Source organism: Chiloscyllium plagiosum, unplaced genomic scaffold, assembly GCF_037043375.1.
Source record: "Chiloscyllium plagiosum isolate Xiang-an unplaced genomic scaffold, Cpla_swu_hap1 HiC_scaffold_3, whole genome shotgun sequence".
Classification (NCBI taxonomy): Eukaryota; Metazoa; Chordata; class Chondrichthyes; order Orectolobiformes; family Hemiscylliidae; genus Chiloscyllium; species Chiloscyllium plagiosum.
Genome location: NW_028270141.1, coordinates 138,306,951 through 138,434,055, shown reverse-complemented (window position 1 = coordinate 138,434,055; position 127,105 = coordinate 138,306,951). Strand labels below are relative to the sequence as shown.

Sequence of the window (127,105 nt, the reverse complement as noted above, 5' to 3'; positions counted from 1 at the left end):
TTCCCTAAGGGCACATTGCCACTGAATTGTCAACAAAAAGGTCAGAGGATCGTCAGAGCGGGAAATGTAAACTTGGTGGGGCAGAAGTGGGAAGGAGGTGAAATTGTCAGGCCTCTGTGAAAGAATTGAAGGGACAACACCAGAACATGTGACACTGCCCAGACCACCTATGTCAAATCCAAACATCCAGAATGGATGATAATCTGCCCAAACACCTTTACCAATCACTCTATTCTCATATTTATCATAGAATCATTGAATCATAGAATCCCTATCGTGTGGAAACAGGCCTTTCAGCCCAACAAGTCCACTCTGAACCTTCGAAGAGTAACCCACCCAGACCCATTCCCCTACCCTGACTAATGCACCTAACCTATACATCCCTGAACACTATGGGCAATTTAGCATGGCCAATTCACCCTAACCTGCACATCTGATCATAAACATTTTTCATCTCAGTCTCCTTTCTCAAGTCTTGCCCTTATCATCACCAAAGGTGCCCGGTTCTTCCACATTGGCGGCAATTAGTTATCTTTGTCTCGACCTCAAAACCATCAACTCCCAAGGATTGCAGATGCTGGAAATCAGAGTCTAGATTAGAGTGGTCCTGGAAAAGCACAGCAGGTTAGGCAGCATCCGAGGAGCTGGAAAATCGATGTTTTGCCTGAACTCCCAAGTTCCTAGCTCCCCCTTTACTTCCTCCCCCCTTACTTCACTCCAAGGCCCCAAGGGATACTTCCATATCCGCCACAAATTCACCTGCACCTCCACACACATCATCTATTGCATCCGCTGCACCCGATGTGGCCTCCTCTATATTGGGGAGACAGGCCGCCTACTTGCGGAGCGTTTCAGAGAACACCTCTGGGACACCCGGACCAACCAACCCAACCACCCCGTGGCTCAACACTTCAACTCCCCCTCCCACTCCACCAAGGATATGCAGGTCCTTGGACTCCTCCATCGCCAGACCACAACAACGCGACGGTTGGAGGAAGAGCGCCTCATCTTCCGCCTAGGAACCCTCCAACCACAAGGGATGAACTCAGATTTCTCCAGTTTCCTCATTTCCCCTCCCCCCACCTTGTCTCAGTCAAATCCCTCGAACTCAACACCGCTTTCCTACCCTGCAATCTTCTTCCAGACCTCTCTGCCCCCACCCCCACTCCGGCCTATCACCCTCACCTTGACCTCTTTCCACCTATCGCATTTCCAACGCCCCTCTCCCAAGTCCCTCCTCCTACCTTTTATCTTAGCCTGCCGGACACACTTTCCTCATTCCTGAAGAAGAGCTTATGCCCGAAACGTCGATTCTCCTGCTCCTTGGATGCTGCCTGACCTGCTGCGCTTTTCCAGCAACACATTTTCAGCTCCACCACCCTCTCAGTCAGCATATTCAATATTTCAACCACCCTCTGAGTGCACCTTTTTTTTCTCAGGTCTCCTCTAAACCACTTACCCCTCACCTTAAACATTTGCCCTCTGGTCTTAGACACATCTGCCAAGTGGAAAAGATTCACACAATCCACTCTGTCTACATCTCTCATAATATTGAATAGCTCAGTCAGATCCCTCCTCAGCCTCCTGTGCTCCAGGGAAAACAAACCCAGCCTGCCCAGTCTCTCCACGTAACTGAGACTTTCTATCCCAGGCAATATCCTGGTGAATCTTCTCTGCACCTCTCCAGTGTTACCACATCCTTTCAGTGGTGCGTACAATATCCATCTGTGGCCTAACCAACATTTCATAAAGTTGTACCAGGACTTCCTGGCTCTACCAAGACGTGGAAATTAGGTGCAGGAGTAGGCCATTCGGCCCTTCGAGCCTGCATCACCATTCAACACAGTCATGGCTGATCATGCAATCTCAATATCCCACTCACACTCTCTCCCCATTGTCCTTGATTCCTTTAGCCGCAAGACTCATGTCCAGCTCTTTCCTGCATAAATCTATCAAACTGGCCCCAGCAGCTTCCTGTGGGAGAGAATTCCCCAGGTTCACAATTCTCTGAGTGAGGAAATTGTTCCTCATCTCAGTCCTGAATGGCTTATCCCTTATTCTTAGACTGCGACCCCTAGTTCTAGGTTTTCCCAACATTGGGAAAATTCTTCCTGAATCGAGCCTGCCCAGTCCCAAGTTCTGTGAGAATCCCCTCATTTTTCTAAATTCCAGTGAGTATAAGCCCAGTCGATCTAGTCTTTCCTCATATATCAGTCCTGCCATCCCAGGAATCAGTCTGGTGAACCTTCACTGGACTCCCTCAAATGCAAGAATGTCCTTCCTCAGACTAGGAGAGCAAAACTGCACACAATGCTCAAGGTGTGGCCTCACCAAGCCCTCTATAACTGCAGCCCTATTCCTATACTCAGATCCTGTCACAATGAAGGCCAAAGTTAAAAATCACACACCAGGTTACAGTCCAGCCTCCACCACTTTCTCTGGCAGCTCATTCCATACACATACCACCCTCTGTGTGAAAATATTGCCCCTTAGGTGCCTTTTTCATTGTAACACTTCCAGAGTCTATAGAATGCTGGAAAATGATAACCAACACATCCATTATTTCTAGGGACACTTCCTTTAACACTCTGGGATGCAGAGCATCAGGCCCTGGGGACTTGTCAGGTTTTAACCCCATCAATTTCCCCAATACCATTTCCCGACTAATAAGGATTTCCTTCAGTTTGCCCCGTCATGGTTGACCCTCAGTCCCCTCGGATTTCCTGAAGATTATTTGTGTGCTCTTCAGTGAAGACAGATCCAAAGTATTTATTCAGCTGGTCAGCCATCTCTTTGTTGTCCATTATGAATTGACCTGATTCGAACTGCAAGGGACCTACATTTGTCTTCATCAGACTTTTTCTCTTCACATATCTGGCCCAGTGGTTAGCACTGCTGCCTCGAGGCGCCAGGGACCCAGGTTCAATTTCAGCCTCCGGTGACTGTCTGCGGTGAATTTGCACATTCTCCCAGTGTCTATGTAGGTTTCCTCCCACAGACCAGAGATGTGCAGGTCAGGTGAATTGGCCATTCTAAATTGCCCATAGTGATAGGTGCATTAGTAGGGAGTAGGTGAATGGGTCTGGGTGGGTTACTCTTCGGTGGGTCAGTGTGGACTAGTTGGGCTGACGAGCCTGTTTCTGCACTGTAGCGAATCTAATCGAACCTGTAGAAGCTTTCACAGTCAGTTTTTATGTTTTCTGCAAGCTTACTTTCAAATTTTATTTTCCCCTTCCAAGTTAAACCCTTTGTCCTTCTCTGCTGAATTTTAAATCTCTCCCAATCCCCTGGTTTGTTGCTTTCTCTGGAGAATGTATATGCTATCTCTTTGGCTTTAGCAGTGTCCCTGATTTGCCTTCTTAGTCATGGCTGAGCCACCTTCCCTGTTTTACTGTTACACCAGATGGGGATGTACAATTGCTGAAGTTTATCCATGCCTGTCATTGTCTATCCACCATCAAACCCTTTAGTATCCTTGGCCAGCTTATCCTAGCCAATGCATGCCTCATACCTTCAAAGTTCATGACCCGAGTTTCAGATTTGATTGTGTCACTCTCCATCTTGATGAACTGGGTCTCTTGCTGTGATATTAGTATCATTAATAGTCATAGGTGAGGTGCTGGAAGACCGGAGGTTGGCTAATGTGGTGCCACTGTTTAAGAAGGGTGGTAAGGAAAGGCTAGGGAACTATAGACCAGTGAGCCTGACCTCCGTGGTGGGCAAGTTGTTGGAGGGAATCCTGAGGGACAGGATGTACATGTATTTGGAAAGGCAAGGACTGATTAGGGATAGTCAACATAGCTTTGTGTGTGGGAAATCATGTCTCACAAACTTGATTGAGTATTTTGAAGAAGTAACAAAGAGGATTGATGAGGGCAGAGCAGTGGATGTGATCTATATGGACTTCAGTAAGACATTCGACAAGGTTTCCCATAGGAGACTAGTTAACAAGGTTAGATCTCATAGAATACAGGGAGAAATAGCCATTTGGATACAGAACTGGCTCAAAGGTAGAAGACAGAGGGTGGTGGTGGAGGGTTGTTAATCAGACTGGAGGCCTGTGACCAGTGGAGTGCCACAAGGATCAGTGCTGGACCCTCTACTTTTCATCATTTATATAAATGATTTAGATGCGAGCATAAGAGGCACAGTTAGTAAGTTTGCAGATGACACCAAAATTGGAGGTGTAGTGGACAGCGAAGAAGGTTACCTCAGATTACAACAGGATCTTGATTAGATGGGCCAATGGGCTGAGAAGTGGCAGATGGAGTTTAATTCAGATAAATGCGAGGTGCTGCATTTTGGGAAAGCAAATCTTAGCAGGACTTATACACTTAATGGTAAGGTCGAAGGGAGTGTTGCTGAACACAGAGACCTTGGAGTGCAGGTTCATAGCTCCTTGAAAGTGGAGTCGCAGGTAGATAGGATAGTGAAGAAGGCATTTGGTATGCTTTCCTTTATTGGTCAGAGTATTGAGTATAGGAGTTGGGAGGTCATGTTGCAGCTGTACAGGACATTGGTTAGGCCACTGTTGGAATATTGTGTGCAATTCTGGTCTCCTTCCTATCGGAAAGATGTTGTGAAACTTGAAAGTGTTCAGAAAAGATTCACAAGGATGTTGTCAGGGTTGGAGGATTTGAGCTACAGGGAGAGGCTGAACAGGCTGGGGCTGTTTTCCCTGGAGCTGAGGGGTGACCTTATAGAGGTTTACAAAGTTATGAGGGGCATGGATAGGGTAAATAGACAAAGTCTTTTCCCTGGTTTGAGGGAGTCCAGAACTAGAGGGCATAGGTTTGGGGTGAGAGGGGAAAGATATAAAAGGGACTTATGGGTCAACATTTTCACACAGAGGGTGGTATGTGTATGGAATGAGCTGCCAGAGGATGTGATGGAGGCTGGTACAATTGCAACATTTAAAAGGCATTTGGATGGGTATATGAATAGGGAGGGTTTGGGGGTATATGAATAGGGAGGGTTTGGCATATGGGCAGGGTGCTGGCAGGTGGGACTAGATTGGGTTGGGATATCTGGTCGACATGGACGGGTTGGACCGAAGGGTCTGTTTCCATGCTTTACATCTCTATGACTCAATGACTCTATATTATGGTCACTCTTCCCCAAAGGAACTCACACCACCATGTTGCTAATTAATCCTCTTTGGTTACACAATACCCATAAAGGATGCTTGCTCCCTAGCTGAGTCTTTGACATATTAATCAATGAAACCATCCCTCATACAGCTGCAAGATCCTGATGGATATCTACAGGGGATGTCCTGACAGTCTTCAGAGCCAATGATAGATTTTTTTTTTAAATTTCCAAGGGAATCCTTTCCAATTATTTGAGGAAGTGAGAAAACATATTGAAGGCGAGAAGAAACTGGTCGCAATTATCAGGAGCTGAAATCGCGAGCTTCAGTCCTGAAGAAGAGTTACACCCGAAACGTTGACTTCTCTACCTCCTGACACTGCCTGGCTTGCTGTGTTCTCCCAGCCTCCTGCCTGTCTACTTGAACTTCAAGTACGGCTCATTTTACAATGTGCTCAGGAATGGCAAATACGAGTGCAATGAGGGTGGGGCAGTATCACCATCTGGTCAGAGGAAACTGAGCTACAGCAATTCCTTCCAGTCAACGGCTGGGACCAGCTACAACTGGAGCCTGTGCTAGAAATCGACAGTTGACACAAAGGAGAGTTCGCACTTTATAACAAGGACTTCAAATCAACAGGCAGTGAGCATTAGGATGAAAGGAAACAAAAGAATTGTTTTTTAAAAAGTATAAAGATTAAAATATTCTCAGAAGAGAAAGGTTATGTAGATTGAGCTAAGCAGCTGCCATGTTAAAACGTGCAACTGATAGAAGCGACAAAAATGCAATCTGCGCTCTGGCAAAAATGTTGGAAAAGCAATCCCAAGGATTAATGGATAGGGGATAGGTTTGGGAAAGAGGCAGCATACAGCAGAAAGGGTTGAGCAGCACAAAACAGGAGGTGGGGGGGGCGGGGGGGGGAAGGGGTGTTTGGATAAAAATTCTGATAAAATAGCTGTGCCCTAGAGATAAGCAAAAGAATGAGAGCAAAGAGCAGAATGCAATCTTTTAAAAAACAAAGCCCCTGTGGAAATCTGCTGGTCTGCAACTTCCGGGGCTGATAAAGAAGTTGTCCACAGTAAAAGGTCAGAGTTGTTAATGGTTAACCTGAGAAACACCGAGATTGGGCTCACCAACACTACACTGGCTAGCAACTCCCTACCCAAAGGAAAATCGATCAATTTAACACTGTCATCCCACAGTCAACCATCCCCTTCCACCCCCTCACTGCTGTCCCTTTCCACCCCTCACTGCTGTCCCCTTCCACCCCTCACTGCTGACCCCTTCCACCCCACACTGCTGTCCCCTTCCACCCCTCACTGCTGACCCCTTCCACCCCCTCACTGCTGTCCCCTTCCACCCCACACTGCTGTCCCCTTCCACCCCTCACTGCTGTCCCCTTCCACCCCTCACTGCTGTCCCCTTCCACCCCTCACTGCTGTCACTTTCCACCCCTCACTGCTGACCCCTTCTACCCCTCACTGCTGTCCCTTTCCACCCCTCACTGCTGTCCCCTTCCACCCCTCACTGCTGACCCCTTCCACCCCTCACTGCTGTCCCCTTCCACCCCTCACTGCTGACCCCTTCCACCCCTCACTGCTGTCCCCTTCCAACCCCTCACTGCTGTCCCCTTCCACCCCTCACTGCTGACCCCTTCCACCCCTCACTGCTGACCCCTTCTACCCCTCACTGCTGTCCCCTTCCACCCCTCACTGCTGACCCCTTCCACCCCACACTGCTGTCCCCTTCCACCCCCTAACTGCTGACCCCTTCCACCCCTCACAGCTGTCCCCTTCCACCCCTCACTGCTGTCCCCTTCCACCCCCTCACTGCCGTCCCCTTCCACCCCTCACTGCTGTCCCCTTCCACCCCCTAACTGCTGACCCCTTCCACCCCTCACAGCTGTCCCCTTCCACCCCTCACTGCTGTCCCCTTCCACCCCTCACTGCTGACCCCTTCCACCCCTCACTGCTGTCCCCTTCCAACCCCTCACTGCTGTCCCCTTCCACCCCTCACTGCTGACCCCTTCCACCCCTCACTGCTGTCCCCTTCCACCCCCTCACTGCTGTCCCCTTCCACCCCTCACTGCTGTCCCCTTCCACCCCTCACTGCTGACCCCTTCCACCCCACACTGCTGTCCCCTTCCACCCCCTATCTGCTGACCCCTTCCACCCCCTCACTGCCGTCCCCTTCCACCCCCTCACTGCTGTCCCCTTCCACCCCTCACTGCTGACCCCTTCCACCCCACACTGCTGTCCCCTTCCACCCCTCACTGCTGACCCCTTCCACCCCACACTGCTGACCCCTTCCACCCCTCACTGCTGACCCCTTCCACCCCCTCACTGCCGTCCCCTTCCACCCCCTCACTGCTGTCCCCTTCCACCCCACACTGCTGTCCCCTTCCACCCCCTCACTGCTGACCCCTTCCACCCCTCACTGCTGTCCCCTTCCACCCCTCACTGCTGACCCCTTCCACCCCTCACTGCTGACCCCTTCCACCCCCTCACTGCCGACCCCTTCCACCCCCTCACTGCTGTTCCCTTCCACCCCCTCACTGCTGTCCCCTTCCACCCCTCACTGCTGTCCCCTTCCACCCCTCACTGCTGACCCCTTCCACCCCACACTGCTGTCCCCTTCGACCCCCTAACTGCTGACCCCTTCCACCCCCTCACTGCCGTCCCCTTCCACCCCCTCACTGCTGTCCCCTTCCACCCCCTCACTGCCGTCCCCTTCCACCCCTCACTCCTGTCCCCTTCCATCCCCTCACTGCCGTCCCACCCCCTCACTGCTGTCCCCTTCCACCCCTCACTGCTGACCCCTTCCACCCCTCACTGCCGACCCCTTCCACCCCTCACTGCCATCCCCTTCCACCCCCTCACTGCTGTCCCCTTCCACCCCTCACTGCTGACCCCTTCCACCCCTCACAGCTGACCCCTTCCACCCCTCACTGCTGACCCCTTCTACCCCTCACTGCCGTCCCCTTCCACCCCTCACTGCTGTCCCCTTCCATCCCACACTGCTGTCCCCTTCCACCCCCTCACTGCTGACCCCTTCTACCCCTCACTGCTGACCCCTTCCATCCCTCACTGCTGTCCCCTTCCACCCCCTCACTGCTGACCCCTTCTATCCCTCACTGCCATCCCCTTCCACCCCTCACTGCTGTCCCCTTCCATCCCTCACTGCTGTCCCCTTCCACCCCCTCACTGCTGACCCCTTCTATCCCTCACTGCCATCCCCTTCCACCCCTCACTGCTGTCCCCTTCCACCCCTCACTGCCGTCCCCTTCCACCCCTCACTGCTGACCCCTGTGACTCCTCACTGCTGTCCCCTTCCACCCCTCACAGCTGTCCCCTTCCACCCCCTCACTGTTGACCCCTGCCCCTTATTGATGGTTTGCCGCTTTGCTCAGGGAGTGAGGCAATGCTTGCATCAGTAACTGCATCATTAAAGTGAGTCATTAAATCCACTTCCAGTCCTCCCTGTCTAATGTGAGAACAGCCTTTTGGTCCTATGGCAACTATATTACTCAATAATCTTCATATCCTATTGCAATGAATTACATTAGCCTCATCACTGTTGCTACCTTCACTGAACCAGTCCTGCTCCTGGGTGTGTCCCCAAACTACAGTCTTGTTCAAGAGAATATTGCTTGTGAGCTTTTCAAATTGCCCTCTTTCAGGCACATTGAAGTATTAATGCTCACAAGCTTCTCCTGAGTCCCTCCTGTAGGATCTCCCATACCTCAGTACCAGCAGCAGGGGCTTTCTCTACTCGCTAGGCCATAGTCTGAGAGCTGATTCGAACACTTCACTGCCTGCTAACTCTGAAATATTTCCCTGAGTTATGGAAGCACAGAGCCATCCACCTGCTCTCAACCTTTCATTGAGACTCCTGCGTAGAATCTATGTGGTTCAACACCCTTCCAGCAGCATACCTACCTGCAAGACTATTATCATGGAGTCTGCATCTCTACTATCTGTCTCTATAAACCTGGAGATCCACTCCCTACTGACATCCTGGTCTGAGGTGTACATGTCGGGCAACTCTGACCTATGCAGGTAATCCAGGCGCGACCTTCACAAGGCCATCAGAGACTGCAAGAGGCAAGACCCAAGCTCAGCTTGAGATCCAGACAAATCACATGGATATCCATTGTTTGTGACAAGGCTTACATGGCATAATGGGCTGTGACTTCCATTATTATCACGTGGTTGGGCATGACTCATATCAACACCAACCTACCAAATTGTCTTCATCTTTTGCAATTCGCTTTCCGGAGCTACAGGTCCACAGCAGACACCATTTCACTGGTCCTCCACTCATATGGATAATAAAGATTTGAAGGTGCCAGTGTTGGACTGGGTTGGACAAAGTTAAAAATCACACAACACCAGGTTATAGTGCAACAGGTTTATTTGGATGCACTAGCTTTCGGAGCGCTGCTCCTTCAGGTGGTTGTGGCGTACAAGATCATAGGGCACAGAATTTATAGCAAAAGTTTACAGTGCGAGGTAACTGACATTATATATTGAAAGAGACTTGGATTGTTTGTTAAGTCTCTCATCTTTTAGAATGACCATGTTGGTTTCAGTTCTTTCATATGTAAATCCCAGAACTTTCTTAAAGTTACATTCTCAAGTGAACTTTAACAATTGGTGCTATGTCGGCCCAGATAATGTATTGAAGATGTGAGGTGCCCTGTGTGAGGCCGTCTGTGTTTCCAAATAAACCTGTGGGACGATAACCTGGTGTGGTATGATTTTTAACTATGGATAATAAAGATAGCTATGTTAGGTTCCTACACATTGACTACAGTTTTGCCTCCAACATCATAATTCCAAACACACTCATATGTAAACTCTAAGCGCTAGGTCTCAGCTCGCCCCTCTGTCAGCAAATCCTTAACTTTCTGACACAGAGATTGCAATCAGTCAGGAGAGGTGACACCACCTCCTCCACCATAATCCTCAACACCAGTGCCTCACATGGCTGTGTACTCATCCCCCTGCTCTACTCTCTTTTCACACACAACTGTGTGGCCAGATTCTGCACCAACTCCATTTACAAGTTTGTTGATGACACGACTATTGGAGGTTGGATCTCAAACAACACCGAGACAGAATACAGGAACAAGATTGAGTGCTTAGCAGCAAAGTATGATGACAGCAATCTCTCCGTCAACATCAACAAAATGAAGGAAGCAGAGTGGAGGCCATGTCCCTGACTGCACCAATGGTGCTGAGTTGGAGGTGGACGAGAGCGTCACGTCCCTGGGAGTCTGCTCTTGGTCATCCACATCAATGGGATGTTCAAAAAATCACAACAATCTCGCTCCTTCCTCAGGAAGCTAAACAAATTCAACATGTCCACAAGGACTCTTGCCAATTTTTATAGATGCACCATAGAAAGCATCATATCTGGATGCATCATGGAGTGGTGTGGGAACTGCTCTTCCCAAGACTGTGAGAAACTGTAGAGTTGTGAACACAGCCCAGTCCATCACACTAACCAGCCTTCCATCCATTGACTCCATCTATACTTCCCACTGCCTTGGGAAAGCAACCAACATAATCAATGACCCCTCCCATCCTGATTGTACTCTCTTCCACCCTCTTCCATCAGTCAGAAGATATCAAAGTTTGAATACACGTACGAACAGATTCAAGAACAGCTTCTTCCCCGCTGTTATCAGACTTTTGAACAGACCTCTCAAATGGTAATTCTATCTGTCTGCACCTTCTCTGTGTCTGTAACACTGTATACTGCACTCTGTTCTGCTACCCGGATACACTTTGTATGGTATAATCTGCCAGTACAGCAGGCAAAACAACACTTCTCGCTCTAACTCAGTACATGTGACATCACAAAATCAACCAATCAATCATTCTTTCTTCAACTCTTGTGAATACTAAACTCCTGTTCAGTGAACCATCCTGAGTGAATTATCAAAAAACGTGCAATTAGGTAGGAAAACCACTGGAAAAAAATTCTAAGGGATGAAATTACTCATACTTGGAGAGGCATGGATTAGCAGGTTTTGAGAAGATTTGTAACTTAGGTGGAGGTTCTGGATGTAGGTTTGCTCGCTGAGCTAGAAGGTTCATTTTCAGACGTTTCGTCACCATACTAGGTAACATCTTCAGTGAGCCTCCGGTGAAGAACTGATGTTAGTGACCTACTTTCCATTTATGCATTTAGGTTTCCTTAGATTGTTGGTGTCATTTCCTGTGGTGATGTCATTTCCTGTTCTTTTTTCTCAGAGCATGGATTAATCAATGATAGTCAGTACGGCTTTGTAAGGGGAAGATCATGTCTAATAAATTTCATGACATTTTTCAAGACGATGACTAGCTGTTTAAATGAGGGCAGTGCAGTTGATATAGTTTACGTAGGCATCAGTAAGACTTTTTACAAGGTCTTCCCTGGTCAACTAGATATGAGGTTAACAGTCCATTGGAAATGCCTAGGGACAATTTGCCAAATTAGATCCAAACTTGAGGAGAAAGTGAGGTCTGCAGATGCTGGAGATCAGAGATGGAAATGTGTTGCTGGAAAAGCGCAGCAGGTCAGGCAGCATCTAGGGAACAGGAGAATCGACGTTTCGGGCATTAGCCTGAAGAAGGGCTAATGCCCGAAATGTCGATTCTCCTGTTCCCTAGATGCTGCCTGACCTGCTGCACTTTTCCAGCAACACATAGATCCAAACTTGGTTTGGTGGGAATCAGAGCATGATGGTAGATGAGTAATTTTGTAACTGAAACCCTGTGTGCTGTCGCATTCCATAAATTGCAGTTGTTGGGTCTGCTTCCTGCATTAGACTAGTAACTACACGCTGAAATTACTTGATTGGTTGAAAATGCTTTGGGACACCCCAGGGAAATGATGCTACCTCAATATTACTCCTTCAGCACCAGTGTCATAGGTCAGGACTGGTAACTGTCTGGTTCCTGAGTGACAAGGTTCTATCCACAACCGATAACCCAAGATGTTCGAAGATGTTCGCTGACCACCCCAAGTCAGCTCAGAGGTAACTGGAGCTGGTAACATTGCACTGTGAACAGCAACACTTCCCAATAGGAAGCAAACTGCCTTAGATGTCCCAACATCTCAGCTGTAACTGAGCAGGAATATCCACCACAGACCACAACAACCTACCTTCCCCTGCAAATGACCATGTACTACTGCATTCGAGAGAAAGCAGCGGAGAATTTATATGATACATATTTCATTGTCCAGAGTCCCTAAACCATCAGCAGACTGTGTTGCCATGGTCCCCATACTGTCTGTTTACAAATGCAGAGCTATTACTTCCCAGGCTCCAGTAACTGGGTGTGTGAGCGACAGTGAATTGAAGAGTGAGTGAGTATCATGTACAGTGAGTGAATGTGACTTTGAGTGAGTGAGTGAGAAAGTGTGTATAAGTCGCTGAGAGAATGAGGGGGAATAGTCAAGTGAGTGCAAGTGAGTGGGTGTAGTGAGTGATTGAGCAAGCAAGTGAATGAGTGATTGAAGGGCACTGAGTGAATGAGTATGGGTGTAAGTATGTGAGTGTAAGTGAGTGACTGAGTATGGGTGTGAGTGAGCGTGTGAATATGGGTCTCTAGTGAATGAGTGTGGTCACTGAGTATGGGTGTGAGTGAGTGAGTGAGTGTCACTAAGTAACTGAGTGTGACTGTGATTGAAAGTTATTTTTCTTTTGTGGGACATGAGCTGGAAGAGTAGTTCTCTCCCGTTAATAGTTGCCCTTGAGAAGGTGGATGGTGAGCTGCCTTCTTTAATTGCTTCAGTCCATTCACTGTCGGCAGACCCACAATGCTGTTAGGGAGAGAGTTCCAGAATTTTGACCCAGCCATATATATCCAAGTCGAGACAGGAAATGGTTTGGAGAGGAACATGAAGGTGATGGTCTTCCCTTACACTTCTGAATGGTGTAATTATTAATGTGGAAGGTGTTGTCTAAGAAAATCTGCAGTATTTCTTGTAGCTAGTACACACTGTTGCTCTTGAATGTCTAGGTGATTGTAAGGATTTTTCTTCTTGGAGATGGTCAGTGCCTTGCACTTGTGTGATGTGAATGTTACTTGCCATCTTCAGCCCAAGCAAAGGTATGGTCCAGGTTTTGTTTTATTTGGACATGGATTGCTTCAGTATCTGAGGAGTCTGTGACTGAATAGGCGAAGGTGAGTGAGTGAGGGTTGATGACCATGAATGAGAGTGAGTGAATACAGGTGAGTGGAGTGAGTGCCGCTAAGTCACTACGAGTGATAGTGATTGATTGAGTGAAGGTTAGTGGATGAGTGTCTGAGTGGGTGAGGATGAGTGACTAAGTGAGTAAGTGCAGGTTACTGGCTAAGTGAGTGGAGGTGGGTTTCTCAGGAGGTGAGGATGAGTAACTGATATATAGAATGACAGCCAGTAAATGAGAGTGAGGGTGAGTTGTTGGGTGAGTAAGCTATGCACAGAGTAAGGGTGAGACAGTAAAACTAGGCGGCTGAGTGAGTGAGAGTGACTGACTGAGTGAATTAGAGTTTGTGAGTGAAGGTGAGAGTGAATAATGGGCGCATTGTAAACAGTGTAGTTGATAGTATATAATTACAAAGGAATATTGATGGACTGAGGGAATGAGTAAAACTGTGGCAGCTGGAGTTTAGTGTAAGCAAGGTTATTGATTTTGGACCAAAAGCGGATAGATGAGGAAACTCTGTAGATGGTTATTTCTCCACCCTGCAGGCTCCCTACCTCCATTCCTGATGAAGGGCTTTTGTCCGAAACATCAATTTTCCTGCTCTTTGGATGCTGCCTGACCTGCTGTGCTTTTCTAGCACCACTCTAATCCAGAGATGGTATGAAGTTAAATCCAATAGATGTTGGTTTGGGGAGTCCAGAACTAGAGGGCATAGGTTTAGGGTGAGAGGGGGAAGATATAAAAGAGACCTACGGGGCAACTTTTTCACGCAGAGAGTGGTACGTGTATGGAATGAACTGCCAGAGGAAGTGGTGGAGGCTGGTACAATTGCAACATTTAAGAGGCATTTGGATGGGTATATGAATAGGAAGGGTTTGGAGGGATATGGGCTGGTTCTGGCAGGTGGGACTAGATTGGGTTGGGATATCTGGTCAGCATGGACGGGTTGGACCGAAGGGTCTGTTTCCATGCTGTACATCTCTATGACTCTATGTCCAAAGAGACTTGAGACTTCAAATGCATAGATCTTTAAAATCTCACAAACACAGGTTCAGAAAATAATCAAGAAAGCCAATGGAATGCTGGTCTTTATATCTACAGGACTGGGATACAGGATGCAGAAGCTATGCTGCAGTTATCCAAACCCTGGTTAGACCCCACTTGGAGGACTGTGAGCAGATCTGGGCACCACACCTGAGGAAGGATATATTGCCCTTGGAGGGAGTACAAGATGGGTTTATAAGAATGATAGCTGGACTTCCAGGGTTAGGTTACGAGAAGGGATTATACAAATTAGACCTGTTTTCACTAGAACTTAGAAGGTTAAGGGGTGATCTGATCAAAGTCTTCAAGATATTAACAGGAAAAGATAGGGTAGATCAAGATAAATTTTTTCCACTGGTTGGGGATTCTCGAACTAGGGGACACAGTCTGAGAATTGGGGCCAGACTGTTTAGGAGAGTTGTTAGGAACTCGTTTCCACTAATGGCAGTGGATGCTGGATCATTTGTTTATTCTAAATCTGAGATAGATACCTTGTTATTGAGCGAAGGTATTAAGGGATATGGGCCAAAGGCCACTAACCAACCATGATCTCCTTAAACAGCAGAACAGGATCAAGGGGCTGACTGGCCTACTCCTATTCCTATGATGGATGGGGTCAGAGTGAGTGAGTGAGTGAGGGTGAGTGGTGGATGGAATCAGAGAAACTGACAGACAGATTGAGGGAGAGTGAGTGACAGAGTGAGGATAAGTGAGGGAGAGTGAGGAAGACTGAGTGAGTGTGTGAGTGAGTGAGAGTGAGGGAGAGTGAGTGAGTGCAAGTGAGGGAGTGAGGGACAGTGAGTGAGTGAGAGAGTGAGACAGAGGGAGTCAGTGAGTGTGGGCGAGTGAGTAAGTGAGCGAGGGAGAGTGTGAATGAGGGTGAGTGCATGAATGAGTGAATGAGGGAGGGAGGGAGAGTGAGTGAGGGAGAGTGAGTGAAGGAGAGTGAGTAAGGGAGAGGGAGTGAGGGAGAGTGAATGAGGGTGAGGGAATGTGGGAGAGAGGGAGAGTGAGTGAAGATGAGTGAGTAAGGAAGGGGAGTGAGGGAGTGAGTGTGGGAATGAGTGAGGGAGTGAGTGTGTGAGGGAGTCAGGGATAGTGAGTGTAAGTGCGGGAGTGAGGGAGAGTGAGTGTGAGTGAGGGAGTGAGGGAGAGTGAGTGTGAGTGTGGGAGTGAGTGAGGGAGTGAGTGTGTGAGGGAGTAAGGGAGTGAGGGAGTGAGTGTGAGTGAGGGAGTGAGGGAGTGAGTGTGAGTGAGGGAATGAGGGAGAGAGAGTGTGAGTGAGGGAGTGAGGGAGTGAGTGGGAGTGAGGGAGAGAGAGAGCGTGAGTGAGGGAGTGAGTGGGAGTGAGGGAGAGAGAGTAAGTGAGGGAGTGAGGAAGTGAGGGAGAGTGAGTGTGAGTGAGGGAGTGAGTAGGAGTGAGTGGGAGTGAGGGAGAGAGAGAGCGTGAGTGAGGGTGAGGGAGTGAGTGGGAGTGAGGGAGTGAGGGAGTGAGAGAGTGAGTGTGAGTGAGGGAGTGAGGGAGAGTGAGTGTGAGTGAGGGAGTGAGGGAGTGAGGGAGAGAGAGTGTGAGTGATGGAGTGAGGGAGTGAGGGAGAGTGAGTGTGAGTGAGGGAGAGTGAGTGTGAGTGAGTGGGAGTGAGGGAGTGAGGGAGAGTGAGTGTGAGTGAGGGAGTAAGTGGGAGTGAGGGAGTGAGGGAGAGAGAGTGTGAGTGAGGGAGAGAGAGTGTGAGTGATAGAGTGGGAGTGAGGGAGAGAGAGTGTGAGTGAGGGAGTGAGTGTGAGTGAGGGAGTGAGGGAGTGAGGGTGTGAGTGGGAGTGAGGGAGTGAGTGAGAGTGAGGGAGTGAGGGAGTGAGGGAGTGAGTGGAAGTGAGGGAGTGAGTGAGTGAGTGGGAGTGAGGGAGCGAGGGAGTGAGTGGGAGTGAGGGAGTGAGGGGGAGTGAGTGTGAGTGAGGGAGTGAGGGAGTGAGGGAGAGTGAGTGTGAGTGAGGGAGTGAGTGTGAGTGAGGAAGTGAGGGAGAGAGAGTGTGAGTGAGGGAGTGAGTGGGAGTGAGGGAGAGTGAGTGTGAGTGAGGGAGTGAGTGGGAGTGAGGGAGTGAAGGAGTGAGGGAGAGTGTGTGTGAGTGAGGGAGTGAGTGGGAGTGAGGGAGTGAGTGGGAGTGAGGGAGTGAGGGAGTGAGTGGGAGTGAGGGAATGAGGGAGTGAGTGGGAGTGAGGGAGTGAGTGGAAGTGAAGGAGTGAGGGAGTGAGGGAGTAAGTGGGAATGAGGGAGTGAGTGGGAGTGAGGGAGTGAGGGAGTGAGGGAGTGAGGGAGAGTGAGTGGGAGTGAGGGAGTGAGTGGGAGTGAGGGAGTGAGGGAGAGTGAGTGTGAGTGAGGGAGTGAGGGAGAGTGAGGCAGTGAGGGAGAGAGAGTGGGAGTGAGTGGGAGTGAGGGAGTGACTGGAAGTGAGGGAGTGAGGGAGAGAGAGTGTAGTGAGGGAGTGAGTGGGAGTGAGTGGGAGTGAGGGAGAGTGAGTGTGAGTGAGGGAGTGAGGGAGTGAGTGGGAGTGAGGGAGTGAGTGGGAGTGGGTGGGAGTGAGGGAGTGGGTGGGAGTGAGGGAGTGAGTGGGAGTGAGGGAGAGTGTGAGTGAGGGAGTGAGTGGGAGTGAGGGAGTGAGGGAGAGTGAGTGTGAGTGAGGGAGTGAGTGGGAGTGAGGGAGTGAGGGAGAGTGAGTGTGAGTGAGGGAGTGAGTGGGAGTGAGGGTGCTGATGCCTGTTGTCCTCAGTCGAGCTGGGAGCTCCTGTTCCTCTCCAGCCTGCGTTCCTGTCCAGAGATCTCCTGCTGATTCTCCGTGTTCTCGAGCTTCCAGATGAGCACTGCCTGGTGTCAGGCAGCTCTGTAAATGCTGCCCCTGCTGCTGTTACAACAGCACTAATACTGATGCCCTCTGTCTGTGTCAGTGCAGTAACAAGTAGACAGGCTGCAGGACCAGATGGCTGCACAGTAACTTGCTGAGAGTGTTACTGGTTAAACAATGAAATACCATAACTGTGGACCTGTCAGACACCTTATTCTGGTGAAGTTAATTGATATTCAACACCAGCACCAGAAACAAAGCAGAACAGCAACAATATTACTCATGCAGGACAGGATGGTCACAGTCCGTTGCTTTACCTACTGTCTGGTTCACAGGGTCACTGCTCCCAGTAAATCACAAACCACGCAATGCAGGAGCTGCCTACTAGAATTAGGTCTCAAATGATTTCTGCTTCGATTTCCTGGTTCCGCTGGTCGTTCAAAAGCAGGTACTATTTACTCCAGTTAAAGTCACGTAGCTGGTATCAACTGGTTTTTCTTTCTGGGATGCTATCTAGGATTCCAGTTCCAGGAATGTACGCCTATAAATAGTTTCGATTTTAAACACTTCTCTTATCTAACTGAAAAGTGTATCTGGGAAGTGGCAGGACCTGTTCTGGAGAATGTCTGAGCAATTCTTTTCCTGAAACAGCAGAAATCTAGATTAGTCCAGGACAACGTGTGAATGCAGTGTTACTGTTATTTAGTATCTCTTACCAAACTCTGCCATTTGCAGTCACAGAGTCATTGCCAAAGTGATGTACAGCATGGAAACAGACCTCTTTGATCCAATTTGTCTATGCCCACTAGATACTTTCATCTAGTCTTATTTTCCAACATTTGCCCATATCCCTCTAAACCCTTCCTATTCAATTAGCCATCCAGATGCCTTTTAAATGTAGTAATTGTACCAGCCTCCACCACTTCCTCTGGCAGCTCATTCCATATACATACCACCCTCTGCATGAAAAGGTTTGCCCATTGGCCCCTTTTAAATCTTTCCCCTCTCACCTTAAACTTATGCCCTCTAGTTTTGGACTCCCACACTATGGGAAAAAGGCTATTTATCCCATTCATTCCCTCCCATAATTTTATAACCCTCTAAAAGCCATCCCTCAGCCTCCGATGCTCCAGGGAAAACAGCCCTGCCTCAAACCCTCAAACCCTGGCAACATCCTTGTAAATCTTTACTGAACTCTTTCAAGTTTAACAACAATGTGGGGATGCTGGAATTGGACCGGGGTGGGCAAGGTCAAAAATCAAACAACACCAGGTTTTAATCCAAAAGGTTTATTTGAAATTGCAAGCTTTTGGAGCTCAGCTCCTATAGCAGGGAGACCAGAATTGAACACAGTATTCCAAAATTGGCCAAACTTGGTAGAGCCCCAACATAATTTCCAAATTTCTATACTTAGTGCACTGACTAATAAAGGTAAGTGTACCAAATCCCTTCTTTGTTACCTTGTCTACCTGTGACTCCACTTTCAGGGAATAATGAACCTGCACTCCAAGGTCCCCTTGTTCAGCAACACTCCCCAGGACCTTACCATTTTGTGTATACGTCCTGCTAAGAATTGCTTTTCCAAAATGCAGCACCTCACATTAATCTAAATTAAACTCCGTCTGCCACTCCTCAGCCCAGTGGCCCATCTGATCAAGATCCCATTGTACTCAGAGATAACCTTTTTCACTGCACCTCCAATATTGGTGTCATCTGCAAACATACTAATCTCTCCTCCTATGTTCACATCCAAATCATTTACATGAATGACAGATGTCCGTGGACCCAGCACCGATCCTTGAGGCATATCACTGGTCACAGGTCTGCAGTCCATAAAACAACCCTCCACCATCGCTCTTTATCTCCAACCTTCAAGCCAATTTTGTATCCGAATGGCTAGCCCTCCCTGGATTCCATGTGATCTGACCTTGCTAGTCAGTCTTCCATGTGGAACGTGCCGAACACCTTGCTGAAGTCCTGAATGTGCTGAACTTAACTCAGTTGAGCACAGCCAATCCCATTTCCCTTCTAACCCTTCACCTACATTAGCTCTCGATTAAGCAACAACTTGATTTTAAAGCCTTCATCCACTGTAAATGATTCCATAGCGACATCCCTCACTAACTCTGTAATCTCCTCCAGCCTCGTGACCCTCTGAAGTATCTACACTTTCTCATTCTGGCATCTTTTGCTTTCTTCATTTTAGTCACTCAATCCCTCCTCGCCCAAGAAACCTGAGACCCATCTTGTTTGGCCTCCATGACAGTTCTCCTCAGGCTTTCCTTGCTATCCCAGCAGCATCAACTCCTCTCGTCCAATCCGATTGGTCTAATTGTACAGACAGGACTTCCTTCTATTGAGTCCACCATTCAACCTGTTAAAGGCCTCAGTCTCTGAAATACCTCGAGATCACTATCCTCCTTTCTGCCACTCCAGCTCTTTGAGTAAATCTTCTGTCTACCCCTTCTCTCTACCATGGGCATTTCCTGCTGCTATACTAACTGCTGTGTACACACCACCACATGCAAAAGTTGAGAAAGCTCTGGATGTGCTGTTCTCCAGCACTAACACCCTGGAGATGGAACACCCCGAGGCCCTGTTTATTGTAACTGAGGACTTCAGTCAAGCCAATCTAAGGAAGGTGTTGCCCAAGTACCACCAGAACATTACCTGCCCCACTTGGGGCCCGAACAGTTTAGACCACTGCTACATCACTGTGAAGGATCCCTACTACTCCATCCCCCACCCTCATTTTAGGAACTCTGACCACAATGCCGTGCGTCTTCTCCCAGCTTACAGGCAAAAGCTCAAGCAGGAGACCCCCTTGTGGATACAGGTCCAGCGCTGGTCAGAGGAGGCAGAGGATCAACTCCGGTGCTGTCTGGAATCGGCTGATTGGGCCATGTTCAAACAATCCACAGGTACCTTGGACGAGAACACCACCACCGTCACAGACTTTATCAGCAAGTGTGTGGAGGATTGCATGCCGAGGAAGTCAATCCGGGTGTTCCCCAACAGGAAACCCTGGATGAATCAGGATATACAGAACCTGCTAAAAACCAGACATGAGGCCTTCAGATCAGGAGACCCACTCAAATATAAGGAATCCAAGTAGGACCTTCACAGAGCCATTAGGACAGCCAAGGACTAATACTGATCCAAACTAGAGACCCAGACAGACACCCAGCGACTATAGCAAGGACTGAATGACATCACAGGTTCTAAAAAGAAACAGTGCAAGATAGCAGACGATAACACATCCCTCCCAGATTGTCTCAACGCCTTCCATGCTCACTTTAAGCAGACTTTTGGTGGAGAGGTAACACCTACTCCGACAAGTCCTGACGTATCTATCCCAATAGTCACTGCATCAGAGGTCAGATCAGTTTTCCTTCATGTGAATTCAAGGGAAGCAACGGGACCAGACGGAGTACCAGGCTGTGCACTCAGAGCATGTGCAGGGCAACTGGCAGAGGTCTTCTCGGACATCTTCAAACTCTCCCTGCAGCAGACCACTGTCCCTGACTGTTTCAAGAGGGCCAACTTCATCCCTGTGCCTCAGAAGGCTCATGCAGCCTATCTCAATGGCTACTGCCCAGTGGCCCTAACTTCGGTGGTCATGAAGTGCTTTGAAAGGCTGGTCATGGCATTGATCAACTCCAGCCTCCCCACTACTCTTGACCCACTCCAAATTGCCTATCGGATCAACAGATCCACAGCAAATGCCATATTGCTTGCCCTTCACTCCTCCCTAGACCATCTTGACACCAAGGACAGTTACATAAGAATCCTACTCATTGACTACAGTTCAGCCTTCAACACTATTATCCCATCGAGACTGATTACTAAACAGTGATCCCGGACTAAGCCCCACTCTCTGCAACTGGATCCGCAGTCCTGACCCACAGGCAACAATCAGTGAAGATTGGGGACAATATTTCATCCTCACTAACACTCAACACTGGAGCCCTCCCAGGGGTGTGTACTCAGCCCCCTTCTGTACTCAGTATATACCCATGACTGCGTCGCCAAATACCAGACTGATGCCATTTACAAGTTGGCCAATGACACCACCATAGTTGGTTGAATGTCAGATGGTGATGAAACAGACTACAGACGGGAAGTGGAAGACCTGGAAAAATGGCGCACTGAGAACAACCTAGCTCTCAATGTCGGCAAAACCAAGGAACTCATTATTGACTTTCCGCGGGATGTTACTCATGCCTCCCTACACTTTAACAGCACAGAGGAACGCATGGAGAGTGTCAAGCTCCTGGGAGTGATCATCCACAACAAGCTTTCCTGGACTCTTCATGTGGACCCACTGGTTACAAAGGCCCAACAACGTCTTTTCTTCCTCAGGCAGCTGAGGAAATTTGGCATGACAGCAAATACCCTTTGCCAACTTTTATAGTGTGCCATCGAGAGCATTCTGTCTGGATGTATCACTACCTGGTATGGCAACTGTACCATTCAAGATCGGAGACAGTTACAGAGAGTGGTGAACTCAGCCCAGACAATCACAAAGGCCAGCATCCCATCTATAGAATCCATCTACCAGGCCCACTGTCAAGGAAAGGCTGCCAGCATTCTCAAAGATCCATCCCACCCTGGCAATTTACAACCTCTACCATCGGGGAGTAGGTACAGAAGCCTGAACACACGCACCAGCCGGTTTCAAAACAGTTTCTACCCATCTGTTGTTAGAATACTGAATGGACTCATAAACTCTTAACACTCGCCTGTACCTGTGTTTTGTTTTTGCCGCTGTTTACCTATTATTTATTTCTCTATGCTCCTTAACTCTGTGATCTGCCTGTATTGCTCGCAAGATGAAGCTTTTTGCTGTGCCTTGGTACAAGTGACAATAAATTCAATTCAATTCAAATCTTTGATTATCTGACATAAGTTTTGCTCGGGATCAATTTTCCAGCTTCACCGCTCCCTGCTACTGGCAGGTATGTTGTTACTGGCGGGGGAGGGTGGTGGGATGTCATGTATATAAGTCAGGTGGGTATCTCTCCACTTTGCCACCCAGCCTCAATGAAACAGGAAGTCTGCCCCTTAGCTTGTTAAAGTGGCTGCTGCATATTGCCACTCAGGGACAGTCTTTTTAAAAGTTACTCAATTTGCAATCAACCTTTAATCTAGCAATGAGCAGTATGAACTACACCATGTCCACAAGAACAATTCAGCCCCGTGTGGCTTGTTGTCATACTTTATGCTATTAAAGGAACCACCGAAAGTGCAAGGTATTTGTCTCTGTTATAATCTAGTCTCTAGTGTCTTAGGCCCCCTACCTTCAGCTGCTTCATCGATGACCTTCCCTCCATCATAAGGTCTGAAGTGGGGATGCTCACTGATGATTGTACAATGTTCAGCACCATTAGCAACTGCTCAGATACTGAAGCAGTCAGCGTTCAATGATCTGGACAATATCCAGACTCGGGCTGACAAGTGGCAAGCTCCACACAAATACCAGGCTATGACCATCTCCAATAAAAGACAATCTATCCACTGCCCCTTGAATTGCAATGGTATCATTTTCATTGAAAACTCCACTGGGGGTCATCATTCATGAGACATTCAACTGGGCTCACCACATAAACACAGTGGCTACAAGAGCAGGTCAGAGACTAGGAATACTGCAGAGGGTAATGCACCTTCTGCCTCCCCAAAGCCTGTTCAGCATCTACAAGGTACAAGTCAGAAGTGTGGTGGAATATTTCTTCACTTACCTGGATGGGAGCAGTTCCAACAGCATTTAAGAAGCTTGACACCATCCAGGACAAAGCAACCCATTTGATTAGCACCACGTGCACAAATATCCACCCCCTCCACCACCACCGCTCAGTAGCAGCAGTGTGTAATGGGGAAGCAATAGCCTAGTGGGATTATCACTGGACCATTAATCCAGAAACTCAGATAATGTTCTGGGAACCTGGGTTCAAATCCTCCCGGTAGAATTTGAATTCAATAAAGAGTCTGTAATTAAGAGTCGAAAGATGACCATGAAACCATTGCCAGTTGTCAGGTAAAAGACATCTGGTTCACCAATGTCCTTTAGGGAGGGAAATCTGCTGCCTTACCTGGTCTGACCATGTGACTCCAAACCCATAGCAATGGAGTTGACACTTAACTGACCTCTGGGCAATTAGGGATTGGCAATATATGCGGGCGTGGTCAGAGATGCCCACATCCGATGAGTGAATTAAGAAAATCTACATGCTGCACTGCAGAAATTCACCAAAGATCCTCAGACTGCACTTTCCAAACCAATGGCCACCTCCATCCAGAGAACAAGGACAACACCATCTTCATGTTCCCCTCCAAGCCACTCGCTGTCCTGACTTGGAAATGTTTAGGTTAGATTTCCTACAGTGTGGGAACAGGCCCTTCGGCCCAACCAGTCCACACCGACCCTCCGAAGAGTAACCCACCCTGACCTATTTCCCTCTGATTAATGCACCTAATTTAGCATGGCCAATTCACCTGACCTACACATAGAGTCATAGAGATGTACAGCATGGAAACAGACCCTTCGGTCCAACCCGTCCATGCTGAACAGTTATCCCAACCCAATCTAGTCCCACCTACCAGCACCTGGCCCATTTCCCTCCAAACCCTTCCTATTCATATACCCATCCAAATGCCTCTTAAATGTTGCAATTGTACCAGCCTCCACCACTTCCTCTGGCAGCTCATTCCATACATGTACCACCCTCTGCGTGAAAAAGTTGCCCCTTAGGTCTCTTTTATATCTTTCCCCTCTCACCCTAAACTTATGCCCTCTAGTTCTAGACTCCCTGATCCCAGGGAAAAGACTTTGCCTATTTATCCTATTCATGCCTCTCATAATTTTGTAAACCTCTATAAGGTCATCACTCAGCCTCCGATGCTCCAGGGAAAACAACCCCAGCCTGTTCAGCCTCTTGTGGGAGGAAACCCACGCAGACACAGGGAGCATGAGGCTGGAATCGAACCCGGGTCCCTGGCATAGTAAGGCAGCAGTGCTAACCACTGAGCCACTGCACCACCCCTTGTATATCACCATTCATTCTCTGGAATTTCTTCTCTAACAGCATTGTGGGTCAACCCACAGCGCCTGAATTGCAGAGTCTGAAGAAGGCAGTTTATCACCACCTTCTCAAGGGCAGCAAGGGGCAGGCAATAAAAATGCAATTTCCCCATGGAGGAATAAATTTTTAAAAATGCATTAGTCATGCTATCGCTTTAAAGTCAAGTTTCATTTGGTCTCACAGACTATCCATATCTAAACACGGAATTCCCATCAATCTCTATTTCTGGCTCTGTGTAATGTACTGTTTTGAATTTGCAATGTTTTATATATTGTTAGTTTGGAGATGCCATACAGACAAAAGCAAGATATTCAGCTTGACAAAGCAGCACATTGATTACTCAAGTAGTTGTAGATTCTGTTTTATTTCTAGCTGTTTTTAAGGCCCACAAATTTCATACTCAGCTAAGAACCTTACAGTATGCAAATGCATACAATTGCTGAAGAAACTGCCAAATGTATGTAAAGGTCTAGCTTTCTGCTCCAGTGCAGGGTTCCTAACCTTTGGCCATTCCCCTGCAACTCTCACTGATCCCATGGCACCTCATTGACAATGGCTGAGTCATTCTCTGCACTGTTCACCCTTCAACAGATCCCTCCGAGTTCCCAGTACTGACTATGGCTGTCACCCTCCCCCCATAATTATCCACCTCCATGTACTATGTCTGGCCCAGACCCAACATGCAACCCCATCAACACCATCCTTTACCTGAACAATGCCCTCTTCAATCCCTTACTGAGTGCTTTCACAAACCTAATTACTGTCTTTGGTAGCATGCTAGTTGGCACCATTATTTTCCTAATAAGGTTATAGGATCATAAGGAACAAGCAATTCAGCCCCTTGAGATTGTTCCATATTTTAGCATTTGTTGAGGAGGTAACTAATGGAGTAGAGAAGGGAGAACCAGTGGATGTGCTGCACTTGGATTTCAGAAAACTTTTGATAAGGTCCCTCATAAAAGATTAGTGAGCAAAACAGAAGGGGTAGGGCTAATGTATTCATATGGACTGAAAATTGAGTGACAGGCAGGAAACTGACTGGGATTAAATGGGTCTTTTTCCAAGTGGCACACTGTGACTATAGGTACTACAAAGATTAATGCCCGGAGTCCCAGCTATTCCTGATTCACATACATACATGGCCTAGCTGAGGAAAGCAAATGCAACTTTTCCAAGTTTGCTGATAACATTAAAACTGGACAGGGTTATGAATTGTGTGAAGATGTAAGGAGATGTCAAAGTAATTTGGACAAATTCAGTGAATGAGCAAGCTCTTGGATGCTGCAAAGTGGCTAAATATGAAGTTGTACACTTCAGTGCGAAAAACAGAGAGGAAGAGTATTATTTAAATGGTGATACATGGGAACTATGGATGTACAAAGGAGTCTGGATATTCCTGTACACCAGTCCATGAAAGTAGAAAGGCAGGTGCAGCATGCAATTTGGAAGATAAATGGTATATTGGCCTTCAGTGTGAGAGGGTTTGAGGTCAGAAGTAGGGATGTTGTACTGCAGTTATACAGGGCTTTGGTGAGACCACACCTGATATAATGCATGCAGTTTTGGTCTCCTTACTTAAGAGCAGATATACTTACCATAGCGGGAGTTCAGCAGAGATTCACTAGACTGATACCAGGGATGGCAGGACGGTCCTAATGAGGAGAGATTGATTCAGTTGGGTGTGTGTTCACTGGAGTTTAAAATGATCAGAAAGGGGATCTGATTGAATGTTTGAAATTCTAATTGAACTAGACAGACTAGATGAAGGGACGATGTTTTTCCTGGTTGAGGAGCCTTGAACTAGGACTCACAGTCTCAGGATACAGAATAAACCATTTGGGACTGAGATGAGGAGAAACCTCTTCACTCAAAATGTGTTGAACCTGTGGAATTCTCTATTGCTGAAGGCTGTGGCAGTTGAGTCACTGAATATATTTAAGAAAGAGCAAGCTAATCATTCAGATTTTCAAGACATCAAGGAGATGGGATGAAAGTGGGAATATAGCAATCAAGTACAGGATCAACCATGATCATATTGAATGGTAAAACAGGATCAAAGGGCTGAATAATCTACTTCTGCTCTTAGTTTCTATGTTTCTATTAATTCATAACTTCCACCTCCAAGTCAAAAGGGTGTGGGTTAAAGTTCATGTTCAGAAATCTGAGTGCAAAATTGAAGGTGACAATTCATGCAGTACTGATGGAGAACTGTGCTGTTGGAGATCCTGTCCTCCCAAGGCGCCATCTGGCCTTAAACAAAAGATCCCATGTCTATGTTTGGAAGAGGACCAGAACACTTCTCGATGGTACCCTGGCTGATGTTTAATTCTTAATGAAAAACACTAAATAAACAGATTACCTGCTCAATGTCACATGGTTTTTGCTGTCATAAATTACAATATTGCAACAGTGACTGTAATTCTAAAATATTTCATTGATATAAAGTGCTTTGGAACATCCTGAGATTTTGGAATGTGCTCCATAAAGATAAACCTTTTATTCTCTTGCATTTTGAAAGTTGACTGTTCTGTAACTTTTTTCATTAATTCATATTTTCAGAAACATAAAATTAAATACAGTAGGTACGGCAAACAGCTAATAATGCTATGAATTTGACAATACAGTTTGATAGAGGACTTTTATTAACAAATATTGATAAACCCCAAAAATGCTGTACACATATGTGAACATGAGAGTAGGAATATTTGATTTTGGTCAATTCATCTTACAGCAAAATGCTAAACTGTTGCAAATCAATTAAACAAAATAGACAAAAGATCCCAATGTCTTTTTAAATGTAAAAAACAATGCAATAACATTCTTGTAAATGCCAAGATAATGATTGAGAACTACTGGCTGATTCTTCTCATGCAGTGTTTTAGTGCGAAGCTTCTCCTGGGTGAACGATGTGGAAGAAGACTGGACAGAAGGATTGCACAGTATTTAGGGTGCCTTCCTAGTTTCCTGTCCACATAAATAGGAAGATCAGATAGGCTCCTTGTCAGACAGGTGACCTTTTATGCCTTTTTCCTAAGCTCCCCTTTAAATACAAACAAGATCTTCCACATTGATCAGGCCACCACTCTAGTCTCTGAGGATACAAAATTGACCAGTCATTGAGTTTTCCTACCATAGTCTCAACTCAAGAAAAGCTTTTCCACACAAGTCTTTAGAAGTCTTTACATGATTTCTTGGATTTCACATGTGTTTTGCATGATGTTGAGAAACATAATATGTTAGCGCTCCTTTACATACGATTAAATGTATTTAGCATTCTTGGTGATATATAAAAATCACGCTTACAATAAAAAATTAGCAATTCAATATTAGGGAAAGTAATGGCAACTTCAGTAAGATGTTTGAATTTATTGCTTGTCTTGAAGTTCATGAGGCTGATTTCCATCTATGGGTTGATATAATCGCATGTATTGTGTACAGAAAGGTAGCCAGGAAGGCAAACACCTGAAAGAATAAGACACAAAAATGTTTGACACAACCATAATATCAGAAGCAAGAAAGTTTGAAACCAAATGATTTGTGCCGTTTTAAAAGCGGACTTTGCATTACTTTCTGTTCTGCGCCTAGAAATATTCTTGTAAAGTCGAGAAAGCATTCATGTGCTTCTGGCCTGTACACTGTGGTGCCCACGCCTCGCAGAGCAAACTGCGGCCAGTTGTGATCCTACTCTCTGATGCCCGAACATGCTTCGAGTGGTAGTACAGGAACTAAATGGTGTTCCAAAGGGAGAGAAACCCCAAAGTCAATTCTTCGCTTGATTATCACTCTTCAGTGAACCCCATGACAATCATCAGAGGGAGACAAAACTTGACTCAATTGCAATTCTCTCAGCAGCATCAACAGCCCCAACTTTCTACCTGAAGTTGTTAATGTGGCAATGGACAGGCAAGGGAAGTTAAGAATTTCACCATCAATTATGGTGAAAGAAATATCAAAGTGAGTATCATTTTGGATGAGGATTATTTTAACCACAAAACATGGCTTGTTTGAGGTCGGGTGGATGTTTACTTTTTTTTGAAGTTCTCAAACATAACTCAGCCTTGCTCTAACACAACCTCCACCATGTTTAATGGAGATTGCTGCAGTGATAGACAACTCTTCTTCCTAACCACTAAACGTATATTTTTTCTCTCACCAGCTAGTTTGCACGTTCTCCCCGCGTCTGTGTGGGTTTCCTCCGGGTGCTCCGGTTTCCTCCCACAGTCCAAAGATGTGCAGGTCAGGTGAATTGGCCATGCTAAATTGCCCGTAGTGTTAGGTAAGGGGTAAATATAGGGGTATGGGTGGGTTGCGCTTCGGCGGGTCAGTGTGGACTTGTTGGGCCGAAGGGCCTGTTTCCACACTGTAATGTAATCTAATCTAATCTATCAGAGTTGCTCATACAATCAGAAACCTCAATCCAAAGACTCCAGACAGGGAAAAAATAAGGTGCATGTTATATGGATGGCAATACCACAATGTGCAAGGGCAGGCCATTGAGTATAGGAGTTGGGAGGTCATGTTGCGGCTGTACAGGACATTGGTTAGGCCACTGTTGGAATATTGCGTGCAATTCTGGTCTCCTTCCTATCAGAAGGATGTTGTGAAACTTGAAAGGGTTCAGAAAAGATTTACAAGCTTGTTGCCAAGTTTGGAGGGTTTGAGCTACAGGGAGAGGCTGAACAGGCTGGGGCTGTTTTCCCTGGAGCATTGTAGGCTGAGGGGTGACCTTATAGAGGTTCATAAAGTCATGAGGGGGATGGATAGGGTGAATAGTCAAAGTATTTTCCCTGGGGTGGGGGAGTCCAGAACTAGAGGGCATAGGTTTAGGGTGAGAGGGGAAAGATATAAAAGGGACCTAAGCGTCAACTTTTTCATGCAGAGGGTGATGCGTGTATGGAATGAGCTGCCAGAGAAAATGGTGGAGGTTGGTACAATTGCAACATTTAAAAGGCGCCTGGATGGGTATATGAATAGGAAGGGTTTGGAGGGATATGGGCCAAGTGATGGTGAATGGGACTAGTGTGGCCGCACTTGGAATATTGTGTACAGTTCTAGTCCCCATATTTCGTGAAGAAAGTGGAAGCATTGGAAAAGGTGCAGAGGAGATTTACCAGGATGTTGCCTGGTCTGGAGGGAAGGTCTGATGAGGAAAGGCTGAGAGACTTGGATCTGTTTTCATTGGAAAGAAGAAAGCTGAGAGGGGATTTGATAGAGACATACAAGATGATAAGAGGATTAGATAGGGTAGACGGTGAAAGACTTTTTCCTAGGAATGATGACGTCAGCCTGTACGAGGGGGCATAGCTACAAATTGGGGGGTGATAGATTTAAGACAGATGTCAGAGGCAGGTTCTTTACTCAGAGAGTGGTAAGGATGTGGAATGCCCTACCTGCCAATGTAGTCAACTCAGCCACATTAGGGAGATTTAAACAATCCTTAGATAAGCACATGGATGATGATGGGATAGTGTAGGGAGACGAGTTGAGAATAGTTCACAGGTCAGCGCAATATCGAGGGCCGAAGGGCCTGTTCTGCGTTGTATTGTTCTATGCTCTATGTTCTATGATCTTGATTTGGGTAGGATATCTGGGTGGTATAGACGAGTTGGACCGAAGGGTCTGTTTCGTGCTGTATATTTCTATGTCTCTATGACTCTAAGTACAAAAAAACCCTCTTCTGTTCATTCCCAGAATGCACCTCTGTAATTATCTAAGTCTCAGTGGCAGCACAAACACTCAAGATAATTTATGGAACAGTAATTCTACTCCAAGATGAAACTTGAGACCTAATTCAGATGAACAACTCTGTCGTGGATATCTCAAAGTAAGCTTACATTGATCAATAACATTGGCAATCCATCAATAGTACTGAAGAGATGTATCCCAGGGAACAGACTGCTGGCCAGAGGTGAAGTGCCTGGTAACTGGAGGAGAGCTAATGTAGTTTCTTTGTTCAAGAAGGGCAGCAGGGATAGGCCAGGTAATTACAGACCAGTTAGTCTGACTTGAATACTAGGGAAATTAGAACATAGAACATAGAACTTCAGGTGGAGAAGTCAATGTTTCCGGTGTAACCCTTCTTCAGGACTCAGGACTTCCTCCGGTGACTTCTCCACTTCCTGATGCTGCCTGGCTTGCTGTGTCCTTCCAGCCTCCTGCCTGTCTAACACTGATCCATGCTTTGGAGGAATCTCGAAATGAGGATGAGAATTTAGATGGTGAGGCATCGCCAAATCAGAAGGCAATATATGTCTGTGAGCACAGGGACACAGGCTGAAGAGGAATCAGAGCAAATTACCTCTTCAGCAGCAGAGCTTTAGCTTAGTGTAGGGTGGGAAGATGGGAGTATATTGGAATAGTTAAGTCTAGGGATGGCCAAGCAATAAGTGAGGGTTTCATCAATGGATAAACTAAGGCAGGAGTGCGGCAGGATGATGTTACGAAGGTGTTATTGGAGGCCAATGTGTGCATTGGAAATGCAGGAATGGAATAAAAACAGATTAAATGGGAATCTATTCATGTCATCAACTTGCTTGGTCACAAAAACTTGCATTTGAAAGGTATCAGCAAGTTGTTGGCTGATGTTCTGCTGCTTGAAAAAGCTATTACTTCACTCAAAATAACTGGACCTGTATTGTTCTTTTCTTAACTTTGTCTCGATTCCACAAACAGTATCGATTCCACAAAGTGAGAGCATATCAGCAAATGCAAGATAACTTACTGAAGCAGAAATGTTGTATGCGTAAAGTTCAGGAATGGCAAAAAACAGATGTGTGTCTCTAACCTCCATGATTGCAACACTTATATACAATAATGCTGCAAAAAAGTGGTAGACGACATCCTGGAAGAGAAAACACAGATTCAGAAACTAATTCACATCATCATTCCCAAACGATTTGCCTGGCAAATGCACAGACTAAGTGCCAGTAGGAATGTTTCAGCCAGGTTTGCTGCTCACTTTCATCATTGTAAAAATATACATTATTCATAAATAAATCAATACAAAGATCCAAAACACTACAGTGTGACATTGCAGAAAATACAAGGGATTTTGACATTCCTCATTCAAGCTTCAATCCAGTTCAATAAAAAAGCCATGAGTTAGGGAGGCAAAGGGAGTAATGATCAGGTACAGGGAGTAATGATCCTCAGGCATAGAGAGTAATCATCCTCTGGTACACAGTAAGACTGACCACAACACTGTCCTTGTGGAGACAAAGTCCCACCTTCACATTGAGAATAACCTTGATGCGATTTTAGAGATGATTTTTAGCTCAGGTTATGGATAAGGTTGTAAGTTTGCTCACTGAGCTGGTAGAGTTGTTCTCAGATGTTTAGTCAAGTGCTAGGTAACATCATCAGTGAGCCACCGGTGAAGCATCATCAGAGAACAAAGCTACCAGCTCAGTGAGCAAACTTACATCATAATAACCTCCATTGTGTTGTGTGGCACTATCACTGTGTTAAATGGGACAGACTTCGAACAGGTCTAGCAACTGAAGACTAAGCATCCATGTGGCACTGTGGGCCATCAACAGCAGCAGAATTGTACCCCAGCGCAATCTGTAACCTCATAGCCCAGTAAAGCTCCTACTCAACCATTACCGTAAGGCCAGGGGATCAACCCTGGTTCAATGGAGAGTGCAGAAGGGCATGCCAGGAGCAGCACCAGGCACACCTGAGAATGAGGTGTCAACCTGATGAAGCTACCAAACAGGACTACTTCCATACCAAGCAGCATAAGCAGCAAGTGGTAGACAGAGCTACACGAGCCCATGACCAATGGATCAGGTCTAAGCTCTGCAGTCCTGCCACATCCAGTTGTGAATGGTGGTGGACAATTAAACAACTCAATGGAGGAGGAGGCTCTCTTCCAAAATCCTCATCCTCAATGATGGAAGAGCTCAGTACACCTTTCGAAAAGATGAGGCTGAAGCATTCGCAGAAATCTTCAGCCAGAAGTGAATGATCCATCTCGGCCTCCTCCAGTGGTCCCCAGCAGCACAGCAACCAGTCTTCAGCCAATTCGATTCACTCCATGTGATATCAGGAAATGACTGGAGGCACTGGATACTGCAAAGGCAATGGGCCCTGTTAACATTCCGGCAATAGTACTGAAGACATGTGCTCCAGAACCTGTCGCTCCCTGAGCCAAGCTGTTCCAGTACAGTTCCAACATTGGCATCTACCCGGCAATGTGGAAAATTAACCAGGTATGCCTATACATAAAAAGCAGGATAAATCCAACCCGACCAATTACTGCTCCATCAGCCTGCTCTCGATCATCAGTAAAGTGATGGAGGGTGTCATTAACAGTGCTATAAAGCAGCACCTCAGCAATAACCTGCTCAGTGATGCCCAGTTTGGGTCCCACCAGGGCCACTCAGCTCCTGACCTCATTACAGCCTTAGTTCAAACATGGACAAAAGAGCTGAATTCCAGAGGGCAGGTGAGAGTGACAGCCCTGAACATCAAGGCTGTATTCGACCGAGTGTGATATCACGGAGCCCTGGTAAAACTAGAATCAACGGGTATCAGGAGACAAACTCTTCACTGGTTAGAGTCATACTTGATACATAGGAAGGTGGTCATGGTTACTATATGTCAGTCATCTCAGCTCCAGGAAATCTCTGTAGGAGTTCCTCAGGGGAGTGTCCTAGGCCCAACCATCTTCATCTGCGTCATCAATGACCTTCCCTCCATCATAAGGTCCAAAGTGGGGATGTTTGCCGATGATTGTTCAATGCTTAACACCATCCGCCACTCCTCAGATAATAATGCAGTCAGCATTGAAATCCAACAAGATCTAGACTATATCCAGGCTTGGGCTGACAAGTCACAAGTGACATTCGCACTGCACAAGTGCCAGACAATGACTATCACCAATAAGAGACAACCTATCTGCTGCCCCTGGACATTCAACAGTATTATCATCACTGAATTCCCTACTATCAACACCCTAGGTGTTACCATTACCCAGAAACTCAACTGAATTCACCACATACACACAATGGCTAAAAGGGTAGGTCACAGGCTAGGAATGCTGCAATGATTAACTCTCCTCCTGATTCCTGATGAAGGGCTTATGCTCAAAATGTTGATTCTCCTGCTCCTCAAATGCTGCCTGACTGGCTATGCTTTTCCAGCACCACACTCTCGAACCTCCTCCTGATGTGGCAAAGCCTGTCCACCATCTACAAGGCACAAGTCAGGAGTGTGATGGAATAATTCCCACTTGCCTGGATGAATGTTGATCCAACAACACTCAACAAGTTTGACACCATCCAGGACAATGCAGCCAACTTAATTGGCACCATATCCACAAGCACCCACTCTCCACTACTGACACTCAGTAATAGAGTGTGTACTATCTACAAGATGCACTGCAGAAATTCACCAAAGATCCTCAGACATTACCTTCCAAACCCATGACCACTTCCATGTAGACGGCCAAGGGCAGAAGATGTATGGGAACACCACCACCTTCAAATTCCCCTTCAAGCCACTCACATCCTGACTTGGAAATATATCATCATTCCTTCACTGTCACTGGGTCAAAATGCTGGAATTTCCTCCTCTAAGGCTCCTACAACTGTATACGATTCTCTAGCTAATGTCTACCAGGTGCCTTGTACTCCAACCTCACCAACTGGTCAAAGACCTTTTGGAGTTTGACAATGTCCTCTTCACAGTTTACAACTTTTCAAATTTTAATGCCATCTGCAATCTTTGTCAATTATCTGACCAATTGAAGATTTTGTTACCTTAATTTTATATATGCCTTTTAGTTCATCATTTTCTTTTTGCCAAACATTTTCTTTAAGAAGTTTACTCATATGTTAAACTATACAAAAGCATGTAGTTATTTAGGCTGAAATATCTCGAAGACTATGTTTATAGTGTTATGATCCAGCTAATAGTACTACTGGACCAGAGTGAACACTGGCTTAATAGATCATTTGTTGATTTTGTGTTTTAGTTAATTTGGTGATCACTTACCTAAACATAATCGCAGAAGACTGCAGAGTTTGTTTGATAAAAGATTAAAAACTTATTGCACATGAGAAAGTATAAAATAAAACCAAACTATTTAAAAATAGAGACTATTATGAAAGAGCTCAAAACATAGTATAAAATAAAGCTGTGTCCTGTTTCCCAACACCATCCATTACAGAGACTCAAATCCATAGAAATAACCTTTCTAGATCACATCTTTAAGTTTGAGTAAACTGACACTTCACAGTTCCTTTCTTGTGAACTGTGAAGTCTTCTTCGATAAATATTCACTAAACTGAGAGATTAGATTTTCTCAGCTTTTGATAACCAGCAGATTTCTAACCAGGCATTCCTGATTTGGAATCAAACTAAACTTTCTTACTCTGATAACTTTGTATTCCCTCAACTGTCCCATACTTCTTTTTAACCACATTCAAGTCTCTTTCAAACTACTCTAAAGGCTTATTGTCTCTGGGATTCTTAAATTAAATGAATCCTTGTTTATTCTGAATGCATAACAATCAACTGGTCTTCAATGCTTATTCTAACTATTGAAAGCCATCATAGTAAAAACCATTTTCCCACATTAACTCTCCAGGAGTCACTGTCCTCTGGCACTGGATTAAGTCACTGTTGCAGAACGACTGCCTAATCTAGCTATTTTTTAAAGCCCCTCAGAAATGTAATTAATCCATATGCCACTATTTTAAAATCCATGCTCTAAAAGTCCTATGAAAATATATATAAATCAGACACGTTTCATGATGCTAGACAAGTTATTTTGATTTATGTTAAACTGGAAATGAAAATTTGATAGCAGAAATTTATAACAGTGATCAGCTCCATGGTATCTATGCTATTACTCTGAAAACGTAAACCTTAAAGGGATATATTCCCGCACTTTGTTGAAATCTTCAGCTGATTTATCTTTCAAATGAATTCTCTGGTCATTATCACACTGCTGTTATCACAGAACTTGCTGTGCACAAATTGGCTACTGTGTTTTATACATTACAACAACGCCAGACCAGGATTCTGGGGTTAAAGGTTTGTTTTACATTGTGAGCATCACCTTCTGACTCTGCTACCCACTTGCCTACCTTCCACCACCCTGCCTCACCAAAAATGTTGGGAGATAAATTCCACCCCATTCGATCTCAATTTTGCGAAATGCTGTAAAATTGCTAATAGTGCACCCACAGTAGGGCATTAAGAGAAAATAAACTGCATTTTCTGTTGTGTAATGCAAAAAGCCTTAAACAAACTTACCACTGCAGTCCATGAGGATGAACAGCCCTGAACTCCACACATGTAGAACATGAAAAGACAAGTAGTTATAACAAAGCAGAAGACTGAAACAAACATCAACCAGCCTTGAAAACGTGGATCTGGAATTTTGGAAGAGGCCACAAGGATCCAAACTAGGCCACCAAAAATCTAAAACAGACATGTGCAACAAAAATTTAGATACGAATCTCCTACTCAGTCTCACAGAAAGACTTTTTCTGCTTTTTCTTACTGCCAGTAATCAATATATTTGCATGTAAGTAGTGTATGTTTTTCTCTCTAAGTGTGCGGAGCAATTAAATAATTCTAATAGTGAGTTTAAAAAAAAGACTACTATTATCACAAATACACCTTGAATGCTTATTGTGTCACTCAATTGTCTCACACACTACCGTGTGCACAAAAAGTAGTTATAGATGCTAATACAGAAATACAATCACAACTTAAGATTATCTCAGTCTCTTTAGTGGTGGATCTATAGTTCCTTAGAGGGGTTGATTAAAATCTTGTAAAACAGAGAATTTTCTGCATGTTGTCAAGTTTCCAGAAGGTTAATTCTCAAGTAAAATTGAAGTTGGAACAGATTGAAGAAAGCGGAGTCCTTCTCACTTTTGAAGGTGTGACTGTTTATTATTTTGACTGCTTAAGTTACTTATAGCTAGCTCAATACCATTCTTATTCTTGAATAGTCCATACCATCTTATTTTCGGTATGTTGGATTGTGGACTGAAATGCAAAAAAAGAGACTGTATAAAACCAAGGAGTGCAGAGGAGTTGCTGCATTTTTTAAACAAGATGCTGAAATTCATGGTGTATGAGTTAGATTTGGCCAGTGACAGGTGGTTTACGCAACTGTGACAATTTGTGACTGTGAGAAGTTGCTGATTGGTTCCTGGTAGCTGAACAGTTTGTCCCGGCAAGCCAGTAGGATCACCTCTGTGAACCATGGGGATTGGTGCTTTTAAACTAGGATTCTCAGTGCGTTTTTCCTTCACCTTTAAACACGATGTTATCTTTGTTTGTCTGTGTTTGCCTCTCTCTGTGGAGAGGTTTGGAAATAGGGTTCGAGCTTTAACCAGAAGAGCATACGTTAAGAACTTAGATTTGTTTACTTATTTGCAATGAACAGTGTTTCTTGTTAAGTACAAAAACCTGGTCAGTATTATCTGTTAATTTGATTCCATAGGAGAGGTAATGTGGGAACTTGGATCATGTATTTTGTGCATTCTGTTCTGTAGTTATAACAAATACGACAAACTTCAAATGCTCAAGTAGACTTTCCTCCCAGCAGAATAATTGATCAGTACTTTTAGAAATAGGTAGCTTCCAATGTGAAAAATTAGGTATTCTGTTGCTATGGTTGCTAACGTCACAAAGAAACAAACAGCATTTTTCCATTGTCACTCCTCCAGCTGAGTTTACACAGACTCTGGATCTGAGAGGTTATTTACCTTTAGTCCTATTAGTTTGTCAAATGTCGAGACTGTTACCCTCCCATTAACACCTTGCTAAGCTTCGATGTTTACAGTGTACTCCACCATGAAGACTGATACAAAAGATGAATTACCTGCCCTTTCCCTGCTCCCTGTTATTAAACCCACGTTACATCCTCCAAGGGTCCCACACTTACCTTAGCTGTTTGCTTTCCAGAAAACCATAAGACATTGAAACAAAATCAGGCCATTCGGCTCACTGAGGCTGCTCCACCTCTCGATCATGGCTGGTACTTTCCTCAACCCCATTCTCCTGCCTTCTCCCCATAACCCTTGGACCCCGAACTAAGTCCTCGAAGGCTTAGCCCTTTTAAGACACACCTCCTTTTTCTTTTCGCCTCTCCTTCTGGAATGTTCAATACCCTTCAGTATTGGGTTCCCACTCTTCCCACCTGACAATCATACCTCCAAAACAGCTATGAAATCATATTCATTTATTTCCACTTGCACCATCAATTTGCCACAAATGCTGCATGCATTCAGATAAAGAGCCATCGGCTTTGACTTTCTATCATTTTGAGTCTCCTTTTCAAGCCTGATCTACAATCCTATTTACACAATTTATCGGGACGGTGTTCTCGATATTGTTCAACTGAAGGCCATCCCAACAGACCAGTGCTCTCTTTCCTCAACTACTGGTGTACCTGCCCTGTGAATAGGAACCCTTTTACTCCCACTCCAATTATTCAGCCACACATTTGCTTCTCTAATCTTATTTACCCCAAGGCAACTTGCATGTGACTCAGGTAGGAAGCCAAAGGTTATTACTTTTGTGGTTGTATTTGCTAATTTAATCCGGAGCTGTTCGTAATTGTTAATTTTTAATTATTTCGTCATGTTTTTTACCCGGAGGTTGATCGGTGCTTGGAACGTGCTGCTAGGGGAGGTGGCAGAAGCAGGTATGTTAACAACATTGAAGAGACATTTAGAGTGACACGTGAACAGGCGGCATGGACCATGATGGTGATGGGTCATGTGCAGGCAGATGGCATGAGTATACAATGGCACCATGGTCAGCACAGACATGGTGGAACAAAGGGCCTGTTCTGGTGCTGTAACGTTCCATGTTCTATATACTCTCAAAGCAGGCCCTCCTTCCTGCTCCTATGTATGACCTTGGTACCATTGTGGACCACGACAATGAGATTCTTCTCCTTCCATTCAAACTACCCCTCCAGTCCAGATGAGATGTCCTGAACTGTGGCACCAGGTAGACAACAGAAGATTCAGGTCTCTCCGCCTTTGCTGCAGAGGACTACATCTATTCCTCAAAGTATGCTACGCTTTGGGGGAATGGAGGACTACTGTCCTGGGGAATGGGGGAACATTGCCCTGGGGAATGGGGGAACACTGTCCTGGGGAATGGGGGGACACTGTCCTGGGGAATGGGGGAACATTGCCCTGGGGAATGGGGGAACACTGTCCTGGGGAATGGGGGAACACTGTCCTGGGGAATGGGGGAACACTGTCCTGGGGAATGCGGGAACATTGCCCTGGGGAATGGGGGAACACTGTCCTGGGGAATGGAGGAACACTGTCCTGGGGAATGGGGGAACATTGCCCTGGGGAATGGGGGAACACTGTCCTGGGGAATGGGGGAACATTGCCCTGGGGAATGGGGGAACACTGTCCTGGGGAATGGGGGAACACTGCCCTGGGGAATGGAGGAATAATATCCTGGGGAATGGGGGAACACCGTCCTGGGGAATGGAGGAACGCTGTCCTGGGGAATGGGGGAACACAGTCCTGGGGAATAGAGGAACATTGCCCTGAGGAATGGGGGAACATTGCCCTGGGGAATGGGAACACTGTCCTGGGGAATGGGGGAACACTGCCCTGGGGAATGGAGGAACACTGTCCTGGGGAATGGGGGAAAACGGTCATGGGGAATGGGGGAACACTGTCCTGGGGAATGGAGGAACACTGTCCTGGGGAATGGGGGAACACTGTCCGGAGGAATGGAGGAACACATTCCTGGGGAATGGAGGTGCACTGCCCAGGGGAATGGGGGAACACTGTCCGGGGGAATGGACGAACACTGTCCTGGGGAATGGGGGAACATTGCCCTGGGGAATGGGGGAACACTGTCCTGGGAAATGGAGAAACAATGTCCTGGGGAATGGGGGAACATTCTCCTGGGGAATGGGGGAACATTGCCCTGGGGAATGGAGGAACACTGTCCTGGGGAATGGGGGGACACTGTGCTGGGGAATGGAGGAACACAATCCTGGGGAATGGAGGAACACTCTCCTGGGGAATGGAGGAACATTATCCTGGGGAATGGGGCAACACTGTCCTGGGGAATGGGGGAACATTATCCTGGGGAATGGGGCAACACTGTCCTGGGGAATGGGGGAACATTGTCCTGGGGAATGGGGCAACACTGTCCTAGGGAATGCGGAATCGCTGACCTGGGGAATGGGGGAACACTGCCCTGGAGAATGGGGGAACACTGTCCTGGGGAATGGTGGAACACTGCCCTGGGGAATGGGGGAACATTATCCTGGGGAATGGGGCAACATTGTCCTGGAGAATGGGGGAACATTGTCCTGGGGAATGGGGCAACACTATGTTGGGGAATTGGGGAACACTGTCCTGGGGAATGGGGGAACATTGTCCTGGGGAATGGGGGAACACTGTCCTGTGGAATGGGGGAACACTGTCCTGGGGAATGGGGGAACACTGTCCTGGGGAATGGGACAACATTGTCCTGGGGAATGGGGGAACATTGTCCTGGGGAATGGGGCAACATTCCTGGGGAATGGGGGAACACTGTCCTGGGGAATGGGGGGACACTGCCCTGGGGAATGCGGGAACGCTGTCCTGGGGAATGGGGGAACACTGCCTTGGAGAATGGGGGAACACTGTCCTGGGGAATAGTGGAACACTGCCCTGGGGAATGAGGTAACATTATCCTGGGGAATGGGGCAACACTGTCCTGGGGAATGGAGGAACACTCTCCTGGGGAATGCGGGAAAACTGTCCTGGGGAATGAAGGAACACTGTCCTCGGGAACAGAGGAACGCTGACCTGGGGAATGGCGGAACACTCTCCTGGGGAATGCGGGAACACTGCCCTAGGGAATGGAAGAACACAGTCCTGGGGAATGGAGGAACACATTCCTTGGGAATGGGGGAACACTGTCCTGGGGAATGGATGAACACTGCCCTGGAGAATGGAGGAACACATTCCTTGGGAATGGGGGAACACTGTCCTGGGGAATGCGGGAACGCTGTCCTGGGGAAAGGAGGAACACTGCCCTGGGGAATGGAGGGACACTGTCCAGGGGAATGGGGGAACATTGTCCTGGGGAATGGGGGAATATTGTCCTGGGGAATGGAGGAACACAGTCCTGGGGAATGTGGGAACACTGTCCTGGGGAATGGGGCAACATTGTCCTGGGGAATGGGGCAACACTGTCCTGGGGAATGGGGCAACATTGTCCTGGGGAATGGGGGAACACTGTCCTGTGGAATGGGGGAACATTGTGCAGGGGAATGGCAGAACACAGTCCTGGGGAATGGGGGATCACTGTCCTGGGGAATGGAGGAACACTCTCCTGGGGAATGGGGCAACACTGTCCTGGGGAATGGGGGAACACTGTCCTGGGGAATGGGGGATCACTGTCCTGGGGAATGGGGCAACACTGTCCTGGGGAATGGGGCAACATTGTCCTGGGGAATGGGGGAACACTGTCCTGGGGAATGGGGCAACATTTTCCTGGGGAATGGGGGAACACTGTCCTGGGGAATGGGGCAACATTGTCCTGGGGAATGGGGGAACATTGTCCTGGGGAATGGGGCAACATTCCTGGGGAATGGGGGAACACTGTCCTGGGGAATGGGGGGACACTGCCCTGGGGAATGCGGGAACGCTGTCCTGGGGAATGGGGGAACACTGCCTTGGAGAATGGGGGAACACTGTCCTGGGGAATAGTGGAACACTGCCCTGGGGAATGAGGTAACATTATCCTGGGGAATGGGGCAACACTGTCCTGGGGAATGGAGGAACACTCTCCTGGGGAATGCGGGAAAACTGTCCTGGGGAATGAAGGAACACTGTCCTCGGGAACAGAGGAACGCTGGCCTGGGGAATGGCGGAACACTCTCCTGGGGAATGCGGGAACACTGCCCTAGGGAATGGAAGAACACAGTCCTGGGGAATGGAGGAACACATTCCTTGGGAATGGGGGAACACTGTCCTGGGGAATGGATGAACACTGCCCTGGAGAATGGAGGAACACATTCCTTGGGAATGGGGGAACACTGTCCTGGGGAATGCGGGAACGCTGTCCTGGGGAAAGGAGGAACACTGCCCTGGGGAATGGAGGGACACTGTCCAGGGGAATGGGGGAACATTGTCCTGGGGAATGGGGGAATATTGTCCTGGGGAATGGAGGAACACAGTCCTGGGGAATGTGGGAACACTGTCCTGGGGAATGGGGCAACATTGTCCTGGGGAATGGGGCAACACTGTCCTGGGGAATGCGGGAACGCTGTCCTGGGGAATGGAGGAACACTGCCCTGGGGAATGGAGGAACACTGTCCAGGGGAATGGGGGAACATTGTCCTGGGGAATGGGGGAATATTGTCCTGGGGAATGGAGGAACACAGTCCTGGGGAATGGGGCAACACTGTCCTGGGGAATGGGGGAACACTGTCCTGGGGAATGGGGGATCACTGTCCTGGGGAATGGGGCAACACTGTCCTGGGGAATGGGGCAACATTGTCCTGGGGAATGGGGGAACACTGTCCTGGGGAATGGGGCAACATTTTCCTGGGGAATGGGGGAACACTGTCCTGGGGAATGGGGCAACATTGTCCTGGGGAATGGGGGAACATTGTCCTGGGGAATGGGGCAACATTCCTGGGGAATGGGGGAACACTGTCCTGGGGAATGGGGGGACACTGCCCTGGGGAATGCGGGAACGCTGTCCTGGGGAATGGGGGAACACTGCCTTGGAGAATGGGGGAACACTGTCCTGGGGAATAGTGGAACACTGCCCTGGGGAATGAGGTAACATTATCCTGGGGAATGGGGCAACACTGTCCTGGGGAATGGAGGAACACTCTCCTGGGGAATGCGGGAAAACTGTCCTGGGGAATGAAGGAACACTGTCCTCGGGAACGGAGGAACGCTGACCTGGGGAATGGCGGAACACTCTCCTGGGGAATGCGGGAACACTGCCCTAGGGAATGGAAGAACACAGTCCTGGGGAATGGAGGAACACATTCCTTGGGAATGGGGGAACACTGTCCTGGGGAATGGAGGAACACTGCCCTGGAGAATGGAGGAACACATTCCTTGGGAATGGGGGAACACTGTCCTGGGGAATGCGGGAACGCTGTCCTGGGGAAAGGAGGAACACTGCCCTGGGGAATGGAGGGACACTGCCCTGGGGAATGCAGAAACGCTGCCCTGGGGAATGGAGGAACACCGTCTTGGTGAATGGAGGGACACTGCCCTGGGGAATGGAGGAACACTGTCCTGGGGAATGGGGCAACCTTTTTTCCTGGGGAATGGGGGAACACTGTCCTGGAGAATGGGGCAACATTGTCCTGGGGAATGGGGGAACATTGTCCTGGGGAATGGGGCAACATTCCTGGGGAATGGGGGAACACTGTCCTGGGGAATGGGGGGACACTGCCCTGGGGAATGCGGGAACGCTGTCCTGGGGAATGGGGGAACACTGCCTTGGAGAATGGGGGAACACTGTCCTGGGGAATAGTGGAACACTGCCCTGGGGAATGAGGTAACATTATCCTGGGGAATGGGGCAGCACTGTCCTGGGGAATGGAGGAACACTCTCCTGGGGAATGCGGGAAAACTGTCCTGGGGAATGAAGGAACACTGTCCTCGGGAACGGAGGAACGCTGACCTGGGGAATGGCGGAACACTCTCCTGGGGAATGCGGGAACACTGCCCTAGGGAATGGAAGAACACAGTCCTGGGGAATGGAGGAACACATTCCTTGGGAATGGGGGAACACTGTTCTGGGGAATGGAGGAACACTGCCCTGGAGAATGGAGGAACACATTCCTTGGGAATGGGGGAACACTGTCCTGGGGAATGCGGGAACGCTGTCCTGGGGAATGGAGGAACACTGCCCTGGGGAATGGAGGAACACTGTCCAGGGGAATGGGGGAACATTGTCCTGGGGAATGGGGGAATATTGTCCTGGGGAATGGAGGAACACAGTCCTGGGGAATGTGGGAACACTGTCCTGGGGAATGGGGCAACATTGTCCTGGGGAATGGGGCACCACTGTCCTGGGGAATGGCGGAACACAGTCCTGGGGAATGTGGGAACACTGTCCTGGGGAATGGGGCAACATTGTCCTGGGGAATGGGGCAACACTGTCCTGGGGAATGGGGCAACATTGTCCTGGGGAATGGGGGAACACTGTCCTGTGGAATGGGGGAACATTGTGCAGGGGAATGGCAGAACACAGTCCTGGGGAATGGGGGATCACTGTCCTGGGGAATGGAGGAACACTCTCCTGGGGAATGCGGGAAAACTGTCCTGGGGAATGTGGGAACACTGTCCTCGGGAACGGAGGAACGCTGACCTGGGGAATGGCGGAACACTCTCCTGGGGAATGCGGGAACACTGCCCTAGGGAATGGAAGAACACAGTCCTGGGGAATGGAGGAACACATTCCTTGGGAATGGGGGAACACTGTCCTGGGGAATGGAGGAACACTGCCCTGGAGAATGGAGGAACACATTCCTTGGGAATGCGGGAACACTGTCCTGGGGAATGCGGGAACGCTGTCCTGGGGAATGGAGGAACACTGCCCTGGGGAATGGAGGGACACTGCCCTGGGGAATGCGGAAACGCTGCCCTGGGGAATGGAGGAACACCGTCTTGGTGAATGGAGGGACACTGCCCTGGGGAATGCGGGAACACTGTCCTGGGTAATGGGGGAACACTGTCCCAGGGAAAGGAGGAACCCAGTCCTGGGGAATGGGGGAACACTGTCCAGGGAAATGGAGGAGCACTGTCCTGGGGAATGGGGGAAAACTGCCCTGGGGAATGGGGGAACACTGCCCTGGGGAATGAGGTAACATTATCCTGGGGAATGGGGCAACACTGTCCTGGGGAATGGAGGAACACTCTCCTGGGGAATGCGGGAAAACTGTCCTGGGGAATGAAGGAACACTGTCCTCGGGAACGGAGGAACGCTGACCTGGGGAATGGCGGAACACTCTCCTGGGGAATGCGGGAACACTGCCCTAGGGAATGGAAGAACACATTCCTTGGGAATGGGGGAACACTGTCCTGGGGAATGGAGGAACACTGCCCTGGAGAATGGAGGAACACATTCCTTGGGAATGGGGGAACACTGTCCTGGGGAATGCGGGAACGCTGTCCTGGGGAATGGAGGAACACTGTCCAGGGGAATGGGGGAACATTGTCCTGGGGAATGGGGGAATATTGTCCTGGGGAATGGAGGAACACAGTCCTGGGGAATGTGGGAGCACTGTCCTGGGGAATGGGGGAAAACTGCACTGGGGAATGGAGGAACACTGTCCTGGGGAATGGGGGAACACTGTCCTGGGGAATGGCGGAACACTGTCCAGGGAAATGGAGGAGCACTGTCCTGGGGAATGGGGGAAAACTGCCCTGGGGAATGGGGGAACACTGTCCTGGGGAATGGGGCAACATTGTCCTGGGGAATGGGGCACCACTGTCCTGGGGAATGGCGGAACACAGTCCTGGGGAATGTGGGAACACTGTCCTGGGGAATGGGGCAACATTGTCCTGGGGAATGGGGCAACACTGTCCTGGGGAATGGGGCAACATTGTCCTGGGGAATGGGGGAACACTGTCCTGTGGAATGGGGGAACATTGTGCAGGGGAATGGCAGAACACAGTCCTGGGGAATGGGGGATCACTGTCCTGGGGAATGGAGGAACACTCTCCTGGGGAATGCGGGAAAACTGTCCTGGGGAATGTGGGAACACTGTCCTCGGGAACGGAGGAACGCTGACCTGGGGAATGGCGGAACACTCTCCTGGGGAATGCGGGAACACTGCCCTAGGGAATGGAAGAACACAGTCCTGGGGAATGGAGGAACACATTCCTTGGGAATGGGGGAACACTGTCCTGGGGAATGGAGGAACACTGCCCTGGAGAATGGAGGAACACATTCCTTGGGAATGCGGGAACACTGTCCTGGGGAATGCGGGAACGCTGTCCTGGGGAATGGAGGAACACTGCCCTGGGGAATGGAGGGACACTGCCCTGGGGAATGCGGAAACGCTGCCCTGGGGAATGGAGGAACACCGTCTTGGTGAATGGAGGGACACTGCCCTGGGGAATGCGGGAACACTGTCCTGGGTAATGGGGGAACACTGTCCCAGGGAAAGGAGGAACCCAGTCCTGGGGAATGGGGGAACACTGTCCAGGGAAATGGAGGAGCACTGTCCTGGGGAATGGGGGAAAACTGCCCTGGGGAATGGGGGAACACTGCCCTGGGGAATGAGGTAACATTATCCTGGGGAATGGGGCAACACTGTCCTGGGGAATGGAGGAACACTCTCCTGGGGAATGCGGGAAAACTGTCCTGGGGAATGAAGGAACACTGTCCTCGGGAACGGAGGAACGCTGACCTGGGGAATGGCGGAACACTCTCCTGGGGAATGCGGGAACACTGCCCTAGGGAATGGAAGAACACATTCCTTGGGAATGGGGGAACACTGTCCTGGGGAATGGAGGAACACTGCCCTGGAGAATGGAGGAACACATTCCTTGGGAATGGGGGAACACTGTCCTGGGGAATGCGGGAACGCTGTCCTGGGGAATGGAGGAACACTGTCCAGGGGAATGGGGGAACATTGTCCTGGGGAATGGGGGAATATTGTCCTGGGGAATGGAGGAACACAGTCCTGGGGAATGTGGGAACACTGTCCTGGGGAATGGGGCAACATTGTCCTGGGGAATGGGGCACCACTATCCTGGGGAATGGCGGAACACAGTCCTGGGGAATGTGGGAACACTGTCCTGGGGAATGGGGCAACATTGTCCTGGGGAATGGGGCAACACTGTCCTGGGGAATGGGGCAACATTGTCCTGGGGAATGGGGGAACACTGTCCTGTGGAATGGGGGAACATTGTGCAGGGGAATGGCAGAATACAGTCCTGGGGAATGGGGGATCACTGTCCTGGGGAATGGAGGAACACTCTCCTGGGGAATGCGGGAAAACTGTCCTGGGGAATGTGGGAACACTGTCCTCGGGAACGGAGGAACGCTGACCTGGGGAATGGCGGAACACTCTCCTGGGGAATGCGGGAACACTGCCCTAGGAAATGGAAGAACACAGTCCTGGGGAATGGAGGAACATATTCCTTGGGAATGGGGGAACACTGTCCTGGGGAATGGAGGAACACTGCCCTGGGGAATGGGGGAACACATTCCTTGGGAATGGGGGAACACTGTCCTGGGGAATGCGGGAACGCTGTCCTGGGGAATGGAGGAACACTGCCCTGGGGAATGGAGGGACACTGCCCTGGGGAATGGAGGGACACTGCCCTGGCGAATGCGGAAACGCTGCCCTGGGGAATGGAGGAACACATTCCTTGGGAATGCGGGAACACTGTCCTGGGGAATGCGGGAATGCTGTCCTGGGGAATGGAGGAACACTGCCCTGGGGAATGGAGGGACACTGCCCTGGGGAATGCGGAAACGCTGCCCTGGGGAATGGAGGAACACCGTCTTGGTGAATGGAGGGACACTGCCCTGGGGAATGCGGGAACACTGTCCTGGGTAATGGGGGAACACTGTCCCAGGGAAAGGAGGAACCCAGTCCTGGGGAATGGGGGAACACAGTCCAGGGAAATGGAGGAGCACTGTCCTGGGGAATGGGGGAAAACTGCACTGGGGAATGGAGGAACACTGTCCTGGGGAATGGGGGAACACTGTCCTGGGGAATGGGGGAACACTGTCCAGGGAAATGGAGGAGCACTGTCCTGGGGAATGGGGGAAAACTGCCCTGGGGAATGGGGGAACACTGCCCTGGGGAATGAGGTAACATTATCCTGGGGAATGGGGCAACACTGTCCTGGGGAATGGAGGAACACTCTCCTGGGGAATGCGGGAAAACTGTCCTGGGGAATGAAGGAACACTGTCCTCGGGAACGGAGGAACGCTGACCTGGGGAATGGCGGAACACTCTCCTGGGGAATGCGGGAACACTGCCCTAGGGAATGGAAGAACACAGTCCTGGGGAATGGAGGAACACATTCCTTGGGAATGGGGGAACACTGTCCTGGGGAATGGAGGAACACTGCCCTGGAGAATGGAGGAACACATTCCTTGGGAATGGGGGAACACTGTCCTGGGGAATGCGGGAACGCTGTCCTGGGGAAAGGAGGAACACTGCCCTGGGGAATGGAGGAACACTGTCCAGGGGAATGGGGGAACATTGTCCTGGGGAATGGGGGAATATTGTCCTGGGGAATGGAGGAACACAGTCCTGGGGAATGTGGGAACACTGTCCTGGGGAATGGGGCAATATTGTCCTGGGGAATGGGACACCACTGTCCTGCGGAATGGCGGAACACAGTCCTGGGGAATGTGGGAACACTGTCCTGGGGAATGGGGCAACATTGTCCTGGGGAATGGGGCAACACTGTCCTGGGGAATGGGGCAACATTGTCCTGGGGAATGGGGGAACACTGTCCTGTGGAATGGGGGAACATTGTGCAGGGGAATGGCAGAACACAGTCCTGGGGAATGGGGGATCACTGTCCTGGGAAATGGAGGAACACTGTCCTGGGAAATGGGGCAACACTGTCCTGGGGAATGGGGCAACACTGTCCTGGGGAATGGGGCAACATTTTCCTGGGGAATGGGGGAACACTGTCCTGGGGAATGGGGCAACACTGTCCTGGGGAATGGGGCAACATTGTCCTGGGGAATGGGGGAACACTGTCCTGGGGAATGGGGGAACACTGTCCTGGGGAATGGGGCAACATTTTCCTGGGGAATGGGGGAACACTGTCCTGGGGAATGGGGGAACACTGTCCTGGGGAATGGGGCAACACTGTCCTGGGGAATGGGGCAACATTGTCCTGGGGAATGGGGGAACATTGTCCTGGGGAATGGGGCAACATTCCTGGGGAATAGTGGAACACTGCCCTGGGGAATGAGGTAACATTATCCTGGGGAATGGGGCAACACTGTCCTGGGGAATGGAGGAACACTCTCCTGGGGAATGCGGGAAAACTGTCCTGGGGAATGAAGGAACACTGTCATCGGGAACGGAGGAACGCTGACCTGGGGAATGGCGGAACACTCTCCTGGGGAATGCGGGAACACTGCCCTAGGGAATGGAAGAACACAGTCCTGGGGAATGGAGGAACACATTCCTTGGGAATGGGGGAACACTGTCCTGGGGAATGGAGGAACACTGCCCTGGAGAATGGAGGAACACATTCCTTGGGAATGGGGGAGCACTGTCCTGGGGAATGCGGGAACGCTGTCCTGGGGAATGGAGGAACACTGCCCTGGGGAATGGATGAACACTGTCCAGGGGAATGGGGGAACATTGTCCTGGGGAATGGGGGAATATTGTCCTGGGGAATGGAGGAACACAGTCCTGGGGAATGTGGGAACACTGTCCTGGGGAATGGGGCAACATTGTCCTGGGGAATGGGGCACCACTATCCTGGGGAATGGCGGAACACAGTCCTGGGGAATGTGGGAACACTGTCCTGGGGAATGGGGCAACATTGTCCTGGGGAATGGGGCAACACTGTCCTGGGGAATGGGGCAACATTGTCCTGGGGAATGGGGGAACACTGTCCTGTGGAATGGGGGAACATTGTGCAGGGGAATGGCAGAACACAGTCCTGGGGAATGGGGGATCACTGTCCTGGGGAATGGAGGAACACTCTCCTGGGGAATGCGGGAAAACTGTCCTGGGGAATGTGGGAACACTGTCCTCGGGAACGGAGGAACGCTGACCTGGGGAATGGCGGAACACTCTCCTGGGGAATGCGGGAACACTGCCCTCGGGAATGGAAGAACACAGTCCTGGGGAATGGAGGAACACATTCCTTGGGAATGGGGGAACACTGTCCTGGGGAATGGAGGAACACTGCCCTGGAGAATGGAGGAACACATTCCTTGGGAATGCGGGAACACTGTCCTGGGGAATGCGGGAACGCTGTCCTGGGGAATGGAGGAACACTGCCCTGGGGAATGGAGGGACACTGCCCTGGGGAATGCGGAAACGCTGCCCTGGGGAATGGAGGAACACCGTCTTGGTGAATGGAGGGACACTGCCCTGGGGAATGCGGGAACACTGTCCTGGGTAATGGGGGAACACTGTCCCGGGGAAAGGAGGAACCCAGTCCTGGGGAATGGGAAACACAGCCCTGGGAATGGAGGAACACTGTCCTGGGGAATGGAGGAACACTGACCTGGGGAATAGGAGAACACTGCCCTGGGGAATAGGAGAACACTGCCCTGGGGAATGGGGGAACCCTGTCCTGGGAAATGGAGGAACAATGTCCTGGGGAATGGAGGAACACTGCCCTGGGGAATGGGGGAACACTGTCCTGGGGAATGGAGGAACACTGTCTTGGGGAATGGGGGAACACTGTCCAGGGAAATGGAGGAGCACTGTCCTGGGGAATGGGGGAAAACTGCCCTGGGGAATGGAGGAACACTGTCCTGGGGAATGGGGGAACTCTGTCCTGGGGAATGGGGGAACACTGTCCAGGGAAATGGAGGAGCACTGTCCTGGGGAATGGGGGAAAACTGCCCTGGGGAATGGGGGAACACTGCCCTGGGGAATGAGGTAACATTATCCTGGGGAATGGGGCAACACTGTCCTGGGGAATGGAGGAACACTCTCCTGGGGAATGCGGGAACACTGCCCTAGGGAATGGAAGAACACAGTCCTGGGGAATGGAGGAACACATTCCTTGGGAATGGGGGAACACTGTCCTGGGGAATGGGGGAACACTGCCCTGGAGAATGGAGGAACACATTCCTTGGGAATGGGGGAACACTGTCCTGGGGAATGCGGGAACACTGCCCTAGGGAATGGAAGAACACAGTCCTGGGGAATGGAGGAACACATTCCTTGGGAATGGGGGAACACTGTCCTGGGGAATGGAGGAACACTGCCCTGGAGAATGGAGGAACACATTCCTTGGGAATGGGGGAGCACTGTCCTGGGGAATGCGGGAATGCTGTCCTGGGGAATGGAGGAACACTGCCCTGGGGAATGGAGGAACACTGTCCAGGGGAATGGGGGAACATTGTCCTGGGGAATGGGGGAATATTGTCCTGGGGAATGGAGGAACACAGTCCTGGGGAATGTGGGAACACTGTCCTGGGGAATGGGGCAACATTGTCCCGGGGAATGGGGCACCACTGTCCTGGGGAATGGCGGAACACAGTCCTGGGGAATGTGGGAACACTGTCCTGGGGAATGGGGCAACATTGTCCTGGGGAATGGGGCAACACTGTCCTGGGGAATGGGGCAACATTGTCCTGGGGAATGGGGGAACACTGTCCTGTGGAATGGGGGAACATTGTGCAGGGGAATGGCAGAACACAGTCCTGGGGAATGGGGGATCACTGTCCTGGGGAATGGAGGAACACTCTCCTGGGGAATGCGGGAAAACTGTCCTGGGGAATGTGGGAACACTGTCCTCGGGAACGGAGGAACGCTGACCTGGGGAATGGCGGAACACTCTCCTGGGGAATGCGGGAACACTGCCCTAGGGAATGGAAGAACACAGTCCTGGGGAATGGAGGAACACATTCCTTGGGAATGGGGGAACACTGTCCTGGGGAATGGAGGAACACTGCCCTGGAGAATGGAGGAACACATTCCTTGGGAATGGGGGAACACTGTCCTGGGGAATGCGGGAACGCTGTCCTGGGGAATGGAGGAACACTGTCCAGGGGAATGGGGGAACATTGTCCTGGGGAATGGGGGAATATTGTCCTGGGGAATGGAGGAACACAGTCCTGGGGAATGTGGGAACACTGTCCTGGGGAATGGGGCAACATTGTCCTGGGGAATGGGGCACCACTATCCTGGGGAATGGCGGAACACAGTCCTGGGGAATGTGGGAACACTGTCCTGGGGAATGGGGCAACATTGTCCTGGGGAATGGGGCAACACTGTCCTGGGGAATGGGGCAACATTGTCCTGGGGAATGGGGAACACTGTCCTGTGGAATGGGGGAACATTGTGCAGGGGAATGGCAGAACACAGTCCTGGGGAATGGGGGATCACTGTCCTGGGGAATGGAGGAACACTCTCCTGGGGAATGCGGGAAAACTGTCCTGGGGAATGTGGGAACACTGTCCTCGGGAACGGAGGAACGCTGACCTGGGGAATGGCGGAACACTCTCCTGGGGAATGCGGGAACACTGCCCTAGGAAATGGAAGAACACAGTCCTGGGGAATGGAGGAACATATTCCTTGGGAATGGGGGAACACTGTCCTGGGGAATGGAGGAACACTGCCCTGGAGAATGGAGGAACACATTCCTTGGGAATGGGGGAACACTGTCCTGGGGAATGCGGGAACGCTGTCCTGGGGAATGGAGGAACACTGCCCTGGGGAATGGAGGGACACTGCCCTGGGGAATGCGGAAACGCTGCCCTGGGGAATGGAGGAACACATTCCTTGGGAATGCGGGAACACTGTCCTGGGGAATGCGGGAACGCTGTCCTGGGGAATGGAGGAACACTGCCCTGGGGAATGGAGGGACACTGCCCTGGGGAATGCGGAAACGCTGCCCTGGGGAATGGAGGAACACCGTCTTGGTGAATGGAGGGACACTGCCCTGGCGAATGCGGGAACACTGTCCTGGGTAATGGGGGAACACTGTCCCAGGGAAAGGAGGAACCCAGTCCTGGGGAATGGGGGAACACAGCCCTGGGAATGGAGGAACACTGTCCTGGGGATGGAGGAACACTGACCTGGGGAATAGGAGAACACTGCCCTGGGGAATGGGGGAACACTGCCCTGGGGAATGGGGGAACCCTGTCCTGGGAAATGGAGGAACACTGTCCTGGGGAATGGAGGAACACTGCCCTGGGGAATGGGGGAACACTGTCCTGGGGAATGGAGGAACACTGTCTTGGGGAATGGGGGAACACTGTCCAGGGAAATGGAGGAGCACTGTCCTGGGGAATGGGGGAAAACTGCACTGGGGAATGGAGGAACACTGTCCTGGGGAATGGCGGAACACTGTCCAGGGAAATGGAGGAGCACTGTCCTGGGGAATGGGGGAAAACTGCCCTGGGGAATGGGGGAACACTGCCCTGGGGAATGAGGTAACATTATCCTGGGGAATGGGTCAACACTGTCCTTTGGAATGGAGGAACACTCTCCTGGGGAATGCGGGAAAACTGTCCTGGGGAATGAAGGAACACTGTCCTCGGGAACGGAGGAACGCTGACCTGGGGAATGGCGGAACACTCTCCTGGGGAATGCGGGAACACTGCCCTAGGGAATGGAAGAACACAGTCCTGGGGAATGGAGGAACACATTCCTTGGGAATGGGGGAACACTGTCCTGGGGAATGGAGGAACACTGCCCTGGAGAATGGAGGAACACATTCCTTGGGAATGGGGGAACACTGTCCTGGGGAATGCGGGAACGCTGTCCTGGGGAAAGGAGGAACACTGCCCTGGGGAATGGAGGAACACTGTCCAGGGGAATGGGGGAACATTGTCCTGGGGAATGGGGGAATATTGTCCTGGGGAATGGAGGAACACAGTCCTGGGGAATGTGGGAACACTGTCCTGGGGAATGGGGCAATATTGTCCTGGGGAATGGGACACCACTGTCCTGGGGAATGGCGGAACACAGTCCTGGGGAATGTGGGAACACTGTCCTGGGGAATGGGGCAACATTGTCCTGGGGAATGGGGCAACACTGTCCTGGGGAATGGGGCAACATTGTCCTGGGGAATCGGGGAACACTGTCCTGTGGAATGGGGGAACATTGTGCAGGGGAATGGCAGAACACAGTCCTGGGGAATGGGGGATCACTGTCCTGGGAAATGGAGGAACACTGTCCTGGGGAATGGGGCAACACTGTCCTCGGGAATGGGGGAACATTGTCCTGGGGAATGGGGCAACATTTTCCTGGGGAATGGGGGAACACTGTCCTGGGGAATGGGACAACACTGTCCTGGGGAATGGGGCAACATTGTCCTGGGGAATGGGGGAACACTGTCCTGGGGAATGGGGCAACATTTTCCTGGGGAATGGGGGAACACTGTCCTGGGGAATGGGGGAACACTGTCCTGGGGAATGGGGGAACACTGTCCTGGGGAATGGGGCAACACTGTCCTGGGGAATGGGGCAACATTGTCCTGGGGAATGGGGGAACACTGTCCTGGGGAATGGAGGAACACTGCCCTGGAGAATGGAGGAACACATTCCTTGGGAATGGGGGAGCACTGTCCTGGGGAATGCGGGAACGCTGTCCTGGGGAATGGAGGAACACTGCCCTGGGGAATGGAGGAACACTGTCCAGGGGAATGGGGGAACATTGTCCTGGGGAATGGGGGAATATTGTCCTGGGGAATGGAGGAACACAGTCCTGGGGAATGTGGGAACACTGTCCTGGGGAATGGGGCAACATTGTCCTGGGGAATGGGGCAACACTGTCCTGGGGAATGGGGCAACATTGTCCTGGGGAATGGGGGAACACTGTCCTGTGGAATGGGGGAACATTGTGCAGGGGAATGGCAGAACACAGTCCTGGGGAATGGGGGATCACTGTCCTGGGGAATGGAGGAACACTCTCCTGGGGAATGCGGGAAAACTGTCCTGGGGAATGTGGGAACACTGTCCTCGGGAACGGAGGAACGCTGACCTGGGGAATGGCGGAACACTCTCCTGGGGAATACGGGAACACTGCCCTAGGGAATGGAAGAACACAGTCCTGGGGAATGGAGGAACATATTCCTTGGGAATGGGGGAACACTGTCCTGGGGAATGGAGGAACACTGCCCGGGAGAATGGAGGAACACATTCCTTGGGAATGGGGGAACACTGTCCTGGGGAATGCGGGAACGCTGTCCTGGGGAATGGAGGAACACTGCCCTGGGGAATGGAAGGACACTGCCCTGGGGAATGCGGAAACGCTGCCCTGGGGAATGGAGGAACACCGTCTTGGTGAATGGAGGGACACTGCCCTGGGGAATGCGGGAACACTGTCCTGGGTAATGGGGCACCACTATCCCGGGGAAAGGAGGAACCCAGTCCTGGGGAATGGGGGAACACAGCCCTGGGAATGGAGGAACACTGTCCTGGGGAATGGAGGAACACTGACCTGGGGAATAGGAGAACACTGCCCTGGGGAATGGAGGAACACTGCCCTGGGGAATGGGGGAACCCTGTCCTGGGAAATGGAGGAACACTGTCCTGGGGAATGGCGGAACACTGCCCTGGGGAATGGGGGAACACTGCCCTGGGGAATGGGGGAACCCTGTCCTGGGAAATGGAGGAACACTGTCCAGGGGAATGGAGGGACACTGCCCTGGGGATTGGGGGAACACTGTCCTGGGGAATGGAGGAACACTGCCTTGGGGAATGGAGGAACACTGTCCTGGGGAATGGGGGAACACTGTCCTCGGGAATGGAGGAACACTGCCCTGGGGAATGGAGGGACACTGCCCTGGGGAATGGAGGAACACTGCCCTGGGGAATGGAGGGACACTGCCCTGGGGAATGGGGGAACACTTTCCTGGAGAATGGCGGAACGTTGTCCTGTGGAAAGGAGAAACACTGTCCTGGGGAATGGAGGAACACATTCCGGGGGAATGTGGGAAAACTGTCCTGGGGAATGGGGGAACACTGTCCTGGGGAATGGGGGATCTCTGCCCTGGGGAATGGAGGGAAACTGTCCTTGGGAATGAAGGAAAACTGTCCTGGGGAATGGAGGAACACTGTCCTGAGGAATAGTGGAACACTGTCCTGGGGAATGGGGGAACACTGCCCTGGGGAATGGGGAACATTGTCCTGGGGAATAGGGAACATTGTCCTGGGGAATGGAGGAACACTGTCCTGGGGAATGGGATAACACTGTCCTGGGGAATGGAGGAACACTGTCCTGGGGAATGGGGGAACAGTGTCCTGGCGATTGGAGGAACACATTCCTGGGGAATGGGGGAAAACTATCCTGGGGAATGGGGAAACACTGCCCTGGGAAATGGGGGAACACTCTCCTGGGGAATTGGGGAACACTGCCCTGGGGAATGAGGGAACACTGTGCTGGGGAATGGAGGAACACTGTCCTGGGGAAAGGAGGAACACTGTCCTGGGAATGGGGGAACACTGTCCTGGGGAATGGAGGAACACTGTCCTGGGGAATGGGGGAACAGTGTCCTGGCGATTGGAGGAACACTGTCCTGGGGAATGGAGGAACACTATCCTGGGGAATGGGGAAACACTGTCCTGGGAAATGGGGGAACACTCTCCTGGGGAATTGGGGAACACTGCCCTGGGGAATGAGGGAACACTGTGTTGGAGAATGGGGGATCACTGCCCTGGGGAATGGAGGAACACTGCCCTGGGGAATGGGGGAACAGTGTCCTGGGGATTGGAAGAACACATTCCTGGGGAATTGGGGAAAACTGCCCTGGGGAATGGAGGAACACTATCCTGGGGAATGGGAAAACACTGCCCTGGGGAATGGGGGATCACTGCTCTGGGGAATGGAGGAACACTGTCCCGCGGAATGGGGGAACACATTCCTGGGGAGTGGGGGAACACTGTCCTGGGGAATGGAGGAACACATTCCTGGGGAGTGGGTGAACACTGTCCTGGGGAATGGGGGAAATACTGTCCTGGGGAATGGGGGAACACTGTACTGGGGAATGGAGGAACACTGTCCTGGGGAATGGGGGATCACTGTCCTGGGGATTGGAGGAAAATGGCCCTGCGGAATGGTGGAAAAGGGCCCAGAGGAATGGAAGTACACTGTCCTGAAGAATGGAGGATCACATTCCTAGGGAATGGAGGAAATCTGTCCTGGGGAATGGAGGAACACTGTCCTGGGGGATGGAGGGACCCTGCCCTGGGGAATGCGGGAATGCTGCCCTGGGGAATGGAGGAACACATTCCTGGGGAATGGGGGATCACTGTCCTGGGGAATGGGGGAACGCTGTCCTGGGGAATGGGGGATCACTGTCCTGGGGAATGGGGGAACACTGTCCTGGGGAATGGGGGAACACTGTCCTGGGGAATGGAGGAACACTGTCCTGGGGAAGGTGGGAACACTGCCCGGGGGAATGGGGGAAGACTCCTGGGGAATGGGGGAACACTGTCCTGAGGAATGGGGGTACACTGTACTGGGGAATTGAGGAACATTGTCCTGGGGAATGGAGGAACACTGATCTGGGGAATGGGGGAACACTGTCCTGGGGAATGGAAGAAAACGGCCCTCGGGAATGGAAGTACACTGTCCTGAAGAATGGAGGATCACATTCCTCGGGAATGGGGAAACACTGCCCTGGGGAATGGGGAAACACTGCCCTGGGGAATGGAGGGACACTGCCCTGGGGAATGGAGGAACACTGTCTTGGGGAATGGGGGAACACTATCCTGGAGAATGGAGGAACGTTGTCCTGTGGAAAGGAGGAACACATTCCGGGGGAATGTGGGAAATCTGTCCTGGGGAATGGGGGAACACTGTCCTGGGGAATGGAGGGACACTGCCCTGGGGAATGGGGTAACTCTGCCCTGGGAAATGGAGGGACACTGCCCTGGGGAATGGGGGAACAGTGTCCTGGGGAATGGGGGAACACTGTCCTGGGGAATGGGGGATCACTGTCCTGGGGAATGGAGGAACACTGTCCTGGGGAAGGCGGGAACACTGCCCGGGGGAATGGGGGATGACTCCTGGGGAATGGGGGAACACTGTCCTGGGGAATGGGGGTACACTGTACTGGGGAATGGGGGAACACTGTCCTGGGGAATGGAGGGACACTGCCCTGGGGAATGGGGGAACAGTGTCCTGGGGAATGGGGGAACTCTGTCCTGGGGAATGGGGGACCACTGTCCTGGGGAATGGAGGAACACTGCCCAGGGGAATGGGGGAACACTGTCCTGGGGAATGGGGCAACACTGTCCTGGGGAATGGGGGAACACTGTCCTGGGGAATGGGGCAACATTTTCCTGGGGAATGGGGGAACACTGTCCTGGGGAATGTGGGAACACTGTCCTGGGGAATGGGGCAACATTGTCCTGAGGAATGGGGCAACACTGTCCTGGGGAATGGGGCAACATTGTGCTGGGGAATGGGGGAACACTGTCCTGTGGAATGGGGGAACATTGTGCAGGGGAATGGCAGAACACAGTCCTGGGGAATGGGGGATCACTGTCCTGGGGAATGGAGGAACACTCTCCTGGGGAATGCGGGAAAACTGTCCTGGGGAATGTGGGAACACTGTCCTCGGGAACGGAGGAACGCTGACCTGGGGAATGGTGGAACACTCTCCTGGGGAATGCGGGAACACTGCCCTAGGGAATGGAAGAACACAGTCCTGGGGAATGGAGGAACATATTCCTTGGGAATGGGGGAACACTGTCCTGGGGAATGGAGGAACACTGCCCTGGAGAATGGAGGAACACATTCCTTGGGAATGGGGGAACACTGTCCTGGGGAATGCGGGAACGCTGTCCTGGGGAATGGTGGAACACTGCCCTGGGGAATGGAGGGACACTGCCTTGAGGAATGCGGAAACGCTGCCCTGGGGAATGGAGGAACACCGTCTTGGTGAATGGAGGGACACTGCCCTGGGGAATGCGGGAACACTGTCCTGGGTAACGGGGGAACACTGTCCCGGGGAAAGGAGGAACCCAGTCCTGGGGAATGGGGGAACACAGCCCTGGGAATGGAGGAACACTGTCCTGGGGAATGGAGGAACACTGACCTGGGGAATAGGAGAACACTGCCCTGGGGAATGGGGGAACACTGTCCTGGGGAATGGGGCAACACTGTCCTGGGGAATGGGGCAACATTGTCCTGGGGAATGGGGGAACATTGTCCTGGGGAATGGGGCAACATTCCTGGGGAATAGTGGAACACTGCCCTGGGGAATGAGGTAACATTATCCTGGGGAATGGGGCAACACTGTCCTGGGGAATGGAGGAACACTCTCCTGGGGAATGCGGGAAAACTGTCCTGGGGAATGAAGGAACACTGTCCTCGGGAACGGAGGAACGCTGACCTGGGGAATGGCGGAACACTCTCCTGGGGAATGCGGGAACACTGCCCTAGGGAATGGAAGAACACAGTCCTGGGGAATGGAGGAACACATTCCTTGGGAATGGGGGAACACTGTCCTGGGGAATGGAGGAACACTGCCCTGGAGAATGGAGGAACACATTCCTTGGGAATGGGGGAACACTGTCCTGGGGAATGCGGGAACGCTGTCCTGGGGAATGGAGGTACACTGCCCTGGGGAATGGAGGAACACTGTCCAGGGGACTGGGGGAACATTGTCCTGGGGAATGGGGGAATATTGTCCTGGGGAATGGGGGAACACAGTCCTGGGGAATGTGGGAAGACTATCCTGGGGAATGGGGCAACATTGTCCTGGGGAATGGGGCACCACTGTCCTGGGGAATGGCGGAACACAGTCCTGGGGAATGTGGGAACACTGTCCTGGGGAATGGGGCAACATTGTCCTGAGGAATGGGGCAACACTGTCCTGGGGAATGGGGCAACATTGTCCTGGGGAATGGGGGAACACTGTCCTGTGGAATGGGGGAACATTGTGCAGGGGAATGGCAGAACACAGTCCTGGGGAATGGGGGATCACTGTCCTGGGGAATGGAGGAACACTCTCCTGGGGAATGCGGGAAAACTGTCCTGGGGAATGTGGGAACACTGTCCTCGGGAACGGAGGAACGCTGACCTGGCGAATGGCGGAACACTCTCCTGGGGAATGCGGGAACACTGCCCTAGGGAATGGAAGAACACAGTCCTGGGGAATGGGGGATCACTGTCCTGGGAAATGGAGGAACACTGTCCTGGGGAATGGGGCAACACTGTCCTGGGGATTGGGGGAACACTGTCCTGGGGAATGGGGGAATATTGTCCTGGGGAATGGAGGAACACAGTCCTGGGGAATGTGGGAACACTGTCCTGGGGAATGGGGCAACATTGTCCTGGGGAATGGGGCAACACTGACCTGGGGAATGGCGGAACACAGTCCTGGGGAATGTGGGAACACTGTCCTGGGGAATGGGGCAACATTGTCCTGGGGAATGGGGCAACACTGTCCTGGGGAATGGGGCAACATTGTCCTGGGGAATGGGGGAACACTGTCCTGTGGAATGTGGTAACATTGTGCAGGGGAATGGCAGAACACAGTCCTGGGGAATGGGGGATCACTGTCCTGGGGAATGGGGCAACACTGTCCTGGGGAATGGGGCAACACTGTCCTGGGGAATGGAGGAACACTCTCCTGGGGAATGCGGGAAAACTGTCCTGGGGAATGTGGGAACACTGTCCTCGGGAACGGAGGAACGCTGACCTGGGGAATGGCGGAACACTCTCCTGGGGAATGCGGGAACACTGCCCTAGGGAATGGAAGAACGCAGTCCTGGGGAATGGAGGAACACATTCCTTGGGAATGGGGGAACACTGTCCTGGGGAATGGAGGAACACTGCCCTGGAGAATGGAGGAACACATTCCTTGGGAATGGGGGAACACTGTCCTGGGGAATGCGGGAACGCTGTCCTGGGGAATGGAGGAACACTGCCCTGGGGAATGGAGGGACACTGCCCTGGGGAATGCGGAAACGCTGCCCTGGGGAATGGAGGAACACCATCTTGGTGAATGGAGGGACACTGCCCTGGGGAATGCGGGAACACTGTCCTGGGTAATGGGGGAACACTGTCCCGGGGAAAGGAGGAACCCAGTCCTGGGGAATGGGGGAACACAGCCCTGGGAATGGGGCAACACTGTCCTGGGGATTGGGGGAACACTGTCCTGGGGAATGGGGGAATATTGTCCTGGGGAATGGAGGAACACAGTCCTGGGGAATGTGGGAACACTGTCCTGGGGAATGGGGCAACATTGTCCTGGGGAATGGGGCAACATTGTCCTGGGGAATGGGGGAACACTGTCCTGTGGAATGGGGGAACATTGTGCAGGGGAATGGCAGAACACAGTCCTGGGGAATGGGGGATCACTGTCCTGGGGAATGGAGGAACACTCTCCTGGGGAATGCGGGAAAACTGTCCTGGGGAATGTGGGAACACTGTCCTCGGGAACGGAGGAACGCTGACCTGGCGAATGGCGGAACACTCTCCTGGGGAATGCGGGAACACTGCCCTAGGGAATTGAAGAACACAGTCCTGGGGAATGAGGGATCACTGTCCTGGGAAATGGAGGAACACTGTCCTGGGGAATGGGGCAACACTGTCCTGGGGATTGGGGGAACACTGTCCTGGGGAATGGGGGAATATTGTCCTGGGGAATGGAGGAACACAGTCCTGGGGAATGTGGGAACACTGTCCTGGGGAATGGGGCAACATTGTCCTGGGGAATGGGGCAACACTGTCCTGGGGAATGGCGGAACACAGTCCTGGGGAATGTGGGAACACTGTCCTGGGGAATGGGGCAACATTGTCCTGGGGAATGGGGCAACACTGTCCTGGGGAATGGGGCAACATTGTCCTGGGGAATGGGGGAACACTGTCCTGTGGAATGTGGTAACATTGTGCAGGGGAATGGCAGAACACAGTCCTGGGGAATGGGGGATCACTGTCCTGGGGAATGGGGCAACACTGTCCTGGGGAATGGGGCAACACTGTCCTGGGGAATGGAGGAACACTCTCCTGGGGAATGCGGGAAAACTGTCCTGGGGAATGTGGGAACACTGTCCTCGGGAACGGAGGAACGCTGACCTGGGGAATGGCGGAACACTCTCCTGGGGAATGCGGGAACACTGCCCTAGGGAATGGAAGAACGCAGTCCTGGGGAATGGAGGAACACATTCCTTGGGAATGAGGGAACACTGTCCTGGGGAATGGAGGAACACTGCCCTGGAGAATGGAGGAACACATTCCTTGGGAATGGGGGAACACTGTCCTGGGGAATGCGGGAACGCTGTCCTGGGGAATGGAGGAACACTGCCCTGGGGAATGGAGGGACACTGCCCTGGGGAATGCGGAAACGCTGCCCTGGGGAATGGAGGAACACCGTCTTGGTGAATGGAGGGACACTGCCCTGGGGAATGCGGGAACACTGTCCTGGGGAATGGGGGAACACTGTCCCGGGGAAAGGAGGAACCCAGTCCTGGGGAATGGGGGAACACAGCCCTGGGAATGGAGGAACACTGTCCTGGGGAATGGAGGAACACTGACCTGGGGAATAGGAGAACACTGCCCTGGGGAATGGGGGAACACTGCCCTGGGGAATGGGGGAACCCTGTCCTGGGAAATGGAGGAACACTGTCCTGGGGAATGGAGGAACACTGCCCTGGGGAATGGGGGAACACTGTCCTGGGGCATGGAGGAACACTGTCCTGGGGAATGGGGGAACACTGCCCTGGGGAATGGGGGATCACTGTCCTGGGAAATGGAGGAACACTGTCCTGGGGAATGGGGGAAACACTGTCCCGGGGAATGGGGGAACACTGTCCTGGGGAATGGGGGAACACTGTCCTGGGGAATGGAGGAATACTACATTGGGGAAGGGGGAACGCTGTCCTGGGGAATGGGGGAACACTGTCCTGGGGAATGGGGCAACACTGTCCCGGGGAATGCGAAACGCTGCCCTGGGAAATGGAGGAACACTGTCCAGGGGAATGGGGGAACATTGTCCTGGGGAATGGGGGAATATTGTCCTGGGGAATGGAGGAACACTGTCCTGGGGAATGTGGGAACACTGTCCTGTGGAATGGGGCAACATTGTCCTGGGGATTGGGGCAACAATGTCCTGGGGAATGGGGCAACACTGTCCTGGGGAATGGGGCAACATTGTCCTGGGGAATTGGGCAACACTGTCCTGGGGAATGGGGCAACATTGTCCTGGGGAATGGGGGAATGGGGGTACATTGTCCTGGGGAATGGGGGAAAATTGTCCTGGGGAATGGAGGAACACTGTCCTGGAGAATGGCGGAACACAGTCCTGGGGAATGCGGGAACACTGTCCTGGGGAATGGGGCAACATTGTCCTGGGGAATGGGGGAATGGGGGAACATTGTCCTGGGGAATGGAGGAACACTGTCCTGGGGAATGGGGCAACATTTTCCTGGGGAATGGGGGTACACTGTCCTGTGGAATGGGGGAACACTGTCCTGGGAAATGGGGCAACATGGTCCTGGGGAATGGGGCAACATTGTCCTGGGGAATGGGGGAACACTGTCCTGGGGAATGGGGCAACATTTTCCTGGGGAATGGGGGAACACTGTCCTGGGGAATGGGGCAACACTGTCCTGGGGAATGGGGCAACATTGTCCTGGGGAATGGGGGAACATTGTCCTGGGGAATGGGGCAACATTCCTGGGGAATAGTGGAACACTGCCCTGGGGAATGAGGTAACATTATCCTCTGGAATGGGGCAACACTGTCCTGGGGAATGAAGGAACACTGTCCTCGGGAACGGAGGAACGCTGACCTGGGGAATGGCGGAACACTCTCCTGGGGAATGCGGGAACACTGCCCTAGGGAATGGAAGAACACAGTCCTGGGGAATGGAGGAACACATTCCTTGGGAATGGGGGAACACTGTCCTGGGGAATGGAGGAACACTGCCCTGGAGAATGGAGGAACACATTCCTTGGGAATGGGGGAACACTGTCCTGGGGAATGCGGAACGCTGTCCTGGGGAATGGAGGAACACTGCCCTGGGGAATGGAGGAACACTGTCCAGGGGAATGGGGGAACATTGTCCTGGGGAATGGGGGAATATTGTCCTGGGGAATGGGGGAACACAGTCCTGGGGAATGGGGCACCACTGTCCTGGGGAATGGCGGAACAAAGTCCTGGGGAATGTGGGAACACTGTCCTGTGGAATGGGGCAACATTGTCCTGGGGAATGGGGCAACACTGTCCTGGGGAATGGGGCAACATTGTCCTGGGGAATTGGGGAACACTGTCCTGTGGAATGGGGGAACATTGTGCAGGGGAATGGCAGAACACAGTCCTGGGGAATGGGGGATCACTGTCCTGGGGATTGGAGGAACACTCTCCTGGGGAATGCGGGAAAACTGTCCTGGGGAATGTGGGAACACTGTCCTCGGGAACGGAGGAACGCTGACCTGGGGAATGGCGGAACACTCTCCTGGGGAATGCGGGAACACTGCCCTAGGGAATGGAAGAACACAGTCCTGGGGAATGGAGGAACACATTCCTTGGGAATGGGGGAACACTGTCCTGGGGAATGGAGGAACACTGCCCTGGAGAATGGAGGAACACATTCCTTGGGAATGGGGAACACTGTCCTGGGGAATGCGGGAACGCTGTCCTGGGGAATGGAGGAACACTGCCCTGGGGAATGGAGGGACACTGCCCTGGGGAATGCGGAAACGCTGTCCTGGGGAATGTGGGAACACTGTCCTGGGGAATGGGGCAACACTGTCCTGGGGAATGGGGCAACATTGTCCTGGGGAATGGGGGAACATTGTCCTGGGGAATGGGGCAACATTCCTGGGGAATAGTGGAACACTGCCCTGGGGAATGAGGTAACATTATCCTGGGGAATGGGGCAGCACTGTCCTGGGGAATGGAGGAACACTCTCCTGGGGAATGCGGGAAAACTGTCCTGGGGAATGAAGGAACACTGTCCTCGGGAACGGAGGAACGCTGACCTGGGGAATGGCGGAACACTCTCCTGGGGAATGCGGGAACACTGCCCTAGGGAATGGAAGAACACAGTCCTGGGGAATGGAGGAACACATTCCTTGGGAATGGGGGAACACTGTCCTGGGGAATGGAGGAACACTGCCCTGGAGAATGGAGGAACACATTCCTTGGGAATGGGGGAACACTGTCCTGGGGAATGGGGGAACACTGCCCTGGGGAATGGAGGAACACTGTCCTGTGGAATGGGGCAACATTGTCCTGGGGAATGGGGCAACACTGTCCTGGGGAATGGGGCAACATTGTCCTGGGGAATGGGGGAACACTGTCCTGTGGAATGGGGGAACATTGTGCAGGGGAATGGCAGAACACAGTCCTGGGGAATGGGGGATCACTGTCCTGGGGAATGGAGGAACACTCTCCTGGGGAATGCGGGAAAACTGTCCTGGGGAATGTGGGAACACTGTCCTCGGGAACGGAGGAACACTGACCTGGGGAATGGCGGAACACTCTCCTGGGGAATGCGGGAACACTGCCCTAGGGAATGGAAGAACACAGTCCTGGGGAATGGAGGAACACATTCCTTGGGAATGGGGGAACACTGTCCTGGGGAATGGAGGAACACTGCCCTGGAGAATGGAGGAACACATTCCTTGGGAATGGGGGAACACTGTCCTGGGGAATGCGGGAACGCTGTCCTGGGGAATGGAGGAACACTGCCCTGGGGAATGGAGGGACACTGCCCTAGGGAATGCGGAAACGCTGCCCTGGGGAATGGAGGAACACCGTCTTGGTGAATGGAGGGACACTGCCCTGGGGAATGCGGGAACACTGTCCTGGGTAATGGGGGAACACTGTCCCGGGGAAAGGAGGAACCCAGTCCTGGGGAATGGGGGAACACAGCCCTGGGAATGGAGGAACACTGTCCTGGGGAATGGAGGAACACTGACCTGGGGAATAGGAGACCACTGCCCTGGGGAATGGGGGAACCCTGTCCTGGGAAATGGAGGAACACTGTCCTGGGGAATAGGAGAACACTGCCCTGGGGAATGGGGGAACACTGCCCTGGGGAATGGGGGAACCCTGTCCTGGGAAATGGAGGAACACTGTCCTGGGGAATGGGAGAAAACTGCCCTGGGGAATGGGGGAACACTGCCCTGGGGAATGGGGGATCACTGTCCTGGGAAATGGAGGAACACTGTCCTGGGGAATGGGGGAAACACTGTCCCGGGGAATGGGGGAACACTGTCTTGGGGAATGGGGGAACACTGTCCTGGGGAATGGAGGAATACTACATTGGGGAAGGGGGAACGCTGTCCTGGGGAATGGGGGAACACTGTCCTGGGGAATGGGGCAACACTGTCCCGGGGAATGCGGAACACTGTCCTGGGGAATGGAGGAACACTGTCCAGGGGAATGGGGGAACATTGTCCTGGGGAATGGGGGAATATTGTCCTGGGGAATGGAGGAACACTGTCCTGGGGAATGGCGGAACACAGTCCTGGGAAATGCGGGAACACTCTCCTGGGGAATTGGGCAACAATGTCCTGGGGAATGGGGCAACACTGTCCTGGGGAATGGGGCAACATTGTCCTGGGGAATGCGGGAACACTGTCCTGGGGAATGGGGCAACCTTGTCCTGGGGAATGGAGGAACACTGTCCTGGGGAATGGGGCAACATTGTCCTGGGGAATGGGGGAACACTGTCCTGGGGAATGGGGGACACTGTCCTGGGGAATGTGGGAACATTGTCGTGGGGAATGGGGGAACACTGTCCTGGGGAATGGAGGAACACTGTCCTGGGGAATGGGGGAACACTTTCCTGGGGAATGGAGGAAGATTGTCCTTGGGAATGGAGGAATACTACATTGGGGAAAGGAAGAACGCTGTCCTGGGAAAGGGGGGAACACTCTCCTGGGGAATGTGGGAACACTCTCCTGGGGACTGGAGGAACACTGTACTGGGGAATGGAGGTTTACTATCCTGGGGAATGGGGGAACACCGTCCTGGGGAATGGGGGAACACAGTCCTGGGGATTGGGGAAAAACGGTAATGGTGAATGGAGGAACATTGTCCTGGGGAATGGAGGAACACTGCCCAGCGGAATTGAGGAACACTACTGGGGAATGGGGGAACACTATCCTGGAGAATGGAGGAACACTGTCCTAGGGAATGGGGGAACATTGCCCTGGGAAATGGAGGAAGGTTGTCCTGGGGAATGGAGGAACACTGCCCTGGGGAATGTAGGAACACATTCCTGGGGAATGGGGGAACACTGTCCTGGGGATTGGGGGAACATTGTCCTGGGGAATGGGGGGCCACTGTGCTGGGGAATGGGGAAAAACGGTCATGGGGAATGGGGGAACATTGTCCTGGGGAATGGGGGATCACTGTCCTGGGGAATGGAGGGACACTGTCCTGGGGAATGGGGGGACACTGCCCTGGGGAATGGGGGAACACTGTCCTGGGGAATGGGGGGACACAGCCCTGGGGAATGGGGGAACACTGTCCTGGGGAATGGGGGGACACTGCCCTGGGGAACGCGGGTACGCTGTCCTGGGGAGTAGTGGAACACTGCCCTGGGGAATGGAGGAACATTATCCTGGGGAATGGGGCAACACTGTCCTGGGGAATGGGGGGACACTGCCCTGGGGAATGGGGGAACACTGTCCTGGGGAATGGGGGAACATTGTTCTGGGGAATGGGGGAACACTGTCCTGGGGAATTGCGGAACACAGTCCTGGGGAATGCGGGAACACTGTACTGGGTAATGGGGCAACATTGTCCTGGGGAATGGGGCAACATTGTCCTGGGGAATGGGGCAACACTGTCCTGGGGAATGGGGGAACACTGTCCTGGGGAATGGGGGAACATTGTCCTGGGGAATGGGGGAACACTGTGCTGGGGAATGGCGGAACACTGTCCTGGGGAATGGGGGAACACTGTCCTGGGGAATGGAGGAACACTCTCCTGGGGAATGCGGGAAAACTGTCCTGGGGAATGGAGGAACACTCTCCTTGGGAAGGTGGGAACACTGTCCTGGGGAATGGAGGAACACTGTCCTCGGGAACGGAGGAACACTGTCCTCGAGAACGGAGGAACGCTGACCTGGGGAATGGATGAACACTCTCCTGGGGAATGCGGGAACACTGCCCTGGGGAATGGAAGAACACAGCCGTGGGGAATGGAGGAACACATTCCTTGGGAATGGGGGAACATTGTCCTGGGGAATGGGGCAACATTGTCCTGGGGAATGGAGGAACACTGTCCTGGTGAATAGGGGAACACTGCCCTGGGGAATGCGGGAACGCTGCCCTGGGGAATGGAGGAACACTGTCCTGGGGAATGGCGGAACACAGTCCTGGGGAATGCGGGAACACTGTCCTGGGGAATGGGGGAACACTGTCCTGGGGAAAGGAGGAACACTGCCCTGGGGAATGGGGGAACACTGCCCTGGGGAATGGGGGAACACGGCCCTGGGGAATGAGGGAACACTGTCCTGGGGAATGGAGGAACACTGCCCTGGGGAATGGGGGAACACTGTCCTGGGGAATGGAGGAACGCTGTCCTGGGGAATGGGGGAACACTGCCCTGGGGAATGCAGGAACGCTGTCCTGGGGAATGGAGGAACACATTCCTTGAGAATGGGGGAACACTGTCCTGGGGAATGGGGCAACATTGTCCTGGGGAATGGGGGAACACTGTCCTGGTGAATCGGGGAACACTGCCCTGGGGAATGCGGGAACGCTGCCCTGGGGAATGGAAGAACACTGTCTTGGTGAATGGAGGGACACTGCCCTGGGGAATGCGGGAACACTGTCCTGGGGAATGGGTGAACACTGTCCTGGGGAAAGGAGGAACCCTGTCATGGGGAATGGGGGAACACTGCCCTGGGGAATGGGGGAAAACTGTCCTGGGGAATGGGGGAACACTGCCCTGGGGAATGGAGGAGCACTGTCCTGGGGAATGGGGGAGCACTGTCCGGGGAATGGACGGATACTGTCCTGGGGAATGGAGGAACACTGCCCTGGGGAATAGAGGAACAATGCCCTGGAGAATGGAGGGGCACATTCCTGGGGACTGCGGTTATACTGTCCTGGGGAATAGGGGTACACTGCCCTGGGGAATGGGGTAACACTCTCCTGGGGAATGGGGGATCATTGCCCTGGGGAATACACTCCTGGGGAATGGGGGAACATTGCCCTGGGGAATGGGGAACACTGTCCTGGGGAATGGGGGAACACTGCCCTGGGGAATGGAGGAACACTGTCCTAGGGAATGGGGGAACACTGTCCTGGGGAATGGAGGAAGATTGTCCTTGGGAATGGAGGAATACTACATTGGGGAACGGTGGAATGCTGACCTGGGGAATGGACGAACACTCTCCTGGGGAATGCAGGAACACTGCCCTGGGGAATGGAAGAACACTGTCCAGGGAATGGAGGAACACATTCCTTGGGAATGGGGGAACACTGTCCTGGGCAATGGAGGAACACTGCCCTGGGGAATGGAGGAACACATAACTTGGGAATAGGGGAACACTGTCCTGGGGAATGGAGGAACACTGCCCTGGGGAATGGAGGAACACATTCCTTGGGAATGGACGAACACTCTCCTGGGGAATGCAGGAACACTGCCCTGGGGAATGGAAGAACACTGTCCAGGGAATGGAGGAACTCATTCCTTGGGAATGGGGGAACACTGTCCTGGGGAATGCAGGAACACTGCCCTGGGGAATGGAGGAACACATTCCTTGGGAATGGGGGAACACTGTCCTGGGGAATGGAGGAACACTGCCCTGGGGAATGGAGGAACACATTCCTTGGGAATGGGGGAACACTGTCCTAGGGAATGGGGCAACATTGTCCTGGGGAATGGGGGAACACTGTCCTGGTGTATAGGGGAACACTGCCCTGGGGAATGCGGGAACGCTGTCCTGGGGAATGGAGGAACACTGTCCTGGGGAATGGAGGGACACTGCCCTGGAGAATGCGGAAACGCTGCCCTGGGGAATGGGGGAACACTGTACTGGGGAATGGGGGAACACTGTCCTAGGGAATGGGGGAACACTGTCCTAGGGAATGGGGGAACACTGACCTGGGGAATGGAGGAACACTGTCTTGGTGAATGGAGGGACACTGCCCTGGGGAATGCGGGAACACTGTCCTGGGGAATGGGGGAACACTGTCCTGGGGAATGGGGGAACACTGTCCTAGGGAATGGGGGAACACTGTCCTAGGGAATGGGGGAACACTGACCTGGGGAATGGAGGAACACTGCCCTGGGGAATGGAGGAACACTGTCTTGGTGAATGGAGGGACACTGCCCTGGGGAATGCGGGAACACTGTCCTGGGGAATGGGGGAACACTGTCCTGGGGAATGGGGGAACACTGTCCTAAGGAATGGGGGAACACTGACCTGGGGAATGGAGGAACACTGCCCTGGGGAATGGGGGAATACTACATTGGGGAACGGTGGAACGCTGACCTGGGGAATGGACGAACACTCTCCTGGGGAATGCAGGAACACTGCCCTGGGGAATGGAGGAACACTGTCCTGGGGAATGGAGGAACACTGCCCTGGGGAATGGGGGAACACTGCCCTGGGGAATGGGGGAACACTGCCCTAGGGAATGGGGGATCACTGTCCTGGGAAATGGAGGAACACTGTCCTTTGGAATGGGGGAACACTGTCCCGGGGAATGGGGGAACCCTGTCCTGGGGAATGGGATAACACTGCCCTGGGGAATGGGGGATCACTGTCCTGGGAAATGGAGGAACACTGTCCTTTGGAATGGGGGAACACTGTCCTGGGGAAAGGAGGAACCCTGTCCTGGGGAATGGGATAACACTGCCCTGGGGAATGGAGGAACACTGTCCTGGGGAATGGAGGAACACTGCCCTGGGGAATGAGGGAACACTGTCCTGGGGAATGGAGGAACACTGCCCTGGGGAATGGGGGAACACTGTCCTGGGGAATAGGGTAACATTATCCTGGGGAATGGGGCAACACTGTCCTGGGGAATGGGGGGACACTGCCCTGGAGAATGGGGGAACACTGTCGTGGGGAATGGGGGAACATTGTTCTGGGGAATGGGGGAACACTGTCCTGGGGAATGGCGGAACACTGCCCTGGGGAATGGGGGAACACTGTCCTGGGGAATGGGATAACACTGCCCTGAGGAATTGGGGAACACTGCCCTGGGGAATGGGGGAACACTGCCCTGGGGAATGAGGGAACACTGTCCTGGGGAATGGAGGAACACTGCCCTGGGGAATGGGGGAACACTGTCCTGGGGAATAGGGTAACATTATCCTGGGGAATGGGGCAACACTGTCCTGGGGAATGGGGGGACACTGCCCTGGAGAATGGGGGAACACTGTCGTGGGGAATGGGGGAACATTGTTCTGGGGAATGGGGGAACACTGTCCTGGGGAATGGCGGAACACTGCCCTGGGGAATGGGGGAACACTGTCCTGGGGAATGGAAGAACCACTATCCTGGGGAATGGAGGAACACTGTCCTGGGGAATGGGGGAACACTGCCCTGGGGAATGCAGGAACGCTGTCCTGGGGAATGGAGGAACACATTCCTTGAGAATGGGGGAACACTGTCCTGGGGAATGGGGCAACACTGTCCTGGGGAATGGGGGGACACTGCCCTGGGGAATGGGGGAACACTGTCCTGGGGAATGGGGGAACATTGTTCTGGGGAATGGGGGAACACTGTCCTGGGGAATGGCGGAACACTGCCCTGGGGAATGGGGGAACACTGTCCTGGGGAATGGAGGAACCACTATCCTGGGGAATGGAGGAACACTGTCCTGGGGAATGGGGGAACACTGCCCTGGGGAATGCAGGAACGCTGTCCTGGGGAATGGAGGAACACATTCCTTGAGAATGGGGGAACACTGTCCTGGGGAATGGGGCAACATTGTCCTGGGGAATGGGGGAACACTGTCCTGGTGAATAGGGGAACACTGCCCTGGGGAATGCGGGAACGCTGTCCTGGGGAATGGAGGAGCACTGTCCTGGGGAATGGTGGGACACTGCCCTGGGGAATGCGGAAACGCTGCCCTGGGGAATGGAAGAACACTGTCTTGGTGAATGGAGGGACACTGCCCTGGGGAATGCGGGAACACTGTCCTGGGGAATGGGGGAACACTGTCCTGGGGAAAGGAGGAACCCTGTCATGGGGAATGGGGGAACATTGCCCTGGGGAATGGGGAACACTGTCCTGGGGAATGGGGGAACACTGTCCTGTGGAATGGAGGAACACTGTCCTGGGGAATGGGGGAACACTGTCCTGGGGAATGTGGGAACACTGTCCTCGGGAACGGAGGAACACTGTCCTCGGGAACGGAGGAACGCTGACCTGGGGAATGGACGAACACTCTCCTGGGGAATGCGGGAACACTGCCCTGGGAAATGGAAGAACACTGCCGTGGGGAATGGAGGAACACATTCCTTGGGAATGGGGGAACATTGTCCTGGGGAATGGGGCAACATTATCCTGGGGAATGGGGGAACACTGTCCTGGTGAATAGGGGAACACTGCCCTTGGGAATGCGGGAACGCTGCCCTGGGGAATGGAAGAACACTGCCGTGGGGAATGCGGGAACGCTGCCCTGGGGAATGGAAGAACACTGTCTTGGTGAATGGAGGGACACTGCCCTGGGGAATGCGGGAACACTGCCCTGGGGAATGGGGGAACACTGTCCTGGGCAAAGGAGGAACCCTGTCATGGGGAATGGGGGAACACTGCCCTGGGGAATGGGGGAACACTCTCCTGGGGAAAGAAGGAACCCTGATCTGGGGAATGGGATAACACTGCCCTGGGGAATGGAGGAACACTGTCCTGAGGAATGGAGGAACACTGCCCTGGGGAATGGGGGAACACTGCCCTGGGGAATGGGGGAACACTGCCCTGGGGAATGAGGGAACACTGTCCTGGGGAATGGAGGAACACTGCCCTGGTGAATGGGGGAACACTGTCCTGGGGAATGGAGGAACACTGTCCTGGGGAATGGGGGAACACTGTCCTGGGGAATGGGGGAACACTGCCCTGGGGAATGCGGGAACGCTGTCCTGGGGAATGGAGGAACACATTCCTTGAGAATGGGGGAACACTGTCCTGGGGAATGGGGCAACATTGTCCTGGGGAATGGGGGAACACTGTCCTGGTGAATAGGGGAACACTGCCCTGGGGAATGCGGGAACGCTGTCCTAGGGAATGGAGAGACACTGCCCTGGGGAATGCGGGAACGCTGCCCTGGGGAATGGAAGAACACTGTCTTGGTGAATGGAGGGACACTGCCCTGGGGAATGCGGGAACACTGCCCTGGGGAATGGGGGAACACTGTCCTGGGCAAAGGAGGAACCCTGTCATGGGGAATGGGGGAACACTGCCCTGGGGAATGGAGGAACACTGCCCTGGGGAATGGGGGAACACTGTCCTGGGGAATGGAGGAACACTGTCCTGGGGAATGGGGGAACACTGTCCTGGGGAATGGGGGCACACTGCCCTGGGGAATGCGGGAACGCTGTCCTGGGGAATGGAGGAACACATTCCTTGAGAATGGGGGAACACTGTCCTGGGGAATGGGGCAACATTGTCCTGGGGAATGGGGGAACACTGTCCTGGTGAATAGGGGAACACTGCCCTGGGGAATGCGGGAACGCTGTCCTAGGGAATGGAGAGACACTGCCCTGGGGAATGCGGGAACGCTGCCCTGGGGAATGGAAGAACACTGTCTTGGTGAATGGAGGGACACTGCCCTGGGGAATGCGGGAACACTGCCCTGGGGAATGGAGGAGCACATTCCTGAGGAATGGGGGAACACTGTCCTGGGGAATGGACGGATACTGTCCTGGGAATGGAGGAACACTGCCCTGGGGAATAGAGGAACAATGCCCTGGAGAATGGAGGGACACATTCCTGGGGACTGCGGGTATACTGTCCTGGGGAATGGGGGAACACTGCCCTGGAGAATGGGGTAACACTCTCCTGGGGAATGGGGGAACACTCTCCTGGGGAATGGGGGAACATTGCCCTGGGGAATGGGGAACACTGTCCTGGGGAATGGGGGAACACAGTCCTGGGGAATGCGGGAACACTGTCCTGGGTAATGGGGCAACATTGTCCTGGGGAATGGGGCAACACTGTCCTGGGGAATGGGGGAACACTGTCCTGGGGAATGGGGGAACACTGTCCTGTGGAATGGGGGAACATTGTCCTGGGGAATGGGGGAACACTGTGCTGGGGAATGGAGGAACACTGTCCTGGGGAATGGGGGAACACTGTCCTGTGGAATGGGGGAACACTGTCCTCGGGAACGGAGGAACACTGTCCTCGGGAACGGAGGAACGCTGACCTGGGGAATGGACGAACACTCTCCTGGGGAATGAGGGAACACTGCCCTAAGGAATGGAAGAACACTGCCGTGGGGAATGGAGGAACACATTCCTTGGGAATGGGGGAACATTGTCCTGGGGAATGGGGCAACATTGTCCTGGGGAATGGGGGAACACGGTCCTGGTGAATAGGGGAACACTGCCCTGGGGAATGCGGAAACGCTGCCCTGGGGAATGGAGGAACACTGTCCTGGGGAATGGCGGAACACAGTCCTGGGGAATACGGGAACACTGTCCTGGGGAATGGGGGAACACTGTCCTGGGGAAAGGAGGAACCCTGTCCTGGGGAATGGGATAACACTACCCTGGGGAATGGAGAAACACTGTCCTGGGGAATGGGGGAACACTGTCCTGGGGAATGGAGGAACACTGTCCTGGGGAATGGAGGAACACTGCCCTGGGGAATGGAGAAACACTGTCCTGGGGAATGGGGGAACACTGTCCTGGTGAATAGTGGAATACTGCCCTGGGGAATGCGGGAACGCTGTCCTGGGGAATGGAGGGACACTGCCCTGGGGAATGCGGGAACGCTGCCCTGGGGAATGGAAGAACACTGTCTTGGTGAATGGAGGGACACTAGCCTGGGGAATGGGGAACACTGTCCTTGGGGAAAGGAGGAACCCTGTCATGGGGAATGGGGGAAACTGCCCTGGGGAATGGGGGAACACTGTCCTGGGGAATGGGGGAACACTGTGCTGGGGAATGGAGGAGCACATTCCTGAGGAATGGGGGAGCACTGTCCTGGGGAATGGGGGAACACTGTCCTGGGGAATGGACGGATACTGTCCTGGGGAATGGAGGAACACTGCCCTGGGGAATAGAGGAACAATGCCCTGGAGAATGGGGAACACTGTCCTGGGGAATGGGGGAACATTGCCCTGGGGAATGGGGAACACTGTCCTGGGGAATGGGGGAACACTGCCCGGGGGAATGGAGGAACACTGTCCTGGGGAATGGGGGATCATTGCCCTGGGGAATGGGGGAACACTCTCCTGGGGAATGGGGGAACATTGCCCTGGGGAATGGGGAACACTGTCCTGGGGAATGGGGGAACACTGCCCGGGGGAATGGAGGAACACTGTCCTGGGGAATGGGGGAACACTGTCCTGGGGAATGGAGGAAGATTGTCCTTGGGAATGGAGGAATACTACATTGGGGAACGGTGGAACGCTGACCTGGGGAATGGACGAACACTCTCCTGGGGAATGCAGGAACACTGCCCTGGGGAATGGAAGAACACTGTCCAGGGGAATGGAGGAACACATTCCTTGGGAATGCGGGAACACTGTCCTGGGGAATGGAGGAACACTGCCCTGGGGAATGGAGGAACACATTCCTTGAGAATGGGGGAACACTGTCCTGGGGAATGGAGGAACACTGCCCTGGGGAATGGAGGAACACTGTCCTGGTGAATAGGGAACACTGCCCTGGGGAATGCGGGAACGCTGTCCTGGGGAATGGAGGAACACTGTCCTGGGGAATGGAGGGACACTGCCCTGGGGAATGCGGAAACGCTGCCCTGGGGAATGGAGGAACACTGTCCTGGGGAATGGGGGAACACTGTCCTGGGGAAAGGAGGAACCCTGTCCTGGGGAATGGGGGCACACTGCCCTGGGGAATGGAGGAACACTGTCCTGGGGAATGGAGGAACACTGTCCTGGGGAATGGGGGAACACTGTCCTGGGGAATGGAGGAAGATTGTCCTTGGGAATGGAGGAATACTACATTGGGAAACGGTGGAACGCTGACCTGGGGAATGGACGAACACTCTCCTGGGGAATGCAGGAACACTGCCCTAGGGAATGGAAGAACACTGCCCTGGGGAATGGAGGAACACATTCCTTGGGAATGCGGGAACACTGTCCTGGGGAATGGAGGAACACTGCCCTGGGGAATGGAGGAACACATTCCTTGGGAATGCGGGAACACTGTCCTGGGGAATGGAGGAACACTGCCCTGGGGAATGGAGGAACACATTCCTTGAGAATGGGGGAACACTGTCCTGGGGAATGGAGGAACACTGCCCTGGGGAATGGAGGAACACATTCCTTGGGAATGGGGGAACACTGTCCTGGTGAATATGGAACACTGCCCTGGGGAATGCGGGAACGCTGTCCTTGGGAATGGAGGAACACTGTCCTGGGGAATGGAGGGACACTGCCCTGGGGAATGCGGAAACGCTGCCCTGGGGAATGGAGGAACATTGTCCTGGGGAATGGGGGAACACTGTCCTGGGGAATGGAGGAACACTGTCCTGGGGAATGGAGGAACACTGCCCTGGGGAATGGGGGAACACTGCTCTGGGGAATGGGGGAACACTGCCCTGGGGAATGGGGGAACCCTGTCCTGGGGAATGGAGGAACACTGCCCTGGGGAATGGGGGAACACTGTCCTGGGGAATGGAGGAACACTGACCTGGGGAATGGGGGAACACTGTCCTGGGGAATGGGGGAACACTATCCTGGGGAATGGGGGAACACTGCCCTGAGGAATGGGGGAACACTGTCCTGGGGAATGGAGGAACACTGCCCTGGGGAATGGGGGAACACTGTCCTGGGGAATGGAGGAACACTGCCCTGGGGAATGGGGGAACACTGTCCTGGGGAATGGGGGAACACTATCCTGGGGAATGGGGGAACACTGCCCTGAGGAATGGGGGAACACTGTCCTGGGAAATGGAGGAACACTGTCCTGGGGAATGGGGGAACACTGCCCTGGGGAATGGGGGAACACTGCCCTGGGGAATGGGGGATCACTGTCCTGGGAAATGGAGGAACACTGTCCTGGGGAATGGGGGAACACTGTCCCGGGGAATGGGGGAACACTGTCCTGGGGAATGGAGGAACACTGTCCTGGGGAATGGGGGAGCACTGTCCTGGGGAATGGGGGAACACTGTCCTGGGGAATGGAGGCATACTACATTGGGGAATGGCGGAATGCTGTCCTGGGGAATGGGGGAACACTGTCCTGGGAAATGGAGGAACGCGGTCCTGGGAATGGTGGAATACTACATTGGGGAATGCAGGAATGCTGTCCTGGGCAATGGGCGAGCACTGTCCCGGGGAATGGGGGAACACTGCCCTGGGGAATGCGGGAACGCTGTCCTGGGGAATGGGGAAACACTGCCCTGGAGAATGGAGGAACCCGGTCCTGGGGAATGGAGGAACACTGTCCTGGGGAATGGGGGAATCATGTCCCGGGGAATGGGAGAATCATGTCCTGGGAAATGGAGGAACACTGCCCTGGGGAATGGGGCATCATTGTCCTGGGGAATGGGGGAACACTGTCCTGGGGAATAGAGGGACACACCCCTGGGGAATGCGGGAACACTGTCCTGGGGAATGGTGCAACACCGTCCTGGGGAATGGGGGAACATTGTCCTGGGGAATGGGGGAACACTGTCCTGGGGAATGGGGGAACATTGTCCTGGGGAATGGAGGAATACTGTCCTGGGGAATGGCGGAACACAGTCCTGGGGAATGCGGGAACACTGTCCTGGGGAATGGGGCAACATTGTCCTGGGGAATGGGGCAACACTGTCCTGGGGAATGAGGCAACATTGCCCTGGGGAATGGGGGAACACTGTCCTGGGGAATGGGGGAACATTGTCCTGGGGAATGGGGCAACACTGTCCTGGGGAATGGAGGGACACTGCCCTGGGGAATGTGGGAACACTGTCCTGGGGAATGGGGGAACATTGTCCTGCGGAATGGGGGAACTCTGTCTTGGGGAATGGAGGAACACTGTCCTGGAGAATGAGGAAATCATGTCCTGGGAAATGGAGGAAGCCTGTCCTGGGGAATGAGGGAAAACTGTCCTGGGGAATGGGGAAAGACTGTCCTGGGGAATGGAGGAACACTGTCCTAGGGAACGGAGGGACACTGTCCGGGGGAATGGAGGGACACTGTCCGGGGGAATGAAGGAAAATGGCCCTGGGGAATGGCGGAAAACAGTCCTGGGGAATGGGGGTACACTATCCTGGGGAATGGAGGAACACTGTCCTCGGGAACGGTGGAACACATTCCTTAGGAATGGGGGAACACTGTCCTGGGGAATGGAGGAACACTGTCCTCGGGAACGAAGGAACACATTCCTTAGGAATGGGGAAACACTGTCCTGGGGAATGGGGGAACACTGTCCTGGGGAATAGAGGAACACTGTCCTGGGGATTGCGGGAACGCTGTCCTGAAGAATGAAGGATCACATTCCTAGGGAATGGGGCAACACTGTCCTGGGGAATGGATGTACGCTGTCCTGGGGAATGGGGGAACACTGTCCTGGGGAATGGAGGAACACTGTCCTGGGGAATGCGGGAACGCTGTCCTGAAGAATGGAGGATCACATTCCTAGGGAATGGGGCAACACTGTCCTGGGGAATGGATGAACGCTGTCCTGGGCAATGGGGGAACACTTTCCTGGGGAATATGGGAACACTGCCCTGGGGAATGGAGGAACACTGTCCTGGGGAATGGGGGAACACTGTACTGGGGAATGCTTAAACACAGCCCTGGGGAATGGAGGATAACATTCCTTGGGAATGGGAGAACACTGTCATGGTGAATAGGGGAACATTGTCCTGGGGAATGGGGGAACACTGTCCTGGTGAATAGGGGAACACTGCCGTGTGGAATGCGGGAACGCTGCCCTGGGGAATGGAGGAACACTGTCCTGGGGAAAGGAGGAACACTGTCCTGGGGAATGGGGGAACACTGTCCTGGGGAATGGAGGAATACTGTCCTGGGGAATGGCGGAACACAGTCCTGGGGAATGCGGGAACACTGTCCTGGGGAATGGGGCAACATTGTCCTGGGGAATGGGGCAACACTGTCCTGGGGAATGAGGCAACATTGCCCTGGGGAATGGGGGAACACTGTCCTGGGGAATGGGGGAACATTGCCCTGGGGAATGGGGGAACACTGTCCTGGGGAATGGGGGAACATTGTCCTGGGGAATGGGGGAACACTGTCCTGGGGAATGGAGGGACACTGCCCTGGGGAATGGGGCAACATTGTCCTGGTGAATGGGGGAACACTGTCCTGGGGAATGGGGGAACATTGTCCTGCGGAATGGGGGAACACTGTCCTGGGGAATGGGGGAACAATGTCCTGGGGAATGGCGGAACACAGTCCTGGGGAATGGGGGAATGCTGTCCTGGGGAATGGAGGAACACTCTCCTGGGGAATGTGGGAAAACTGTCCTGGGGAATGGAGGAACACTCTCCTGCGGAATGGGGTAACACTGTCCTGGGGAATGGAGGAAAACGGCCCTGGGGAATGGAGGAACACAGTCCCGGGGAATGAGGAACATTGTCCTGGGGAATGGGGGAACTCTGTCTTGGGGAATGGAGGAACACTGTCCTGGAGAATGAGGAAATCATGTCCTGGGAAATGGAGGAAGCCTGTCCTGGGGAATGAGGGAAAACTGTCCTGGGGAATGGGGAAAGACTGTCCTGGGGAATGGAGGAACACTGTCCTAGGGAACGGAGGGACACTGTCCGGGGGAATGGAGGGACACTGTCCGGGGGAATGGAGGAAAACGGCCCTGGGGAATGGGGGAACACTGTACTGGGGGATGCTTAAACACAGCCCTGGAGAATGGAGGAACACATTCCTTGTGAATAGGGGAACATTGTCCTGGTGAATAGGGGAACACTGCCCTGGGGAATGTGGGAACACTGTCCTGGGGAATGGGGGAACATTGTCCTGCGGAATGGCGGAACACTGTCCTGGGGAATGGGGGAACACAGTCCTGGGGAATGGCGGAACACTGTCCTGGGGAATGGGGGAACAATGTCCTGGGGAATGGCGGAACACAGTCCTGGGGAATGGGGGAATGCTGTCCTGGGGAATGGAGGAACACTCTCCTGGGGAATGTGGGAAAACTGTCCTGGGGAATGGAGGAACACTCTCCTGGGGAATGGGGTAACACTGTCCTGGGGAATGGAGGAAAACGGCCCTGGGGAATGGAGGAACACAGTCCCGGGGAATGAGGAACATTGTCCTGGGGAATGGGGGAACTCTGTCCTGGGGAATGGAGGAACACTGTCCTGGAGAATGAGGAAATCATGTCCTGGGAAATGGAGGAAGCCTGTCCTGGGGAATGAGGGAAAACTGTCCTGGGGAATGGGGGAACAATGTCCTGCGGAATGGGGGAACACTGTCCTGGGGAATGGGGGAACACTGTCCTGGGGAATGGGGGAACTTTGTCCTGGGGAATGGAGGGACACTGTCCGGGGGAATGGGGGAACACTGTACTGGGGAATGCTTAAACACAGCCCTGGAGAATGGAGGAACACATTCCTTGGGAATGGGCGAACATTGTCCTGGGGAATGGGGAAACACTGTCCTGGTGAATAGGGTAACACTGCCCTGGGGAATGTGGGAACACTGTCCTGGGGAATGGGGGAACATTGTCCTGCGGAATGGGGGAACACTGTCCTGGGGAATGGCGGAACACAGTCCTGGGGAATGGGGGAATGCTGTCCTGGGGAATGGAGGAACACTCTCCTGGGGAATGTGGGAAAACTGTCCTGGGGAATGGAGGAACACTCTCCTGGGGAATGGGGTAACACTATCCTGGGGAATGGAGGAAAACGGCCCTGGGGAATGGAGGAACACAGTCCCGGGGAATGAGGAACATTGTCCTGGGGAATGGGGGAACTCTGTCTTGGGGAATGGAGGAACACTGTCCTGGAGAATGAGGAAATCATGTCCTGGGAAATGGAGGAAGCCTGTCCTGGGGAATGAGGGAAAACTGTCCTGGGGAATGGGGAAAGACTGTCCTGGGGAATGGAGGAACACTGTCCTAGGGAACGGAGGGACACTGTCCGGGGGAATGGAGGGACACTGTCCGGGGGAATGGAGGAAAATGGCCCTGGGGAATGGAGGAACACTGTCCTGGGGAATGGGGGAACACTGTACTGGGGAATGCTTAAACACAGCCCTGGAGAATGGAGGAACACATTCCTTGGGAATGGGCGAACATTGTCCTGGGGAATGGGGAAACACTGTCCTGGTGAATAGGGGAACACTGCCCTGGGGAATGTGGGAACGCTGCCCTGGGGAATGGAGGAACACTGTCCTGGGGAAAGGAGGAACACTGTCCTGGGGAATGGGGCAACACTGTCCTGGGGAATGGGGGAACACTGTCCTGGAAAATGGCGGAACACTGTACTGGGGAATGGCGGAAAACAGTCCTGGGGAATGGAGGAACACTGTCCTCGGGAACGGAGGAACACATTCCTTAGGAATGGGGAAACACTGTCCTGGGGAATGGGGGAACACTGTCCTGGGGAATAGAGGAACACTGTCCTGGGGATTGCGGGAACGCTGTCCTGAAGAATGAAGGATCACATTCCTAGGGAATGGGGCAACACTGTCCTGGGGAATGGATGTACGCTGTCCTGGGGAATGGGGGAACACTGTCCTGGGGAATGGAGGAACACTGTCCTGGGGAATGCGGGAACGCTGTCCTGAAGAATGGAGAAGCACATTCCTAGGGAATGGGGCAACACTGTCCTGGGGAATGGATGAACGCTGTCCTCGGCAATGGGGGAACACTCTCCTGGGGAATATGGGAACACTGTCCTGGGGAATGGAGGAACACTGTCCTGGGGAATGGGGGAACACTGTACTGGGGAATGCTTAAACACAGCCCTGGGGAATGGAGGAACACATTCCTTGGGAATGGGAGAACACTGTCCTGGTGAATAGGGGAACATTGTCCTGGGGAATGGGGGAACACTGTCCTGGTGAATAGGGGAACACTGCCGTGTGGAATGCGGGAACGCTGCCCTGGGGAATGGAGGAACACTGTCCTGGGGAAAGGAGGAACACTGTCCTGGGGAATGGGGGAACACTGTGCTGGGGAATGGAGGAACACTGTCCTGGGGAATGGGGGAACAGTGTCCTGGCGATTGGAGGAACACATTCCTGGGGAATGGGGGAAAACTATCCTGGGGAATGGGGAAACACTGCCCTGGGAAATGGGGGAACACTCTCCTGGGGAATTGGGGAACACTGCCCTGGGGAAGGAGGGAACACTGTGCTGGGGAATGGAGGAACACTGTCCTGGGGAAAGGAGGAACACTGTCCTGGGGAATGGGGGAACACTGTCCTGGGGAATGGAGGAACACTGTCCTAGGGAATCGGGGAACAGTGTCCTGGCGATTGGAGGAACACTGTCCTGGGGAATGGAGGAACACTATCCTGGGGAATGGGGAAACACTGCCCTGGGAAATGGGGGAACACTCTCCTGGGGAATTGGGGAACACTGCCCTGGGGAATGAGGGAACACTGTGTTGGAGAATGGGGGATCACTGCCCTGGGGAATGGGGGAACACTGTCCTGGGGAATGGGGGAACAGTGTCCTGGGGATTGGAAGAACACATTCCTGGGGAATGGGGGAAAACTGCCCTGGGGAATGGAGGAACACTATCCTGGGGAATGGGAAAACACTGCCCTGGGGAATGGGGGATCACTGCTCTGGGGAATGGAGGAACACTGTCCTCGGGAACGGAGGAACACATTCCTTAGGAATGGGGAAACACTGTCCTGGGGAATGGGGGAACACTGTCCTGGGGAATAGAGGAACACTGTCCTGGGGATTGCGGGAACGCTGTCCTGAAGAATGAAGGATCACATTCCTAGGGAATGGGGCAACACTGTCCTGGGGAATGGATGTACGCTGTCCTGGGGAATGGGGGAACACTGTCCTGGGGAATGGAGGAACACTGTCCTGGGGAATGCGGGAACGCTGTCCTGAAGAATGGAGGATCACATTCCTAGGGAATGGGGCAACACTATCCTGGGGAATGGATGAACGCTGTCCTGGGCAATGGGGGAACACTCTCCTGGGGAATATGGGAACACTGTCCTGGGGAATGGAGGAACACTGTCCTGGGGAATGGGGGAACACTGTACTGGGGAATGCTTAAACACAGCCCTGGGGAATGGAGGAACACATTCCTTGGGAATGGGAGAACACTGTCCTGGTGAATAGGGGAACATTGTCCTGGGGAATGGGGGAACACTGTCCTGGTGAATAGGGGAACACTGCCGTGTGGAATGCGGGAACGCTGCCCTGGGGAATGGAGGAACACTGTCCTGGGGAAAGGAGGAACACTGTCCTGGGGAATGGGGGAACACTGTGCTGGGGAATGGAGGAACACTGTCCTGGGGAATGGGGGAACAGTGTCCTGGCGATTGGAGGAACACATTCCTGGGGAATGGGGGAAAACTATCCTGGGGAATGGGGAAACACTGCCCTGGGAAATGGGGGAACACTCTCCTGGGGAATTGGGGAACACTGCCCTGGGGAAGGAGGGAACACTGTGCTGGGGAATGGAGGAACACTGTCCTGGGGAAAGGAGGAACACTGTCCTGGGGAATGGGGGAACACTGTCCTGGGGAATGGAGGAACACTGTCCTAGGGAATCGGGGAACAGTGTCCTGGCGATTGGAGGAACACTGTCCTGGGGAATGGAGGAACACTATCCTGGGGAATGGGGAAACACTGCCCTGGGAAATGGGGGAACACTCTCCTGGGGAATTGGGGAACACTGCCCTGGGGAATGAGGGAACACTGTGTTGGAGAATGGGGGATCACTGCCCTGGGGAATGGGGGAACACTGTCCTGGGGAATGGGGGAACAGTGTCCTGGGGATTGGAAGAACACATTCCTGGGGAATGGGGGAAAACTGCCCTGGGGAATGGAGGAACACTATCCTGGGGAATGGGAAAACACTGCCCTGGGGAATGGGGGATCACTGCTCTGGGGAATGGAGGAACACTGTCCTCGGGAACGGAGGAACACATTCCTTAGGAATGGGGAAACACTGTCCTGGGGAATGGGGGAACACTGTCCTGGGGAATAGAGGAACACTGTCCTGGGGATTGCGGGAACGCTGTCCTGAAGAATGAAGGATCACATTCCTAGGGAATGGGGCAACACTGTCCTGGGGAATGGATGTACGCTGTCCTGGGGAATGGGGGAACACTGTCCTGGGGAATGGAGGAACACTGTCCTGGGGAATGCGGGAACGCTGTCCTGAAGAATGGAGGATCACATTCCTAGGGAATGGGGCAACACTATCCTGGGGAATGGATGAACGCTGTCCTGGGCAATGGGGGAACACTCTCCTGGGGAATATGGGAACACTGTCCTGGGGAATGGAGGAACACTGTCCTGGGGAATGGGGGAACACTGTACTGGGGAATGCTTAAACACAGCCCTGGGGAATGGAGGATAACATTCCTTGGGAATGGGAGAACACTGTCCTGGTGAATAGGGGAACATTGTCCTGGGGAATGGGGGAACACTGTCCTGGTGAATAGGGGAACACTGCCGTGTGGAATGCGGGAACGCTGCCCTGGGGAATGGAGGAACACTGTCCTGGGGAAAGGAGGAACACTGTCCTGGGGAATGGGGGAACACTGTTCTGGGGAATAGAGGAACACTGTCCTGGGGAATGGGGGAACAGTGTCCTGGCGATTGGAGGAACACATTCCTGGGGAATGGGGGAAAACTATCCTGGGGAATGGGGAAACACTGCCCTGGGAAATGGGGGAACACTCTCCTGGGGAATTGGGGAACACTGCCCTGGGGAATGAGGGAACACTGTGCTGGGGAATGGAGGAACACTGTCCTGGGGAATGGGGGAACAGTGTCCTGGCGATTGGAGGAACACATTCCTTGGGAATGGGGGAAAACTATCCTGGGGAATGGGGAAACACTGCCCTGGGAAATGGGGGAACACTCTCCTGGGGAATTGGGGAACACTGCCCTGGGGAATGAGGGAACACTGTGCTGGGGAATGGAGGAACACTGTCCTGGGGAAAGGAGGAACACTGTCCTGGGGAATGGGGGAACACTGTCCTGGGGAATGGAGGAACACTGTCCTGGGGAATGGGGGAACAGTGTCCTGGCGATTGGAGGAACACTGTCCTGGGGAATGGAGGAACACTATCCTGGGGAATGGGGAAACACTGCCCTGGGAAATGGGGGAACACTCTCCTGGGGAATTGGGGAACACTGCCCTGGGGAATGAGGGAACACTGTGTTGGAGAATGGGGGATCACTGCCCTGGGGAATGGAGGAACACTGCCCTGGGGAATGGGGGAACAGTGTCCTGGGGATTGGAAGAACACATTCCTGGGGAATGGGGGAAAACTGCCCTGGGGAATGGAGGAACACTATCCTGGGGAATGGGAAAACACTGCCCTGGGGAATGGGGGATCACTGCTCTGGGGAATGGAGGAACACTGTCCTCGGGAACGGAGGAACACATTCCTTAGGAATGGGGAAACACTGTCCTGGGGAATGGGGGAACACTGTCCTGGGGAATAGAGGAACACTGTCCTGGGGATTGCGGGAACGCTGTCCTGAAGAATGAAGGATCACATTCCTAGGGAATGGGGCAACACTGTCCTGGGGAATGGATGTACGCTGTCCTGGGGAATGGGGGAACACTGTCCTGGGGAATGGAGGAACACTGTCCTGGGGAATGCGGGAACGCTGTCCTGAAGAATGGAGGATCACATTCCTAGGGAATGGGGCAACACTGTCCTGGGGAATGGATGAACGCTGTCCTGGGCAATGGGGGAACACTCTCCTGGGGAATATGGGAACACTGTCCTGGGGAATGGAGGAACACTGTCCTGGGGAATGGGGGAACACTGTACTGGGGAATGCTTAAACACAGCCCTGGGGAATGGAGGAACACATTCCTTGGGAATGGGAGAACACTGTCCTGGTGAATAGGGGAACATTGTCCTGGGGAATGGGGGAACACTGTCATGGTGAATAGGGGAACACTGCCGTGTGGAATGCGGGAACGCTGCCCAGGGGAATGGAGGAACACTGTCCTGGGGAAAGGAGGAACACTGTCCTGGGGAATGGGGGAACACTGTTCTGGGGAATGGAGGAACACTGTCCTGGGGAATGGGGGAACAGTGTCCTGGCGATTGGAGGAACACATTCCTGGAGAATGGGGGAAAACTATCCTGGGGAATGGGGAAACACTGCCCTGGGAAATGGGGGAACACTCTCCTGGGGAATGGAGGAACACTGCCCTGGGGAATGGAGGGACACTGCCCTGGGGAATGGGGGAACACTTTCCTGGAGAATGGCGGAACGTTGTCCTGTGGAAAGGAGAAACACTGTCCTGGGGAATGGAGGAACACATTCCGGGGGAATGTGGGAAAATTGTCCTGGGGAATGGGGGAACACTGTCCTGGGGAATGGGGGATCTCTGCCCTGGGGAATGGAGGGAAACTGTCCTTGGGAATGAAGGAAAACTGTCCTGGGGAATGGAGGAACACTGTCCTGAGGAATAGTGGAACACTGTCCTGGGGAATGGGGGAACACTGCCCTGGGGAATGGGGAACATTGTCCTGGGGAATAGGGAACATTGTCCTGGGGAATGGAGGAACACTGTCCTGGGGAATGGGGGAACACTGTCCTGGGGAATGGAGGAACACTGTCCTGGGGAATGGGGGAACAGTGTCCTGGCGATTGGAGGAACACATTCCTGGGGAATGGGGGAAAACTATCCTGGGGAATGGGGAAACACTGCCCTGGGAAATGGGGGAACACTCTCCTGGGGAATTGGGGAACACTGCCCTGGGGAAGGAGGGAACACTGTGCTGGGGAATGGAGGAACACTGTCCTGGGGAAAGGAGGAACACTGTCCTGGGAATGGGGGAACACTGTCCTGGGGAATGGAGGAACACTGTCCTGGGGAATGGGGGAACAGTGTCCTGGCGATTGGAGGAATACTGTCCTGGGGAATGGAGGAACACTATCCTGGGGAATGTGGAAACACTGCCCTGGGAAATGGGGGAACACTCTCCTGGGGAATTGGGGAACACTGCCCTGGGGAATGGGGGAACAGTGTCCTGGGGATTGGAAGAACACATTCCTGGGGAATGGGGGAAAACTGCCCTGGGGAATGGAGGAACACTATCCTGGGGAATGGGAAAACACTGCCCTGGGGAATGGGGGATCACTGCTCTGGGGAATGGAGGAACACTGTCCCGCGGAATGGGGGAACACATTCCTGGGGAGTGGGGGAACACTGTCCTGGGGAATGGAGGAACACATTCCTGGGGAGTGGGTGAACACTGTCCTGGGGAATGGGGGAATACTGTCCTGGGGAATGGGGGAACACTGCCCTGGGGAATGGGTAACATTGTCCTGGGGAATAGGGAACATTGTCCTGGGGAATGGAGGAACACTGTCCTGGGGAATGGGATAACACTGTCCTGGGGAATGGAGGAACACTGTCCTGGGGAATGGGGGAACACTGTCCTGGGGAATGGGATAACACTGTCCTGGGGAATGGAGGAACACTGTCCTGGGGAATGGGGGAACACTGTCCTGGGGAATGGGGGATCTCTGCCCTCGGGAATGGAGGGAAACTGTCCTTGGGAATGAAGGAAAACTGTCCTGGGGAATGGAGGAACACTGTCCTGAGGAATAGTGGAACACTGTCCTGGGGAATGGGGGAACACTGCCCTGGGGAATGGGGAACATTGTCCTGGGGAATAGGGAACATTGTCCTGGGGAATGGAGGAACACTGTCCTGGGGAATGGGATAACACTGTCCTGGGGAATGGGGGAACACTGTCCTGGGGAATGGAGGAACACTGTCCTGGGGAATGGGGGAACAGTGTCCTGGCGATTGGAGGAACACTGTCCTGGGGAATGGAGGAACACTATCCTAGGGAATGGGGAAACACTGCCCTGGGAAATGGGGGAACACTCTCCTGGGGAATTGGGGAACACTGCCCTGGGGAATGAGGGAACACTGTCCTGGGGAATGGGGGAACACTCTCCTGGGGAATTGGGGAACACTGTCCTGGGGAATGGGGGAACACTGTCCTGGGGAATGGAGGAACACTGTCCTGGGGAATGGGGGAACAATGTCCTGGCGATTGGAGGAACACATTCCTGGGGAATGAGGGAAAACTATCCTGGGGAATGGGGAAACACTGCCCTGGGAAATGGGGGAACACTCTCCTGGGGAATTGGGGAACACTGCCCTGGGGAAGGAGGGAACACTGTGCTGGGGAATGGAGGAACACTGTCCTGGGGAAAGGAGGAACACTGTCCTGGGAATGGGGGAACACTGTCCTGGGGAATGGAGGAACACTGTCCTGGGGAATGGGGGAACAGTGTCCTGGCGATTGGAGGAACACTGTCCTGGGGAATGGAGGAACACTATCCTGGGGAATGGGGAAACACTGCCCTGGGAAATGGGGGAACACTCTCCTGGGGAATTGGGGAACACTGCCCTGGGGAATGAGGGAACACTGTGTTGGAGAATGGGGGATCACTGCCCTGGGGAATGGAGGAACACTGCCCTGGGGAATGGGGGAACAGTGTCCTGGGGATTGGAAGAACACATTCCTGGGGAATTGGGGAAAACTGCCCTGGGGAATGGAGGAACACTATCCTGGGGAATGGGAAAACACTGCCCTGGGGAATGGGGGATCACTGCTCTGGGGAATGGAGGAACACTGTCCCGCGGAATGGGGGAACACATTCCTGGGGAGTGGGGGAACACTGTCCTGGGGAATGCGGGAACGCTGTCCTGAAGAATGGAGGATCACATTCCTAGGGAATGGGGCAACACTGTCCTGGGGAATGGATGAACGCTGTCCTGGGGAATGGGGGAACACTGTCCTGGGGAATGGAGGAACACTGTCCTGGGGAATGCGGGAACGCTGTCCTGAAGAATGGAGGATCACATTCCTAGGGAATGGGGCAACACTGTCCTGGGGAATGGATGAACGCTGTCCTGGGCAATGGGGGAACACTCTCCTGGGGAATATGGGAACACTGTCCTGGGGAATGGAGGAACACTGTCCTGGGGAATGGGGGAACACTGTACTGGGGAATGCTTAAACACAGCCCTGGGGAATGGAGGAACACATTCCTTGGGAATGGGAGAACACTGTCCTGGTGAATAGGGGAACATTGTCCTGGGGAATGGGGGAACACTGTCCTGGTGAATAGGGGAACACTGCCGTGTGGAATGCGGGAACGCTGCCCAGGGGAATGGAGGAACACTGTCCTGGGGAAAGGAGGAACACTGTCCTGGGGAATGGGGGAACACTGTTCTGGGGAATGGAGGAACACTGTCCTGGGGAATGGGGGAACAGTGTCCTGGCGATTGGAGGAACACATTCCTGGGGAATGGGGGAAAACTATCCTGGGGAATGGGGAAACACTGCCCTGGGAAATGGGGGAACACTCTCCTGGGGAATTGGGGAACACTGCCCTGGGGAATGAGGGAACACTGTGCTGGGGAATGGAGGAACACTGTCCTGGGGAATGGAGGAACACTGTCCTGGGGAATGGGGGAACACTGTCCTCGGGAATGGAGGAACACTGCCCTGGGGAATGGAGGGACACTGCCCTGGGGAATGGGGGAACACTTTCCTGGAGAATGGCGGAACGTTGTCCTGTGGAAAGGAGAAACACTGTCCTGGGGAATGGAGGAACACATTCCGGGGGAATGTGGGAAAATTGTCCTGGGGAATGGGGGAACACTGTCCTGGGGAATGGGGGATCTCTGCCCTGGGGAATGGAGGGAAACTGTCCTTGGGAATGAAGGAAAACTGTCCTGGGGAATGGAGGAACACTGTCCTGAGGAATAGTGGAACACTGTCCTGGGGAATGGGGGAACACTGCCCTGGGGAATGGGGAACATTGTCCTGGGGAATAGGGAACATTGTCCTGGGGAATGGAGGAACACTGTCCTGGGGAATGGGATAACACTGTCCTGGGGAATGGAGGAACACTGTCCTGGGGAATGGGGGAACAGTGTCCTGGCGATTGGAGGAACACATTCCTGGGGAATGGGGGAAAACTATCCTGGGGAATGGGGAAACACTGCCCTGGGAAATGGGGGAACACTCTCCTGGGGAATTGGGGAACACTGCCCTGGGGAAGGAGGGAACACTGTGCTGGGGAATGGAGGAACACTGTCCTGGGGAAAGGAGGAACACTGTCCTGGGAATGGGGGAACACTGTCCTGGGGAATGGAGGAACACTGTCCTGGGGAATGGGGGAACAGTGTCCTGGCGATTGGAGGAATACTGTCCTGGGGAATGGAGGAACACTATCCTGGGGAATGTGGAAACACTGCCCTGGGAAATGGGGGAACACTCTCCTGGGGAATTGGGGAACACTGCCCTGGGGAATGGGGGAACAGTGTCCTGGGGATTGGAAGAACACATTCCTGGGGAATGGGGGAAAACTGCCCTGGGGAATGGAGGAACACTATCCTGGGGAATGGGAAAACACTGCCCTGGGGAATGGGGGATCACTGCTCTGGGGAATGGAGGAACACTGTCCCGCGGAATGGGGGAACACATTCCTGGGGAGTGGGGGAACACTGTCCTGGGGAATGGAGGAACACATTCCTGGGGAGTGGGTGAACACTGTCCTGGGGAATGGGGGAATACTGTCCTGGGGAATGGGGGAACACTGCCCTGGGGAATGGGTAACATTGTCCTGGGGAATAGGGAACATTGTCCTGGGGAATGGAGGAACACTGTCCTGGGGAATGGGATAACACTGTCCTGGGGAATGGAGGAACACTGTCCTGGGGAATGGGGGAACACTGTCCTGGGGAATGGGATAACACTGTCCTGGGGAATGGAGGAACACTGTCCTGGGGAATGGGGGAACACTGTCCTGGGGAATGGGGGATCTCTGCCCTCGGGAATGGAGGGAAACTGTCCTTGGGAATGAAGGAAAACTGTCCTGGGGAATGGAGGAACACTGTCCTGAGGAATAGTGGAACACCGTCCTGGGGAATGGGGGAACACTGCCCTGGGGAATGGGGAACATTGTCCTGGGGAATAGGGAACATTGTCCTGGGGAATGGAGGAACACTGTCCTGGGGAATGGGATAACACTGTCCTGGGGAATGGGGGAACACTGTCCTGGGGAATGGAGGAACACTGTCCTGGGGAATGGAGGAACACTGTCCTGGGGAATGGGGGAACACTGTCCTGGGGAATGGGATAACACTGTCCTGGGGAATGGAGGAACACTGTCCTGGGGAATGGGGGAACACTGTCCTGGGGAATGGGGGATCTCTGCCCTCGGGAATGGAGGGAAACTGTCCTTGGGAATGAAGGAAAACTGTCCTGGGGAATGGAGGAACACTGTCCTGAGGAATAGTGGAACACTGTCCTGGGGAATGGGGGAACACTGCCCTGGGGAATGGGGAACATTGTCCTGGGGAATAGGGAACATTGTCCTGGGGAATGGAGGAACACTGTCCTGGGGAATGGGATAACACTGTCCTGGGGAATGGGGGAACACTGTCCTGGGGAATGGAGGAACACTGTCCTGGGGAATGGGGGAACAGTGTCCTGGCGATTGGAGGAACACTGCCCTGGGGAATGGAGGAACACTATCCTGGGGAATGGGGAAACACTGCCCTGGGAAATGGGGGAACACTCTCCTGGGGAATTGGGGAACACTGCCCTGGGGAATGAGGGAACACTGTGCTGGGGAATGGAGGAACACTGTCCTGGGGAAAGGAGGAACACTGTCCTGGGAATGGGGGAACACTGTCCTGGGGAATGGAGGAACACTGTCCTGGGGAATGGGGGAACAGTGTCCTGGCGATTGGAGGAACACTGTCCTGGGGAATGGAGGAACACTATCCTGGGGAATGGGGAAACACTGCCCTGGGAAATGGGGGAACACTCTCCTGGGGAATTGGGGAACACTGCCCTGGGGAATGAGGGAACACTGTGTTGGAGAATGGGGGATCACTGCCCTGGGGAATGGAGGAACACTGCCCTGGGGAATGGGGGAACAGTGTCCTGGGGATTGGAAGAACACATTCCTGGGGAATTGGGGAAAACTGCCCTGGGGAATGGAGGAACACTATCCTGGGGAATGGGAAAACACTGCCCTGGGGAATGGGGGATCACTGCTCTGGGGAATGGAGGAACACTGTCCCGCGGAATGGGGGAACACATTCCTGGGGAGTGGGGGAACACTGTCCTGGGGAATGCGGGAACGCTGTCCTGAAGAATGGAGGATCACATTCCTAGGGAATGGGGCAACACTGTCCTGGGGAATGGATGAACGCTGTCCTGGGGAATGGGGGAACACTGTCCTGGGGAATGGAGGAACACTGTCCTGGGGAATGCGGGAACGCTGTCCTGAAGAATGGAGGATCACATTCCTAGGGAATGGGGCAACACTGTCCTGGGGAATGGATGAACGCTGTCCTGGGCAATGGGGGAACACTCTCCTGGGGAATATGGGAACACTGTCCTGGGGAATGGAGGAACACTGTCCTGGGGAATGGGGGAACACTGTACTGGGGAATGCTTAAACACAGCCCTGGGGAATGGAGGAACACATTCCTTGGGAATGGGAGAACACTGTCCTGGTGAATAGGGGAACATTGTCCTGGGGAATGGGGGAACACTGTCCTGGTGAATAGGGGAACACTGCCGTGTGGAATGCGGGAACGCTGCCCAGGGGAATGGAGGAACACTGTCCTGGGGAAAGGAGGAACACTGTCCTGGGGAATGGGGGAACACTGTTCTGGGGAATGGAGGAACACTGTCCTGGGGAATGGGGGAACAGTGTCCTGGCGATTGGAGGAACACATTCCTGGGGAATGGGGGAAAACTATCCTGGGGAATGGGGAAACACTGCCCTGGGAAATGGGGGAACACTCTCCTGGGGAATTGGGGAACACTGCCCTGGGGAATGAGGGAACACTGTGCTGGGGAATGGAGGAACACTGTCCTGGGGAATGGAGGAACACTGTCCTGGGGAATGGGGGAACACTGTCCTCGGGAATGGAGGAACACTGCCCTGGGGAATGGAGGGACACTGCCCTGGGGAATGGGGGAGCACTTTCCTGGAGAATGGCGGAACGTTGTCCTGTGGAAAGGAGAAACACTGTCCTGGGGAATGGAGGAACACATTCCGGGGGAATGTGGGAAAACTGTCCTGGGGAATGGGGGAACACTGTCCTGGGGAATGGGGGATCTCTGCCCTGGGGAATGGAGGGAAACTGTCCTTGGGAATGAAGGAAAACTGTCCTGGGGAATGGAGGAACACTGTCCTGAGGAATAGTGGAACACTGTCCTGGGGAATGGGGGAACACTGCCCTGGGGAATGGGGAACATTGTCCTGGGGAATAGGGAACATTGTCCTGGGGAATGGGGGAACACTGTCCTGGGGAATGGAGGAACACTGTCCTGGGGAATGGGGGAACAGTGTCCTGGCGATTGGAGGAACACATTCCTGGGGAATGGGGGAAAACTATCCTGGGGAATGGGGAAACACTGCCCTGGGAAATGGGGGAACACTCTCCTGGGGAATTGGGGAACACTGCCCTGGGGAAGGAGGGAACACTGTGCTGGGGAATGGAGGAACACTGTCCTGGGGAAAGGAGGAACACTGTCCTGGGAATGGGGGAACACTGTCCTGGGGAATGGAGGAACACTGTCCTGGGGAATGGGGGAACAGTGTCCTGGCGATTGGAGGAATACTGTCCTGGGGAATGGAGGAACACTATCCTGGGGAATGTGGAAACACTGCCCTGGGAAATGGGGGAACACTCTCCTGGGGAATTGGGGAACACTGCCCTGGGGAATGGGCAACAGTGTCCTGGGGATTGGAAGAACACATTCCTGGGGAATGGGGGAAAACTGCCCTGGGGAATGGAGGAACACTATCCTGGGGAATGGGAAAACACTGCCCTGGGGAATGGGGGATCACTGCTCTGGGGAATGGAGGAACACTGTCCCGCGGAATGGGGGAACACATTCCTGGGGAGTGGGGGAACACTGTCCTGGGGAATGGAGGAACACATTCCTGGGGAGTGGGTGGACACTGTCCTGGGGAATGGGGGAATACTGTCCTGGGGAATGGGGGAACACTGCCCTGGGGAATGGGGAACATTGTCCTGGGGAATAGGGAACATTGTCCTGGGGAATGGAGGAACACTGTCCTGGGGAATGGGATAACACTGTCCTGGGGAATGGAGGAACACTGTCCTGGGGAATGGGGGAACACTGTCCTGGGGAATGGGATAACACTGTCCTGGGGAATGGAGGAACACTGTCCTGGGGAATGGGGGAACACTGTCCTGGGGAATGGGGGATCTCTGCCCTGGGGAATGGAGGGAAACTGTCCTTGGGAATGAAGGAAAACTGTCCTGGGGAATGGAGGAACACTGTCCTGAGGAATAGTGGAACACTGTCCTGGGGAATGGGGGAACACTGCCCTGGGGAATGGGGAACATTGTCCTGGGGAATAGGGAACATTGTCCTGGGGAATGGAGGAACACTGTCCTGGGGAATGGGATAACACTGTCCTGGGGAATGGGGGAACACTGTCCTGGGGAATGGAGGAACACTGTCCTGGGGAATGGGGGAACAGAGTCCTGGCGATTGGAGGAACACTGTCCTGGGGAATGGAGGAACACTATCCTAGGGAATGGGGAAACACTGCCCTGGGAAATGGGGGAACACTCTCCTGGGGAATTGGGGAACACTGCCCTGGGGAATGAGGGAACACTGTCCTGGGGAATGGGGGAACACTCTCCTGGGGAATTGGGGAACACTGTCCTGGGGAATGGGGGAACACTGTCCTGGGGAATGGGGGAACAGTGTCCTGGCGATTGGAGGAACACATTCCTGGGGAATGAGGGAAAACTATCCTGGGGAATGGGGAAACACTGCCCTGGGAAATGGGGGAACACTCTCCTGGGGAATTGGGGAACACTGCCCTGGGGAATGAGGGAACACTGTGCTGGGGAATGGAGGAACACTGTCCTGGGGAAAGGAGGAACACTGTCCTGGGAATGGGGGAACACTGTCCTGGGGAATGGAGGAACACTGTCCTGGGGAATGGAGGAACAATGTCCTGGCGATTGGAGGAACACATTCCTGGGGAATGAGGGAAAACTATCCTGGGGAATGGGGAAACACTGCCCTGGGAAATGGGGGAACACTCTCCTGGGGAATTGGGGAACACTGCCCTGGGGAATGAGGGAACACTGTGCTGGGGAATGGAGGAACACTGTCCTGGGGAAAGGAGGAACACTGTCCTGGGAATGGGGGAACACTGTCCTGGGGAATGGAGGAACACTGTCCTGGGGAATGGGGGAACAGTGTCCTGGCGATTGGAGGAACACTGTCCTGGGGAATGGAGGAACACTATCCTGGGGAATGGGGAAACACTGCCCTGGGAAATGGGGGAACACTCTCCTGGGGAATTGGGGAACACTGCCCTGGGGAATGAGGGAACACTGTGTTGGAGAATGGGGGATCACTGCCCTGGGGAATGGAGGAACACTGCCCTGGGGAATGGGGGAACAGTGTCCTGGGGATTGGAAGAACACATTCCTGGGGAATGGGGGAAAACTGCCCTGGGGAATGGAGGAACACTATCCTGGGGAATGGGAAAACACTGCCCTGGGGAATGGGGGATCACTGCTCTGGGGAATGGAGGAACACTGTCCCGCGGAATGGGGGAACACATTCCTGGGGAGTGGGGGAACACTGTCCTGGGGAATGGAGGAACACATTCCTGGGGAGTGGGTGAACACTGTCCTGGGGAATGGGGGAATACTGTCCTGGGGAATGGGGGAACACTGTACTGGGGAATGGAGGAACATTGTCCTGGTGAATGGAGGAACACTGTCCTGGGGAATGGGGGATCCCTGTCCTGGGGATTGGAGGAAAATGGCCCTGCGGAATGGTGGAAAAGGGCCCAGAGGAATGGAAGTACACTGTCCTGAAGAATGGAGGATCACATTCCTAGGGAATGGAGGAAATCTGTCCTGGGGAATGGAGGAACACTGTCCTGGGGGATGGAGGGACCCTGCCCTGGGGAATGCAGGAATGCTGCCCTGGGGAATGGAGGAACACGGTCTTGGGGAATGGGGGAACACTATCCTGGAGAATGGAGGAACGTTGTCCTGTGGAAAAAAGGAACACTGTCTTGGAGAATGGAGGAACACATTCCTGGGGATTGGAGGAACACATTCCGGGGGAATGGGGGAAAACTGTCCTGGAGAATGGGGGAACTCTGCCCTGGGGAATGGAGGGAAACTGTCCTGGGAATGGGGAAACACTGCCCTGGGGAATGGGGGAACACTGCCCTGGGGAATGGAGGGAAACTGTCCTGGGGAATGGGGGAACTCTGCTTTGGGGAATGGAGGGAAACTGCCCTGGGGAATGGGGGAACACTGTCTTGGGGAATGGAGGGAAACTGCCCTGGGGAATGGGGGAACTCTGCCCTGGGGAATGGAGGGAAACTGCCCTGGGGAATGGGGGAACACTGTCTTGGGTAATGGGGGAACACTGCCCTGGGGAATGGAGGGAAACTGCCCTGGGGAATGGGGGAACACTGTCCTAGGGAATGGGGGAACACTGTCCTGGGGAATGGAGAAACACTGCCCTGGGGAGTGGGGGAACTCTGCCCTGGGGAATGGAGGAACACATTCCTGGGGAATGGGGGATCACTGTCCTGGGGAATGGGGGAACGCTGTCCTGGGGAATGGGGGATCACTGTCCTGGGGAATGGGGGAACACTGTCCTGGGGAATGGGGGAACACTGTCCTGGGGAATTGAGCAACACTGTCCTGGGGAAGGTGGGAACACTGCCCGGGGGAATGGGGGAAGACTCCTGGGGAATGGGGGAACACTGTCCTGGGGAATGGGGGTACACTGTACTGGGGAATTGAGGAACATTGTCCTGGGGAATGGAGGAACACTGATCTGGGGAATGGGGGAACACTGTCCTGGGGAATGGAAGAAAACGGCCCTCGGGAATGGAAGTACACTGTCCTGAAGAATGGAGGATCACATTCCTCGGGAATGGGGAAACACTGCCCTGGGGAATGGGGAAACACTGCCCTGGGGAATGGAGGGACACTGCCCTGGGGAATGGAGGAACACTGTCTTGGGGAATGGGGGAACACTATCCTGGAGAATGGAGGAACGTTGTCCTGTGGAAAGGAGGAACACATTCCGGGGGAATGTGGGAAATCTGTCCTGGGGAATGGGGGAACACTGTCCTGGGGAATGGAGGGACACTGCCCTGGGGAATGGGGGAACTCTGCCCTGGGAAATGGAGGGACACTGCCCTGGGGAATGGGGGAACAGTGTCCTGGGGAATGGGGGAACACTGTCCTGGGGAATGGGGGATCTCTGCCCTGGGAAATGGAGGGAAACTGTCCTGGGGAATGGGGGAACACTGTCCTGGGGAATGGGGGATCACTGTCCTGGGGAATGGAGGAACACTGTCCTGGGGAAGGCGGGAACACTGCCCGGGGGAATGGGGGAAGACTCCTGGGGAATGGGGGAACACTGTCCTGGGGAATGGGGGTACACTGTACTGGGGAATGGGGGAACACTGTCCTGGGGAATGGAGGGACACTGCCCTGGGGAATGGGGGAACAGTGTCCTGGGGAATGGGGGAACACTGCCCTGGGGAATGGGGGAACAGTGTCCTGGGGAATGGAGGGAAACTGCCCTGGGGAATGGAGGAACACTGTCCTGGGGAATGGAGGGAAACTGCCCTGGGGAATGGGGGAACACTGTCCTGGGGAATGGGGGAACACTGTCCTGGGGAATGGAGGGACACTGCCCTGGGGAATGGAGGGAAAACTGTACTGGGAAATGGAGGGAAACAGTCTTGGGGAATGGGGGAACACTGTCCTGGGGAATGGATAGACACTGCCCTGGGGAATGGGGGAACTCTGTCCTGGGGAATGGGGGAACACTGTCCTGGGAAATGGAGGGACACTGCCCTGGGGAATGGGGGAAAACTGTACTGGGGAATGGGGAAACACTGTCCTGGGGAATGGAGGAACACTGCCCAGGGGAATGGGGGAAAAATGTCCTGGGGAATGGGGGAACACTGTCCTGGGGAATGGGGGAACACTGTCCTGGGGAATGGAGGGAGACTGCCCTGGGGAATGGGGGAAAACTGTACTGGGGAATGGGGAAACACTGCCCTGGGGAATGGGGGACCACTGTCCTGGGGAATGGAGGAACACTGCCCAGGGGAATGGGGGAACACTGTCCTGGGGAATGGGGGAACACTGTCCAGGGGAATGGAGGGACACTGCCCTGGGGAATGGGGGAACACTGTCCTGGGGAATGGACGAACACTGACCTGGGGAATGGGGGAACACTCTCCTGGGGAATGGAGGAACACTCTCCTTGGGAATGGGGAACACTGTCCTGGGGAATGGGGGAACACTGCCCTGGGGAATGGGGAACATTGCCCTGGGGAATGGGGGAACACTGTCCTGGGGAATGGGGGAACATTGTCCTGGGGAATGGAGGAACACAGTCCTATGGGAATGGGGAAGACTGTCCTGGGGAATGGGGGAACACTGCCCTGGGGAATGGGGAACATTGCCCTGGGGAATGGGGGAACACTGTCCTGGGGAATGGGATAACACTGTCCTGGGGAATGGAGGAACACTGTCCTGGGGAATGGGGGAACAGTGTCCTGGCGATTGGAGGAACACATTCCTGGGGAATGGGGGAAAACTATCCTGGGGAATGGGGAAACACTGCCCTGGGAAATGGGGGAACACTCTCCTGGGGAATTGGGGAACACTGCCCTGGGGAATGAGGGAACACTGTGCTGGGGAATGGAGGAACACTGTCCTGGGGAAAGGAGGAACACTGTCCTGGGAATGGGGGAACACTGTCCTGGGGAATGGAGGAACACTGTCCTGGGGAATGGGGGAACAGTGTCCTGGCGATTGGAGGAACACTGTCCTGGGGAATGGAGGAACACTATCCTGGGGAATGGGGAAACACTGTCCTGGGAAATGGGGGAACACTCTCCTGGGGAATTGGGGAACACTGCCCTGGGGAATGAGGGAACACTGTGTTGGAGAATGGGGGATCACTGCCCTGGGGAATGGAGGAACACTGCCCTGGGGAATGGGGGAACAGTGTCCTGGGGATTGGAAGAACACATTCCTGGGGAATTGGGGAAAACTGCCCTGGGGAATGGAGGAACACTATCCTGGGGAATGGGAAAACACTGCCCTGGGGAATGGGGGATCACTGCTCTGGGGAATGGAGGAACACTGTCCCGCGGAATGGGGGAACACATTCCTGGGGAGTGGGGGAACACTGTCCTGGGGAATGGAGGAACACATTCCTGGGGAGTGGGTGAACACTGTCCTGGGGAATGGGGGAATACTGTCCTGGGGAATGGGGGAACACTGTACTGGGGAATGGAGGAACATTGTCCTGGTGAATGGAGGAACACTGTCCTGGGGAATGGGGGATCACTGTCCTGGGGATTGGAGGAAAATGGCCCTGCGGAATGGTGGAAAAGGGCCCAGAGGAATGGAAGTACACTGTCCTGAAGAATGGAGGATCACATTCCTAGGGAATGGAGGAAATCTGTCCTGGGGAATGGAGGAACACTGTCCTGGGGGATGGAGGGACCCTGCCCTGGGGAATGCGGGAATGCTGCCCTGGGGAATGGAGGAACACATTCCTGGGGAATGGGGGATCACTGTCCTGGGGAATGGGGGAACGCTGTCCTGGGGAATGGGGGATCACTGTCCTGGGGAATGGGGGAACACTGTCCTGGGGAATGGGGGAACACTGTCCTGGGGAATGGAGCAACACTGTCCTGGGGAAGGTGGGAACACTGCCCGGGGGAATGGGGGAAGACTCCTGGGGAATGGGGGAACACTGTCCTGGGGAATGGGGGTACACTGTACTGGGGAATGGGGGAACACTGTCCTGGGGAATGGAAGAAAACGGCCCTCGGGAATGGAAGTACACTGTCCTGAAGAATGGAGGATCACATTCCTCGGGAATGGGGAAACACTGCCCTGGGGAATGGGGAAACACTGCCCTGGGGAATGGAGGGACACTGCCCTGGGGAATGGAGGAACACTGTCTTGGGGAATGGGGGAACACTATCCTGGAGAATGGAGGAACGTTGTCCTGTGGAAAGGAGGAACACATTCCGGGGGAATGTGGGAAATCTGTCCTGGGGAATGGGGGAACACTGTCCTGGGGAATGGGGGAACACTGCCCTGGGGAATGGAGGAACACTGTCCTGGGGAATGGGGGATCACTGTCCTGGGGATTGGAGGAAAATGGCCCTGCGGAATGGTGGAAAAGGGCCCAGAGGAATGGAAGTACACTGTCCTGAAGAATGGAGGATCACATTCCTAGGGAATGGAGGAAATCTGTCCTGGGGAATGGAGGAACACTGTCCTGGGGGATGGAGGGACCCTGCCCTGGGGAATGCGGGAATGCTGCCCTGGGGAATGGAGGAACACATTCCTGGGGAATGGGGGATCACTGTCCTGGGGAATGGGGGAACGCTGTCCTGGGGAATGGGGGAACACTGTCCTGGGGAATGGGGGAACACTGTCCTGGGGAATGGAGGAACACTGTCCTGGGGAAGGTGGGAACACTGCCCGGGGGAATGGGGGAAGACTCCTGGGGAATGGGGGAACACTGTCCTGGGGAATGGGGGTACACTGTACTGGGGAATTGAGGAACATTGTCCTGGGGAATGGAGGAACACTGATCTGGGGAATGGAAGAAAACGGCCCTCGGGAATGGAAGTACACTGTCCTGAAGAATGGAGGATCACATTCCTCGGGAATGGGGAAACACTGCCCTGGGGAATGGGGAAACACTGCCCTGGGGAATGGAGGGACACTGCCCTGGGGAATGGAGGAACACTGTCTTGGGGAATGGGGGAACACTATCCTGGAGAATGGAGGAACGTTGTCCTGTGGAAAGGAGGAACACATTCCGGGGGAATGTGGGAAATCTGTCCTGGGGAATGGGGGAACACTGTCCTGGGGAATGGAGGGACACTGCCCTGGGGAATGGGGTAACTCTGCCCTGGGAAATGGAGGGACACTGCCCTGGGGAATGGGGGAACAGTGTCCTGGGGAATGGGGGAACACTGTCCTGGGGAATGGGGGATCACTGTCCTGGGGAATGGAGGAACACTGTCCTGGGGAAGGCGGGAACACTGCCCGGGGGAATGGGGGATGACTCCTGGGGAATGGGGGAACACTGTCCTGGGGAATGGGGGTACACTGTACTGGGGAATGGGGGAACACTGTCCTGGGGAATGGAGGGACACTGCCCTGGGGAATGGGGGAACAGTGTCCTGGGGAATGGGGGAACACTGCCCTGGGGAATGGGGGAACACTGTCCTGGGAAATGGAGGGAAACTGCCCTGGGGAATGGGGGAACACTGTCCTGGGGAATGGGGGAACACTGTCCTGGGGAATGGAGGGACACTGCCCTGGGGAATGGAGGGAAAACTGTACTGGGGAATGGAGGAACACTGTCCTGGGGAATGGATAGACACTGCCCTGGGGAATGGGGGAACTCTGTCCTGGGGAATGGGGGAACACTGTCCTGGGAAATGGAGGGACACTGCCCTGGGGAATGGGGGAAAACTGTACTGGGGAATGGGGAAACACTGTCCTGGGGAATGGAGGAACACTGCCCAGGGGAATGGGGGAAAAATGTCCTGGGGAATGGGGGAACACTGTCCTGGGGAATGGGGGAACACTGTCCTGGGGAATGGGGGACCACTGTCCTGGGGAATGGAGGAACACTGCCCAGGGGAATGGGGGAACACTGTCCTGGGGAATGGGGGAACACTGTCCAGGGGAATGGAGGGACACTGCCCTGGGGATTGGGGGAACACTGTCCTGGGGAATGGAGGAACACTGCCTTGGGGAATGGAGGAACACTGTCCTGGGGAATGGGGGAACACTGTCCTCGGGAATGGAGGAACACTGCCCTGGGGAATGGAGGGACACTGCCCTGGGGAATGGGGGAACACTTTCCTGGAGAATGGCGGAACGTTGTCCTGTGGAAAGGAGAAACACTGTCCTGGGGAATGGAGGAACACATTCCGGGGGAATGTGGGAAAACTGTCCTGGGGAATGGGGGAACACTGTCCTGGGGAATGGGGGATCTCTGCCCTGGGGAATGGAGGGAAACTGTCCTTGGGAATGAAGGAAAACTGTCCTGGGGAATGGAGGAACACTGTCCTGAGGAATAGTGGAACACTGTCCTGGGGAATGGGGGAACACTGCCCTGGGGAATGGGGAACATTGTCCTGGGGAATAGGGAACATTGTCCTGGGGAATGGAGGAACACTGTCCTGGGGAATGGGATAACACTGTCCTGGGGAATGGAGGGACACTGCCCCGGGGAATGCAGGAACATTGTCCTGGGGAATGGGGAACACCGTCCTGGGAAATGTAGGAACACTGTCCTAGGGAATGGGGGAACACGGTCCTGGGGAAAGAAGGAACACTCTCCTGGGGAATGGGCGAACACTACCCTGGGGAATGGGGGAACACTGCCCTGGGGAATGGAGCAACACTGTCCTTGGGAATGGAGGAAAACTGTCCTGGGGAATGTAGGAAAACTGTCCTGGGGAATGGAGGAACACTGTCCAAGGGAATGGAGGAAAACTGTCCTTGGGAATGAAGGAAAACTGTCCTGGGGAATGGAGGAACACTGTCCCAGGGAATGGAGGAACACTGTCCTGGGGAAGGCGGGAACACTGCCCGGGGGAATGGGGGAAGACTCCTTGGGAATGGGGGAATGCTGTCCTGGGGACTGGAGCAACACTGTCCAGGGGAATGTGGGAGCACTGTCCTGGGGGATGGAGGAACACTGTCCTGGGGAATAGTGGAACACTGTCCTGGGGAATGGGGGAACACTGCCCTGGGGAATGGGGAACATTGTCCTGGGGAATAGGGAACATTCTCCTGGGGAATGGAGGAACACTGTCCTGGGGAATGGGATAACACTGTCCTGGGGAATGGAGGGACACTGCCCCGGGAAATGCAGGAACATTGTCCTGGGGAATGGGGGAACACTGTCCTGGGAAATGTAGGAATACTGTCCTAGGGAATGGGGGAACACGGTCCTGGGGAAAGAAGGAACACTCTCCTGGGGAATGGGCGAACACTGCCCTGGGGAATGGGGGAACACTGCCCTGGGGAATGGAGCAACACTGTCCTTGGGAATGGAGGAAAACTGTCCTGGGGAATGTAGGAAAACTGTCCTGGGGAATGGAGGAACACTGTCCTGGGGAATGGAGGAACACTGTCCTTGGGAATGGGGGAACGCTGTCCTGGGGACTGGAGCAACACTGTCCAGGGGAATGTGGGAGCACTGTCCTGGGGGATGGAGGAACACTGTCCTGGGGAATGGGGGAATACAGCCCTGGGAAATGGAGAACACTGCCCTGGGGAATGGGGGAACACTCTCCTGGGGAATGGGGGAACACTCTCCTGGGGAATGGAGGAACACTCTCCTTGGGAATGGGGAACACTGTCCTGGGGAATGGGGGAACACTGCCCTGGGGAATGGGGTACATTGCCCTGGGGAATGGGGGAACACTGTCCTGGGGAATGGGGGAACATTGTCCTGGGGAATGGAGGAACACAGTCCTGGGGAATGGGGAACACTGTCCTGGGGAATGGGGAACACTGTCCTGGGGAATGGGGGAACACTGCGCTGGGGAATGGGGAACACTGTCCTGGGGAATGGACGAACACTGACCTGGGGAATGGGGAACACTGTCCTGGGGAATGGGGAACACTGCCCTGGGGAATGGAGGAACACTCTCCTGGGGAATGAGGGAACACTGTCCTGGGGAATGGTGGGACACTGCACTGGGGATTGGGGGAACACTGTCCTGGGGAATGGGGGAACACTGCCCTGGGGAATGGGGGAACACTGTCCTGGGGAATGGAGGGACACTGCCCTGGGGAATGGGGGAACACTGTTCTGGGGAATGGAGGAACACTGCCTTGGGGAATGGAGGAACACTGTCCTGGGGAATGGGGGAACACTGTCCTCGGGAATGGAGGAACACTGCCCTGGGGAATGGAGGGACACTGTTCTGGGGAATGGAGGAACATTGTCCTGGTTAATGGGGAACACTGTCCTGGGGAATGAAGGAACATTGTCCTGGGGAATGGGGAACACTGCCCTGGGGAATGGGGAACACTGTCCTGGGGAATGGAGGAACATTGTCCTGGGGAATGGGGAACACTGCCCTGGGGAATGGGAACACTGTCCTGGCGAATGGGGAACACTGTCCTGGGGAATGGGGGAACACTGCCCTGGGGAATGGAGGAACACTGCCCTGGGGAATGGGCGAACACTGTCCTGGGGAATGGAGGAACGCTGTCCTGGGGAATGGGGGATCACTCCCCTGGGGAATGGGGAACACTGTCCTGGGGAATGGGGGAACATTGTCCTGGGGAATGGTGGAACACAGTCCTGGGGAATGGAGGATCACTGTGCTGGGGAATGGGGGAACACTGTCCTGGGAAATGTAGGAACACTGTTCTAGGGAATGGGGGAACACGGTCCTAGGGAATGGAGGAACACTCTCCTGGGGAATGGGCGAACACTGCCCTGGGGAATGGGGGAACACTGCCCTGGGGAATGGAGGAACTCTGCCCTGGGGAATGGGGGAACACTGCCCTTGGGAATGGAGCAACACTGTCCTTGGGAATGGAGGAAAAAACTGTCCTGGGGAATGTAGGAAAACCGTCCTGGGGAATGGAGGAACACTGTCCAAGGGAATGGAGGAAAACTGTCCTTGGGAATGAAGGAAAGGTGTCCTGGGGAATGGAGGAACACTGTCCTAGGGAATGGGGGAACACTGTCCTGGGGAATGGAGGAACATTGTCCTGGGGAATGGGGAACACTGCCCTGGGGAATGGGGAACACTGTCCTGGCGAATGGGGAACACTGTCCTGGGGAATGGGGGAACACTGCCCTGGGGAATGGAGGAACACTGCCCTGGGGAATGGGGGAACACTGTCCTGGGGAATGGAGGAACACTGCCCTGGGGAATGGGGAACACTGTCCTGGGGAATGGGGGAACATTGTCCTGGGGAATGGTGGAACACAGTCCTGGGGAATGGAGGATCACTGTCCTGGGGAATGGGGGAACACTGTCCTGGGAAAAGTAGGAACACTGTTCTAGGGAATGGGGGAACACGGTCCTGGGGAATGGAGGTACACTCTCCTGGGGAATGGGCGAACACTGCCCTGGGGAATGGAGCAACACTGTCCTTGGGAATGGAGGAAAACTGTCTTGGGGAATGTAGGAAAACTGTCCTGGGGAATGGAGGAACACTGTCCAAGGGAATGGAGGAAAACTGTCCTTGGGAATGAAGGAAAAGTGTCCTGGGGAATGGAGGAACACTGTCCTAGGGAATGGAGGAACACTGTCCTTTGGAATGGGGACCGCTGTCCTGGGGACTGGAGCAACACTGTCCAGGGGAATGTGGGAGCACTGTCCTGGGGAATGGAGGAACACTGTCCTGGGGAATGGGGGAATACAGCCCTGGGAAATGGAGAACACTGCCCTGGGGAATGGAGAATCACATTCCTAGGGAATGGGGCAACACTGTCCTCGGGAGTGGAGGAACACTGTCCTGGGGAATGGGGGAACACTGTCCTGGGAAATGTAGGAACACTGTTCTAGGGAATGGAGGAACACGGTCCTGGGGAATGGAGGAACTCTGCCCTGGGGAATGGAGGAACACTGCCCTGGGGAATGGGAGAACACTGCCCTGGGGAATGGAGGAACACTATCCTGGAGAATGGGGGAACACTGCCCAGGGGAATGGCGGAACACTATCCTGGAGAATGGGGGAACACTGCCCTGGGGAATGGAGGAACACTGCCCTGGGGAATGGGGGAACACTGCCCTGGGGAATGGAGGATCACTGTCCTGGGGAATGGGGGATCACTCCCCTGGGGAATGGGGAACACTGTCCTGGGGAATGGGGGAACATTGTCCTGGGGAATGGTGGAACACAGTCCTGGGGAATGGGGAACACTGTCCTGGGGAATGAGGGAACACTGTTCTCGGGAATGGGGGAACACTGCCCTGGGCAATGGAGGAATATTGCCCTGGGGAATGGAGGAACACTGTCCAGGGGAATGGGGGAACACTCTTCTGGGGAATGGGGCAACATTGCCTGCGGAATTGGGGAACATTGTCCTGGGGAATGGAGGAACACTCTCCTGGGGAATGGGGAACACTGTCCTGGGGAATGGGGGAACACTCTCCTGGGGAATGGGGAACACTGCCCTGGGGAATGGAGGAACACTCTCCTGGGGAATGGGGGAACATTGTCCTGGGGAATGGAGGGACACTGCCCTGGGGATTGGGGGAACACTGCCCTGGGGAATGGGGGAACACTGTCCTGGGGAATGGAGGGACACTGCCCTGGGGAATGTGGGAAAACATTCCTGGGGAATGGGGGAACACTGTCCTGGGGAATGGGGGATCTCTGCCCTGGGAAATGGAGGGAAACTGTCCTTGGGAATGAAGGAAAACTGTCCTGGGGAATGGAGGAACACTGTCCTGGGGAATGGAGGAACACTGTCCTGGGGATTGGTGGAACACTGTCCTTGGGAATGGAGGAATAATGTACTCAGGAATAGTGGAACACTGTCCTGGGGAATGGGGGAACATTGCCCTGGGGAATGGGGAACATTGTCCTGGGGAATAGGGAACATTGTCCTGGGGAATGGAGGAACACTGTCCTGGGGAATGGGATAACACTGTCCTGGGGAATGGAGGGACACTGCCCCGGGGAATGCAGGAACATTGTCCTGGGGAATGGGGAACACTGTCCTGGGGAATGGTGGATCACTGTCCTGGGGAATGGGGGAACACTGTCCTGGGAAATGTAGGAACACTGTTCTAGGGAATGGGGGAACACGGTCCTGGGGAAAGGAGGAACACTCTCCTGGGGAATGGGGAACACTGTCCTGGGGAATGGTGGATCACTGTCCTTGGGAATGGAGGAAAACTGTCCTGGGGAATGTAGGAAAACTGTCCTGGGGGATGGAGGAACACTGTCCTGGGGAATGGGGGAATACAGCCCTGGGAAATGGAGAACACTGCCATGGGGAATGGGGGAACACTCTCCTGGGGAATGGAGGAACACTCTCCTTGGGAATGGGGAACACTGTCCTGGGGAATGGGGGAACACTGCCCTGGGGAATGGGGAACATTGCCCTGGGGAATGGGGGAACACTGTCCTGGGGAATGGGGGAACATTGTCCTGGGGAATGGAGGAACACAGTCCTGGGGAATGGGGAACACTGTCCTGGGGAATGGGGAACACTGTCCTGGGGAATGGGGGAACACTGCCCTGGGGAATGGGGATCACTGCCCTGGGGAATGGACGAACACTGACCTGGGGAATGGGGGAACACTCTCCTGGGGAATGGAGGAACACTCTCCTTGGGAATGGGGAACACTGTCCTGGGGAATGGGGGAACACTGCCCTGGGGAATGGGGAACATTGCCCTGGGGAATGGGGGAACACTGTCCTGGGGAATGGGGGAACATTGTCCTGGGGAATGGAGGAACACAGTCCTGGGGAATGGGGAACACTGTCCTGGGGAATGGGGAACACTGTCCTGGGGAATGGGGGAACACTGCCCTGGGGAATGGGGATCACTGCCCTGGGGAATGGGGTTCACTGCCCTGGGGAATGGACGAACACTGACCTGGGGAATGGGGGAACACTCTCCTGGGGAATGGAGGAACACTCTCCTTGGGAATGGGGAACACTGTCCTGGGGAATGGGGGAACACTGCCCTGGGGAATGGGGAACATTGCCCTGGGGAATGGGGGAACACTGTCCTGGGGAATGGGGGAACATTGTCCTGGGGAATGGAGGAACACAGTCCTATGGGAATGGGGAAGACTGTCCTGGGGAATGGGGGAACACTGCCCTGGGGAATGGAGGGAAACTCCCCTGGGGAATGGGGGAACACTGTCTTGGGTAATGGGGGAACACTGCCCTGGGGAATGGAGGGAAACTGCCCTGGGGAATGGGGGAACACTGTCCTAGGGAATGGGGGAACACTGTCCTGGGGAATGGAGAAACACTGCCCTGGGGAGTGGGGGAACTCTGCCCTGGGGAATGGAGGAACACATTCCTGGGGAATGGGGGATCACTGTCCTGGGGAATGGGGGAACGCTGTCCTGGGGAATGGGGGATCACTGTCCTGGGGAATGGGGGAACACTGTCCTGGGGAATGGGGGAACACTGTCCTGGGGAATGGAGGAACACTGTCCTGGGGAAAGTGGGAACACTGCCCGGGGGAATGGGGGAAGACTCCTGGGGAATGGGGGAACACTGTCCTGGGGAATGGGGGTACACTGTACTGGGGAATTGAGGAACATTGTCCTGGGGAATGGAGGAACACTGATCTGGGGAATGGGGGAACACTGTCCTGGGGAATGGAAGAAAACGGCCCTCGGGAATGGAAGTACACTGTCCTGAAGAATGGAGGATCACATTCCTCGGGAATGGGGAAACACTGCCCTGGGGAATGGGGAAACACTGCCCTGGGGAATGGAGGGACACTGCCCTGGGGAATGGAGGAACACTGTCTTGGGGAATGGGGGAACACTATCCTGGAGAATGGGGGAACGTTGTCCTGTGGAAAGGAGGAACACATTCCGGGGGAATGTGGGAAATCTGTCCTGGGGAATGGGGGAACACTGTCCTGGGGAATGGAGGGACACTGCCCTGGGGAATGGGGGAACTCTGCCCTGGGAAATGGAGGGACACTGCCCTGGGGAATGGGGGAACAGTGTCCTGGGGAATGGGGGAACACTGTCCTGGGGAATGGGGGATCTCTGCCCTGGGAAATGGAGGGAAACTGTCCTGGGGAATGGGGGAACACTGTCCTGGGGAATGGGGGATCACTGTCCTGGGGAATGGAGGAACACTGTCCTGGGGAAGGCGGGAACACTGCCCGGGGGAATGGGGGAAAACTGTACTGGGGAATGGGGAAACACTGTCCTGGGGAATGGAGGAACACTGCCCGGGGGAATGGGGGAAGACTCCTGGGGAATGGGGGAACACTGTCCTGGGGAATGGGGGTACACTGTACTGGGGAATGGGGGAAAAATGTCCTGGGGAATGGGGGAACACTGTCCTGGGGAATGGGGGAACACTGTCCTGGGGAATGGAGGGAGACTGCCCTGGGGAATGGGGGAAAACTGTCCTGGGGAATGGATAGACACTGCCCTGGGGAATGGGGGAACTCTGTCCTGGGGAATGGGGGAACACTGTCCTGGGAAATGGAGGGACACTGCCCTGGGGAATGGGGGAAAACTGTACTGGGGAATGGGGAAACACTGTCCTGGGGAATGGAGGAACACTGCCCAGGGGAATGGGGGAAAAATGTCCTGGGGAATGGGGGAACACTGTCCTGGGGAATGGGGGAACACTGTCCTGGGGAATGGAGGGAGACTGCCCTGGGGAATGGGGGAAAACTGTACTGGGGAATGGGGAAACACTGCCCTGGGGAATGGGGGACCACTGTCCTGGGGAATGGAGGAACACTGCCCAGGGGAATGGGGGAACACTGTCCTGGGGAATGGGGGAACACTGTCCAGGGGAATGGAGGGACACTGCCCTGGGGATTGGGGGAACACTGTCCTGGGGAATGGAGGAACACTGCCTTGGGGAATGGAGGAACACTGTCCTGGGGAATGGGGGAACACTGTCCTCGGGAATGGAGGAACACTGCCCTGGGGAATGGAGGGACACTGCCCTGGGGAATGGGGGAACACTTTCCTGGAGAATGGCGGAACGTTGTCCTGTGGAAAGGAGAAACACTGTCCTGGGGAATGGAGGAACACATTCCGGGGGAATGTGGGAAAACTGTCCTGGGGAATGGGGGAACACTGTCCTGGGGAATGGGGGATCTCTGCCCTGGGGAATGGAGGGAAACTGTCCTTGGGAATGAAGGAAAACTGTCCTGGGGAATGGAGGAACACTGTCCTGAGGAATAGTGGAACACTGTCCTGGGGAATGGGGGAACACTGCCCTGGGGAATGGGGAACATTGTCCTGGGGAATAGGGAACATTGTCCTGGGGAATGGAGGAACACTGTCCTGGGGAATGGGATAACACTGTCCTGGGGAATGGAGGGACACTGCCCCGGGGAATGCAGGAACATTGTCCTGGGGAATGGGGAACACTGTCCTGGGAAATGTAGGAACACTGTCCTAGGGAATGGGGGAACACGGTCCTGGGGAAAGAAGGAACACTCTCCTGGGGAATGGGCGAACACTACCCTGGGGAATGGGGGAACACTGCCCTGGGGAATGGAGCAACACTGTCCTTGGGAATGGAGGAAAACTGTCCTGGAGAATGTAGGAAAACTGTCCTGGGGAATGGAGGAACACTGTCCAAGGGAATGGAGGAAAACTGTCCTTGGGAATGAAGGAAAACTGTCCTGGGGAATGGAGGAACACTGTCCCAGGGAATGGAGGAACACTGTCCTTGGGAATGGGGGAATGCTGTCCTGGGGACTGGAGCAACACTGTCCAGGGGAATGTGGGAGCACTGTCCTGGGGGATGGAGGAACACTGTCCTGGGGAATAGTGGAACACTGTCCTGGGGAATGGGGGAACACTGCCCTGGGGAATGGGGAACATTGTCCTGGGGAATAGGGAACATTGTCCTGGGGAATGGAGGAACACTGTCCTGGGGAATGGGATAACACTGTCCTGGGGAATGGAGGGACACTGCCCCGGGGAATGCAGGAACATTGTCCTGGGGAATGGGGAACACTGTCCTGGGAAATGTAGGAACACTGTCATAGGGAATGGGGGAACACGGTCCTGGGGAAAGAAGGAACACTCTCCTGGGGAATGGGCGAACACTGCCCTGGGGAATGGGGGAACACTGCCCTGGGGAATGGAGCAACACTGTCCTTGGGAATGGAGGAAAACTGTCCTGGGGAATGTAGGAAAACTGTCCTGGGGAATGGAGGAACACTGTCCCAGGGAATGGAGGAACACTGTCCTTGGGAATGGGGGAACGCTGTCCTGGGGACTGGAGCAACACTGTCCAGGGGAATGTGGGAGCACTGTCCTGGGGGATGGAGGAACACTGTCCTGGGGAATGGGGGAATACAGCCCTGGGAAATGGAGAACACTGCCCTGGGGAATGGGGGAACACTCTCCTGGGGAATGGGGGAACACTCTCCTGGGGAATGGAGGAACACTCTCCTTGGGAATGGGGAACACTGTCCTGGGGAATGGGGGAACACTGTCCTCGGGAATGGAGGAACACTGCCCTGGGGAATGGAGGGACACTGCCCTGGGGAATGGGGGAACACTTTCCTGGAGAATGGCGGAACGTTGTCCTGTGGAAAGGAGAAACACTGTCCTGGGGAATGGAGGAACACATTCCGGGGGAATGTGGGAAAACTGTCCTGGGGAATGGGGGAACACTGTCCTGGGGAATGGGGGATCTCTGCCCTGGGGAATGGAGGGAAACTGTCCTTGGGAATGAAGGAAAACTGTCCTGGGGAATGGAGGAACACTGTCCTGAGGAATAGTGGAACACTGTCCTGGGGAATGGGGGAACACTGCCCTGGGGAATGGGGAACATTGTCCTGGGGAATAGGGAACATTGTCCTGGGGAATGGAGGAACACTGTCCTGGGGAATGGGATAACACTGTCCTGGGGAATGGAGGGACACTGCCCCGGGGAATGCAGGAACATTGTCCTGGGGAATGGGGAACACTGTCCTGGGAAATGTAGGAACACTGTCCTAGGGAATGGGGGAACACGGTCCTGGGGAAAGAAGGAACACTCTCCTGGGGAATGGGCGAACACTACCCTGGGGAATGGGGGAACACTGCCCTGGGGAATGGAGCAACACTGTCCTTGGGAATGGAGGAAAACTGTCCTGGGGAATGTAGGAAAACTGTCCTGGGGAATGGAGGAACACTGTCCAAGGGAATGGAGGAAAACTGTCCTTGGGAATGAAGGAAAACTGTCCTGGGGAATGGAGGAACACTGTCCCAGGGAATGGAGGAACACTGTCCTTGGGAATGGGGGAATGCTGTCCTGGGGACTGGAGCAACACTGTCCAGGGGAATGTGGGAGCACTGTCCTGGGGGATGGAGGAACACTGTCCTGGGGAATGGGGGAACACTCTCCTGGGGAATGGAGGAACACTCTCCTTGGGAATGGGGAACACTGTCCTGGGGAATGGGGGAACACTGCCCTGGGGAATGGGGTACATTGCCCTGGGGAATGGGGAACACTGTCCTGGGGAATAGTGGAACACTGTCCTGGGGAATGGGGGAACACTGCCCTGGGGAATGGGGAACATTGTCCTGGGGAATAGGGAACATTGTCCTGGGGAATGGAGGAACACTGTCCTGGGGAATGGGATAACACTGTCCTGGGGAATGGAGGGACACTGCCCCGGGGAATGCAGGAACATTGTCCTGGGGAATGGGGAACACTGTCCTGGGAAATGTAGGAACACTGTCATAGGGAATGGGGGAACACGGTCCTGGGGAAAGAAGGAACACTCTCCTGGGGAATGGGCGAACACTGCCCTGGGGAATGGGGGAACACTGCCCTGGGGAATGGAGCAACACTGTCCTTGGGAATGGAGGAAAACTGTCCTGGGGAATGTAGGAAAACTGTCCTGGGGAATGGAGGAACACTGTCCCAGGGAATGGAGGAACACTGTCCTTGGGAATGGGGGAACGCTGTCCTGGGGACTGGAGCAACACTGTCCAGGGGAATGTGGGAGCACTGTCCTGGGGGATGGAGGAACACTGTCCTGGGGAATGGGGGAATACAGCCCTGGGAAATGGAGAACACTGCCCTGGGGAATGGGGGAACACTCTCCTGGGGAATGGGGGAACACTCTCCTGGGGAATGGAGGAACACTCTCCTTGGGAATGGGGAACACTGTCCTGGGGAATGGGGGAACACTGCCCTGGGGAATGGGGTACATTGCCCTGGGGAATGGGGGAACACTGTCCTGGGGAATGGGGGAACATTGTCCTGGGGAATGGAGGAACACAGTCCTGGGGAATGGGGAACACTGTCCTGGGGAATGGGGAACACTGTCCTGGGGAATGGGGGAACACTGCGCTGGGGAATGGGGAACACTGTCCTGGGGAATGGGGGAATACAGCCCTGGGAAATGGAGAACACTGCCCTGGGGAATGGGGGAACACTCTCCTGGGGAATGGGGGAACACTCTCCTGGGGAATGGCGGAACAATCTCCTTGGGAATGGGGAACACTGTCCTGGGGAATGGGGGAACACTGCCCTGGGGAATGGGGGAATACAGCCCTGGGAAATGGAGAACACTGCCCTGGGGAATGGGGGAACACTCTCCTGGGGAATGGGGGAACACTCTCCTGGGGAATGGAGGAACACTCTCCTTGGGAATGGGGAACACTGTCTTGGGGAATGGGGGAACACTGCCCTGGGGAATGGGGAACATTGCCCTGGGGAATGGGGGAACACTGTCCTGGGGAATGGGGGAACATTGTCCTGGGGAATGGAGGAACACAGTCCTGGGGAATGGGGAACACTGTCCTGGGGAATGGGGAACACTGTCCTGGGGAATGGGGGAACACTGCGCTGGGGAATGGGGAACACTGTCCTGGGGAATGGACGAACACTGACCTGGGGAATGGGGAACACTGTCCTGGGGAATGAGGAACACTGCCCTGGGGAATGGAGGAACACTCTCCTGGGGAATGGGGGAACACTGTCCTGGGGAATGGAGGGACACTGCACTGGGGATTGGGGGAACACTGTCCTGGGGAATGGGGGAACACTGCCCTGGGGAATGGGGGAACACTGTCCTGGGGAATGGAGGGACACTGCCCTGGGGAATGGGGGAACACTGTCCTGGGGAATGGAGGAACACTGCCTTGGGGAATGGAGGAACACTGTCCTGGGGAATGGGGGAACACTGTCCTCGGGAATGGAGGAACACTGCCCTGGGGAATGGAGGGACACTGTCCTGGGGAATGGAGGAACATTGTCCTGGTTAATGGGGAACACTGTCCTGGGGAATGGAGGAACATTGTCCTGGGGAATGGGGAACACTGCCCTGGGGAATGGGGAACACTGTCCTGGGGAATGGAGGAACATTGTCCTGGGGAATGGGGAACACTGCCCTGGGGAATGGGGAACACTGTCCTGGCGAATGGGGAACACTGTCCTGGGGAATGGGGGAACACTGCCCTGGGGAATGGAGGAACACTGCCCTGGGGAATGGGGGAACACTGTCCTGGGGAATGGAGGAACGCTGTCCTGGAGAATGGGGGATCACTCCCCTGGGGAATGGGGAACACTGTCCTGGGGAATGGGGGAACATTGTCCTGGGGAATGGTGGAACACAGTCCTGGGGAATGGAGGATCACTGTGCTGGGGAATGGGGGAACACTGTCCTGGGAAATGTAGGAACACTGTTCTAGGGAATGGGGGAACACGGTCCTGGGGAATGGAGGAACACTCTCCTGGGGAATGGGCGAACACTGCCCTGGGGAATGGGGGAACACTGCCCTGGGGAATGGAGGAACACTGCCCTGGGGAATGGGGGAACACTGCCCTGGGGAATGGAGCAACACTGTCCTTGGGAATGGAGGAAAACTGTCCTGGGGAATGTAGGAAAACCGTCCTGGGGAATGGAGGAACACTGTCCAAGGGAATGGAGGAAAACTGTCCTTGGGAATGAAGGAAAGGTGTCCTGGGGAATGGAGGAACACTGTCCTAGGGAATGGGGGAACACTGTCCTGGGGAATGGAGGAACATTGTCCTGGTTAATGGGGAACACTGTCCTGGGGAATGGAGGAACATTGTCCTGGGGAATGGGGAACACTGCCCTGGGGAATGGGGAACACTGTCCTGGCGAATGGGGAACACTGTCCTGGGGAATGGGGGAACACTGCCCTGGGGAATGGAGAAACACTGCCCTGGGGAATGGGGGAACACTGTCCTGGGGAATGGAGGAACACTGCCCTGGGGAATGGGGAACACTGTCCTGGGGAATGGGGGAACATTGTCCTGGGGAATGGTGGAACACAGTCCTGGGGAATGGAGGATCACTGTCCTGGGGAATGGGGGAACACTGTCCTGGGAAAAGTAGGAACACTGTTCTAGGGAATGGGGGAACACGGTCCTGGGGAATGGAGGAACATTCTCCTGGGGAATGGGCGAACACTGCCCTGGGGAATGGGGGAACACTGCCCTGGGGAATGGAGCAACACTGTCCTTGGGAATGGAGGAAAACTGTCCTGGGGAATGTAGGAAAACTGTCCTGGGGAATGGAGGAACACTGTCCAAGGGAATGGAGGAAAACTGTCCTTGGGAATGAAGGAAAAGTGTCCTGGGGAATGGAGGAACACTGTCCTAGGGAATGGAGGAACACTGTCCTTTGGAATGGGGGCCGCTGTCCTGGGGACTGGAGCAACACTGTCCAGGGGAATGTGGGAGCACTGTCCTGGGGAATGGAGGAACACTGTCCTGGGGAATGGGGGAATACAGCCCTGGGAAATGGAGAACACTGCCCTGGGGAATGGGGAATCACATTCCTAGGGAATGGGGCAACACTGTCCTGGGGAGTGGAGGAACACTGTCCTGGGGAATGGGGGAACACTGTCCTGGGAAATGTAGGAACACTGTTCTAGGGAATGGAGGAACACGGTCCTGGGGAATGGAGGAACTCTGCCCTGGGGAATGGAGGAACACTGCCCTGGGGAATGGGAGAACACTGCCCTGGGGAATGGAGGAACACTATCCTGGAGAATGGGGGAACACTGCCCAGGGGAATGGCGGAACACTATCCTGGAGAATGGGGGAACACTGCCCTGGGGAATGGAGGAACACTGCCCTGGGGAATGGGGGAACACTGCCCTGGGGAATGGAGGATCACTGTCCTGGGGAATGTGGGATCACTCCCCTGGGGAATGGGGAACACTGTCCTGGGGAATGGGGGAACATTGTCCTGGGGAATGGTGGAACACAGTCCTGGGGAATGGGGAACACTGTCCTGGGGAATGAGGGAACACTGTTCTCGGGAATGGGGGAACACTGCCCTGGGCAATGGAGGAATATTGCCCTGGGGAATGGAGGAACACTGTCCAGGGGAATGGGGGAACACTCTTCTGGGGAATGGGGCAACATTGCCTGCGGAATTGGGGAACATTGTCCTGGGGAATGGAGGAACACTCTCCTGGGGAATGGGGAACACTGACATGGGGAATGGGGGAACACTCTCCTGGGGAATGGAGGAACACTCTCCTGGGGAATGGGGGAACATTGTCCTGGGGAATGGAGGGACACTGCCCTGGGGATTGGGGGAACACTGTCTTGGGGAATGGGGGAACACTGCCCTGGGGAATGGGGGAACACTGTCCTGGGGAATGGAGTGACACTGCCCTGGGGAATGTGGGAAAACATTCCTGGGGAATGGAGGAGCACTGTCCTGGGGAATGGGGGATCTCTGCCCTGGGGAATGGAGGGAAACTGTCCTTGGGAATGAAGGAAAACTGTCCTGGGGAATGGAGGAACACTGTCCTGGGGAATGGAGGAACACTGTCCAGGGGAATGGGGGAACACTGTCCTGGGGATTGGTGGAACACTGTCCTTGGGAATGGAGGAATAATGTACTCAGGAATAGTGGAACACTGTCCTGGGGAATGGGGGAACACTGCCCTGGGGAATGGGGAACATTGTCCTGGGGAATAGGGAACATTGTCCTGGGGAATGGTGGAACACTGTCCTGGGGAATGGGATAACACTGTCCTGGGGAATGGAGGGACACTGCCCCGGGGAATGCAGGAACATTGTCCTGGGGAATGGGGAACACTGTCCTGGGGAATGGTGGATCACTGTCCTGGGGAATGGGGGAACACTGTCCTGGGAAATGTAGGAACACTGTTCTAGGGAATGGGGGAACACGGTCCTGGGGAAAGGAGGAACACTCTCCTGGGGAATGGGCGAACACTGCCCTGGGGAATGGGGGAACACTGCCATGGGGAATGGAGCAACACTGTCCTTGGGAATGGAGGAAAACTGTCCTGGGGAATGGGGAACACTGTCCTGGGGAATGGGGAACACTGTCCTGGGGAATGGGGGAACACTGCCCTGGGGAATGGGGATCACTGCCCTGGGGAATGGACGAACACTGACCTGGGGAATGGGGGAACACTCTCCTGGGGAATGGAGGAACACTCTCCTTGGGAATGGGGAACACTGTCCTGGGCAATGGGGGAACACTGCCCTAGGGAATGGGGAACATTGCCCTGGGGAATGGGGGAACATTGTCCTGGGGAATGGGGGAACATTGTCCTGGGGAATGGAGGAACACAGTCCTGGGGAATGGGGAACACTGTCCTGGGGAATGGGGAACACTGTCCTGGGGAATGGGGGAACACTGCCCTGGGGAATGGGGATCACTGCCCTGGGGAATGGGGATCACTGCCCTGGGGAATGGACGAACACTGACCTGGGGAATGGGGGAACACTCTCCTGGGGAATGGAGGAACACTCTCCTTGGGAATGGGGAACACTGTCCTGGGGAATGGGGGAACACTGCCCTGGGGAATGGGGAACATTGCCCTGGGGAATGGGGGAACACTGTCCTGGGGAATGGGGGAACATTGTCCTGGGGAATGGAGGAACACTGTCCTGGGGAATGGGGAACACTGTCCTGGGGAATGGGGAACACTGTCCTGGGGAATGGGGGAACACTGCCCTGGGGAATGGGGATCACTGCCCTGGGGAATGGACGAACACTGACCTGGGGAATGGGGAACACTGTCCTGGGGAATGGGGGAACACTGCCCTGGGGAATGGGGGAACACTCTCCTGGGGAATGGTGGAACACTCTCCTGGGGAATGGTGGAACACTCTCCTGGGGAATGGGGAACACTGTCCTGGGGAATGGGGGAACACTCTCCTGGGGAATGGAGGAACACTCTCCTTGGGAATGGGGAACACTGTCCTGGGGAATGGGGGAACACTGCCCTGGGGAATGGGGAACATTGCCCTGGGGAATGGGGGAACACTGTCCTGGGGAATGGGGGAACATTGTCCTGGGGAATGGAGGAACACAGTCCTGGGGAATGGGGGAACACTGCCCTGGGGAATGGGGGTCACTGCCCTGGGGAATGGACGAACACTGTCCTGGGGAATGGGGAACACTGTCCTGGGGAATGGGGAACACTGCCCTGGGGAATGGAGGAACACTCTCCTGGGGAATGGGGGAACACTGTCCTGGGGAATGGAGGGACACTGCCCTGGGGATTGGGGGAACACTGTCCTGGGGAATGGGGGAACACTGCCCTGGGGAATGGGGGAACACTGTCCTGGGGAATGGAGGGACACTGCCCTGGGGAATGGGGGAACACTGTCCTGGGGAATGGAGGGACACTGTCCTGGGGAATGGAGGAACATTGTCCTGGTTAATGGGGAACACTGTCCTGGGGAATGGAGGAACATTGTCCTGGGGAATGGGGAACACTGCCCTGTGGCATGGGGAACACTATCCTGGCGAATGGGGAACACTGTCCTGGGGAATGGGGGAACACTGCCCTGGGGAATGGAGGAACACTGCCCTGGGGAATGGGGGACACTGTCCTGGGGAATGGAGGAACACTGTCCTGGGGAATGGAGGATCACTCCCCTGGGGAATGGGGAACACTGTCCTGGGGAATGGGGGAACATTGTCCTGGGGAATGGTGGAACACAGTCCTGGGGAATGGGGAACACTGTCCTGGGGAATGAGGGAACACTGTTCTCGGGAATGGGGGAACACTGCCCTGGGCAATGGAGGAATATTGCCCTGGGGAATGGAGGAACACTGTCCAGGGGAATGGGGGAACACTCTTCTGGGGAATGGGGCAACATTGTCCTGCGGAATAGGGGAATATTGCCCTGGGGAATGGGGAACACTGTCCTGGGGATGGGGGAACACTCTCCTGGGGAATGGAGGAACACTCTCCTGGGGAATGGAGGAACATTGTCCTGGGGAATGGGGAACACTCTCCTGGGGAATGGAGGAACACTCTCCTGGGGTTGGGGGAACACTGTTCTCGGGAATGGAGGAACATTGTCCTGGAGAATGGAGGAACATTGTCCTTGGGAATGGGTAACACTGTTCTCGGGAATGGGGGAACATTGTCCTGGGGAATGGAGGAACATTGTCCTGGGGAATGGAGGAACATTGTCCTGGGGAATGGGGAACACTGTCCTGGGGAATGGAGGAACACTCTCCTGGGGAATGGAGGAACATTGTCCTGGGGAATGGCGAACACTGTCCTGGGGAATGGGGGAACATTGTCCTGGGGATGGGGAACACTGTCCTGAGGAATGGGGGAAACCTCTCCTGGAGAATGGAGGAACACTGTTCTCGGGAATGGGGGAACACTGTCCTGGGAAATGGAAGAATGCTGTCCTGGGGAAGGGGGTAACATTGTTCTCGGGAATGGGGAAACACTGTCCTGGGGAATGGAGGAACATGGTCCTGGGGAATGGAGGAACACTGCCCTGGGGAATGGGGAACACTGCCCTGGGGAATGGCGGGACACTGCCCTGGGGAATGGAGGGACACTGCCCTGGGGAATGGGGGAACACTGTCCTGGGGAATGGGGGAACACTGTTCTGGGGAATGGAGGAACACTGTCCTGGGGAATGGAGGAACACTCTCCTGGGGAATGGGGAATACTGTCCTGGGGAATGGGGAATACTGTCCTGGGGAATGGAGGAACACTGTCCCGGGGAATGGAGGAACACTGTCCTGGGGAATGGAGGAACACTGTCCTGGGCGAATGGAGGAACACTGTCCTGGGGAATGGAGGAACACTGTTCTGGGGAATGGGGGAACACTGTCCTGGGGAATGGGGGAACACTGTCCTGGGGGAATGGAGGAACACTGTCCTGGGGAATGGAGGAACACTGTCCTGGGCGAATGGAGGAACACTGTCCTGGGGAATGGGGAATACTGTCCTGGGGAATGGAGGAACACTGTCCTGGGAAATGGGGGAACACTGTCCTGGGGGAATGGAGGAACACTGTCCTGGGGAATGGAGGAACACTCTCCTGGGGAATGGGGAATACTGTCCTGGGGAATGGGGAATACTGTCCTGGGGAATGGAGGAACACTGTCCCGGGGAATGGAGGAACACTGTCCTGGGGAATGGAGGAACACTGTCCTGGGGAATGGAGGAACACTGTCCTGGGCGAATGGAGGAACACTGTCCTGGGGAATGGAGGTACACTGCCCCCGGAGGTAGAGCTGCACTGTCTAGGTAATGATTAACATGTGTTTACACGGCAGCAAGTGTATGTGTTCTGCCTTGCGATGTTTGACCTAATGACTGTGCAAGGTCAAAATGTGTGGTGCTGGAAAAGCACAACAGGTGATGCAGCATCCGAGGAGCGGGGGATTCGATGTTTCCTGCTTTTCTGATTTGGTTTACGCCCAAACCATTGACTGTCTCATTTTGTGAAGCTGCCTGACCTGCTGTTCCAGCGCCACACCTTTCAACTCTGACTCTCCAGCATCTGCAATCCTTACTTTCTCTCAGCAACTGCACAGGGTGCCTCACAGAGAGCTGTGGACCCAGGTAATGCTCAAGCCTGTTCAAAGTTTCCATTCAAGGGTCTGAAAGCTGGTTCTGTGTGTCAGCACATGAGGAGTTATATGTGGTAAGGTTACACTGCCAGAGGTGTGGGTCAATATTGTATTGTCTCATGGGGTGCCACAGAACGTAAGGGTGAATTCACCATGAGAATGGACGGGATCAGTGTCAGGAGACGACTCGCAACTTTGTTCGTTAGCATCTCAGGAAAATTAGCGAGTCAACTTACACAAGCTTGGGATCAACAGAATCAGAGGGGGATCAAGGGATCTAGAGATAGCGGGAATCACAAGACATTTTGAATAAAACAAAACCCAGAGAAGTTACAGGGTAAGGGGCAAATATATTGTTCCTCTCTAAAGTGAAGTAAATCATTGTTTTGGGAGGAAACAACCTTCGACTGGTAATAAAGGAAACACCCGAAGTTGGTGGAAGCTTTTTTTGGGTGGATTTATATCATCATTTCTGGCTAACTGAAGAGGCAACCTGTTAACGATGAGTCCAATGTCTGGCAAAGAACTCCAGAACACATTGGACCATAAGGCCGTAAGAAATAGGAACAGGAGTAGACCGTTCGGCCCTTCAAGGCTGTTCCGCCATTCAATAGGACTGCGGCTAATCCAACTTACCTCACATCCACTTTCCTGCCTTTTTCCTGTGGCCTTTGATTCCCCAACTGATCAAAAATCAATTTTAGCCTTAAATACACTCAAGGATTCTGCCTGACAGCTCTCTAGATTACTTACAGTGTGGAAACAGGCCCTTCGGCCCAACAAGACCACACTGACCCGCCACCCACCCAGACTCATTCCCCTACATTTACCCCTTCACCGAACACTACGGGCAATTTAGCATGGTCAATTCACCTGACCTGCATATCTTTGGACTGTGGGAGGAAACCGGAGCACCCGGAGGAAACCCACACAGACACGGGGAGAACATGCAAACTCCACACAGTCAGTCGCCTGAGGCGGGATTTGAACCCGGGTCTCTGGCGCTGCAAGGCAGCAGTGCTAACCACTGTGCCACCGTGCCGCCCACTAAGTCCCCAGGGCCTGATGCTCTGCATCCCAGAGTGTTAAAGGAAGTGTCCCTAGAAATAATGGATGTGTTGGTTATCATTTTCCAGCATTCTATAGACTCTGGAAGTGTTACATTGAAAAAGGCACCTAAGGGGCAATATTTTCACACAGAGGGTGGTATGTGTATGGAATGAGCTGCCAGAGAAAGTGGTGGAGGCTGGACTGTAACCTGGTGTTGTGTGATTTTTAACTTTGGCCTTCATTGTGACAGGATCTGAGTATAGGAATAGGGCTGCAGTTATAGAGGGCTTGGTGAGGCCACACCTTGAGCATTGTGTGCAGTTTTGCTCTCCTAGTCTGAGGAAGGACATTCTTGCATTTGAGGGAGTCCAGTGAAGGTTCACCAGACTGATTCCTGGGATGGCAGGACTGATATATGAGGAAAGACTAGATCGACTGGGCTTATACTCACTGGAATTTAGAAAAATGAGGGGATTCTCACAGAACTTGGGACTGGGCAGGCTAGATTCAGGAAGAATTTTCCCAATGTTGGGAAAACCTAGAACTAGGGGTCGCAGTCTAAGAATAAGGGATAAGCCATTCAGGACTGAGATGAGGAAGAATTTCCTCACTCAGAGAATTGTGAACCTGGAGAATTCTCTCCCACAGGAAGCTGCTGGGGCCAGTTTGATAGATTTATGCAGGAAAGAGCTGGACATGAGTCTTGCGGCTAAAGGAATCAAGGACAATGGGGAGAGAGCTGGCGCTGTGAGGCAGCAGTTCTAACCACTGTGCCACCATATGACAAGGAATTCCAAAGACTCACAACCCTCTGAGACTATTCCCTTGGGTCCTAGACATTCCCATGAGGAGAAAGTGAGGAGTGCAGATGCTGGAGATCAGAGTCAGGAGTGTGTTGCTGGAAAAGGACAGCAGGTCAGGCAGCATCCGAGGAACAGGAAAATCGATGCCCGAAACATCGAATCTTCTGTTCCTCTGATGCTGCCTGACCTCCTGTGCTTTTCCAGCACTGTACTCTCGATTCCCATGAGGGGAAAAATCCTCTCAGCATTGCAACATTTAAAAGGCACCTGGATGGGTTTATGAATAGAAAGAGTTTAGAGGGATAGGGCAGGGTACTGGCAGGTGGGATGTGATTAGTTTGGGATATCTGGTCGGCATGGACAAGTTGGACCAAAGAGTCCGTTTCTGTGCTGTACATCTCTATGACTGTATGACTGTTACCTTGATCCAGTCTTTTCTCTGCTGGTCCAGTCCCTGCTTATTACATCTGCGATTGTTCTGATACTTTTCATCAGTTTCAGAATTTCCACTTAGCAGGTTTCAGCTGCCTCCTCTTTACTATGGACATGCGATCCCTTTACATGTCCATCTCCCACCAGAATGGTCTCAGGGCTCTCTGCTCCTTCCTGGAGCAAAGGCCTGAATCATCCCCACCCACCACTACCCTCCTCTGCTTGGCCAAGCTCATCCTCACCCTCAACAGCTTGTCTTTTAACTACTCTCATTTTCTTCAGGTCAGATGGGTCGCAATGGGTTCTCGCATGGGCCCCAGTTATGCCTGTTTCTTCGTTGGGTACGTAGAACATTTCTTGATCCAGTCTTATCCTGGCCCCCACCCACAGCTCTTCCTCCAACATATCGATGATATCATTGTTGCCGCCTCTTTCTCTCATCCGGAATTAGAAAGGTTTATCGATTTTGCTTCCAATTTCCACCCCACCCTCACTTTCACGTGGTCCATCTCTGACTCCTCCCTCCCCTTCCTCGGTATCTCTGTTTCCATTTCTGGGGATAGATTGGCCACTAATATCCACTATAAACCCACTGACTCCCACAGTTACCTGGACAATACATCCTCACACCCTGCTTCCTGTAAAGACTCTATTCCATTCTCCCAGTTCCTCCGTCTCCTCACATTTGGTCTGATGAGGCCAACTTCAACAATGGAAATGTCCCACTTCTTCCTCAACCGAGGATTCCCCAACACCATTATTGACAGGGCCCTTAACGGGGTCCGTCCCATCTCCAGTATTCCACCCTCACCCCCTCTCTTCCCTCCCACGACAGTGATAGGGTCCCTCTTGTCCTTAACTACCATCCCATCAGCATCCACATCCAGAGGATCATTAGCCACTATTCCTGCCACCTCCAGCAGGAAGCCACCACCAGACATATATTTCCCTCCCCTCCCCTCCCTTGTTAGCCTTTCGCAGGGACCATTCCCTCTGGGACCCCCTGATCCATTCCTCCCTCAGAGCCAACACCTCCCCACAGCCCCAAGGCACTTTCCCCTCAACAGCAGAAGCTGTAACACTTGCCCATTTCCCTCCTCCCTCCTCAGTAACCAAGGGCCCAAACATACCTTCCAGGTGAAGCAGCAGTTTACCTGCACTTCTCACAATCTAATCTATTGCATTCGCTGCTCACAATGCTCGACATTGGGGAACCGAAGCATGGACTGCGAGACTGTTTCACAGAACACCTATGTTTTGTCTAAAAGAAAGACCCTGAGCTTCCAGTTGCCTGCCACTTTAACACATCACCCTGTTCCTTGGCCAACATCTCTGTCTCAGGCCTGCTGTAGTGCTCCAGTGAAGCTCAGTGCAAGCTGGAAGATCAACACTTTTCCACTTGGGAACCCTGCAGCCCTCCGGACCAATATCATGTTCAATAAGTTTAGGGCTTGAGTTGTCCCATGTCCTCGCCCCAACCCCCACATGCCAGGCCTGGTTATCACATAGCCCACTATTACACACCCACCCATTATTAGTCACAAACAGTCCCATTAACAGGTTTCAGTCTCCCAGCCTTATCATTATCCACTCCTTTCTCTATCCAACTGCTCTGCTCTCTCTTTGGGCTCTATTCCCATTTATCGTTATGTCCTTAACCCCTCTCGCCACCCTATCTTCTGCTTACAAACTGACATTTTCCGAGCTACCATTAGTTCTGAGGAAGGGTCACCGGTTCTGAAATGTTAACGCTGATTTCTCTCTACAGATGCTGCCAGACCTGCTGAACTTTTCCAGCAATTTCTAATTTTGTCTCTGATTTACAATATCCGCAGTTCTTTCGGTTTTTATTTAGCTTTCTTTTTTTCATCTTTTCTCATATCTGTCTCTTCCGTCCCCTCCTGCCTTCCACGCTGTGCCTAGATCTCCATGTTTTGGTTTCTCTTTACCCTTCTGTATTTGTCCTCTCTCTCTGATAGACCTCTCTGCTTCAGCTGCCCCAGTAACACATGTTCCCAATCAGGATCTCACGATTCTGGCAAAGATGCATTGCAATTCAAAGCATGAGTATATAGAAATACACGTTTGGTACCAACTTAACAAAATATGTGCGTTACTCACGAATTCGCCAATCATCATGCCCTCTGGGCATGATATAAACACCTTCAACCCAGATGGTATGGGACTCTCTGAAGAAGCTGGCATGGTGTTAGCTGCAGTGTACTAGAAATTGCAAAGGAAAAGATTGCCCAGCTAGTGCAGGTGCAGTTAGCAATTCTCATAGTCCAAAGTGGATCAGACCTTTTATCTTCTCATCTTATCTTAATTGCATCAATGCCGTCAGTCGGGTGAGACTGCCCATAGGGAAGATGATGAAATAGAGAGTGATTGTGCTCAGGTGAGGATTTCCTTTGAACGTTGTGCCCAGGAAGGGTGGGGCACTGTTCTGGGAAAGAGGTGAACTCTATTGGCAGCCTCTGAATGGGCATCATGACCAGCTTCCCTACCGCCCCCTTGTGTTCACTGGTACATGTTGCTTCTGCGCACCATTACTTTAATTTTAAAATGCACATCAACCTTTTTAAATATGCCCCCCCCCCTGCAGATTTGGCTTCACCCCAACACTCCCCCACCCACCACAGCACCCACCCTCTTGCCCCCAAGCCTCACCAGCTCTGTAACATCCTTCATTCCTAAAATCTTCTGAGTTTCCTGCAATCCTCAAATTCTGGGTCTTTGTGCATCACCCAATTTAATTGTTTCATCGCTGGTCGTCATGCACTTGGTTATTGAAGTGCCAAGCTCTGAAATTGTCTCTGTAAACCTCCAAATACCTTTACCTTTCTTTCATACATTAGAATGGTCCATATGGAGCTTATCTGAGCAACATTTTGCCACCCAACTGAACCATGCCTTGCTCCTGAATCCCAGTGTCAAATGTTACTCCTGCATTTGGCTCTTTCTCGGAGTCTAACCGGGGTCTAAAATCTCAACATTAAAGGGTCAGCTATTCAAGACTGAGATGGGGAGAAATTTCTTGCCACAAACCCCTGTGAGCGTTGGAATTCTCTGAGGCAGAGGGCCTTGTCTCTCAGCATATGGATTTGACCCTCTGTTCTCTGTTCTGTCCACGTCAACGGTGCTGAGGTGGGAATGGTTGAGAGCATCAAGTTTCTAGCATAACTGACAACCTGTCTTGGACCTTACACATAGATGCGACAGTCAAGAAGGCACAATATTATCTCTTCTCCCTCAGGCAGCACAGGAAATTCAGCACATCCATAAGGACTCTCACCAACCAAGCATTCTATCTGAGTGCGTTATAGCCTGGTGTGGCAACTGCTCTGCCCCAACACCGTAAGAAGCTACAGAAGGTTGTGAGCACAGCCCAGACCATCACAAAAGCCAACCTCCCATCCATGGACTCCAGCTACACTCCTCCTTGTCACAGAAAGGCTGCCAACATCATCAAAGACCACTCCCAACCCGGAAATGCTCTCCTACAACCTCTTCCATCAGGCAGATGATACAGGAGCTCGAACACGCACGCCAACAGGTTCAAGAACAGCCTCTTCCCCACTGTTGTTACACTGCTGAATGGACCTCCCTAATTTAAAATAATGTTGATCTTGCTTCATGCACCTCCTGTGCAGTGTAACCTTGTACACCTCGCTATGTCTAAACCCCCAATGATCTGGTAAGTCCTTGTTTGCTATGATCTACCTGTACTGCTCACAAAACAAAACTTTTCACTGTATTTAGGCACGTGTGATTACAATAAATCAAATCAAAGAAAAACACTCAATACTTGAGCTTGAGGTTGAAAATGACAATTCTGACTTTACCTCACTGTTCTCTCCTTCCAGTGCTAACCAAGCTGCCCTCCTTGGTTCTGAAAGGAAGGAAGGCACAAGGGGAATGTATGGTATTGGTGGAATGTAAGACAAAATGCCAGGTCACACTTTCTGATATGTGAAAATCCTTGCAATAGCAACTGGACATCAAAATTACGTCATTGGTCAAGTGGTGCCCTGGCGGGTCCTAGGATTGTGAGTGACAATGTCTCAATGTCTCAATGTCTTTCTTTCTTACAAACCTTTTCATTAACTTATAAATTTGTTGAATGGTTTTTTTTATTATTCATTCGCGGGATGTGGCTATTGCTTGCAGGCCAGCATTTATTGCCCATCCCTAATTACCACTTTGTACTGACTGGTTTGCTTGGGTCATTTCAGAGGGCAGGTAAGAGTCAACCATATCATTGGGGTCTGCAGCCATATGTTGGCTGCATCAGGTGAGGATGGCAGATTTCCCTCCCTAAAAGCCATTAATGAGTCAGATGGGTTTTTACAACAATTGACAGCAGTTCATGGTCACCATTTATGCTTACCTTTTATTCCAGATGTTTCATTGATTCAAATTTCACCATCTGCCACTGTGGAATTCAAACCCATCTCCCCAAAGCATTGAGCTGCGATTCTGGATTACTGGCCCAGTGGCATTACCACAAGTCCGCTGCCTCCACTGTATTATAGAGTTATAAAGTCATACAGCATGGATTGGTCCAACCAGTCCATGCAGACATAATCTAAAACTAAACTAGTCCCACCTGCCTGTACTTGGCCCATATCCTCCAAACGTTTCTTCTTCATGAACTTATCCAAATGTCTTTTAAACATTCTAACTGTACCTGCATCCTCCACTCCTTCCAGAAGTACAGTCCTCTGTGTAAAAAACTTGCCCCTCATGTCTTTCTTAAATCCTTCACCTCTCACCTTAAAAATATGCCTGCTAGTCTTGAAGTTATTGAAATGACAACTGCCATTCTCCTTATCTTTAGCCCTTTTGATTTTATAAACCTTCATAAGAATGCCCCTCTACCTCCTACACTCCAGCCTCCCCTTATAACTCAAACCCTCCGCTCCTGGCAACATCCTGGTAAATCTCTTGTGAACCCTCTCCAGCTCAATAATATCCTTCCTCCAACAGGGCGGACAGAACTGAACACAATATTCCAGAAGAGGCCTTATCAACATCCCGTACAACCTTAACA

The 127,105-nt window shown here is 53.5% G+C and overlaps 1 protein-coding gene across 1 annotated transcript; it reads right to left on the bottom strand.

The window, feature by feature from the left end:
- Positions 1-26,730: 26,730 nt before the first annotated feature.
- LOC122548678 (myelin and lymphocyte protein-like) lies at positions 26,731-124,322 on the bottom strand. Its single transcript, XM_087976481.1, has 4 exons — positions 124,174-124,322; positions 35,501-35,668; positions 30,957-31,076; positions 26,731-27,697 (listed from the first exon to the last, which is right to left on the bottom strand). Exons 1-4 carry the CDS (start codon positions 124,255-124,257, stop codon positions 27,620-27,622), a joined length of 450 nt encoding a protein of 149 aa, XP_087832607.1. The 5' UTR covers positions 124,258-124,322; the 3' UTR covers positions 26,731-27,619.
- Between the last annotated feature and the right edge of the window lie 2,783 nt (positions 124,323-127,105).

What these genes read in the sequence shown, in the direction of transcription:
- LOC122548678 (XM_087976481.1), bottom strand. Translation starts at nt 124,257, where the DNA reads ATGCCAGCTTCTTCAGAGAGTCCCATACCATCTGGGTTGAAGGTGTTT. An exon ending in GCATGATGATTGGCGAATTC is followed by an intron (nt 35,669 to 124,173) that starts GTGAGTAACGCA and finishes TGTCTGTTTTAG; the next exon opens with ATTTTTGGTGGCCTAGTTTG. An exon ending in CATACAACATTTCTGCTTCA is followed by an intron (nt 27,698 to 30,956) that starts GTAAGTTATCTT and finishes TTATTCTTTCAG; the next exon opens with GTGTTTGCCTTCCTGGCTAC.